This window comes from Chanodichthys erythropterus, chromosome 16, assembly GCF_024489055.1.
Source record: "Chanodichthys erythropterus isolate Z2021 chromosome 16, ASM2448905v1, whole genome shotgun sequence".
Classification (NCBI taxonomy): domain Eukaryota; kingdom Metazoa; phylum Chordata; class Actinopteri; order Cypriniformes; family Xenocyprididae; genus Chanodichthys; species Chanodichthys erythropterus.
In genome coordinates this window covers 2018784-2148790 of record NC_090236.1, presented here as the reverse complement: position 1 = coordinate 2148790, position 130007 = coordinate 2018784, and the positions used below count along the sequence as shown (strand labels likewise).

Genomic DNA, 130007 nt, shown 5'->3' with positions numbered 1-130007 from the left:
CGTCCTCTTCACTTCAGTGAAAGATGTCGATGCCCCTGTTCTGCGTGCGGAGATTGCAGTCCTACTGGCGAAGGACGCGATAGAGCCGGTCCCTCCAGCCGATTTGAGGTCAGGGTTCTACAGCCCCTACTTCATTGTACCCAAGAAAAGCGGCGGGTTACGACCGATCTTGGACCTGCGAGTTTTGAATCGGAGCCTTCACAAGCTACCGTTCAAAATGCTTACGCAGAAACGCATTTTCGAGTGCATCCGTCCCCGAGATTGGTTTGCAGCGATCGACCTGAAGGACGCGTACTTTCATGTTTCGATTCTTCCGCGACACAGGCCATTCCTGAGATTCGCGTTCGAAGGTCGAGCATATCAGTACAGAGTCTTACCCTTCGGGCTGGCCCTGTCTCCCCGCGTCTTCACGAAAGTCGTGGAGGGAGCCCTTGTTCCCATGAGAGAACAGGGTGTTCGCATTCTCAACTATCTGGACGACTGGCTCATTCTAGCACAGTCTCGGGATCAGTTGTGCGAACACAGGGACTTAGTGCTCAGGCACCTCAGCCAGTTGGGGCTTCAGGTCAACTGGGAGAAGAGCAAACTCGCCCCAGTGCAGAGGATCTCTTTTCTCGGTATGGAGTTGGATTCGGTCGAACGGGTAGCACGCCTCACAGAGGAACGTGCTCGGTCGGTGTTGAACTGCCTGAATACGTTCAATGGCAGGACAGCGGTCCCACTGAAGTTTTTTCAGAGGCTCCTGGGGCATATGGCGGCTGCAGCGGCTGTAACACCGCTCGGGCTGCTTCATATGAGACCGCTTCAGCACTGGCTTCACGGCCGAGTCCCGAGATGGGCGTGGCAACGCGGCACGTTCCGGGTGCCAATCACTCAGGAGTGCCGCCGAACCTTCAGTCCGTGGTCGGACCCTTTGTTTCTCCGGGCAGGAGTGCCCCTAGAACAGGTGTCCCGGCATGCTGTGGTTTTCACAGATGCTTCTGCCACCGGCTGGGGTGCCACGTACAACGGGCATGCAGTCTCAGGGGTTTGGACGGGACCCCATCTGCATTGGCACATCAATTGCCTCGAGTTGCTGGCAGTACGCCTTGCGCTGAGCCGCCTCAAAGGCCTGCTTCGCGACAAGCATGTACTGGTCCGTACGGACAACACTGCGACCGTTGCGTACATCAACCGCCAAGGTGGTCTACGCTCCCGTCGCATGTCGCAACTCGCCCGCCATCTCCTCCTGTGGAGTCGGAAGCATCTGAGGTCGCTTCGCGCCATTCATGTCCCCGGTGTGCTCAACCGTGTGGCCGACGAGCTATCACGAGCTGCGCTGCCCGGAGAGTGGCGACTCCACCCCCAGGTGGTTCAGCTGATCTGGAGAGAGTTCGGAGAGGCTCAGGTAGACCTGTTTGCCTCACCAGAAACCTCCCACTGCCAGTTGTTTTACTCTCTGACCGAGGGAACACTCGGGACAGACGCACTGGCTCACAGCTGGCCCCGGGGCCTGCGCAAATATGCGTTTCCCCCAGTGAGCCTACTTGCACAGACCCTGTGCAAAGTCAGGGAGGACGAGGAGCAGGTCTTGTTAGTTGCGCCTTACTGGCCCAACCGGACCTGGTTCCCAGAACTCTCACTCCTCGCGACAGCCCCTCCCTGGCCCATCCCTCTGAGGAAGGACCTCCTCTCTCAGAGACGGGGCACTCTTTGGCACCCGCGTCCAGACCTCTGGAAACTCCATGTCTGGTCCCTGGACGGGACGCGGAGGTTCTAGGTGACTTACCCCCCGAGGTACTTAACACCATCACTTCGGCACGTGCACTGTCTAAGAAAAGAAAACGAGACGTGCTTACGCCTCGAAGTGGAACCTGTTCGTCGAGTGGTGCTCTTCTCGCCGAGAAGACCCCCGAAGATGCTCGATCGGTGTCGTGCTTTCCTTCTTGCAGCAAGGGTTGGAGCGTAGGCTGTCCCCCTCCACCCTCAAAGTCCATTCTGCTGCTATCTCCGCTTACCACGACCACATAGATGGCAAATCTGTTGGTCAGCACGACCTGGTCGTCAGGTTCCTTAGGGGGGCGAGACGGTTAAATCCTCCTCGTCCCCCCTCCATACCCTCTTGGGACCTTACTCTGGTGCTCAGAGCACTCCAGATTGCTCCCTTTGAGCCTTTGCTGTCAGCAGACTTAAAGATTCTCTCTATGAAAACTTTGCTGCTGGTGGCATTGGCCTCCATCAAGAGGGTAGGGGACCTGCAGTCATTTTTCGGTCGACGAATCGTGCCTAGAGTTCGGGCCGGGTGACAGCCACGTGGTACTGAGACCCCGGCCTGGCTATGTGCCCAAGGTTCCTACCACTCCCTTCAGGGATCAGGTGGTGAGCCTGCAAGCGCTGCCCTCGGAGGAGGCAGACCCAGCCCTGGCTTTGCTCTGTCCAGTTCGCGCCTTGCGACTGTACATAGACAGAACTCGAAGCTTCAGGACCTCAGACCAGCTCTTCGTCTGTTACGGAGGCCAGCAGAAGGGAAAGGCTGTCTCCAAGCAGAGGATGGCCCACTGGATAGTGGATGCCATCGCCCTGGCTTACCAAGCTCAGGGCGTGCCCTGCCCGCTCAGGTTGCATGCCCACTCCACGAGAGGTGTGGCATCCTCCTGGGCGCTGGCTCGTGGCGCCTCGCTAACAGACATTTGTAGAGCTGCGGGCTGGGCGACACCTAACACGTTCGCTAGATACTATAGCCTTCGTGTCGAGCCGGTCTCCTCCCGTGTTCTCGCCTCAGGTCAGAGGCACGGAGAGGCCCCGGCTTAGTGTCGGCTTGCTGCGCTACATGCGCATTCTATTCTCCAGAGAGTCCCTACGGGCAGACCCTGTTGAGTCCTCCGGTTACCCTTCGGCAGCCGACGTGGCGGAGCGTCTGGCGCCAGGCCTATACTCCGTTGTATCCTTGAGAACCGGATTTAGGCTGGGTTCCATATGTGTGACCCTACGGGGATCCCATATGGCTTTTTCCACGGCTGCTCCTAAACGAAGCCCGTGTCTTTCCCTCTGGGAGAACCCATCTCTCACCGAGTGGAGTCACCCCAGTTCTTCCATATGTTGTACAACCTACAAGGTTAGTCCATATGTACTTATCCATATAACTCCTTCGGGGAAGGATATGGCTTCCGCAGCGTTCCTTATCGCATGTAAGGCTACGCTTTCCCAGCGTTATCCAATTGTCGCACTGAGTGGTTTTGGGAACAACAGTGATCGACCCTCTCTGCGTGAGCCTGGTCCCACCGTCCTTAGGCAAGGGGGTTCAGGTGGCTCACGACAGAGCGCTGGAAGAGGGCAGCCCCTGTGGCGCTTTGGTAGGGATTCCTATTCGTCGGTCTGTCCGACGTACGTCGAACGTGACCGACTGAATGGGAACGTCTCGGTTACATAGGTAACCCTCGTTCCCTGAAGGAGGGAATGGAGACGTACGTCCCGTCGCCACAGGCGTTGTCCTGCTGATGCTGCCGCCTGCTGGGTTCGGCTCCTCAGCGAAAACCTGAAGATGCAACGCACCTGCTGCTCATTATATACCCGCGCTGCGAGGCGAGCAGCTGATGCATATGATTGCATGCCAATGTGCATTGGCTCGTTTAGTTACACTCGAAGTAGATTGGCCTCTCTAGCGAGATTCCTATTCGTCGGTCTGTCCGACGTACGTCTCCGTTCCCTCCTTCAGGGAACGAGGGTTACCTATGTAACCGAGACGTTACTTTTATTATGATGTAACTCAGTTACTAACTATTTGTGAGAAGTAACTAGTAACTATAACTAATTACTTTTTTAAAGTAACCTGCCCAACACTGATGATTCATGAGTTTAATACTAACTGCTTTGCTATCCCAAAGATAAAATGTTTGAATATTAGTTAAACTTTCCTTGGACAACCCCCCCTTTTTGAAGTAAGTAATTAAGTAAATAAGTAATTTTAACTTGGTCAGTAAAAGGTTAAGTAATTTCTATTTAGTTGAAGTTTCCTTTGCAATACTTTTTACTCACACAATATAATACTGAATTAAACCGAGCCAAGTGTATGCTTTACTTAGAAATATCCAGTAAATAATACAATGGATATTGTTTAGACACCGTATCTACATAATAGAAGTAGCACAGCACCTGAACACAGAGACCTCAATATTTAGTACACAGTACACAATGATGGTAACATTCGATGGATCGTTTTTGAGTATGAATGTGTCATTTTGAGTAGAAAATAAATCCAAATATCACAAAATTGCGAGTTTCTAAACCAAGCCAAAAAAGCAATGATAAAACAGTGTAAATACAGCTGGAAAACAGCAAAAAATCAACCTCATTAATTATTCAAGTGCATGATAAGAACACCAATATCAGAAAAGTTTTACTTAATTTTATAATGTTGATATTTACACTTTAATTTCTACAAGCTTGAATTGAGTACTAATACAGAATTTATTTCGTTTTTTTTATATAATTCTTGCCTGAACTAACTTTTTCATGTAGAAATTATATTAGTTTTTTTCTGTAGTATTTACTTCACCACAGAATCATTTTTATTAGTGTAATTCAGATAATTTGGGCACAGTTTGGCAGTGATGTCACACATTTATTTACAATGTAAGAAAATCTGTTTTCTTAATCCGGGACCGAATTGCGCCCAGTTGCCAATCTGTCTTCTCTACACCTTTCCTCCTATCCACCTCATCCCACATATCTATGTAAGGAAGGAAGTTATGACAATGATTTTGGTGGCTAGGCCTTTAATATTATGGCCAACCCATGCCATGTGCTAACAAAAAAGATAGCATAAAGCATGCAGGTCCTGACACCAGAATCGTCACTGAACTAGACAGAAGCATCCGGACAAACCCTATGCTCCAAACACAAAAGAGACAGAAGAGCACAGCCAAGGGAATAACCCCAAAGTGCTAAAACACGTAACAGGATCCTGTCACCAACCCCAGACATAACAAAGCAAAGCATTTGGATCCTAATGCTAAATATTAAAGTTCATTCACTGCGCAAAGCTCTTGACGAAGCCTTCAGGTCGGATGACAGGGTGGCACTCAGGACAGCAAGGATCAACCTCACCTACGGCATCAAAGAAGCCAAAAAAAAAAGAGTCATAGGCATCCAGAATAAAAGAACACTTCGGTAACAATGATCCACAGGGGATGTGGAAAGGTATTCAACGTGTCACAGACTACAGGCCAGACAGAAAAAACACCTCACCTGTACAAATGACACCTCTCTATCAGACACACTGAATGAGTTCTACGTACAATCTGAAGCAACTAACCCCAGGAAGGTGGTCAAGTTTAGAGACTCATAATGCTGTTTATTGACTTAAGCTCAGCATTCAAAACAAACAGACACAGACACTAGTCAGACACACAGAAGCTAACTGAAAAACTGTCAGCCCTTGGACTAAGCATATCAATGTTCAACCGGATACCTGTCTTCCTAAGCAACAGACCATCAGAATCAACACATGAACCTCTTAACCCATCACACTGAGCACTGGTGCATCACACGGCTGTATACTGAGTTCACTGTAACACACCCTGCTGACAAATGCAAAATACCAAAGCAGTAGCATAATAAAATTTGCAGACAACACCACATTTTCTTCGGGGAGGGGGTGTGGGGATGTGTTCCAGTCTGGGAGGCGTTCCAGTTTGGTTTTAAACATTGCATACCATAACAGACACTGCAGCCCATAATTATTTCTCGTTTGGAGCATATGACAACTAAACAAAGGTAAGGAAACTGAACTCAAAGAAAAAAAAAAAAAAAAAAGAGAGAGAGAGAGAGAGAGAGAGAGAGAGAGAGAGAGAGAAATTATACAGTATGTGACTATTGTTTTAATGTATTATTTACTGAAGTTAATTATTAATTCTAACAATAACTATATTTAATTTAAAAATAAAATAAATTGTTAAATATAATGTTTAATTCTTTTTTTTTTGGCTATGTTATTGAAATTGGTATTGAAAACAATTTGTCACAATTTAAAATTAAGAGATCAAAGTGAAGAGATAATTGGTAACACTTTGCAGTTAAGGTTTAGTATTAGTTAAAATTAGTTAATCACTTTAGTTTACATGAATTAAGAATGAACACCATTCTACAGCATGTATTAATGTTAGTTAATGTTAATTTCAGCATTTACTATATTAAAATTAAAAGTTGTATTTGTTAACATTAGTTTATGCACTGTGAACTAACATGAACAAACAATGAACAACTGGATGTTATTATTAAACATTAAACTGACATTATTAAAGATTAATAAATATGATAACAAATGTATTACTCATTGTAAGTTTATTGTAGTAATTTGGACTAGCCTCACGCAAGGGTACCACAAATGTAGTTATTTATGGTCTTAAATATTAATATTTTGTATTAATATTAATATTGAGTCAGATGATTCCTATAGTTTCAGGGCACCAGCCAAGGGGTCTCACCTTGACAATAAAGAACAATCATGGAATATTGTTGTCTGAATTACAATTATATAAATTGGAGGAAGTTCGTCATCTAACCAATCTGAAGGATTTGTGAGATGTCAACTTGTAGAGCCTCTTACTGTATTATCAAAACAAGGAAGACACAAGTGTAATAAAAGGATTTTATTATCAAAAGGATAGACGAGTAACAACTACTGAATGGATAAAGTGCAAAAAGATTGATAAATGCAAGTGAATGAGTTGGATGTTACCATGGCAGTTACAAGTTAATCTTATGGAAGGATAAACTGTAGTTTCTCTAGAAGAAATTAGGTAAATTCTGAATTCAACAAATAATAAGAGATTATTTGTTATTAACTGATATCTACTATGCAAAATCTAATGCAAATTAGATAATCATTTACTGACAATATACACTAATGCCAAGGTCTCTGGAAAGAGGTTTGTTAAAGGAACACTCCACTTTTTTTGAAAATAGGCTTATTTTCCAACTCCCCTAGAGTTAAACAGTTGAGTTTTTCCGTTTTCGAATCCATTCAGCCGATCTCCGGTTCTGGCGGTACCACTTTTAGCATAGCTTAGCATAGTTCATTGAATCTGATTAGACCGTTAGCATCTCGCTTAAAAATGACCAAAGAGTTTTGATATTTTTCCTATTTAAAACTTGACTCTTCTGTAGTTAAATCGTGTACTAAGACCAACAGAAAATGAAAAGTTGTGATTTTCTAGGCTGATATGGCTAGGAACTATACTCTCATTCCAGCGTAATAATCAAGGAACTTTGCTGCCGTATCATGGCTGCAGCAGGCGCAATGATATTACGCAGCGTCTCTCACATACGTCTCCATGGTTGCAAGGCACGTTCCCTGTGAAAGCAGGGGCTCACGGGCGCTGCGTAATATCATTGCACTGCTGCAGCCATGGAACGGCAGCAAAGTTCCTTGATTATTACGCCTGAATGAGAGTATAGTTCCTAGCCATATCAGCCTAGAAAATCACAACTTTTCATTTTCTGTTGGTCTTAGTACACGATACAGAAGAGTCAAGTTTTAAATAGGAAAAATATCAAAACTCTTTGGTCATTTTTAAGCGCGATGCTAACGGTCTAATCAGATTCAATGAACTATGCTAAGCTATGCTAAAAGTGGTACCGCCAGAACCGGAGATCGGCTGAATGGATTCGAAAACGGTAAAACTCAACTGTTTAACTCTAGGGGAGTTGGAAAATGAGCCTATTTTCAAAAAAAGTGGAGTGTTCCTTTAAGTTATTTTGTACGTCTGCCTGGTCATGCTGAATCCGAGGGTGACATCTTCCACTTGTTGAGCTGGGTAGCGTTGCAGTGGGAAGAAAGGAGTTGGAATCTGTTTCACGGCCTTGAACACAAAGTACTTGTGAATGTTGAACTCCTGGAGCACAGAGAAGGTCCTTTTCCTGGAACACGCAGAAGAAGAAGCCTTGAAGGTTCTGATGTCTGTGCATACAATCATTATTCTCTGGAACACACAGGATCTTAAGATTCTAAAGTCAGTGCAGATTTGTGCAGTCTGGAACACACAGATCTGGAGGATCTCTGATGAGAGGATTTTGAAGTTGGTGCAGGAGATATTTTGAAGATGGGGGGCTACGGTTGTAGGTGTTGCCTCCATTGCAGTTTTCAAACTCCCCAAATTAACTTCTTGCAGAACTTGTTTCTCTCTTTAGAGCTTCAGAGTCTTGAGAGAGTAACTTCACAACTTTGCAGAGTTGGACTTAGCTTAGCACATCTTGGGACTAGAAACTTGAACCAGGACTGGAACGGGAACTGGAGCCTGGAACCAGAACGGGAAACTGCAGCAACCCAGAAACTGGAACAATTCTCTGTCTCAGAGACAAGTCTTTTAACCTGTCCCGAGAAGGAGGGAAATGCAAATTGGCACCTTTTAGATCCAGTGTTTTGATTGGCTGATGCTGTCAGAGGTGGCCACTGGATGGCCCCCCTCTTGCATGAGGTTCATTTGCATAGCTTAAACTTCATGTTTAGAACAATGTCCTTAAGGTTTTTTTCTATGCATAATTCATTTTCCAAACCAATTTCAGATTAACCTAGGCATCATGCTGAAAACATAAAAGTCCAAACATCATTGGGTTATGTTGAACTACCTATGCATCCATGTATACCTTATAGGCAAGTTTGTATATTTTGCATGTACACAAACAACACTCATTAAGTATAAAGAGTTTTGTTAATAGAAATGGAGAAGATTTGCTCCATTTTGTCCACTGTGTGTCCATTTGTGTCCTTTGTGACTTCAAGCCACATGGCAAAACCTGTCTGGTGAGTGGAAGTTAGTTCACACCTCAGGTCTTAGGACTGAGGGACTGGGGTGAATTGGGGAAAACAATGGGGAAAATTGTGATACGATTAGCTCAATGACATGCTAATGTCATCATTCTTCCCTTGCACAAATGGTCAGGGTGATTGTCTTTGCAGGCTTATCTACAAGCCTATCTATTTCCTTGTTTGCTTCTCTTGGTGGTGTGAGTTTTGGAGTCCTGTGCTTTTCATCATGACAGATGAGGGGATGGTGACACCACCTGCGTTAGCCACCATTTTCAGTGTTCTCAGTTGAGCCTGCCCACCCCGCGTAATGCCCAAGTTGATACTTCAGCCGAGGCCTTCTTCACTGATGATATAGCCTCAATGAGCAATCCCCTACTTGGTGTTACCCCCACATCACAACGAAGTGCAGATTGGGTTTTGAGGGGGATTATAACAAGTTATAAAGTAAAATGTCTAGCTTTTACAAGAAAGTGTAAAACTCTCGCAGTTCAAAACCCTTACATTACGTCCTATGGCTTCCATATTCAAATTATAAAAAAAAGTGAAACCTATGCTTATGCTTATTTCGTAAGTTGAATACGGAAGTCGGTCAGACGGAAGCTAGATATTTTACTTTATAACTTGTTAAATATGAATATTTTCTTACACAAATGCATCACTTCACTTCAGAAGGCCTTTATTAACCTCCTGGAGCCGTGTGGAGTACGTTTATAATGGATGCACTTTTTTCAGCTTCATACATGTTGGTTCAGTTCAGTCCATTATGAAGCTTGGATGTGTCAGGATATTATATAACTGTGATTGTGTTCATCAGAAAGAAGAAAGTCACATACACCTACAATTACATATACACATACAATTCAGATGATCAAAACAATTTAGTTGACAAAATATTATAATACTAGCATTTGCCTTTTGCAGTTTTTTCCACATAACAATGATCTGTTTCTTGAGTCTGACTTCAGTCTGTCTGGTGTCTTTGTGTGTTATGCTCTTTATGCTCAAACATTATTAATAATGTAGTTGGCGATGACCTGTATGTTGGAACAAGTAAGCGTGGATTCAAATAATCATCCTAAATCCATCGATTGCACCTTGAGCACAGATACCAGTTTTGGTTACACTTTATTTTAAGGTGTCAGTATTACAGTGTAATTACTGAGTAATAATAATAAACTACATGTACTTCCTATGGGGTTAGAGTTAGGGTGTAATAAAGTATTACAGAAGATTTTAGTTTATCACATAAGTCTTTGCATGAAATTGAGGCCAGGATTTAGATACATCCAAAAATCCTAAGTGATTTCTGTTTGCAATAAGTGTAAAAATTATGCTTTGACTGACAACAAACCCAACTTATACAATCTAAGATGCAGTATTTTAAAGGTGCTGTAGAACTTTTTTTTTAAAAGATGTAATATAAGTCTAAGGTGTCCCCTGAATGTGTCTCTGAAGTTTCAGCTCAAAATACCCCATAGATTTTTTTTTAATTCATTTTTTTAACTGCCTATTTTGGGGCATAATTAGAAATGAGCTGATTCAGGGTGTGTGGCCCTTTAAATCTGGTGCTCCACGCCCCAAGAGCTCGCACTTGCCTTAAACAACATAAAAAAAAGTCCAAACAGCTAATATAACCCTCAAAATGGATCTTTACAAAGTTGTCATGCAGCATGTCTAATTGCGTAAGTACAGTGTTTATTTTGATGTTTACATTGATTCTGAATGAGTTTGAGGTTATGCTCTGTGGCTAACGGCTAATGCTACACTGTTGGAGAGATTAATAAAGAATGAAGTTGTGTTTATGCATTATACAGACTGCAAGTGTTTAAAAATGAAAATAGCGACGGCTCTTGTCTCCGTGAATACAGTAAGAAACTTTAACCACATTTAACAGTACATTAGCAACATGCTAACGAAACATTTAGAAAGACAATTTACAAATATCACTAAAATTATCATGTTATCATGAATCATGTCAGTTATTATTGCTCCATCTGCCATTTTTTTGCTATTGTCCTTGCTTGCTTACCTAGTCTGTTGATTCAGCTCTGCACAGATCCAGACATTCTGCCCTTGTCTATTGCCTTTCAAAATGTTGGGAACATGGGCTGGCATATGCAAATATTGGAGGCGTACACCCCGACTGTTATGTAACAGTCGGTGTTATGTTGAGATTCGCCTGTTCTTCTGAGGTCTTTTAAACAAATGAGATTTATATAAGAAGGAGGAAACAATGGAGTTTGAGACTCACTGTATGTCATTTCCATGTACTGAACTCTTGTTATTTAACTATGCCGAGGTAAATTCAATTTTTGAATCTAGGGCACCTTTAATATCCATGTGTTATGTCTTTCTGTATCTGTTTTACTTTGCATGTAGTTCTTGTTCTCTCTCTCTCCTCATGCTTTACACTCATTCGCTATTAGACCATTTGCTTCTGCTTGTCATCATTATTCTGTGATATCACCACCCTCATCGTCAATCAGCCCAGCCCTGTGTACTCTGTAGACCAACTTGTATATGTGTGGCTGTACCACTCTAAGAACCTGAGAGACAGAAAGGGAGAGCTAAAGAAAGAGGGATGAGGGCTGTATGTATGTCATTTAGTGAGAAGAGTTCCATTTTGGAAAAGGGAACTATGGGAATGTAACTTTGCTGTCCGCTGGAGCCGTTAGTCCCTGGGTCTCTCATGTCAGACCTCCTGACAGCAGAGATGAGACCAGCGCAGAGATCATCCCTCACCAGTGAAGAATATTCCAGTGTGACTATTTGACAGCACTGCTGAACTAGTTTCTCGAAGCAGGTCAAGGGATCTGGGACCATTTACATCTCCAGCCGCTTTAAACGTAAGTCCTCAAGATAACCAGCACTCCTTTACTGATGAAGGCCCAACCTTCTAGTAACCAGGTTCTAAGAATTATGTCTGTGTCAGACAAAAATCTATAATTTTTCTTTGCAGTTGCAATACACTAAATTGCACACAATACACAGTACTAAACAATATTCTTACTGAAGATTAAGAAATATTATGAGAGAAAATGAAACCAAAAACAGCACAAAAGAATGTTCATGTGACAATTAGACAAGGTACAAACATTTACAGAACATTTAAAATGTAATTAAAAACATTATAAATTCAGATAATTAATAGAAAAAAAAAATAATATAATACTATTGTCATAGCCCATTAGTTAGGTCTAATGTATATTTAAAAAAAAAAATCACATTGCTTTTAAAGGATTAGTTCACTTTCAAATTAAAATTTCATGATAATTTACTCACCCCCATGTCATCCAAGATGTCCACATATTGGACTTCAATCGCCTCCAAACGGTTGAAGGTCAAAATTACAGTTTCAGTGCAGCTTCAAATGAGGAATAATGGTCTTATCTAGAGGAACCATCACTCATTTCCTCAAAAAAAAAAAAAAAAAAAAAAATACAATTTTATACATTTTAACCAGAAACACTCATCTTGAACTAGCTCTCTTCTTCTTCTCTATTAGAATTCCGGCAGTGTAGACACTGCTAAGTTTATTACTGCCCTCCACAGGTCAAAGGTTGAACTAAATTGTCATGTACAATATGCTAGTGCAAGTATATAACAATTAGTAATCACTTCAGTAATACACTTAGCAGTGTCTACACTGCTGGAATTCTAATAGAGAAGAAGAAGAGAGCTAGTTCAAGATGAGCATTTATGGTTAAAATGTATAAAACTTAAAAAATCTTTTTTAGAAAGTGAGTGATGGTTTCTCTATAAGACCCTTATTTCTCATCTGGGATCACGTAGAACGCTTTGAAGCTGCAATGAAACTGAAATTTTGACCTTCAACTGTTTGGAGGCCACTGAAGCCCACTATAATGAGAAAAATCCTGGAATGTTTTCATCAAAAACCTTAATTTCTTTTCGACTGAAGAAAGAAAGACATGAACATCTTGGATGACATGGGGGTGAGTAAATTATCAGGAAATTTTAATTTGAAATTGAACTAATCCTTCGAGAGCTCAGACAGTACATTATCATACAGCATGAAGTACAGCCTCTCTCACCTTTCCAAGCCATCACTATTTTTTCTCCCTATTTGATGGCTCCAAAAATGTTCTCTTCTATTGTGAGCTTAAACACATTTTCTTTTCATCTTAGTACACTTATGAACATTCACAGTAAAAATCCAAGAGTATTACCATCATTCAAGGTCCAGAAAAGTGGTTCAATCTTACCTTGAATGACGGTAATTACATTGATTTCTATGGGGGATAAAAAAAACTTAAAGGATTTTATCAAAAATATCTTAATTTGTGTTCCAAAGATGAAAGAAGGTCTTACGGGTTTGGAACGACATGAGGGTGAGTACTTAATGATAGAAATTTCATTTTTGGGTGAACAAACCGTTTAATAAACAAATACCTTACACAAACATGCTTCTATAAATGATAATTTTTATCAAATTAGTTTCATGTATTCAGAGCCACATGTATTCCTGATCCTGATGACCACATGTATTCCTGATCCTGATGAGCCACAGCACTGCACATTATGGGTGCTTCTCAGATGGAAGGCTGTATCCTATTGAAGCTGTGTCCTTCTTAGTCCAGACCTTCGGAGGCTTCAGGACTTGAGTCTAAATGTGACGCTAAAATGACGCATGGCTACATCATAAATGTTTCCACCCCCGTGGTCACAACACGAAAATACTATTTAAAATTAATTTTGGAAAAATACTTTGTATTACAAATCTTTATATTAAATAGCTTTCTATTAATGCAATACAGTGAATGACAGCTATCTGATGTCTCCCAATGGCTTACATTATTGGCAGTTTAGTGTTAAATGATTAATTGACAGCAAAACAAAACATATAATCTATATTTTCATGTCTGAAAACATTATTTTGGTCTTACATTTCATAATAAACTCAGACAAGCTCAGTACGGTCTAATTTTCTGTCAGTTTATTTTCTTGAATTTAAATGTGTGCAAAGGATTGTGGGTCATTTATGTCCACAAAGGATACATCCTATGCATCCTTCAGCCGAAAGAAGGACACGAAACGAAGGCTACCTTCCAAGGATCCTTCCGACTGAGATGGCCTTCAGCGATGTTTGATGACATAGCAGTCGAGATATGCAGCCTTCGTAGGATGCAGCCTTCCATTCGAGAAGTACCCTTTGTCTTCCTTTTTTAAAAACACCTGATTGTTAGCAATATAAAAGCAAAAATTCACATATAAGCATGTGATTTCAACCAAGGGGGACCGTAGCCCACCCCACCCCCCAAACACGAATTCAATCAATGGGGATTACTCAACCACCCACCTCAACCCAACCTGACTGCAACCCCACCAGAAACTACCTGCACCGGGCTACTTATTTCACATTCTGCATTTCACCTAACAAAGAGATGTCCAATCCTGCTCCTGGAGGGCCACTGTCCTGCAGAGTTCAGCTCCAACCCCATTTAAACACACCTAAACCAGCTAATCAAGGTCTTACTAGGCCAGGGATGGGAAACTTCAGGTCCTGGGGGGCCACTGTCCTGCAGAGTTTAGCTGGAACTCTGATAAAAATCACCTGCCTGTAGCTTTCTAGTAATCCTGAAGACATTGATTAGCTGGTTCAGGTGTGTTTGATTAGGGTTGGAGCTGAACTCTGCAGGACAGTGGCCCTCCAGGACCGAAATTGCCCATCCCTGGCATATTAGAAACTTCCAGGCAGGTGTGACAAAGGCAAGTTGGAGCTAAACTCTGCAGGACAGTGGCCCTCCAGGACCAAATTTGGACACCACTGACCTAATATAAGAAAGTAGGCATATTCATATTCTTAGCAGGTGTTGTGATACAAACATTTCAACCCTCCAGTAATAGTGATCCTATTGAAATAATGTTAAATGATCTAACAATAGATACTTTGATAATTGCACCATTTAAAAACAAACAAACTAACAGCAATCACAAAAAAGCATGACTGTCCTTTTACTCACTGGAAATGTGCAAAACAAAACTACTCCCACGGAAATACTGCTGAGGTGAATGGCTGAACATGTGCTGTGATGAAACAGGATGCGAATGAGATGCTGCCAGACGCTGCTGTCATGCTCTGCCAAAAAAACCCGACCAAGGGCACAATGTCCCAACACCCACCATCCACAGACCTGATCTGATCTGTGCTGATGAGCTGGTGTCGGCCTCGCTCCACAGGACACCTCAGCCTGCACTGATCCAAATTGGAAGGTTACAAATATTAGCGGTCATTCTTAACCACACAGGCAACATGGTGAAGGTGACAAACGATGTGTATTTCAAAAGAATGCATGCCAATGAATAAATCAATGGCCTGTTTTTGTGACAAAGAGCACCAATGCATGCTAAACAGTGCTGTAGTATGAGAGTAATAGCATGAGGAGTTTGGCAGTGTTGAGCTGCTTCATGGCACAAATCCAATGAGAAGCTGCTGTGGGTAGTGGCATTATATACAGTATATTATACAGTAAATATATAAAATATTTTTTGCGAACTTTGAGCAAATATTGGCTAAATACAATTTACTTCAGCAATTTTGTGCTGAAGTAAATGTTTGCGTTTCATTTTATGTCTACTACACTTTGTATTTTGTGATTATGGTAATGCTTTACAAAATGGTTTAATTTGAACTAAATTATTTAGTTTAATTTGTACTAAATTAGTTTATGTACTAACAATGAACAATACTTCTACAACATTTATTAATTTTAGCTAATGTTAATCTCAACACTTACATTTTTAAAGGGGATCTTTTACAAGATGTAATATAAGTCTCTGGTGTCCCCATGAGAATGTGTAATGTTTCAACTCAAAATGCCCCACAGATCATTTGTTATAGCTTGTCAAATTTGCCCCTATTTGGGTGTGAGCAAAAACACACCGTTTTTGTGTCCCTTTAAATGCAAATGAGCTGCTGCTCCCTGCCCGCTTTCCAAAAGAGGGCGGAGTTTTAACAGTTTGTGCTTTGGTTGCTTAGCAACAACAAAGCTGGAGAATCTCACCAAAGTCCCTTTAAGACAAGTCATTTCACTTTGAAACGCCTCTCGGGCATCCTGGGCATCATGCAGCTCCTATCTCTTTGAATGGGGAAACATCAGATTCTCCAAAACTGTTCGTCAACCTTACGATTAAATTTGACATTTGAAATCACCAATGAAATCTAACAACAACCGACTCATAAATTTAGTTTCTAAACGCTCAAATCATGACAAAAAAAAACTCTTATTTTTTTCAGGCTGGATCAAGTTAGTTAATGTGCATGCGCAGACCTAAATGCGCGTCTCTTCAGAGGCATGCGTCTGACTGTTTCTATAGAAACCGGTGATTTTTAAGGTCATTGCACACTGAGTCCGAAATTCGCATGCGAAACTTTCGCATGTTAAAAAATAAATTCGACCTCACGTTATGTCAATCGCGTTTGCACACTGCCTCCGAAACTTTCGTCTGTCAAAAAAATATTCGGATCAGGTTCGATTTTCTGCGTTTTTCGCATCCGTGGCATGCATTTTGAGAGACGTTTTGACAATTCAGAGCCACCGTACGCGAACGCAAAAATCCTGAATGCCATCTGACAAGTTGATCCTCGTCGTCTACAGCACAAAACAGCAGCACTGAATAACAAATAACGTGAGGAATACAAAGAAACCGAATATAAAGACATATTGTGCCAGTAGTAAAGCATCAAACAGAGCCACTGACATCCTGAAGTAATCTTTGAAATGCTCGGCTAATCCCGCAGCTCCTTCTTGATGAGGTGAATTCTCCTTTCTCTCTATGCAATATCGGGATTGAATGGACCCAATATTTCCTCTTTCTTTTTCTCTTTTGAGGAGACAACTAATCATGCTCACTGCTGCTTGAAGACTTCATTTTGTATTGTTTTGCGATTTGTTTTGCGATTTTTTCGGAACGCATTCATTAATACGCATCGGACTCAGTGTGCAAGGTCTCTGTGCGTGACAAATTTTTAGGATTGCGAATACGAAAAAACGCATGCGAAAATTTCGGACTCAGTGTGCAAAGGCCTTAACGGCCGCTGAAGTGACGCGATGACTTTACCAGACGGCGATTGGCTCTTGGCTTTAGAGGGCGGGACTTGTTCCGCCATATTGCGCGTTACACTTTCTCCCATTCAAAGCAATACGAGTGACACGTCTTGTGTTATTCTATAGTATTTGATCTCACGCAGCCAAAATTACGATTGTCAGTAACGGTGTTCAGCCTTACATTGTTCAAACCGGAGTCAGACACTGATGGAGAGATTGGAGGAAGAAGTTACAACTTTTTGAATGCAACCGGACGGTTTCTGAATGGTTAGTGGATAAATTGATGTTGTTGCTGTGGAGTTGATTCATCGACTAGCATGTACCCTCATGTTAATCTTTTGTGCAAATCCAGCATTGAATTGACCCTCATTTGTGAAGCAGTCCAGCGTAAAATGACGGCATGGCAACAACACTCTACTACCACAACTCTTCCTATTCTCTAAGGAATATTCACACATCAGCATAAATGCTGTATTACACATGGCAGACAAGTAGTTGGCAATGTCACATTTTTAAAGAAAGACTACATGCCTGCCCATGCGCATTCTTTTACAGAGCTTACACACCAAACGCACATGCCTATCCACCTTATTTTTACAGTTTAGTGCACTTTGTTATTCTTCTCATTATTTCCCTATAGCGGATAATAAATCAGAAGTCTCACACATTCACAGAAACCTGTTGAAAAATAAGGTGGATAGACTAAACATGTAATACGCATGTGCATGATGTCACCGTTTTCACAGATTCACATTTTTTCAGTTTACACAGAGTTGACAATGGTATCATTTTCAAGTACTTGCGCTTTGAAACCTGTTTTCAAAAGTTTGCATTTTCAGGCCACCAAAACGCCGTTGTTGTGTAAATAAATTAGGGCTGCACGATTAATCGCATGCTATTCTCACGAGCATTTCATCAGTAAAGCCGGTTCCCTGATTACCGCTAAATCACCATCACCTGCTTTCAAATGAAGCGGCATTTAATAGACGGAGCCGTAGTTCACGGACAAGCCACGCAATATCGCGTTCATTATCGCAGGCGATTCATCTGCGATATGAACGCGATATTGCGTGTCTTTTTAGTGATCGAAGCAGGTGATGGCGATTTAGCGGTAATCAGGGAACCGGCTTTACTGACGAAATGCGCGTGAGAATAGCATGCGATTAATCGTGCAGCCCTAAAATAAATGTCCAAAACGCATAAAAGGTTTTCAGTTTTTAGTTGAAAACGGTATCGTGTAAAGTAAAACATCCCCTAAAGCAGCCCAACATGGCCTCACCCCAGTGTTGCCAAGGCCGCGGTTTTTATGCGGAATTTAGCTAATTTAGCACTGTCGTTGCGGGTTGTTTTTCACGTCCATGGGTTGAAGCGACCCCAAATAACATAATATTTAGACCCTGGAATGTGAATTTTACCAGAGGAACCCCATCAAAATGCGTTTTAACCCCTTGAACGTGATTTTTACCGAGAGACTCCACCTGAAACACGATTGGTCTAGTTTTGGGCTAGCATTTTGGCAGTTTTGTTTTGAAAATCTCGCAACCCCCTTTGTTTCATGTTCTCGGGGGCAGGGTTTATGTAAATTTTGGGTTTGTGATGTCACTAACCTGGGAAGAAGTCATTTGTTGTAGTCCTTAAACAGTGAATTCTTTAAAAGAAAATATCTCACCTTGCATTGAAGTTTGAGCGTTGTAACTGCAGATGTTGTTTATGCTCTAACAGCAACATTACACACTAAAGTTAAAAAAGTGAAATCATAATCAATTACGAAAAAGGGATATTATTATAAAGTGTTGAAATGATTGCATATAAGACATAAACATCACATGTAATTTAGCAATACTTTACTTTTCGAGTGGCTTACCTCTGAAGTCAGAGGCACAACTAACAAGCTAACAGCTTTTATAGGACCAAGACTTGCCAGTTTCAGGCCATTAAAGTAAGTTTTCACATTTCACATAATAAACATGACAATGAAAAGTTTCTAAGCTGCTAACTGCACCAAACTATGTGGAAGAATACAAGTGTTGTTCCTAATGAAAGCTGAAGAAGTCTGTGAGGGTTTGGAGCACTGTTTGTTTGTGTTTGTAAGAAACGGCTGGGGGCTGCAGGTATAAAAGAGCTTCAGATTTGGGGAGAGAGTTTGACAGCGTGTTGGGACCATGCACACAGCTCATATTCAATTGAAAGACAACAGAGACCTCTTGACAGAACGAAACCACATACAAAAAAATGTTTACATCCTGCAAACACTATGATTGCAACAAAAAAGCAAATCATATCAATCTTGCGTCTTTTGATCACACTTTGTTTGTGCTTTTGTCAGATGGTAAGTAGGGAATTTACTTGGGGGTGATTCCAAATATTTAGAGAGGATTCAGCATGTAAAAGCTTTATAAATATAGCGAAAATGATAAATAATACAAAGTATGGAGGTCACAACATGAGAGTACTTGGTGCTAATGAACAACCACAACTGAGGGCCCGTGCTCATCAGACTTTCAGTGCCTGTTTAGAGTCCCAATGCACTAGAAAACATTATCTAGTCTAGTTCCGATACTCATAACTGGTTCCAATTCATACCCTAAAGGTTATACTAGTTTGGGTGCTGTGTTCTGTGCAGAAGTGTTCTTTGGCACGCTTAAACTCTCTCATTGTTTAGCACTGCACTTTTTTATATATCTATGCCAGTTCTTTGAAATTCATTTAAACCATTTTAATTAAAAAAAAGGAAAAACATATTCTAAAACAGCAAAGAAGTTGGAAAATATATTGAACAAATACAGAAAACATAGGCTAAGAATAAAACAACAACAGCATAACATAAAATGTGTGTATGTTAAAGGGTTAATTCACCCAAAAATGAAAATAGTGTCATTTATCACTCACCCTCATTTCGTTCCACACCCGTAAGACCTTTGTTAATCTTCAGAACACAAATTAAGATATTTTTGTTGAAATCCAATGGCTCAGTGAGGTCTGCATAGGGAGCAATGTCATTTCCTCTCTCAACATCCATTAATGTTCTAAAAACATATCTAAATCAGTTCATGTGAGTACAGTGGTTCAATATTAATATTATAAAGCGAGGAGAATACTTTTGGTGTGCCAAAAAACAAAATAACGTCTTATATAGTGATGGACGATTTCAAAACACTGCTTCAGGAAACTTCTGAGCATTATGAATCAGCTTGTCGAATCAGTTGTTCGGAGCGCCAAAGTCACGTGATTTCAGCAGTTTGGCGGTTTGACACGTGATCCGATTCATGATTCGACACGCTGATTCATAACACTCCGAAGCTTCCTGGAGCAGTGTTTTGAAATCGGGCATCACTATAAATATTCTTGTCACTTTATAACATTAATATTGTACCACTGTACTCACATTAACTGATTTAAATGTTTTTAGTACATTAATGGATTTTTGAGAGCGGAAATGACATTGCTGGCCATGCAGGCCTCACTGAGCCATCAGATTTCAACAAAAATATCTTAATTTGTGTTCCGAAGATGAACGAAGGTCTTATGGGTGTGGAACAGCATGAGGGTGTATAATTAATTACATTTTTAGGTGAATTAAACAACCCTGTACCTTTGAAGCAGAACTTTGTTTCCAGATGGAATGAATCTGACAGAATTTTTTTTTTCTTTTTGCGTAAAACCAGCCAATCAGATTAGATCTTACTAAATAGAGAAAGTGTTTTCAGGTTTTGTGTGCAGTATGCATCAGCTGTTTATTGCACATTCCCAACAAAAAATTTAGCTCAGTGTGAAAAATCTTTAAACATTTCCATAAAACGATTCAGTAACCCAATGGAGGTTACTTTAATATCATATTTTAAATGTAATACACAACTGAAATATGTAAAATGGTTAGCCTAAGCGTTCGAATGGCTATATCTGAATGTACATTTCTCACAGAGCCACGTCTATATACGTTGAGTCTTGTCTACCAGAAGGGGGACCAATCCTCCTTCATAAGACGCGACAGAAGTCCAGGGCTCCGGATCCGGAGACTCCATGATCCAGACGCCAGATCTTCCCGACATCCCGCGGATTTTAATCATGCCTCTCTGTCAGTGTTTGAGAGCAGCAGGCTGACAATGATTTCCTCCGTGATTACGCACAGGGCGCGTCCCCGCGGGGATGGGGCCCCCTCTGGAGCCGTCCTCATGGCTTTGGGGGCCTCGCTTCCATTTTCCATTATTATGTGGACTACCGGAGCGACAGCGCAGAGCGAGACCTCGCAGGTTGGTGATGAGGAGGGAGCTCGCATGTTCCTCTCTGACTCTTTTTTTAAAAACTGACTCAGTCCTGATTCTCAGATGAAATGAGAAATTTGACAGTCTCAATTAGTCTTTAGTTCGTGGCATTGTAAGGAAAGAATTATTTTTTAATCGTTTTTCGCTTTATTAGATTTTTTTCGATCATTTACAACGCGTTTGAGGTCTGTCGTGCGCACTTATAACAGATAAAATCAAACATGTATATGAATTTACAGCGCGATATTAGTAGATGGATATGACATTTTAACTCTTCAGTTGCTCTAAACAGATAGGCTAGACCAACTGGAATTGACCAACAACACTGTGATTTTACCTCGAATGTACAATGTAATCTCGTGTTAGAGTGAATGAGCTTTATGATCACATATAGAGGAGATAGATATCCTATAGATGTGTGATCTTCAGCGGGTTTCTGTAGGATGTCGCGTCGCAAACAAGCCAAACCAAGAGCTCTGAAAGGTAAGTGATCCTCCTGTATAACGGGGTTTCGAGAATTTTGTAGGATGTCAAACACCTTCCCATGGTATGCTTGTGTTATACAATACCGTTTTTTCCACAGGCAGCGGCGTGATCGCTAGTAAAGTGCGCAAATAGGGGTTCGTTTGAATGCGCGAGATTCATGAACAACTATAAAACCCAAAGGTTTGCTTTAAGAACTACTTAATGAATGTGATTATTTACAAAGGGCAGAATGAATCAGCAGCGGAAAGTAGAAGTAGCTACATGCCATTCTGTCCTGTGTTTTATGCCAGTGGCTTTCATTGCATAGTTCAGGACGAAATGTGGTGTATAAGAGATGATATACGATCTGGATATTAAATTGGCATGCAAGTTTGGAGTGACACATCACGTGACTGGAGTGGCTGAGCTCTACCATGAAAGTGGGTGCTTACCAGGATAAACATTACGACATATCGTTTGACCATACAATATTTCACTAGTAGCCATACTGTCCTCATGTTGTTGTGATGTGTTCCAACCTTGCATCTAAGATCTGTTTATGATATTATCACTAAGCCTGAATATTTGGCAATGTTATTCTTCCTATGTCGCAATGGATTTAATAACTAATGCTTGCAAACAAACACACACTGGGGTGAATCAGACATTTTTTATTTATTTTTATTTTAAGTTACTGTCATCTCTGTTTATCAGACAGGTATTCTGTTTTATTAAATCATTTTGACATTTTGAATGAGCACTATAAAGTAATGCTACCTACATTACAGTTTCACAAAGGAGTCAAAGTTGCCGGTACACCTTATGCATGGACCCACTTTATATTAAGTGTCTTTACTATGTAGGGTAGGATAAGGTAATGCCACCCAGGGCTCTGGAAAATAGTGATCTATCAAGTTGAATATTAAAGTTTAGTTTCTATTTGTTAATGAGGGATTTGTGGACACATTCATGTTTTAAATTTTGTGGAGTAATTTTTTTTTTTTTTTCATTTGGCAGAATTGGCAAAGCAGACCACGAATGGCTTGTTGTTACAGTGTTATTGTATTTAATTGTAAACTTATTGTAATTCATGGGATTGTTATTTAAAAATTACATGAATTAGATGTACATTTCATCTTTGCTATTCATTAAAATCTATAGGCTCGTTGAGTGAAATCAATCAATTTGAATTCACAGTGTTGTTATTATGACATATCTTCTATTAAAATATGGTCATATGCCTGTATTTAAGTCATAGAATATATTTACCTTTAAGATGAATCTCTTTTATTTGGATTCTGCTTTGTCTGTCATTGGTTATTTAGTTTGTCAACTAAATTGTCAAAACACAATTTTGAATGTAATTTAATTTCTTAAATGTAATTATTAATGCACATTGTTCTTAAGGGGATTCTTCTCTCATCTTAACCTACTAACAATTAAAATAATTTGGTCCCACGTTATATTAAGTGGCCTTAACTACTATGTACTTACATCAAAAATATGTACTTACAGGGTTCATATTGAATTGCAAAACACTTTTGCTGCTATTGAGGTGGATACGGGTAAGGTTAGGGACAGGTTTGGTTGTATGGGTAGGTTTAAGGGTAGGGGTAAGGTGTAAGGGATGGGTCAACAGTGTAATTATAAATGTAATTACAGAAATTAATTACAGCTGTAATTACATGCAGGTGTTTTAAAATATAAGTACAATGTAAAAAACATGTATGTACACAATAAGTGCACTGTATCAAATTATTCATTTAAATGTAAGTACAGTACATAGTAGTTAAGGCCACTTAATATAAAGTGGGACCAATAATTTTATACAGAGACTTTGTTTACATGTTTTTATGCTGTACTTTAAAAATAAAATGCCTGTAAATGCGTCTACATCCGTAACTGATTACTGTTACAGTCAACCCTACTGCTGCTCCTTAACTCACCCTTAAACCTACCCATAGCATGAAACCTATCCTAATCTTACCCGTATCACCTCAATAACAGCAAAATAGTTTGCAAAACAACATGAACACAATAAGTTCATTGTATCAAACACTATATTTTTATGTAACTAGTTAAAGGTGCTCTAAGCGATGTCATGCGTCTTTAGGCCAAAAATGTTTTTGTCACATACAGCAAACATCTCCTCAGTATCCATTAGCTGCCTGTCCCCTGAACCCACTGTAAAAAAAAACGCGGTCTCTGTAGTCGCCACAAGCTCCAAAAACGGCAACAAAAACAAACTGGTGCAGCCTGGACCACGAATCATAATAAACATGCTCCAGCCAATAACCGACAAGAATGATTTTAAATGCGCGTTCATGACTGTTTCAGGAAGCACGGATGGGAGGGGAGGAGGAGGCGGAGGGAGGGTCTAGCTAGCCTCTGTTTTGTTTGACAACACTTCAAACGTCAACAGGAAGTTACTCCGCTCAGGATCACTTAGAGAACCTTTAAAGACACCTATTATAAAGTTGGACATTATATATTGGATTGATTTTAAGTCTTTCTTTTTTTTTTTTTTGTAATTTACAGAATAATTAGGTAATAAACATGAATCAGATGAATTGGATAAAAAAATCTGTCATATTTTATATTAGGTGCCTTTAACCAGTACAAACAGCAAATAAAATAACATTTGTTAGGTGTACTTACTGTGTTGATGATGTATTGCAAAACACTTGTGCTGCTATTGAGGTGGATATGGGTAAAGCTAGGCAAAAGTTTGGTGATATAGGTAGGTTTAAGGGTGGGTTAAGGTCAAGGTCAACATAATTATAGATGTTATTACAGAAATCAATTACATTTGTAATTGCATGCAGGTTTTTTTAATAAGTACAGTGTAAAACATGAATGTATACAATAAGTGCATAGGATCCCATTATTATTAACGTAATAATACTATTATTAATATATACATACACACATGGCACTTTTATTCAATGTCTATATTGTAGCAAATTAGCAATACATGCATACCTTGGTAATTTCACTCAGTATGTTGGAGTTGCTATAGTGCCATGCTCTGCTGTTTGAGCTGTAAAGAGACACTTGCCCAGACTTCTTACTTGCTCTGTTCATAATGAAAAAGCTCTGCAACTGGATGAGTGAAGTGTGTATAATGAAGGAAAATATGTAGGCCTATAAAAGTGTCAGACCACACCACTAGAGGTGATGGGGGTCACTGAGGTGGGCGCTGAGTGAAGGTGTTGGTGTTCCAGTGTGTAAAACCCTGTCTTGTCATGGAGACAGAAGATAGATTAAATACAGTATGAGCTGTGTGTTCGATCTTGAGGAAGAGATTTCATATATACTTTCATATATATATATATATATATATATATATATATATATATATAAATACATACATACATAAATAAATATATATATATATATATATATATATACATACATACATACATACATACATATATATATATTTTATTTTATTTTATTTTATTTATTTTTTTTTATATACAAAAGGCCATTTTAATATATAATATGCTGAACAATGATGACAGCGTTATTGCTTAAGGGAATTAATGTCCACAGGCCAAAGACATACATCATATACATCATCTGCTCGTATGCACACACTTTCTTCTATCATGATGACATTTACTCAGAGCTGCCCATCTGTATTACACACACACACACACGCACGCACACACACACACACACACACACACACACACACACACACACACACACACACACACACACACACACACACACACACACACACACACACACACACACACACACACACACACACACACACACACACACACACACACACACAATCTGTCTTTCACTGTGGTTTGCAGCATTTGCTGTGATATATTCCTCTCTGATTGCCATAAATGACAGTGTCTTTATTTTATTCAGCTGCTTTACACACATTTCCCTTATAAATTATTAAATGCATACATTGTATACATAAGGAATAATCCACGGCCAGGTTTGCATTACCCAATTTAGAAAGAAACAACGCAAAGTGCATTAAAATCATGTAATGCAACATTGGCAAGTTAAAGCTGACATTGATGTTTGCAGTGCAAAATTTGACTTTTATTTTGGTTATTTCCATGAGTTATGACTAACATTCTGCTAGGCATCGTGTAAGGGGGTAAAATATACAGTTTGTATAGTTTAAAACCCATTACACCCATGGAGAATCCCTTTAAACCTCATATACCAGTTTGAGTGTGTGAGTGTTTGCGCTTCAATGAAAGCAGCGCATTAATATAGAACAGTGATTAAACTGACTGGAACTACCTGTGCATTAAATGATTTGAACACACCTTTAAGCCATCAGAATCGAGTTTTCAGACAGACCTTGTCATAAATTATATTAAAACTCTGCATGATTTGTTTTATGTCTTAGCAATATAGAATTTTTGTATTGTTTTGTATGCACATTTAGGTTGTAGATTTAGATTTTTAGAATTTTTTTTTGTCTATTGTGCATAAAAAGTTGTGCAGATGTGATTGGAACACATGCAGAGATACATCTTTCTGATTTATTTACTGGTACTGTCTAACTTACATTCTTCAATATTGTGTTGTGTGTAAGTTTCTTTACCATTTTCCATTGGATGTTACAACAATGCTATTTTCGGCATTCCAGTTGATATACGTAGAGAATGTTTATAGATGCAGTTTTACTGTCAGTGGTCCGTGATGAAGAGCTCATTAACTTTTGATGTTACATTAAAATATAATGATTATCATTATCATTAGGAAGCATAAAAAGTCATTAAACAGGGTTGTCACTGTCCTTATTGTGTCTTAACAGTAATGACTTTCTGCTTAACTTCAATGGTCTATGGTATATGGCTACTGGTTAGAAAATATATAGCTTGATTCCTGTTGCAGTTCATACAGACAGTATTCGAGACGCTACTGTAAGTTGCTGTTTCAACAGGACATTTTGGGACTCAAAGATGGAAGTAAATGTGGTTGTCAATCCCAAAAACTGACAGTAGCCAAGTAGCCAAGTAAATAGAGATCATGTTTTTTTTTTTTTATGTATTTGAGTACAAATGAACAATTATGTATTGTTTTACCCAACATTTTCATGCAATATCCCAAAATTGACGTAAAAAAGTGCAGAAATGATATGTGACTCTTTAAAGAATGTTTCTGCCATGTCTCCGCTAATTCACACATATAACCTAGTGTGCTTGCATACTTGAATATTTATGTATTTTTGAGTAGTGTGTAACTTTATTGAATCACAGTGCATTGCATTCTTAATATTTTAAATGGATTATTGACTGATATGAATGATTCATGAATTAAAAGTCAAGATAGATACAGTTAAATGATTAATTGATTATTTAAGAAAACTAATGCCTCATTACACCTCTAGAAGTAATGATAAATTGCTGGATTTTTCCTGTCATTTTATAATACAGTTTGTGCTGTCAGGTCTAGAAGGTTTTGTCACTGTCTAGGCAAAAAGGAGTAACTCATCACTTTCTTACATGGATAAAATAGTGTTCACGTTTAGGTTAAATGAACATTTTAAAGATACGCTAAGTAGCTTTTTTTGTTCAAAATCAACAAAATACAAATAACCAAATAATAATAAAGTCAATACATCATGAATCCTTCCTCCAAAAAATGTTTTTGTCTTACCTTGATTCTACTATGGTAAGAGTATTATAAGTGTTTATATTTTATGGTTTTCACAGGAAATTGCGTACATATGTCACCCGCACATGTGCATCTCGTCATATCTGTCAATAGAGAAAAATTGCTCCGGCTTCTTTGACACTTGTCTGGTGTGGGAGTGACATTGAGCAAGAAAGGTTGACATGGAGTGGCTAAATCTTGAACCTCCAGGGAATCACTCGTTTTAAACAAAGGCCGAACAGAGGAGAGTGTTTTGGCAAAATGGCTATGTTCAGACTGACCAAATCCGATTTTTGTGTATATCCAATTGAAATCTGATCTTTTAAAAAAAAAAACATGAAATGCGATTTTTACAAATCCATTTCGAGTTACATTCATGTTTGAAATTTGAAATCGCATTTCTGGAAATCTGTTCCAGTCTGACTGCTTTGATCAGATTTTGCGTGGTTTATGTGACTTTCTCATGCCACATAAAATGCAAACGTCAGACGTTGTTATAGCAAACATAAAAGTCACTGCAGAAACAAGGTTGTGTTGTTGCAAAGTCCCAGATGAGTAAAAAATTACAATATAACAGAGATATGTTTTGAAACCGGTGGAGATGAGAGCATGGAATAAAGCCACGCATACCTGCTTCCTATGTTTCTTCTACTGTCTTATAAGATGCAGTAGTCCAGTGAGGTGGCTACACCTTGTCTTGTTATAAATAAGACAACATCCCTATTGCAAACCCCTCCATGTTGTGGTTGCTGTTGTTGTTTTTGACTTTTGAACCCAACGCCATTGCCATAGGAACCAATGTAGGTATTCTGGAAAATGAAGGAGCAGCATGGCCACACGAATTGGATCTGATCAGTTGCGATACACAATGTGGAGAGTCAATAATTTGAGATCAGATTCTAGTCGGATACACAAGTAATCAAATTTGGACTGACAGTGTGAACAGAGCCAAAGAGAATGTGACAGAGCTTGTAATAAAACAAGAATCAACATTAGCTTGGCTTTTCAGAGATGGCAAGAACTGAGGCATTTGAAATGTTGTAAAAGCAATGTGGAAATGATGGCTTTTATTACTCAACAGGTGAGTATATGTAGCTATCTATGTAATTGTAAAGCATTATCTATTATGAATTGTTGTTTCTTTATGGTTGTAGTAGCGCTGTGCTGGAATTTATTTTCAAGGAAGTACCATGTCTATCAATGGGTATAGCTACAGTAATGTCTTCAGCTAGTCAGCTTGAGATCCTTTCCATCTAAAATGGTTATATTTCTTAAGCCGAGTAAGGAACACGCTTAATACTGAAAGATCTTGGATGCAAAAATAGTAGTTTGAAGTAAGGCCGAGTCCTTCAGTCTGAAATATACTGCCAGATTCTTCTGTATACTTTACAGGAAGACCGAATGGCAAGTAACTAAGTTAAATCATGTTTTTGCATTTAGATGAACTTTGTTTTGTATCATTTGGCTGATGTTCGATGCATCTTTGTGCTTGACCAGAAAGCCTTCCTTTTGCTTTCTATTGTGTCAAATGGAGGACTTCTTTTTAAAGGTGCTTTTCAAAGCAGCGTTCTGCACTGTCAGTCAGTGCCAGCGACCAGCGGGGAGGTCTCGTCAGGCGTCCCTTTCCTCTGTGCCAGGAAATGAAAGTGCAGATAGTGGAGGTATAATGGAGACCGCGGGGGTAGAGATGAAGTCTCCTCCCAGAAAGCTTCATTTCTCATGAAGCAGGTGGGAGTCTTTGTTCTCCTCCTGCTAATAAAATCCATTTAGTTCTGTACACCTGGCATACAGGAGGAACATCTCCTGTTTAATGGGTAGAGAATGAGGCTGTAATGAAATGGCAGACGCATTTTGAAGCACAAACTCTGTCGATGAAAGGCATTGGTACTGGTAAAAAGAAAAAAAAAGTTGTTTTAGGTCTTCGTGTGTAGGTCATGTGTAGGCTACAATGTTCTCTGAAAAGGTGCCATTTGTATAGGAAAATGTAAGCATTTTTTTTTTTTTTTTTTAGAAATCAAAACAACCAAAATACGGTAACCATCATAGACATTGGGGAAGCACCAGAGGGTGCAACAAATGGTCAACAAATATGGATTTTTCTGCTTTCTGCTATGGGCTTTAAAGGACATCAGCTAATAGTCAAATTCTCTTTCTTTGTGACAGTAGAAGACAATGTGACAGAAGAGCAACAGAGCCACAGGCAGTCTGCTATTTTAAACGGTAATGTTTTATTCTGTTCTTTCAGCATTGAATTTGTGTATTTGTAAAATCAATGTGGTGAGTGATTTACAGTAGTTTAAAGCATCTAAATCAGCTGATGTAAAGGTAAGCGACATGTTAAATTGTCAGAGAACTTCTATAAAGACACTTCAAAGCAATACAAGGAAACTACAAGGTTCCACTAAGGCTAAATAGTCAGTTCTCCAATTGCTGGTCAAAAAAAAAAAAAAAAAAAAAAAAAGTAAATAATAATAAAAAAATCCATGTGTAAGAATTGTGCAGTTTTAAATTCTAATAATATACTACTACTACTACTACTGCTAATAAAAATGCTAACAATAAGTCAAGAAACATGACATTTTAAATGACCAATATTGGATATCATTTTATAATATTTCTCCCACAAAGCTATCATATTGAAAAATGTAAAAAAGTAAAAAAAAAAGTTAAATATTGATGCATATTAAAAAAGTTAAATATTGATGCAAATGAATAATTATTAAAAGCCTTCAAATATTTTTTTAAATTAAATACACTTTGCTTCAAAGTAAACCATAAGAAAAGGAAGAAAAAAGAACCCCATTACAAGCAATAGACAGAAAAGTGCTCAAAGGTTGTCAGTACATTAACAATTTAGATTAAATTAGATAGATTAGAGCTACTAGTTATCCAGACCAGAACACTCAGTATTTTTCTCTTATTATTAGTTCTGTTTTATTATTATTAACAACATAACTGAATATTTATACTTTGAATGTTGAAGTGCATATCCGTGTGTATTTTCAGCTAATATTGACCTTTTGAGTTGAAAAGTGGTGATGAATATGTGACTGAAGCTACCAGCAGTAGTTTTTAAAGGGTGTGTGTGTGTGTGTGTGTGCAGGGGGGGGGGTACCTATAGACCACTTTGGAGCAGACGTCACAATGACGTCACTTGCAGCTGCGCGCGCATAGTGGTTGCAGAAAAATAGCGGTAGCAATTGGAGGAAAATGTGCAAAATCCACAGAATAAGAGAAAAATGTTTTGTTGTGCCTCTGGATGTTGGAATCGGAATGCAAAAAATATAGTCTTCATTTTTAAAGAAAACCATCGTTGAAAACGTCCTTTGAAGCTAAACGGAGACGTTTCACAGACTGGACTGAAGACACCTGCAAGGATTAGTCTACTATTAAAGCAGGAATTTGATGTAAACAGTAAGTCTACATAATATTCACATATGCAGTTCAGAGGACATGTATACATAGCAGTTACAGCATTGAAATAATATTTAAACCTATAACATTTCACATAGATAACTTTTAAACAGTCTATACAATTTTAATTTCACAATTCTGACTTTTTTCTTGCATTTGCGTGTTTATTACTCCCAGTTCGGACTTTATTACTCGCAATTGTGAGTTTATTTCACAATTCTGGGGGGAAAAAAGTCAGAATTGCGGGATAAATTGCAATTCAGAAAAGACAGAAACGAGTATATCTCACAATTGTTTTTCTTTTTTTTAAGAAATGTGAGATATAAACTCAGATTTGTGAGAAATAAAAGTCAGAATTGTGAGATATAAACTCGAAATTAACTTTTTATTCTTTTAATTCGTGACAAACAAAACAAAAAACAAAGTTGTACGCGTCAAGAGACTTATACGCTTTTAGCTTCTCCTGAGTATACACTTGAGGTGTCAATCAGGTAGATATATATCTCTGGCCACTGGATGCTTGGCCATTTCGTTTCGTCATTTAAAAACTGACAAGGTGCTATGGCAAAAGGATCCGTAAGCTGTATACCACACGGTAATGTTAATTTTTTTGAAATAACAGTGCTTATCGCTGGGTGAAGCTGCTGTGATATGCCGACAACATTTAAAAAAAAAAATAACAAATCAAAATATTCTATAATGTTCCTAATCTTAACTACTTTGAACCGCTTCGTCGTAACTCTCTAGTCGTACTGGTTATCACCCCAGGGTTTTCTGCAACCATGATGCGCGCGCATCCCGAATGTTTACAAACAGTAAATAGGCCTATAGAGTAGTAGTGCATCCTTCATTATCTCCAAAAAGTCTTTAATTATATTTATAAAAGATATATACGCTGAACTGAGTATTTCTGAAAACAGCCGAGCGCCTGGATGCGTATCCTGTAAGTAGAGCTAGAGTCACGAGAATGTGCAGTTTTTGTGTAGAGATCTTCTGCAAGCTATCATTGGTCAGCTAAACAAATGTATTTCATGAGTTTACACGTACATACAATTAAAAAAAAGTAATTTGTATAGTAATTATGCATATATGGCATGGAGGGCTCCGAGACCGCAATTTGGCCCGAACCCAGTGTTCTCCCCCTCCTTAACTGGGATAAAAACCAGCCAAGAGTGAGGCGATGGGGTGATGGAGGGATGCTGTGAAACTTGTCACGGGAGAGAGGTGAGAGACGGCTTATACACCGGCTTCCTCTTGCACTGATTGGTTGATTTACCTGAACGTGCGCCTCCCAAATTTAGTTAAATAAAACTTAATTTAAACACACAGTACACCATCGCATTATCCATGGATAACTTTTGAATCACTATATTGAATATAGCGTATGAATGATGAATAATGAATTTATTAATTCACTACATTCGTGTTGTTTACATTAAATTCACTTAGGCGCCTATTGCCAACAAAACAGACATTTGAAGCAGTTTTACTCACCACCTGCGGTTCTGACTCATGACCGGGATCATTATCGCTGTGACCACTCCATCTTTCAGTTTCAAATGATCTGTAAACCCAGCGTGGAACTGGGCCTTGTTTATGAAACCATAAGCGCCGATCCTGAGGGCTCAAGCAACCATGGAAAAACACAAGATATTTTCCATTCATTTTAACCAATAAAAAAGTGATTGTAACTATCAGTTTCTATGGTTATTTTAATAACAAATATCGAGAGCGCATCAAAGCCAAAACAACCAAAAACACACTTCTTTGGTGACATTTTTGATTTCGTGCAGTCCTGTGACCTGTGCAGCGTCGCCGACGACTTACATAAAGCCAAACACGCGTTGATGGGCATGCTTTTGCTCTCTCGCGCCCTTCCGGGAGAAGTGCCCATACAAGGAATTATGCCCCCGTTGACGTCACTCAGGCCGATACTCGAAAAAAAATCTGAAACCTGTGACGATTTGGAAGATAATTTTTGGAACAGAAATACTCCGTCATACGTCCAACTCATGTTTTGAAACTTCTTAACAGTGTAAATTAGTCAGAATACATGAAATAGCATTATAATGTATCAGCATTTAACAATTGCTGAATTTTAATGTAATAAATTTAACTAGCTCATAAAGTTTAGATATAGATTCCAGCTCTTTAAAAATGTCTCCCAGAGATCATCATCACTTTTCAAATATCCGTTATGTGGACACATTATGGCTTAATGTGTCCCTGCTCTTATTTTTCTATGTGCTATGAAAGCCAACCCAGATGGATAATGTATATATGAATCTGATTTGCACATGGTAGTGCAGCAGAGCTCTTTGTGCTGGCATATGGATGTGTAGGAGTGGATGTGAGTTGTGGTGGTTTAGTAGATGGATGCATCCTGTCATGGATGTGGCGTTCAGCGGCGGTGAGCAGTAATCAGGTCATGAGTGAGTCCAGCGGATCTGCTGCTTCATTTGTCTCATGTAAAGGTCAGCTCTCATGTGTGTTTATTTTAAAGCTCATATGGATGATGCTACCTGGAGCCTGTCAGCCGTTGCCACACCAGTGGCGCTGTGTGAAGACAAATACAGTGCAACGGATGATAAAATATCTGGTATTTCAAGCCAAAGAAATGGTCAAACTGTGATATTTCATGTTTGAGAGTTGTTTCTTTTAGATATTCAGTCTCATCTGAAAGAAAACTGAATTTACACAAATGAACAAATGCTTCAAAAGTTTACAACCCCAAGCTCTTAATACACTGTGTTGCCATTATGATCCCTGTTATTACGTTAAAATTATTAACATCTTGCATATTCTGCAAGGGACATAAACTTATGAGAAGAACTGTAAGTGTCAGCAAAAAGGGAAATTTACAGAAATAACTTTGGGCTCAAGCTGTTAGAATTGCTGTTATAATTTTCGGTTTAAACAATATGCAGTTTCAGAATAAAATATAATCACAGTTTCCCAGCTTGACATGCTTTCAATGTGTCGTTCAATGTTATACAGTATATATGTTAGTACAATTTGACAATACATGGGTAGTGCGCAAGAACAACTTTAAAGTCACCATGAAATCAAAATTGACATCTTGTTTTTTTTTTTTTAAATGAAATTTTGCAGTGTTTATTGTAAAAGATTTATCCGTACTCATATTTTTATTCATTTTTTAATTCATTTTCCTCGCAATGTTAAATCAAAATAACTTCCCCTCCCTATTGCAGCGACATCTCTTCTCTATTGATGTGTTTACTGCCTTGAGGGCGGGGCAACCTGTCACTCACACGAGATCCACCAATAGCAAACCACAACCATCAAACCATCCAATTAATTCCCATGGACAAAATCAAGCCCCACCCAACATTTCACTCGGATATACATTGAAATATGGAAAAAAAGATTATCACAACTTCCACTCTATGCTGACTTTTAAATTATTGCTGTCTTGTTGTGTGAAACTTTCTGTAATGCCATGTCTTCCCTCAAATTTATAACCAAAGCGATGTCAGCAAAGTAAGCAAATGTAAGCAAAGTAAAGAAAACAACAGAAGGAAATCACTTTAAGGAGGGAGACAGCAGCATCATTAACTGGCTCTACACAGCATTATGTGTCTTTGTAAGTGATTGAAACAGATTTGTAGAAGTAAAGTATGCCATTCTTCTCATAAAAAGTGTCCCTTTCAAAAAGTATTCATTTATGTTCAATTGCAGTGCAATATCATATTCATGACCTGATTCTGCTCCATCAGGTCACATACTTTATTTTATTCATGACAGTCTCATAAAGCAATGGATGTTGTTCATGTCATCTATGGAAACTTATATAAAAATAAAATTGTGTGAAAAGTAATTTCCTCCTAGTCATCCTACCATTGGGAGAAAAAGACCTCTGGTGCTGCACCAGATGTCATTGAGCTGACTGAAGCAAAATGCAGAAGCGTACATGGAGTTTGGTGATAATGTGCAGTAAGCAACAGTATATGAATGAATTGTCATTAAAGTAATGCTGCTGTTCTTATGTTGTATTGCTGGGATCAGTGTCTTCAGCCATCTCATTACAACCACATGTATCTCTCTCGCTGTCTCTATCTGTCTGTTATAAAAATGTGTTTTTTACTGCTCTGCCCTTGCTATTCTTTGGACGAGAATATGAGTCGAAGAGTGCATTAGACTATGTGTGTGTGTGTGTGTGTGTGTGTGTGTGTGTGTTAGAGAGATAGGACAGATTAGAGAGAGAAGATCGATATACAGAATGAACTTGTGCTGCTGGAGGAAGTAGAGAAAGGAGGAAAAAGAGAAATCACTTATTCATGGCATTTGCTGTATTGATAAAGCAGCATGCACTTTTCAAGGTCTGTCTGTTCACATATAGGCTACTTCTCTGGAATATATATTTGCATTTTATATTTTCAATATAAATTTCCATTATTTCATTTATATTTATATAGAGTTTGTTAATTGTTTGAAAAGCAATGAAGGTTGTGAAGTGTGAATTACACGCTATAAAAGGAGAACTAAAGAGATTGTCTAAATACTTTATTATGTTTTATTAAGTTCAGAAATGCTCACTTTCTATAGTAGCCTTTCCTGCTTTGTGTAGTGGCTCGTGTATTCTAGGCGAGCGTTCAAATCCTCAAATGCTCTGTTATTGATCTGTCTCACTGCAGTGCACATCAATGACTGCATCTCTAGAGAATCTCTTGCACAAGGATTGTTAAAGTTCAATCTTAAAATAACAGATCAGGTGCGGGTCATCTTTCATTGAGTTCATTCATTCGATTTGCTTATGCTTGACTTGTCATCTTGTTATGTAGTATGAACTTTTACAACATCTTTAGTGTGATGATGCAATGTGGTCACATGAATATTTGTATATATTTTACATAAAATGTGGTTCTACCACATCTATATTTACTTGCATTACTTACACACTAAAATGTACAATATTGTATGACACCATCTAAAATGTAAATAATTTACATATGATTAATTTTTCAAATACAGAAATGTTACATATCTATGAATTTTTTTATATGTATTCAATTTGCCGTTTTCACAATTCCCCTCTACAGCCCCAATATTGCCCACCAAACCCTGCCGGACTACACCTATGTGGTGGGCAGAGCATATATGGTGGCAGGTCAGGCTGATGCAAACTAAAAAAAAGAAGAAAAAAAAGAAAGGCCAACCTATTAAGGGACCTCTGTATTTAACAGGTTAATCCCTCTCCACGCTCGATTCCAAGGGGCAGCCCCAGCCGTCAATCCCGAACTCCATGTCAGCAAATGAGGCAGCAGCAAATGAGTGGTTGCCTCCCCCTCCCCATCTGACAGCTTGGGGGTCAAAGAAACACTCTCACCCAAGGACTTCCAGAAAGAAAACAGAAATCAATGCTCCTTCCTGACGCCTCTTGCACTTCGGGATACAATGGTTTCCAGTGAACGTTCCTGAGGTTCTCTTTTAGGGGCGAAGCATTCCAATTTCGGGTTCTTCCATTCAGCCTAGTGTTATCTCCCTGCACCTTTACAAAATGTATGGATGCAGCACTGGCTCTGTGAGAGTCCAGGACATTTGTATTCTCAATTACATAGACGACTGGCTCATTTTGGCAGAGAAGGCAGTTCGGCATTGAGACGTCGTTCTTCACCATATAATGTCCTTGTGGTTGCCCTATGTCAAGAAAAGGTCACTATCTCCCCAGCAGAGAACTACATTTCTGGGGGTAGTGTGGGACTCGACTACAATCGTCTCTCTGCCGGTCTTTCCCAGTTCAAGTCTGCGTGACGACCAGTCGCCTTCCATGCACCACTAAGTGGTGGACCTCTGGGGTAGCATTACCTGGTAATTTGATTCCAGCTCAGGTTAGATTCCTGCCAGGGGGATCTAGCCATGACTTTAGAAGAGTTGTCCCTGGCACTCTTCGGAGCTTTGGCCTTGGTTTATATTCATACAGGCCTTCATCCTCTTCCTGTGTTAGCGGACCAAGAAAAAACTACATCTACTTTTTATGACTCATCGGCGAGAAAGACTGACCAGTTTTTGGTATGCTTCAGGACCCCCAAGAGGGCTGCAAGAATAGCAACAAGACCTTTGTTGTGAGGTTTTATAGACTGGATCTGCTGGCTATGCAGGGGTCTTAAGTGCTTTTGTCCTGAGCTGTGCACCAGGACAGGTATTTGTCAGTATGTCAAAATGGATATTTCTTTCCTCAAATTGTTGTCATCTCGGGTTATGACTGTAAACCTTGAGAAGGGAACAAGACACTGTGTCCCTTTGCCATACTTCCTGCATGCCTGTGAGCGGTTTGCTTCAGGCTATCAAAAGCTGACATTACTGTGTTGCCAGCTTCCCTTTGTAGTTTCCATGTTACACCATCATGCGTCACAAGGTGATGCAGCACCAATCAAGATTGGACTAGTTGCACACGTGCTTCAGACACAGTCATGCTAAAGGCTTTCCCCAAAGTGTCGGCATGCGCCGCAGTGTCTCGTCCCTTCTCAGGGAACAAGGGTTACAGTCATAACCCAAGACGTTTTTAGCCAATGATTCAATATCAGTCCGAATAGGTTTGAGAAATATCACCAAGTACAAGACACCACCCACATGATCTGTGGAGAATCAACAACTGGATGACAATCTGAATGTGTTTTAACTGCAGATTTGAAAAGCCCAGTCTCACGCCCCACACCCACTCTGATCATTTAGGGTGTGTGTGGAGAACGTGAGTCAAAAACATAAGACTAGGACATTTTTAGACCCAGACAGTGTTTCACCTGCCTGTTTAAATGTATGCGATCTTCACACAGATCTTTAACAGATCACTGGAGCAGTGTGACGTTCCCTGCTGCTTCAAATGCTCCACTATCATTCCGGTCCTAAGGCCATCCTTAAAAATATTCTTGTTTGCCGTAACCCGACCGACCCTGTCAAAATAGCCTAGGCCTACATACAAACGAAGGCTACGTTCTTTCTTTTAAATAAAAACCGCCATCTATGTTTACACTATTGGTTAACGGATGTCACACTATGGCTGGTGCGTTCGCATCGTCTCAACCCGTTGAGAGACGAGACGTGCTGACAGATAAAATAATTACATGATTGTGATAGCCTACGTATATTTCTCTGATTTCTTCAAGCCGTCATATTTACCATGTTTACTATGGTAATAGCGCGCATAGTCTTGGTGATCAGAATCCACATTGGATCACAAACATAAGTTATTTAAAACACTTGCTGCTGTCTGAAAGTGAGTTGAGCTAAAATGATTTTAAAAGTCTTTAATGCTGGTGTTAGCTGGTAACCTACATGTAATCATCGGCGCCTCCGTCTCCACACACAGATAAACTCCGCCTTTGCTCGTAACCACTCCCTCTTCAAGCCCGAGCTGGCCCGCTTTGGACCAAGTTATTCGGCGGGCCGAAAAACCTGGGCCGTTGGCCCAGAGGAAGCCCCTTTTACTGTCTATGGGAATCCCCGATGAGGCACGATCAAGCCCCGGAAGTGACAGTGGAAACGTGACTGGCCCTGGCATGCACTAGCACGCCCGCTTTAGGCCCGACAGTGGAAACACGGCTGCGCCCGAAGGCACGGGTTGAAAGACCCAGTCAGTGACGTCACGATATGCTAATTTGTTTAAATTCATACCTACGTAATCACCATCACCAAAATTTTACTTTTTTTTTTTTTACATTGAAACTTGAAAAAAAAAATGTATAGACCGACCTACCGACCCTTTTTTTTTTTTTTTTTTTTTACTGTTACTGCAAACCAAAATATTTTTAAGGATGGCCTAGATTCAAAATCTGATTTAGATTCCAAATCACCGGACTTAATGACCTGTCACATCTGTGGTCATAAAGTAATTTGGAAGACTGGTGTTTGCCTCCATAAAGGACATCACTGGACCCTTGCTGGATTCCCTTCAGTTTGCCTACAGAGCAAACAGGTCTGTGAAGGATGCAGTCAACATGGGACTGCATTATATCCTGCAACATCACGACAGACCTGAGACTTACGCATAGATCGTATTTGTGTACTTTAGTTACCCCAATCTGTCAGTGCATCAATAGCTTTCTGACAAATAGGCAGCAGCTAGTTAGACTGGGAAAACACACATCCAGGACTCTCACTATCAACACTGGTGCTCCTCAAGGTTGCATCCTCTCCCCACTGCTCTTCTTCCTATACACAGATGACTGCACTGCAAAAGACCCCTCTGCCAAGCTTCTGAAGTTTGCAGACAACACCACAGTCATTGGCCTCATCCAGGATGATGATGAGTCTGCATACAGACAAGAGGCTGAGCAGCTTGCTGTCTGGTGCAGTCATTGCAACCTAGAGCTGAACATGCTTAAAACAGTGGAGATGATAGTGGACTTCAGGAGGAACACCACAGCACTCCCCTCACTCTCCATCATGAGCAGCGCTGTTGCAGCAGTGGAGTCATTCAGGTACCCCCATCTCTCAGGACCTGAAGTTAGACACTCACATAGATTCTGTTGTGAAAAAGGCCCAGCAGAGGTTGTACTTACTTTACCAGCTGAGGAAGTTCAACCTGCCACTGGATCTGCTGACACAATACCACTCAGCCGTCATTGAGTTTGTCCTGTGTTCATCTATAACTGTCTGGTTAGGTTCAGCCACGAAATCAGACATCAGGAGACTACAAAGTACAGTCCGGACTGCTGAAAGGATTATTGGTGCCCCCCTGCCCACTCTCCAGGACCTATACTCTTCCAGAGTTAGGAAAAGGGCAGGTAAAATCATCACAGACTCCACTCACCCCGACCACAACCTCTTAAAACTGTTGCAGTCTGGGTGGCACCTCAGATCACAAGGCAGAAGAACAGCTTCTTCCCACAGTGTATATTTACTTTATGAACAGTTAAATGCCTCCCAATGCATATACCTGCAAGTGCAATATCTTTGTAAATTAATTCAGTCCCATTTATTCACATTATTATTTAATCAATCAATCAATCAATCAGTTGATTGATTGATTATTATTTACAATACTGTAAATACAGGTGCATCTCAATAATTAAGAATATCATGAAAAAGATTTTTCTGTAATTTAATTAAAAAAGTAAAGCTTAAATATATTCTAGATTTATTAGACAAAGTAAAATATTTCCAGACTTTTTTGTTTTCATTTTGATGATTACAGCTTGCCGCTTATCAAATAAGTAGAATATTTAATTTCAAGTTCTATTAAATTACCATTCTCTGGGTATAAATGGATTTAGGTCAGTAATCCCAACAGCAGTCATTGGGAAGTCTGCTGAATTGACAGTTGTCCAGAAGACGATCATCAAGACCCTCTACAATAAGGGTAAGCCACAGAGGGTAATTGCTGAAAGAGCTGGCTGTTCGCAGAGTGCTGTGCCAAAGCATATTCATGGAAAGTTGACTGGAAGGAAAAAGTGTGGTAAGAAAAGGTGTACAATGACCGCAGGCTTGATAAGATTGTCAGGCAAACCCGATTTAAGAACTTAGGAGAGCTTCAAAAGGAGTGGACTGAAGCTGGAGTCAGTGCATCAAGAACTACCACGCACAGACGTCTTCAGAAAATGGGCTACAACTGTCACATTCCATGTACCAAGCCACTTCTGAACCAAAGACAACGTCAGAAGCGTCTTACCTGGGCTAAGGAGAAAAAGAAATGGACTGTTGCTCAGTGGTCCAAAGTCCTCTTTTCAGATCAAATCAAGGTCCCAGAATCTGGAGGAAGAGTGGAGAGGCACAGAAACCATGTTGCTTGAAGTCCAGTGTGAAGTTTCCACAGTCAGTGATGATTTGGGCTGCCATGTCGTCTGCTGGTGTTGTCCACTGTGTTTTCTGAAGTCCACAGTCAGGTTTTTGTTAAATGTGAGCTAAAATCATCACAATTAAAAGAACCAAAGACTTAAAGTACTTCAGTCTCTGTGCATTGAATTTATTTAATACACGAGTTCCACAATTTGAGTTGAATTACTGAAATAAATGAACTTTTCCATGACATTCTAATTTATTGAGATGCACCTGTATGTTCATAATCTGTAAATATGTTTATTCTGATTAAACCTATCCGTCTTTATACTTTTTATATATATAATATATGTGTAATGGAGTATTTAATACCAAGGTAAATTCCTTGTGTGTGCAAGCACACTTGGTAATAAAGCAATATTTGCATCAGGGTCCTGATCACCTCTTCTTGTTTATTTTGCGGCTGATAGTATATTAAATCTTTTTAAATCTTGTGACTCAACCAATTTGGCTGATCGTTACAGTCTTATGTAATGGTATATTCAGTTTCGTTTCTAGAGGACCACATCCTACAGAGTTTATTTCCAATCATGCTCTTAGAGCATAGATCTAATGTCAGCCAATCAAACACCAGCTTTGTGAACACCTCTTCCTACATTAAGTGCATTACTTAAACAAGAATGCATTGTTGTAGTCAAAGGCCAATCCATGACAATTTGTCCACCACAGTGGCTGGTGGATAAAATTACCTTCAATAGCCTGGTGGCAAGTGTTAATTTCCCACCATGGTCATACTTGCTAATAAAAAGAAATGCAAGTAATCAATACAATTACTGCTTGAGCAAAAAGATCTCTATTATCTCTGATAATGCCTGCTTGTCTTCTGGGATAATGTGAGAACAGATCTTAAGCTAGGGGTCACCGTTGATGACCATCTCTGGTGTGCTTGATCTCTCAGATCCAGACGCTGTTGCTGAGATTGAGTCAAAGGATGAAGGAAATGGCCATCTGAGGAGCCAGATCTGTCCCGAAGAGGAGGAAGAAGAGGAGGAAGAGCAGGTGTTTGAGCCCCTGAGCACACTCATTCCACACAAGACTCATCAGTGTCACCTCACAGGTAAATAGGGACCACACTATATACATACATATACATCTTTAAATTAGACACACACCATCACTTTAGGCTCTTTGGAATTGCTCGATGATAAGTGATAACAGACAAAAATGTTTCAAATGTTTTCAAAAATATTCTATTTTATAATTTGAATACTGATTTATTAAGAAATACCTTGACATTTCTGCATTCAGCCAATGAGTAGGAATTAGTTGTAGATCCACTCAAAACAGAAACATGAAAGTGTACATGACCACAATCAATTTAACACTATGTCATATGATGCTCAGATCTGGCTCATATCTACCATGTTCAGATGTTGCAGCAGATGTTGCTTCATTATTATTTTCATTCACTGCTTTATTGCAGTTTGTTGCTTAAGTGTAACTTTTACATAAACATTTTAGGTTTGGTGCCTACGTTGGAGATTAGTTTTCTATATGTCAGTACTTGTACATAATTGATTTGATCAACGACTTCTCTGCAGACTTCTGCCATCAGAGCAACCCCTCATTAAAAACCCCCATTTCGCTGACAAATACATCTTAATTGTACAGTACTTGAGATGATGTTTTAAATGAGTTCCCTGTGGAGTCCAAAAAGTAGAATGTAATAGTTATTTGGGAATGTTGCATATCTGAGGAAGAACAGAGAAGTGTGCAGGTGAAAACCGGTTTAGAAGCAGATCAGTGTGAATGATTAAATAAGTTGCTGCTTCAAATGTGTTACAGCCGTGTCACAATGAGGAGCTTGAATTCACTACTTTTATTACATTTTCACAGATTAAATTCAGCTCAAAATACCAGAGAGATCACTTATTATACCATGTTGTAAATGCCCATTTTTGAGTGGAAGAAAAGCTTGTTTTCGTGCATGTATCTTTAAATGCAAATGTGCTGCTGTTCCCCACCCCACTTTTTTCCAGAAGAGGGTGGAGCCTTTACAATTTGTGACTCGGATACTCTACCATTTGTTAGGTTTTGGTTATCATCTGTATTGCAGCCATGGTCACGTGACATTGCAGTTTTTTGCCATCATGAAAGTATTTGCATGCATTTTAAAGCCAGTTTAAACAGTTTAAACTTCTGATATATGGTTTTCTGTGTGCACACATCAAGTACCTGCACAGAAAGCTAGCTGTAAAACCAGAAAATCACTCACTGCTCTTGATTAAATAACTTTAGTAGTTTTAATAAGAATACATTTCTTACTTGAATGCTACTGTTAAATGGTCTGGCGAGGAGATAAGCATGGCAGACTGTGTACAGCAGTGTTAATTTTGTTAACGAAAACTGACGAAAAATGTTCGTTGACCACCTTTTTTTCCATGACTAAGACTAGACGATGAGTGACGACATCAATGTCATTTAACAATAACTGTGACTAAATCAACACATGCAATATCGTTGACGAAAAAAAGATGAGACTGAAATATGGCTAAAAGACTAAAAACTTTACCAAAATCACTCTTTTGAAATCACATTTTGTTTTTGTCTAATAAAGGAGACAAGACATTACAGACTGTTTTTATGAGCATTCATGCTTACGGTTGCCAGATATCCAGAATTTAAACCCAAAATCAGAGCTTTTCTGTTAAAAAAAAACAAAAAAAAAACACGTTTTACTTAATCAACCACACATGCGCTCTCTCTACACTTAGGAAGAAACGCAGATGATCTGAAAACATAGACAAGTAAACTGGAGTTCAGCGATCTTAATTTGAGATTTTCTACTTAAATTAAAGTGTCATTCAGTTGGTCTATATTGTGCTGCTCGTTTGCTGACTAAATCTACGACCAAAGTGTAGGCTGATATCCAGCAATCGCTCTCAAACTGACGTAAGTTACGCAAACAAAAAAGTGGGTGGATTTTTGCCATTATAGGCTTGTTGTTTACACACACTATGGACACACACTGATTTTTGCTCAATAGTTCCCCTTTAAAGTGTAACTGCCGATTTTCAACCCGCTTTGTATTGTTATAATGCTGGTAGTATATGTAAAAAATGAACAAGGTTTACTCATTCTCTGTGTTACTTTGACCAAGAAATTTTTTGTAGTTTTTACGAAAGCCTTGGAGACTTTTGACAGCTCCAGGGCTTTCATGCAAACTACAGATTATACTTCTGCATTTTTGTATCCCTGCCCACTGACAGTCAGATAGACAGAGGACTATTAATAGAACAGTTATTGTAAGGGTAAACTATGTTTACTCTTTAAACAGCTTTATATTAAAAATGGAACACTGGCAGCTTTGTTACCTGTACATGATTTGTGTTTTCTTACCTGGTTCATTCAATTATTTGTTCATGAAATGGACTATACTTGTCTCACTGTATTTTGTTTAAGGGCTGTCAGTTGATTAAATAATAATGAATTAATCACACACACTTACAGATAATTGTGATTAAAATGCTTACATTAAAATTTCATCATATATATTTTACCACATTAAATCTCTAAATTAGTGTGGAAACAACATAAAGTCAGTATTTTAAATACTTGATATTTTAAATACTGATACTTGTTATTACAGTATTATTGAAAATACAGAACTAAACTGCTTTCTTTATTTATTTAGCAATTCAGTTATTTATCAGTTTATTAACAATTGCAGAAAATGTAAAACAACATTAAAAACTTACTTTAATTTAAGTTCATTTAGGTCTTAATTTACATTTAATTGTCTATAGATGTGCTTTAGCCAGATGGTGCTTGCAATGTGCAAACGTCCTACATATGGGACTCAGGTCTCACATGGCGTAATTGTTTTAATTACTTTTAATGTGTTAAACAACAAACATTAAAGAGGTGTTTGATTATGATTTCACTTTTTTAACTTTAGTTAGTGTGTAATGTTTCTGTTAGAGCATGAACAACATCTGCAAAGTTACGACGCTCAAAGTTCAATGCAAAGGGAGATTTTCTTTTAAAGAATTTGCTGTTTAAGGACTACAACAAATGGCTGGTAGGGACTACAACGGGCTTCTTCCTGGGTTAGTGACATCAGTAACTGGGTTAGTGACATCACTAACCCTAAAATGAACATAAACCCTGCCCCCGAGAACACGCAACAAAGGCGGTGAGCCCATGTTGGGCTGCTTTAGACAAGAGGTAGAGTTGTTGTAGTAGAGTGTTGTTGCCATGCCATCATTTTACGCTGGACTGCTTCAAAAATGAGGGACAATTCAATGCTGGATTTGCACAAAAGATTAACATGACGGCCCATGCTAGTCGATGAGTTGAATTAACTCCACAGCAACAACATTAATTTATCCACTAACCATTCAGAAATGTCCAGTTGCATTCTGAAAGTTGTAACTTCTCCCTGAACCTCTCCATTAGTGTCTGACTCTGGTTTGAACAATGTAAGGCTGAACACCGTTACTGACAATCGTCATTTTGGCTGTGTAAGATTCTCCATCTTTGTTGTTGTTGAGCAACTGAAGTGTGAGCTGTTAAAGGTCTGCCCTCTTTTGGAAAGTGGGCCAGGAGCAGCAGCTCATTTGCATTTAAAGGGACAAAAACTGCTCACACCCAAATAGGGGCAACTTTGACAAGTAATAATAAATGTTCTGTCAGGACCACTGTCGTCAAAGATGACTTGCAGTTAACATACAGTTTGGATTGGTGTGGATTCTCTATCATCTTCTTAATATCCTTTGTGTGATGAGTGCAGATCTCATGTTTCAGGTCACATGTTTCAGGTTATTTCCAAATCGAGCAGTTTATAATCGGTGAATTAGTGTGTTTGTTCAAGAACTTGAACATGAAGTGAAATCTGTGTCAATTCACTAAATTCCGGATTACACAATTCATAGTGGTCTCGCCCGCCGAATTCGCCATTTAATTAGCTCCTGAGCAATGCAATAAAGCTGCTGATAATACTTAATGGTACTTAATACTTAATATATACGAATGGTGTCGTATTCCTATAGGTCATTGTGAATCAGCTGAGCGTCACCTGATGCGAGCTTGACTGGTGTGACCTGCCAGAATTAACACTATACGCTTGATATCTGTGGGGTATTTTGAGCTGAAACTTCACAGACATATTCTGGGAACACCAGATACTCATATTACATCTTGTAAAAGTGGCATTATATTTATTATATTGCCAGCAAGATCTTTATCATGAGGTCAAGGTTTGGCTGGTTAACATGGTGTAGTTAGCCCAGCTAGTACAGTACATGCAGTGACTACATTCATGGGCCAAAAGTATCCTTCTCCATTGAGGACTAGTGAAGGTCTTGAGACTGTGCACGGTCTAGTGCTACCATCAGCCAGTCTGCATTGTCATGATGTCATTTCGCTGAGGCTGCAGAGTTATTAGACACATGACATTAGTGGCTCAGGTGATTGGCTCAAAACCTTGTCTGCCCAGATCTGATCGCCCATGAGCACAGATGGAAGCAAGCAGGTTGTGTATTTGCCTGATCCAGGTGAGATGATTGCAAATGCTTACAAATAGCTTTCTCCAGGTAACCCTGATGTTTTTTTGGGGAAAACAACACAATAAAATATTTGTTGTATTCCTCATATCTCAGATAGTATATATTTAATATGGTGCAGGGAACACTGACTAAGGGTATGCAAAAAGATTTTCCAACATAAAAATGATTTTCACACGAGAAAAAGGCACAAAGAGAGAGGCAGTAAGAGATGTCACGTGTCACCTCGATCAATGGCTGCCTTCGTCTCAGCCTGGTCCAGAGCAGCTTTAACACCTCTCTGTGCACTTAAGACATGACCACTGCATTGCGTTATGGGAATGGGCCGATGGATCCACCCGTGTCCCTGATGTGATTGGACTATTGATCGTGCTAATGCAAAACTGCAGAAGCAGAGAGATGGAGGGAGAGAGACAGCTATAGGAATGTCTCCCACAGGACCTGCTGTCTTCCACAGGAATGGTAAAGGAAGAATATCTGCACCCCCCCCCCCCCCCCCCCAACATTCCTCATACTAACCCCCCAACCTGGCTGGCTGTTTTCACGCCGCAGGGGTGCTGCAAATGCTTGTGCGGGGCTGAAGCGCTGCATCTCTGGGGAGGGTGTCTTTCTGCCGGGGTAGAATAGTAGGAAAGCTCCCCAGAGGGGGATGGGAGAGGAATGTTTACCTCTTAAAGCTCTCAGCATCGGTGGGTTCTGGCTCCGGCCCGACTGAGGATTGAGTTTCTGTGGCTGGTTTCAGCATCCTGTCGGTTCAGCCGCTGCTGTCCTCAGGGAGGCTGGAAATGCAACAGCTGTCCATCTCCACATAAACGCTCAGTGATACAGCTCCTCAAGGTCACCATCATAGGCATTTAACAGATACTTCTTTGTGTAAATTGCTACAAGGCACACTTATCCAGTTAAATGGAGAAAAAAATATTTTACTGGATTGATCATATGCTGCTTTCATGCCATGTTGTAATTATGGTATATGAGATGACAACACATGATGCTCTGCTCGGAGCTGTTCATGTCCTTGGACTCGGAATTATGCGTGTCTATATCAACACCAATATGAATCTGCATTGGTCAGGTGGTACAGCGGTCGCATGGTACAAGTCAGATCTCTCAGAAAATTCAGAGGTTAATTATGAGTTCTACAAGGACATGAACACTTTCTACATGTCAGAATCTCATAATTATGGTTATAATTATGGCCATATTGCTATTCCCAACCAACAGAGGGCATCATTGATTGACAGCTAAAACCTTGACCTAAATAACCTGATTTGCAGCTTATTAGTTGCATAAGATTAGATTTTTAGGATATTTTTATGTAAATTAATTGTTACTTTGTAGGTTATCTTTAATGTTTATGGTCTTTTCAGGCAGGATAATACATATATATATCTGCAAGCAGCTATAAGCAATAAATAAAATATAACAATATTTATAATATAATAATAAATATAGCTGCAAGCAGCGATGATGGGCCCAAGCCCTGGCGCCACACCGGTATCTTCAGGGCAACAGTGCATGACAGGCAATATGCATTTAAAGCAGTTAAATGTAAAACGACTGTGTCAAACAGTACTACAAATGAACTGGTTATATGTCTTTATTTTGATATCTAAATTAAGATATTTCTTATCCTGTAATGCAGGCAACTGCAGACTAATCTCTAAAGGCCCTATTTTAACGATCTGAGTGTATGGTCGGAAGCACATGGCACAGGTTCACTTAGAGCATAGTTTAACGATGGGAAAAATGGTCGGCGCGCCAGGCTCTCCCTCAATCGGTAATGTGCAATAAACCAATCAGAGTCTCATCTCCCATTTCCTTTAAAAGCCAGGTGCACTGCACCATGGTGGATTTGCTATTTACCTGTGGGATTTGAAAGCAGAAAGAGTGAATGCTTCTACAGAGAGAACTTTTTATTTTGAATATTTACACATTTTTTATATTTTTAAAAATTGCTGCTGCGTGTCCCTGTGTGTGTAACAAGCTCAGTGTATGCACATTGTGTACTCGCCTAAAGGCACATATTACTAATGCGCCCTTTAAATAACAAAAATAAATAAAAAAATATAATACTACAAAATACTAAATAGCAAATGCACTCATGCCCCTGGGGCGTGCTGTTCTGAAAATGAGGTGTGGTCAGGAGCATTGTTAGCGCGTTGCTATTTTGAGGCAACTGAAAAGGACTACGCCATTGACCAACAAAAACCTGGTCTAAAGTCAATGGCGCAGTCGTTTTCAGTTGCCTCAAAATAGCAATGCGCTAACAATGCTCCTGACCACACCTCATTTTCAGAACAACTTTGGAGCTGTAGTTAAAAATTCAGAACTTGATTAAAAAAAATCCACATTCAAACAAAAATATTTGACTTCCTGTTTGTCGGAGCTAATGACTGTTCGGTTCAATGAGATTAATATATATATAGAGTTTCATGCAATTTGAATGACTTGGACTCACAATTGTCACATCCATGTGCCTCCTTCAAAGAGGAATGTACAGTACAGGAAGACTTAAGATACAAAAATGGTGACTTGTTAGGAAATGCTTTCTCATTAAAACCAGATAACTTCTTACTGATTCAATAAAATGTCTGGGGATAGCAATATGGCTGTGCGGTGACATCATAAACCATCCAGTTCTCTATTACAGATCAGTGGCTTAGACCTAGATTAGATTATCTAAAAATTCTTCCATTCTAAATTTTTTAATTAAACATTGTTTAAAAAAATAATCAACTACATTTAAAAAGTCTTACTGAAGTGCCTGGAAAGTGAAGCGTTATTCAATGTGTTGACATAATTTCTACTGAAACAGAAAGACAGGGTGGGACATATCGAGCAGCTTCTCCCCTTTATTGAAAATAGCCAATAACATTAAATTTATATCACACCTTGGCCAGAGCTGTTGAGCACGGTAAAGCCACATTTGACAGCTTATGACAGACACAGTCGAATAGATTCCCCCTTTAGATTTATTATGAAACTATTACTAAAGTAAAATGGTGACCATAATCATGCTGAGGATGTGTGGTTTGAAAAGTGTGTAATTTATGTTGTTGCATGGCACCGGAGTTATCTCTTCTACTCCTCAGTGCTGTTTCTAATGCAGAGTCTGTCTAACCGTTTCTCCTCCTAATCTCCTGCATATCGCTTTAAAATATAGCATTCTGTGTGGAATTCAAATGGGTCCAATATGTGTTTTGTGGTCTGCTCCGAAGTGAAGCTGAAGTGCAGAATGATGTCATCAAAATAGTTGATCCATATTGGTGGAAGTGAGAGGCTGTAAGTTTTGAATGCTTATATCTTATACAGTAAATGTGAATTTTGTCATTGTTTTGGAGGGAGCACACTAGACTTTCAAGGGGTCATAAACTGCATTGTTTTATTGTTTTATAATGTTTCCTGGTGTGCACTTATAACGTTTGTATGCTTTTTACATAAAAATTGTCATAATTTAGAAATAAAAGGCATTTTTGCTGCCCTGATTTTAGCCCTGTTTTAAGGGGCATGTCTGCTGTGAGACTTCAGTGTAAACGCCCACTGCTGTGATTGGCTGATATCTTTCCATTTAAAAATAGCCAAGTATTACTCTCTCTTTTTAGCATGTTTTTACTATTACAGCTCTCAAGGTTAACTAATCGTGAAAAGTGCTGCATTACATTTAGATCTATGGCATTATATTTAGATTTTGGCATGAAAGGTTGCAATAATGAACAGACATGTTGAGCGCATGAAAGCAGTGATCTCGTCATTGCAACTCAATTTCTGCATAACTAACAGTGCAAACACGATATAACTAAAAGATTTGTTGAATAAAACGGGAGTTTTGGTGCATGTTCAGAACTCAGTCACTGATAAACTTGCGCTGTTTGATTGACAGCTCCAGCAATTGTAAAGGGAGATTTCTTTGATCGCTTTCTTTATATAATTTAATCACTGTTTAAATAAAAGATTATTTTCATCCTACTAAGAGAAACAACATGAAGTTGACCTTTAAAGGGGTGGTTCATTGCAATTTCACTTTTTTAACTTTAGTTAGTGTGTAATGTTTCTGCTTGAGCATAAACAGTATCTGCAAAGTTACAGCGGTGAAAGTTCAATGCAAACGGAGATATTTTCTTTTAAAGAATTCTCTGTTTAAGGACTACAACAAATGACTGGTAGGGACTACAATAAGATTCTTCCCGGGTTGGTTACATCACTAACCCTATAATTTACATAAACCCTGTCATAAAAGCAAGATGACAATGACAAGTTATAAGTTATATTTTCAATTTGAAAAATAACTTTTATATTGATGGATTAATTGCATTTAAAAAAAAAAAAAAATAAAAAAATAAAAACTCATGGATTTATGGCATTTTGGGGGAAAAATAATCCGTTTTTATAATAAACCTTTTAAAATCAAAATGTAGATTTGAATTTTTTATGTTTTTATAACCAAAAGATGCTATGTGAAAGTTTGAAACAGAAAATAGTGATTTTCATCTTGCCACTTTCTTGATAAAAAAAAAAAAACACCTTTTTACTCAAATTAATGAAAATGGAGTTATTGCGTTTTGGAACCAAACTCTTCATATATTCTCTGGCTCTGTAAGCATCTTACAATAGTTCCCACAAGAGCGATGTATAGATTATTATGGCAGAATATGGTAATCAATAACTTCAATCAATAAGATGGTTAACTACACATCAACTGCATAAATTCATCAACTAACCGTTCAGAAACGTCCTGTTGCATTCAAAATATTGTCACTACTTTTTGATTGTCTCCATCATTGTCCGACTCCATTTTGTACATAAAAGACTGAACAGTTTCTGATATTTTTAGTGAGTCTGCTAAGTGCTAACACGAGCTCCTGAGACTCCGCCCCCTTTTGAGAGCAGCATCTCATTTGCATTTAAAGGGAAACACACAAAACGGAGCGTTTTTGCTCAGCCTCAAAAAGTGACAACTTTAACTTGCTATAAAAAAATTATCTTTAGGGTATTTTGAGCTAAAACGTCACCTACACACTCTGGAGACATCAGAGACTTATTTTATCTTGTAAAAGTGGCATTATACAACCCCTTTAAGCACTGGTTTGATTTACTGTCACATAGACATGACACAAGAATATCTGACTGTACATGAATTATTACATATCAGATCAGGCATTAGAATGAACACAGTTACTTACATGTTGTTGCATTACTTTCGAGTCCATATTGTAAAAGTCTGTTTGCAAAGCCTGCCTCAAAATGCAATTGATTTATAAAAGAATCTGAATACTAAATACTAATAAATATAGCTCAACTGAGACATTCATACTGTTGAAAATAAATAACCATATTCCAAGCATAAGGATCCTTTGGAAGATAATGCTATTTTTGCCCTGTTGTATTGCTATTCTCTCCTCCTCATCTGAATAACACGCCAGTGGGCGGGGCTAACGTTGCAATGATGAAGTAGGCATTGATTTCTTCAGTGGTAGGCAGCGTTTTACCTGTCATTAAAGGATCAATCGTTCAATCGGCCTGGTGTCAATAAAAGCTTTTATTGGACTAACAAGGAAGTTTTCAGTTCTGAAACGTACAGGATATTCTTATGGTATGAATACCTCTTATATATCAAAAGCTCAAGGAAAAGATGATTTCTCAATTCATGACCCTTTTAAGCTTGTCTACGTGACATAATTTTCGTCATCAGGAGGGTCCGTGGATGATGCACGAACAACAGCAGTGAACAAAGGTGAATGTTGAGACAGAAGAGTCCATTAGGTGGCAATACAGTTTTTCAATGCAGTTGTGATGTACTGTGCAGTAGATGAAGAAGAGCGATACAAAACAACACAAAGCAGCAAATCATTCTCCATCGTTTTTGCTTTGGTTCTTGTTCTAAACTTTGCATGCAATGGCAGATCCACTACTTCTCTACATACTTCCGCTACTTTTGTTCTATCCTTGCAAGGGAATGTCCTGTAATTGACACAAATCAGTGCTGCCCTCTGACATCCTGTAGAGTAGATAAAAAATTGTGCTACATGTTGAACTCATCCACCCCTGCTCATCTGTGGTTGAGTGTACTTTTAAAGCTGTGCGAAAACAACTGTGCGTGAGATGAAGTGGAACCCAGGCCTTTAGCAGGCACTATTTACTGCTCTCCTCCCATTATCTTTTGAGCGTGAAAACATACATTTAGGGTCTAAAACAGAAAACTTAAGTAAGGTTTGGGAAATTTTAACATGTATAATGGATCTGATGAAGCCACAGGCTGAGGATCCATTTGCGAGAGGCTTTATTGATAAATGTAATGCGGTATGGTGGCATATGAAGTACTCAAATCTTGTACTTGAATTTAAGTGCAGACACTCCAGTATTACTCCAGTAAAAGGGTGAGTACTCCTTTTACATGTCTACTCACTTTTAAATGTAGATACTGATCTTTAAGGGCTAAACTTTCCTTCAATCAATTGATATGCTTCTTCCTAGTGCTTAAATGCCTGTTTAAGAAGAGAGGAGTCTAATATCACAGGCAGACAGAGAGCTTAAATAGATTAGAGCTCAGTCTGACATTATGAGTAATCAGCTAGCCAGCAGTAAGAAAGATAGTGGATGTACACATTAAATATGCATGATTGCATTTGCAAATATTTTGTTAGGAAAATATTTTATATTTTTATTAAAAGATTTTATCAAATCAATATCAAATCAATTAAAATGTACATGTATGTTGATGACAACATACTGTATAAAAAGTGTTAATTTATAAACTTAAGAATAAATTGAAAACCTAGTAGTTTTATTTCACTTTAAAACTATTACGAAAGCAGAGACGATGCACTATGCAATAATTTTTGCTTAACAACAAGCCACGCAATATCGCGTTCATTATCGAAGGCGATACATCTGCGATATGAACGTGATATTGCGTGGCTTGTCCGTGAACTACGGCTCTGTCTATTAAATGCCGCTCCATTTGAAAGCAGGTGATGGCGATTTAGCGGTAATCAGGGAACCGGCTTTACTGCCAAAATGCGCGTGACAATCACATGCGATATATCCCCCAGCCCTAATTCTAGCTGTGAAAATAACCAACGAACGCAATCAGAGAGAGAGGTTTTCCCGCTGATGACAACTGAGTGGACAGCGCAAAGAGCGGGCTTCATCAAGTCGGTAAACACAACTACACCAGCAAGGATTGCATGTTGAGAGCGCATCAAATGCATGAGCAATCTCTCCACTCACAGGCGGATTCCCTTGCACAAAACTGGACGCGCACGAGCTCTCGCTCAGATATCACATCTGCGCGCTCAAACTTTTGTCCTCCTGCATGTGCAGCCGTGAATCTAGAATTGTCTTCTCTCAAGGATTTAATGTCATAAGTGCAACAATATAGTGTGGGCACCCACCGGCAGAAACATTAATCGGCTCATATGCCAAGTTTGCCAACAAATGTAAATCGATATTTACATAGCGTAATAGTTGAAAATAGTTGTCTCATGTGTCCCGCATTGCCCCGCAAAATCACATCTACTGTCCTGCAACAGATCAATAGTCAGGTGGTCACCCTAGTCTAAAGTCACAATGAACACTTTTCCTCTTTTATTTACAATTTCCTCGCGCGCTGCGGCACTCATTTTCTGCTTATCAGTCGCCGGTTTTATCGAACACATTTTATATTGATATCGATCACATGTCCATCGCGATACATATCGTTAGCGTTTTATCGCCCAGCCCTACTAAAGAGTCATGAGCGCGCGCAGCTTTTGTGTAGAGATCGTCTTCTGCAAGCTGCAACATCAATATTAATAAAAAGGGAACAAACATGTTCATGTTGTTTACATTTTATGCACTTGCATAAACAAACTGCCAACATAACACAGACATCTGATACAGTTTTACTCACTGCCCATGATCTGAAAATCAAGCGCTGAACTGGGACTTGTTTACAAAGTATTCATCACCGAAATTCCCGGGAACAACTACGTTGCTGCCCTTTAAAAACAAACTTCATCCACTGTTCCCTTGATGCTGGGTTCTTTGGGAAGCTGAAAAAGGTAATCTTTTCCTCACAACCAAAAACACAATCCTTTGGTGAGAGGAACTGTCGTCTCATTTTAGAGGCTGCGTCCTGCGGAGGTCACATTTGAAGGCTGCCTACGTCATGAAGGATGTCTTATTTAAGAAAAGTAACCTTAATAAAATTGACTGATATTCATTGTGAGGTGTAAAATACTGTCATTTCTTTCTTACTTTGCAATCTAATGGTTATTTTTCTTAAATGAGACTGCCTCGATGATGTATGAAGCCTTCAAAGGGTGCAGCCCCTGAATTGGGACACAGCCATTGTTGAAAAATCTCTCGGCTTCCGTATCCCAAAACGAAATGTGTTGATGAGCAGCTCTTGCTCTGGGTGGTGTGTGTGTGCACGCTTATCAGGGAGAAGTGCCTATACAAGGAATTTCACCCTTTATGACGTGATACAGGCCATTCTCAAAAAAAAAAAGAAAAAAAGGCAAGACTTGTCCACCACTTTGGCCATGTTTAGCATGAGAATGCAACTCTTTAACATTGTAAATATGTCAGAATGCGTGAAATAGCATTACATCCCCCTTTAAAAACAACAACTTTTAATTTTGAACTTTCTTAATAATCAAGCTGTTATTAACTGCATTGAAACAAACTGTTTATGATTGTTTTTGTTTTGCAACGTTCAGAAGCTCTTTTTAACTGATTTTAACCAATTTGTGTATAGATATTTTGAAACAGGACACATCCTCACAGCTCATACTCTTTACAACCTTTTACTGGTTTGTGCTTGCTCTCCATCTGTAGCTCTCATTGACACATTTTCTGAGCAGCTCATGTTTGATCTCTCCTCAGGACTATCACATGAGCAGATAACATCTCTCTGACAATAGCGCTGTAGTCTCGAATCAAAAAGCTCATATCAATGACAAAGCTACTCATTTGATTTCTTTCTTTTTTTTTTTTTTGAAGCATGATCCCATGCATCATTGTCTTCTGAAAAAAATGTCAAACCACAACATAACACATAATTTCATAAATATAATTTCTGTCATGACACGTTGAGGAATCTTCTGCCACTGCTGTTTTATCAGTGTCACAAATTAATGAACTCATCATTAATGAATTCATCATTTATCTTGTGCATGGTCGTGTTAGTTATGAATGTGTATCTGTACTGTGTGCTCAGTCTCCGTGTTCAGTGCAGACCATGTTAAAGCCAAAGTGTCATTAGATATTCAAAGCAGCTACAGTCTCAGGAGACATATCTATTCCTCTTCCTCTCTCTCTCTGTTTCTCTCCTGAGCTTCACACTGCACATCCTATCCTGCTCCATATAAACTATTCATTGAGCTTTGTCTACTATCCATAGCTCTTCTCTGTAGCGATGCATATAAAGAAAAACAGCTGAGCTATCTTTTTATGTTTCTGGACTTAAGCCAATGGCTTAAGCTTACTTTGCTTTCTATTGGCTGCAACATACAGCAACTTTTAAGAATCATCAAATGTGAAAGCATGCTCAATTTGACACTTTTAGAAAATTATTGCTGGCAATCTTTGGTCAAGACTGTGACAACAGCCGTCTTTGAACTCGCTGTACGACATAGGACCATTGTTTAGGAGCCACGATCACAGAAATCACCATGATTGTTTCACAATGGCAATCAGCTGAAAATCATGCTTCCCAGGGTTTAGAGATTGGTGATTGGCTGTTTTATTATTAAGATGGGACTTACTTTACTAGAGCTGCCATTTTCGCTGTTCTAGTTTCTCCCATTAATTGTAATACCATTCTCAAACATTATACTATCTCTGACTGCAAGGTTTTTGCTGCACTGGAAATGTGAAGAGGACTGAATGAGTAAGAAGTGTAGTCCAGTGTAATATTAGCGGGATCACACTGTGAAAGTAGAATTAAAATAAAAATCCAAGAACCTTAAACACAAACAATGAAAGATCTTGCCAAAGTTCTTATGATACAAATGGAACATTAGAACTACATCATATTTTAATTTTAATTAACGTTACAAACTGAGAACCAGTCCTGAGCTTTAGGTAGGTTTTTGAGACTTAACTCACAGGCTGATTTTTCACATTATAATCGTACATCTGGATTGAATCAGTTTCAAAGTACGGCATGTACTGCATTTGATGAAGATCGTATGCCTTAATCATTAATAAAGTATGTACTGTAATCATGCATGTATAGTATGAAATATGAATACTACTTTATTTGCATTTTTTAACATTCGAGAATTTTTTTTGACTCTGATAAACACTCTGACTTAATGCTCATCAGATCAAAATTTACTGTTAAATAGTTTATACAGAAGATTGCAGTTCTTTATTATTTATTTAGTGACACAATTTACCATGCATAGAAATGTATTTGGAAAGACAAATTAATTAAAAATAAATAAATACAAAAGAATGAAAAAGAAAGAAATCATCTTGGCCTTCATTGAAAACACTCACGTCTTAAGTTTTAAGTCTTAACACATGTCCTCAGCTAGAGCAACCCCATTCTTAATCTAGAAATCGTCATGCATTTTTGCAGACACACAGCCTATACTCGACATAGATGTTGAATGGTTCCTTGTCCCAGATATTTGTGCTCTCTTTGTGTTTACTTGCACGGTTGGAAGCCATATTAAGTATTAAATGTTTATAAGTCTGTGTCTAGCCGAGACTGAGCTGGTTTGCTCTCTCTCCCTGTTTGGCATGCGATTGCAGATGTAGAAAACAACTGAATAACAGGGGTGTTCCACCAGTCTGTATAGAAAAATCCTGGAGGAATGTAAAAGACTGATGCCATGAAAAAAGTGAGATGGACCCTTTTTACATTCCTGGGGTTTTCCAGAAGTAGAAGTCATTATAGTTGGGTGAACTTCTATATTAGTGAACAAGAGACAACAGCATATGTAATTTTTTTTTTTTTTTTGTATTCCCATTTGCTCCAATAGCAAAAAAAAAAACAAACAAAAAAACCTGCAATAGTTTTTCTATAACATTCCAAAAAAGGTAAAAACATTGAGAGATTGATTACAGCAGTCAGAAGAGAGAATGATGTCAAATTTGCCATCACTCCCTCATCTGTTGTATGAGTAGCACACTTGCAGCAGCATTAATTTTTTATTTTTGTAATTCACTGCCAAGGGAATATAACACAAAATATAGTGTTTTTAATGTATATTAAATGTTTAAAAAATAAATGAAAATATGAAAAACATTACTAGATTTGCGATGTTGATAACTGTGGAAACAAATCATCACAATCTGTGAAAAGGGTCCATAGAGAATCATCTACACCAGATTGTAGACTGTAAAATGTAATATTGATTCAGCTGAGATATCTATCTAGATAAGGTAAGCATTTAGCTAGCTAGCAGGAGTTATTTGGCAGCATAAGAAAAACAGCAGAACATTAGGAACAGCAAGATCCTGCAGCTTTGTGTCTGGGTCCTTCTCACCATGTCTGGGATTATTTTGCAGTAATGTTTGTCTGACTATGTATTCTCCCAGACTTCAATTTTAGGGATTATATTTTCTTGTGCAAATATACTAATGCATTTTCCTAATTAATTATAACACACACACACACACACACACACACACACACACAATGCAGACCAAATTAAAGGGTTAGTTCACCAAAAAATGTCAGTCACTGATGCTGTTCACATGAACACCACAATGCATGAGGCCAATACTGAGCCGACGTTCGGATATAGAACCTGGAAGCACGGCATTGTGTTTACAACATGAAAAGCACCGGAGACTGACACAGAAGTTGTGTTTTGTTTTTTTTTGCACACAAAAAGTATATTCGTTGCCTCATAACATTGAGGTTGAACCACTGTAGTCACATGGATAGTTTTAATGATGTCTTTACTACCTTTCTGGGTCTTGAAAATGGTAATTGCATTGCTTTCTATGGGGGATCAGAAACCTCTCGGATTTCATCAAAAATATCTTAATTTGTGATCCGAAGATGTCTTATGGGTTTGGAATGACATGAAGGTGAGTAATTAATGACAGAATTTTCATTTTTGATTGAACTAACCCCTTAAGATGATTACTACAGTGGTCCCATAATAATTTTTATAGCACTGGCCAAGCCCAGCTGCATTTTTGTGTGTGTGTGTGTGCCAGTGTATTAAAATGAATCGATGACAGCCATTTCATTTTGGATATGCCAAATTTTATAATGATCAGCTTTTCACATTTTAGGGCAACATTCTATTAAGTTAGGTTCTACTTTAGACATTCTGCTAAGTATATTTTCAATTCAAAACCTTCCAAAGTTCTGTAGTAATGTTTGTTGCAAGCAAGACACATCAAGACAAGTTTAACAAAATAATAATAAAAACATTATTAAACTATTTAAATGTTACCACATGAAGCCAAAATCTCTGCTTGTATCTTGACAGTTAGTCTCTGTAATGATGGTTAAAGTAACCACTGCACTGCAGTCATTTGGGCCCAGAAAACTCAAGTAAAAACCCTTCGCCTGAGGATGGCCAGAGGTCAACTCCACACGAGAGCTCAGTGCCACACCTCTGCCTCTTCCTCTCCCTATATACTGTCTGTTTAAATTCAGCTTATGTCTCTCACCGGACTCTGAACGAATGATTGATGCTGCAGATCTCCAGTGAACTCTCATATATTGACCTGCGAGTGATTGTGAGACACACATTGGTTTAGATTTGCTACTCATAACCGATTTAGGTTAGGTGTGTTTGAGTTTGAGTGTGGATTCATGATTGCATAAGAAACGATTAAAGAGAGCAGTGAAGTGCATTTTTCTTGTGTATTGTTGCTACTGTCTCCCCATTTGTTAACACACATCAGTCTTTTTTTGTCATTTCTGCTGTTTCGGCTTCTCTCTACACTGGCCTGTTCAGTATTCCAATCTTGTCCTATGTTGAGTGATTTTGCTCAGACACGTCTAGCTCTAGGTAAAGGTTCCCCAGAGAGTGCGCTCTCAACCCCTGGGTCGCCGCATCATGAATACATTATGATCCCCCCGTTTCCATTTGGTTGCCACGACAGCACTTTCCGAGCCAGCGGCCGTTGAAGATGGCGTCACTACCTTACTTCTGGTCCTCGATCAGACGGCAGACTCTACAGTTCTTCTGTTGTCATTTCAAGAGCATTTGCATGTTGTCTTCTGGTCAATAAAGGAAACGCTGTGCTTCTCTTTCATTTGCCATCTCTGTTCCTTCCTTCAAAGGACCTGCTTTGTTCACAATCTGTTCTTTATTGTCCTTTTTGCAGCATATGTATAAAACATGGCGCCTCAGGTAGAGGATGTTGTCCTGTAAATGGCCAGCGTGCGCAAGCTCCGAACACTTCACTGAGCAATCTGTCAGCATGTCAGCAACACATGTTTTGTAAAAAGCTTCCAGTGGGAGCCAGGGGAAAAGATCGCTCCTGCCAGACCAGAGAGGAAATGCTCCCCCGCCCCCTCCCTCATTGTGGTGGGTTTTCTAATGCTCGTATGTTTAGCCCAGAGCCGTCTCTCTCCTCCTCCCCTGAACTTCAGAAATTTGAACTGCGAGACCCTTGGGGGACTTCTAGCTCTTTCCTTTTTCTTCTTTTTCTGCTACTTCTTCCTCTCTCGCTCAGATGAAATGGTGGAGATATATTGTAGCCGGTCCCCAAGCGGTCTTCTCTAATACCTGAGTTTCTATAGAAACTGGAAATTACCGGCAGGATCCTTCGGGGACTGTTTTATCCGCAGCAGGATGAGGGAGGCCAGACCGGCGGGGAGGTGAACACACGGCTGAAATGAAGGAACGTCTGAATGACGGGGGCCGCGGGGCTTCGTCTCGTCTGTGGGTGGGGAGTCTTCACGTGAAGTGTTCTTGTTTAATAAACTTTCAGCACAGCATCATGGGGGTAGACAGCTCCACAAATACCTGTGTGTGTTTCCTTTTGTCTGAGCGGCAGCTTTATGTGTTTCTGCAAATTTGATTTTTCAGACTGTCTTTTTTCCACTGCAACTGCCTTCTCCACCCCCTCTCCCATGTCCTCTGCCTCTTAGTATGCTGTCGTTTTTCTCAATCTGTTTACTTCACTGTTCTTTTCCTCCCTCGCCTCAGCGACATTTTTTTTTCTTTTTCCTCATTGTTTTGCAGGTTTCTCTCCCTGCACAACAGTGGTAGTTTGTTAAGGTGAAGTGCATGTCTGGATCACTGCTGCTGCTGCGTTTGGACTCAGACCAGTTCCTTTTGCTCCTGCTGCTGTATTTAACAAAAGGCTGTTCTGGTTCATGCACTCAGGCTTCACACTTTTGTACGTACATTAAGTTTATTTTTTATATCATAGCTACACATATCAAATCATGAAAAACAGATATGGAACCAAGACCTACAGTAGACCAGGGATGGGCAACTTTGGTCCTCGAGGGCCACTGTTCTGTAGGGTTTAGTTCCATCCCAAAACAAACATACCTACATGTAATTTTCAAGCAATCCTGAAGACATAGGTTAGATTTTACATGTGTGATTAATTGGGGATGGAGCTAAGCTCTGCAGGTCATTGGCCATCCAGGACTGAAGTTGCCTATCCCTGGTCCAAACCAATTCCAGACCCCCTAAGATTCCTTAAGCCCAGCCCTGGAAGGCCAGTGCTCTGCAGAGTTTATCTCAACCCCTGATCAAACTCACCTACATGAAATTCTCTAGTTACTTTGAAGACCTTAAATAGCATGAATTCAGGTGTCTTTGATTAGGGTTGGAGCTAAACTGTGCAGGGCATTTGCCTAACATCCAGACCAAGGTTTGAAAGTCGAGGAACTTGGCTGTCTATTTTAATGATCTAAAATAAAAAACATGCTACACTTAATGAGACATTCATTGCGTACACTGAGATGTTTGTATAGACGCAGAGTAGCCATCTTTAATTGTGAAGATAATATGCCAACCTGTGGATGAAGTCATGTGTAGTTCTTAGGACATGAACTGCAGTCTTGTCTAAAAGACCATAAGCTAAGACCCAGATCCAACAGGTTTTAAGAGCAAGACCATAAGACCTCTGGTAGAAAATTGGGTCAAATTGGGTCCAACTTTAATCTTCTCTCATTCTACTCCACTCATGTTTTGTAAAAAGGATACCAGTGTCCTGTAAAAGTATTTGGGGTTTGTAAATAAGTAGATAGCAAACAGATCCAAGTAAATTTTGATTTAATTATCGAGTACTCTGCTTGAGTCAACTCACTCATGCTTTAGACTTGAATCCTCAGCTTCAGTGAAATGAAGTTTCTTTTCAGCTGTATCAGCTTGCTGGAACAGTCAATCTTGGTCATTGGCTACGTTAACGCGCACCCAAATAATCCATTTGTAATCGGATTGACAGCTTGATCAGATTCAAAAACATGTAAACAACTTAATCAATCCGATTGAGGTCGATCCGAATAAAATTTCGATCGGATTGGAAAGGGTGTTTTTTTCCTTTTCTAATCCGAACTAACAGCAAAAAAAAAAAGATTACCATGTAAACGCTAGAATCCAACTACTTTCTCAATCGTATTCAGAAGTCTCTTGGGCACATGCAGAGTGCAATGTTGACACACATTACACAGTGCGCCAAGTTCACGTCTTTAGTTGTAAAGATGTATGCCAACAGGCAGTGGCGTATGTATCCCAAACAAGAAGGGGAGCCAATGGATATCAAGAAACAACGTGCAAACTTTGCGCTTTGAGTTATGCCAGTGAAAAAGTCTCAACCTCTGTCAGTATTCACTACAGAAATTGAAAGTAAAAAGTGACAGAGCTGTCTGACACTGCATTAATGGAGCATATTCTCTCAGAGACGAATTTCAACATAATATGCTGATAACGGTATATTACGGTCTTAATTTATTCCATTATTTCTCTTGTGGCCGTACATATAGGCTAGTGAAACAAATGAGAATAGTAGTATTTCGTGTTAAACAGGTTGTTTTTTTTTAAGTCGGTGCTTGAAGTTTCATTGATGACTGCGGTGTTAGGAAATATTATAGCTTACACTCTTAATAATTTTGATTATAGGCCTATAATTCATTGTATAATAGACTTAAAAAATTTCAAAGATAGCTAATAACCTAATCTTGTATTATCCTCTCAGCACGTAGGCTATAATATTAATTTAATAATAAAAGAAGCCGAACCTAATAGTTATAATAATAGACTAGAAGAATGTAACAGGCCTACATTAATTGGAAATACCAAATACCAATCTCTTAATATTGCCAAGATGTGATGCTTTTGACAATATCTCTGGCTATCGTCCATACATAATCATCGTCTGTTGACACAACCTGGGCTACCGCAAGTGTGATTTATATGGCGTCACACGCGCAGAGTTTTAATCTGAATGTATATAAAACACATATAAATGGATATTTGAGTCAGATTACAATGTTTAGAGTACATGTAAACAGATCTACAATCGGATTCAATTCATTCGGATTGAGGAAAATTGGTGCATGTAAACGTAGCCATTGTGAGTTTTTAGAGCATACTCAGGTCCATCATATACTAAATCTGTTTGTTTATCGAAGCCAACAACCTCATTCAGTGTAAGTCCTGCTTTATGCAAAGCATATCTGAAAATCTTAAATTGGCATCACACAGGTCTTTACAAATGGGTTCAAGGAGTGAACATTTTGAAGTATGTAACTACTAGTGTTAGTGTAATTACAGAAATGAATTACAGATGTAATTACATGCAGGTGTTTTTAAAATTTAAGTACAATTTACTTAAACTTGTATGTACACAATAAGTGCATTGTATCAAACGATTAATTTAATTGTAAGTACATAGTAGCTAAGGCCACTTAATATAAAGTGGGACCAAATAATAATAATAATTAATTTGCTCACAAATCTAGCTTTTTTTTTTTTTTTTACATCTCTCATAAACATTTCAAGGTTTAAAAGATGCCCAAGACCAAATTGAATATACATTTTTGTCAACTAAATAGACTAAACAGTAAATGAAACACACACAACTGCTAACAGGATTCAGTGGCTCATATATTGGACTTAAAATACATAACACCATTTCAGCATAGGATTTGTTTTATTGAAGTACACACGTACATCGTTCAGGCTACTGATAATGACTTGTTCAAAATACATAACCTTCGTATACTTTAAAATATGTTAAAGGTTTTAAAAGAATTCTGCAGTTGTTGTAGGGCATAAACATGTGTGGCACAGCACTAGGGATGGAATTGGGACGAGAATGGGAAACAGTAATTAAACCCTGAAGAATAGATAGAGTTAGAGTCACTTTATACAATGGGTATGTGTAGATGCCATTTCCTGCATCCTAATGAAGCACTGCAGATTTGTTACAGCAGTACACACACTAAACTGTATATGTGGCTTTGAATACTGGTCATGTATGCAAATGAGGTTAAATTCAGTGTGTGTGTGTGTGTGCATATATATGTATGTATATATATATATATATATATATATATATATATATATATATATATATATATATATATATATATATATATATATATATACATATACATATATATATATATATACATATATATATATATATATATATATATATATATATATATATATATATATATATATATATATATATATATATATATATATATATATATATATATATATATATATATATATATATATATATATATATATATATATATATATATATATATATATATATATATATATATATATATATACACATATATATATATATATATATATATATATATATATATATATATATATATATATATATATATATATATATATATATATATATATATATATATATATATATATATATATATATATATATATATATATATAATGTGAACATTGATTTTTTTCATTGTTCTATCTGTTGTCTGTCTGTACTTGTGTCTCTCTTCTGTAGTGAGGAATAAGGAAGGGTGACATTTAATATGACTTTAGAGAAACAGAGATATTTGTTCATCTGGAGCGGATTAGAGTATGTGCAGTTAAAAAGACCAAAGCAGAACGTCAGTGTGTGAATCTGGTTTTCTCCACATTGTTGGGAATGAATGTCCCCGCAAGGATAATAAAACCTGAAATCAGCTACGTTATTGGGAGCAGCCAACGGTCCTCTTGAGCAAAATGGCTTAATAAACATACTAAATAATGTCTTGATGAAAATGTAAGAATGCAGCAAGGTTTATGTAAGGGTTAGGTTCTGGGTGTAGAGGTAGGGTTAGTCAAAGGACATTCCCCACCATGATAGCAAAAATAAAACAAACCTATAAAAAAAAAATAAAAAAAAACTCTGAACGCTTAAAGTGTGACTTTGCCAATTTTCAACCCGCTTTGTATTGTTATAGTGTTGTTAGTATATGTAAATGAACAGTGTTTTTTTTACATATTTTACATTAAGCTCCTCTCTTCCCAGTCTGTCTCCCTTCCCAGTCTCCTGTTTCGATGAAGCCTCTCCTTCCGAAATACGAAATGTGCTCTGATTGGTTAGTTGGCCCAGTCTGTTTTGAGCGTGTTCTGGAAATTTCATGCCCCATACCATAACCGTGAGTTTCATCTGCATATAAATGTTAACGATGGCATCAATTTTGCCATACTAGTTTAAGCCCGATTCAGACCTTGCAAATGTTTACGAACAAGAGGATTGTGCAAAACTTTTGCATGCACAGATTTTACAGGATGTTTCAGAGAGGTAAGTTCCTAAGGGTTGGTGAACAGTCTTACAAAAGCGAGAGCTACACACAGGCCCAGTGCCACAAGCGGACAAAAGAGGGCATTTCCCCCTCAGATCTAATTTGTCCAGCTGAACCAAGCCTCGCCCCTTTTTTTGTGTGTATATTATGGGCAGTGATTATTTAAATGAGTGACATTGTGACTTCACAAGATCCAAAAGAAGTGCATTGTAGTCCCAAGGATCCATTTGTTGTAGTTCTTGAAAAGTGTTTTCTGTTAAAGAGAATATCTCCCTTTGGAGTGGACTTTGTAACCTTGCAGAACAGTAACATTACACACTAACTAAACTAACTAAAGTTAAAAGAGTGAAAAAACATAATAGGACGCCTTTAAATTAACTGAAAATATTATTACGTTAGCTTGAGAAAGCCAACATACTGTTATTTGATTTAAACTTGCTTGATTTGATTTGAAAAGTGGTGCTTCTAGGCTTTCTCAAGCCAGCATCAATGTTTGTTCACAAACTTTTCTTGTTTTCTTGGTTTCATGAATACAATCAGTACACATGAAAAAACTTTCAACAGGCAGCAAATAATAATATATAATAGTTTCTGCTTTTAAACATTTTAAATTTTTCTCACATTCATTACAATACAACTACAATAATAATAAATAGAATAAATACAGTAACAATATTTAGTATGTTTTATTTAACTGCTACACAACTATTATTCAACTACTTTACCTTCTTTTCAGATCATTACTCATCAATGTTCAGTAAATACTGTATGTGTCATTATAGTCAGCTTTTGTTTAATCAAACTCAGGCACTGCCTCCCATGCCTCCATCACTGATATTTGTGTGAGCTTTGACAAGGAGTTTTGCTCACCTTGGTCCAAATCTAATTATTAATGAATGCAGCATGTGTGTGGTCAGGCTTGGCAGTATGTCAGTGTATCTTCACACTGATTGGGAATTCATCCTGACATTTCAGACAGGAGTGCATGAAAAACACGCTCTTCGCCTGACACTTGTTTTTTTTTTTTTTTTTCTTCTCCTTCCTCTCCTCTTCCTCTACATGTTTTTTTTTTCCTTGTGTTTAGTCATGTCCTGCAGTTGTTTCACCTGTGATGTGTAAAACTGGAATGAGTATTAAATATTAATCAGATGAATCAGATCCAGGGTGAAGGGTCAGCCTACTGTGCTGAATTTTAATTGTATTTATTTATTTGTTTACAGTATTAACTAACTAGACTTTTCCAGATTACGCATGTCATCCGCCTCCTGATACTATTTGTCTTTCCATTTATGGAGTTCTGTGTAAATGTCACTTGACATTTACTTTTGGTAACACTTTATGTTACAGTGTTCTTGTTACACGTTACATGTAGTTACTATAGTAAATACCGTATTGTTCTGAGTATAAGACAATGTTTTTTTCCTTAGAAATATATCTGAAAAATGGGTTCATATAATACACCCGCAAAAATAGGTGGCGCCAAATGTAAAACGAGTGTGCCAAGAAATACAGTGTGTCAAAGTGTAATGTTAGAAGATCGTGAGCACAAAAAGACAGTCTTAAAATGCTAACAATCAAAGAAAAGCTTGCCTCACTTTTTCTGTTAATGAAATTTTGATTGGCTACATGGTTTTCACTATGAGATTGCTGGCCAAATTATTATGGGATACAGTTTATTTTTATGGTATGCCATAAAGTATTTATTTTTAAATGTAATCATTGGTACATTTTACCAGTGTTTGGGGTGGGGTGGGGGCTCATCTTATAATCAGGGTCATCTTATATTTTGAAAAATACATACTATAAATTGTGCATAATTACATGCACCTAACCGAAACCTAACCCTTTAGTAAAAATATGTAGTTAATTATTATTACTCAGTACTTAAATGTATAATTACACTGTAATAAGGACACTTAAAAATAAAATGTAATCTTATCCCACTAGGGTCTGAGGTGTTTTCTGGGTCCTGAAGGTGTTTTTACATGCCCTGACATTTGTGCTTATTTATGTTACTTAAAACATTTTGATGGTAAAAGTCTGATTACACTGTATTCAGCACAGTCTCTGCTACAATAATATGTGAGCAGCATGTATATAAAAGTTTGCAGTTTTAAGAAAATGACATTTATGCATGGTTTGTGGGGGAAAAATAAGTCACTGAAATAAGGCAATAAAACCCATAAAGAATTAAATTGGATTTAAAAAAAAAAACAAAAAACAAAAAACCATGTGAAATTAATCCTGCCCACTCATTCACATAAAACAATTGTATTGATTTAAAATTTATAAGACATATTTTGTGTCTGAAAGGCTTATAGGGGGAGGGTGTGAATGATCATGAATATTGATTTGTTTCACACCTGGGAAGACAAAGATTTTCCCCTAATGGCCCTATCAGCTGAATGGGACTGTGAGGGAACTTAAACAAAGAATGTAAGGAGAATAAAAAAAAAAGGCTTTTTGATCATTTGATTTTATTTACAATACAACACAATCCAAATATATACAATGAAGGACATAAGGCACATTATTGAGCACACTGATCTAAACACAGAGATTTTCACAGCCATATACCTTTGTGCCATTCCTGAAACAGTTCCTGTTCAACATACCTGCTATTTCCAAGGTGATATCCACGAACACAGTATTTCACAGTAAACACTGGTCTAAATATTCTAATATTCATCATCATACAGCATAAACACTCATATTACTATTGTAATATCGTACTGTGCTTTATATTATGGAGCATAAAACATCCTCATGCTATACATGTATATTAAATTATAATACTATTCGTACTATTCATACTATTATATTCAACTAGTACAATGTGAAGTTTGTGCAACAATAACACGTTAACTAATATAAGTGAGAATAAATTTCTAACCTCCACTGGATCAATCAGTTATTTTGATTAAACATTATGAGGACACACACATTTAAAAATGTGCACAAATAAATTATTTATTGAATATATTGCAATATTCCATATTTCATGGTGACTTTAAAACCCTTTAAGATCTTAATCTATTTCTGAGGCATTTTTTCCAAACAAGCATGCAAATTGTTGAATATTACGTAAAAAGTTTCTCCCTCAAATAAATTAATAAATAGAGCAAACTTATGGACACTGGGTCACTGTCCCCCTTCGTGACCCCTTCAGAGCTTCTCCTGATACCAATAAACGTTGTAACACACTGTTTGGCATTTTGAAGTTGTGGAAACAAGACATGCTGGGAAATGTGTTTGGTGTGAAACAGACATATGAACTGCTATGAGCAGTTGGAGTTTGTTTGGCTCATCCATCTGCTTTTTTTTGGCCGTCTATATTGATTGTAGCCAAGCACAAACTGTTGTATATCGCTGCCCGTGCTGCTTCACTCAGGGTGGGTGAATCAGTGAAGCGGGCTGGGTAGGGCTCTGCTGGGGGACAGATTGCCCTCCCCCCCGGTGGGCCGCAGGGGACAGAGACCCAGCCAAGGCCCCGGGCAGAGCCGCCTTCCTGTTTGCTCACTCATACCTGACCTGCTCAACAGCACTTCCACTCCCTGAGCGCTACACGCTAAGATGAGCCCGAGGACAAGGTGAATAACTGAGCAAAGAGCTGATACAAAGACCTTGCTAAAGCAAAGAGAAGTCAGTATATTAGTCGAAAATATCCGTTTTCCTTTTCCAACATGAGTCATGATTGTCCTATGATTGATCATCATTAAAAATCTCTGCAATCAGCTTTTAAAAAAGATATTTCTCCTTTATTGAAGGAATGCAGAGGCGTTCTGATCAATATCAGGTCTCGGCAGTCTGCAGTTTTAGTCTCGATCGATGTTTTCTCGCACATTAAATCTGGAGAATATGAGTGACTGTCCTAGTTTTCACGTCCCAATCTTCCTTTGTCTCTGTCTCTCTGAGTGTCCACCTGTGCTGTGTGATTTCTGGGACACTGACTAAGTGTTAGTGCGTATGCAGGGGCACATGGGTAAATGTCGACAAACCCATCCTGCTGCTATCCTGTGGTCGACAGGAAGCTGTTTATATCATACGCCAGTGCTCTGATCTAACAATACCCCTGTGAAAAAGAAGAGTGCTCAGTTGTATTGATTGTGAACTTGTAGTGTACTACAAACCTTAAAAGTATATAGTTAAAAAAACTGTAATAATATTAATGAAACAAAAGGTAACTTAAGGAGAGTGCACTTCTAGAAAGTGTGTTTTGTAATAAGTACATTTTAAATCCTTTTTAACAATCTCTTGTTGTGTTTTTAAAAAGAATGCTTCATTTTGCTAACATTCTAAATCACATGTAAAGTACTTGCAGTTATGTTGCCTGTCTCTTCAAATGCTTGAGCTTTTTAAAGCAGGATTTAATTGATGAACATTTAAATGTTTTTAATTGTTCATCAGCTGGATAAAAATCGTTCCGAAAGTGATTCCGGCGATATCGGTTCTCTGTGTGCCATTATCATTATTGTTGTGGTGTTGACTGCTATACTTTTAGAATGATTTTTAGAACTAAAAATCAGGTCTCATGACAATGGAATAAAATATATTGAAAATTATTTTACTGGTTTACTGGAAACAATTTTTTTTCTAGTGATATTTGGCTAGATTATGTTTTTCTCAGCGGTCCAGGAATTTAGGTCAGCATGATGCAATCACAGCTGAAGAGTCAGTAACTGGCCTCCTGAACAAGATTAAACATTCTTAGCCATCGCCTGTTTGAAATTATAATGGCTGTAGATAAGAGGAAGCCCCTAGCTGATCTACAAGTGAAATACATCAATGCATTCTTATGTTACGCAAGTAATGGAGCCTTCGGAATGTTGAAACCTCTCATTGGAAGTAATATTCCAGCTTAAATACAGTTTAAAGAACTAAGTTATGTTGTGTTTTATTTCAGATGCCTCTAGATTGGGTCATTCATTGTCATTGGTGACACAGCTTTTGGTTCTGATTTAAGGTTAAGCCTGGGTTTATTGATGCCTCTGACTTGGGAGATGGCCGATCATCATTTAGAATTTTGTGGTAGCAGCTGGGGTGGCAAATTAAATTTTAGGGAAGGTCAGTGCTACCCCAGACAGCCCATATGGATTCTTCCCGTTTTGAAAGTATAGTCATAACACCTACACATTATACATTTGTAGGGAACACACCCTAGGAAGTAAAATTAGCTCAAATTAAATCATTTATAGGGAATTATAAAGAGTTATTTAGTTTATGACCGAGCAACTGAGTCGTCCAGCGTTCATTTGCTCAAGCCGTAGGCTAATAAGATCTTGTAACGGATATGAATATCCAACAATTGTGAAAACACTAATTAGAGCATGGTAACTTTAATATCGACAGTTTAAGACATTAAATTTCAGAAGCACATAATACAAGACACTTTCTTTTTAAAATCTACACGAGACTTTATTTATTCTAACACAAACTAATCTAACACAAACACACACATATATACACACACATTCATATGCGTTGCAGTAAGAAAGAAAATGAGAGAGAAAGATTTTTAAGAGAGAGAGAGATATGATGAACAGAATTCCTTGCAAAATATGCATTTCAAAGATCTGACCTGAACAAACCATGAATCATTAATTTCAGTGCACCAGTTCAGTTTTTTAGAATTTGGAGGCGCTTGCTTGAGTCGACTTTAAATGTGAATCTTCTTGTCGGAGTGCAGGGAAGGGTTTTCCAAGTCGATGATTTCTCTTTTCAGGTCCAGATGGTAGTTTGGTAAAACTCAATCATGTTTGAATTTGCTGGAAAGATGAAAGGAAGTCTCTTTGTCGCTGGAGTTAAGGTTGAAGCGGCAAAAGTCGTTGGTTGAACTTTGCGGAAAAACTTAGAACACAAGACTTTCAGTGGATAAGAAAATTAAGTAAAAGAAATCACAGTGAGTGAAAGTTGGATGGCTTGAATGAGCTGCTTGTCTGTTCTTCTTGTTACTCCATGGTTCTTGGTTCTCTTGTCTTTGTCTTAGTTCTCTATCTTTCGATATGACTATTTAAACTTAGTTGTTTGTCACACCTCAGAGGAGTTTTGGCCAATCAGATATCGTCCTGTTTCAAAAGGGCTTTTCTCTGCCCCCAGTCATGAATAGGTGTTACTTTCCGTCTCTGCTTTAGCAGAGATTACCATTTTAACCGCAATTTCTATTAAATGGAATATGATACATTTTAAACAGATTTAATTCAAGCCAGGATTTAAGAAAGAGGAAAAGAATTAAATCAAGTCCAAATAAGGCATACTTTCAGTCAGTCATTCAAGAGTTATCACATTTACATGAATTGTGAGTGTTCTAAAGCAAAACTGGTTACAGGTAGTATTTGTGGACACATGATGTAAAATGTATGTAGTTAAAAGATGTTTGATAAGTCTATTTAAAATTGTTAGGAACAATTTTGTTGCCGTTTTAGTTGCAGAACAGTCTTCATTGGTTTTTCTGTAAAGTTTTAGGTCCCAAAGGGGCCTGCATTGTTTCTCTTTTCTCTTTTGATCTGGTGATCAAAGATCACTTTATCTTCTTGGATGACCATTTGGTTTGTCACTTCTCCTGCTGTCAGGAGGCATGGAGGTTATAAAAGTAATTAATGTTGGTTTTCTCTGTAGACGAGCTGGAGTCGGAACCTTAATTCTGAATTAGATTTATGTTTTGAAAGAATCATCTGAATGATTCATTTGTCTGGTTCGTCCACGGTTCCTACACATTATAGCCTGAGACTGGTGATGCCTACTAGTTTGAGTTCATTTAATTCTACATAACTTTTTCTCGATGCTTGCTAGCATACAGAAAAGGAAGATTCCTAGATATTTTTTGCCTAGAGATCTGGGCAAATTTAAGAAAGCTCAAATAATGCAGTTTAAACATTAATAATTTTTTTAAATGCTTTAATGAAAATATGAGCTTCTCATTTCTGATTTTAAAATTTCTAGCCGAATAGCCTTTGCACTTGTATTGTAGCCTACAGTACATGAATTTTAAAATTGTATTCACAAACTGGGCTGCCTTTCCAGATAACGATGGATCTTGGTACTTAAGAGCATTTAAAAGAGCTTAAGAACTTAAGAGCTTAAGAGCAGCTTTACAAATGTTTGTGTTTATTTTATGTGCATTTCACAAAAATAAGTTAGTTCACCCAAAAATGAAATTTCTATCATTAAGTACTCACCCTCATGTCGTTCTAAATCCATAATACCTTAGTTCATCTTTGGAACACAAATTAAGATATTTTTGATGAAATCCAAGAGAAAGCAAAATAATTACCATGATTCAAGGTCCAGAAAAGTACTAAAGACAGGTAAAATAGTCAATGTGAGTACAGTGATTCAACCTTATTGTTATGAAGCGACAAGAATACTTTTGTGCGCAAAAACCTATTCTCTTAATGAGTAATGGGTACATCTCCCATTCCCTTTAAAAGCCAGTTGCGCTCGCGCCATGGTGGAAACTGTATTTACATGGCGGAATCCTTTTATTTTTAATATTTAAAAATGTTTGTGTGCTGTTTGTGTGTAACAAGCAGGTGTACGCACGTTCTGCACCTACCTATAGGCATAAATTATTAACTTTAAAAAAAATAAAATAAAATTGTGCAATTGACTTTAGACCAGATTTCAATTGGTCAATGGTACAGTCTATTTAATTTGCCTCAAAATAGCAATGCACCAACAATGCGCCTGAACACACCTCGTTTTCAGACCAGCACGCCCATGGGCGCACAAATGGGTGCAAATACATTTACCATTTAAACAACATGGCTCAGCACGTGAAAATATTAACTGCGTCAGGCTAAAACTAGCAAAAAAAACTTGTTCGTGCCTGGCTCCACATTGCGCCAGGTGTATCATAGGACCCAGCGACTTTTTTCTACAATTTCTTCTTTACCCCATCAGACTCGTACGCTTTTAAGTGGGGATAAAAAAAAACCTCTTGGATTTCATCAAATATTTTAATTTGTCTTCTGAAGATGAACGAAGGTCTTACTGGTTTGGAACGACATGACGGTGAGTACTTATTGACAGAAATTAAATTTTGAGGTGAACTAGCCCTTTGACATGATCGCATAAGTTGCGTTTTCTGTTTGTCAGGTGCTGAAATGTCACCTTATAGAATGTCCCGTAATTGTAGCACACACTTGTATTTTGCCTAATTAGCCTAATTATCTTCACCTGATGTGCATTTGCTTCGAGGACAAAAGTATATATAAGCACATACCTACAGGTGGAGACATCGGCAAAATGGCTGAACCAAAAATCTAATTTATTTGTGTTCAGTCATGTAATTTTTATTTTATTTCTTTATTCATGTTTATTTCTTTATTGAATTATGTTAAATGAATTTAAGCAAACATACAAACAAAAGTAAAAAAGTAAAAAAAAAAAAAAGTCACACTGGACATGAGTAAAGTTTAGGTGCAATTTTCCAGTTGTCCTGCAGGTGACCTCATAACATGTGTATTCCGTATTTCTGTCGACTGAACCAGTGATAGCTATCATTCGTGAAATAATCATTCTTTTGTCTCGATTATTTCTATAGCCATTTATATTAAAATATATTTATTAGGTGGGTAGGGGAATATATAATTCATGTCTTTGTTAAGGTGTAGTTTGTACCTGTGTTTAGGTGTTTTTTATAGGCCTATAATATAATATAATTTGACAGTGGTAGTGAGTAGCTATGTATGGTTTTACCTGTGGTTACCAAGTCTCACTGTGAGAATATTTTCATTTAAGCCTAATAATTAATACAATAATATTTACCAATAAGACCGGCCCACCTCAATTTTTTGATTTGATAATCCGGCCCTCGAATGAAACTACTTGAAGAGCCCTGATTTAGGGATTAACGATTACTTCAGAGCACTCGTAGTTCTACGAAGATTTTCAAGCACTACTTAAGTTACAATGGTTTTGGGAAACACAGCCCTGTTCATTATTGCCCTCACAGCTTATTACATTTTCCTCAGTATGATGACATTTCCCTTTTAACATGTTTTCATGTCATTTCTTCCTGTGCACTTCCTTCTTTTTAGTGACTGCACCAGTGGGCTATTAGTTAGCAACATACTGTACGGTGACCTTGGGACATATTCATTCCTTACATTTAAGATAACTTCTAAATGTTAACAGAATGAACTCAAAGTAACACAGTAAATTTACACAGTAAAGTAAAATTTATTTGACAATTCAGCACCTTTTTACATAGTAACTTGTTTACCAGTAATAAGTAATTACCAAAATTAAGTTATAATGATTCATCTATATAGACCTTATGTAGCCCCACCCCTTTTTAGCGCTTCACTCATTGTGTTCTGTCTTTTGGTTTGTATTTCCACAGCATGAAGGTAAGATCTTACTTGATTTATGAATGTTTTAAAATCTTCCCGGTCCATTGACTTTTGTTATGACATCCGCTTCAAATGTTACAATGCTCATGATGCACTGTCGGTAACTCTACAATAAGTAAATCCACTTCAGCAGCTAATTACTCTTCGACAGCTATGGCATGGAAATATACAGAGCTACTGCAAAAATGGAAGTTCAAACAACAACAACTATACTAACAGCAGCTATACTAACCTTTTAAAATACATTATTTAATTTTCAAGCACTCATAAAGCTGATGTCAAAAGTGTTTCCAGCTGTGCAGACCAGAACAAATGGGTTACTTTGAGAGCTACATGCACTGTGTGCTTAAAAAATTAAAATCCTGCACCAATGTTAGACCATAAGATGGAGGTCTTCCTCTCTAGAGTGGCAGGATGTCAGACGAGTGATGCTCAGGAAGGCTTTGGCAGGCCAACAAAGACAGACCCTCAGCTGTAGGGTGTAGGTTTTCAGGACCAGCATCCCCTTTGGCAGGCACACAGAGGCCGCTGCCATGAGTCGGGAATGAGGACCCATGAGACTCTGGCTTTTATTTACTCAGGCGGCTAGCGTCCTGCACATTTCTCATCTGAGTGAAGTAAGGAAAAAAACAAGACAAGAAAGAGAGAGAGATAAAAACATGCTTTCTTTTGCCCTGACTCTGATCCCATCAGCCCATGGACACTAGACAATCCTGACTCTGACATCTTAAAATGTGTTAAATCACAGTTTTCTTGCTGATCAGAAGTAGCCTACATTATTATATATTTCATTTTATTATGGGTAGTCATTTGTGTTAACATTGTGTCTGAGCATTGTTGATGCGTTTAATTCTAAATTGTGCAATAGAAAAGAGAGTCAATAGAAAGGGAGAATTATTCAGAATGTGTATCTTGGGCTGAGCTGTGTAAAGCTGTGTGTTTAGAGGAACAGCAGGTCAACCTCTATTGTTATCTGTTTCCTGAAGATAGGCTGCTATGGGTTAAGTGCTCATAAATGCATGTTACCCTGGCAGAACCTGAGGTAAAAACAATGGAAGAGACATGAATATGTGAGTAGGTTACTTGAAGATGTCTCATAAATCCTTGCCGTTTCCCTTGTTATTCCCCTTTCCCAGCAAAGTCTCATTGGCAATTCATAGGGATTGCCCAGTTTATGGTGTTTCTGAAGAACTAGTTAGTTTTAAGGAAGGCCTGTATAATTAGGTTGCATTATGTCCACCAGACATATTTCTTACGGATATAGGGACTCTAAGCAAAGCCCTTCAAATAGTGTGATTAACATATAATAAAAAAAAAAATATATGTCATAACCATGAACTTTTATTTTGTTAAACAATGACCGTGCAAATGCAGTCTTGAATGGAGAATGAATCAGTGTAAGCTTAGACTCATGGGATGATTCTCACTCTGTGTGCAAAAGTTCATAACTGTTAGGTTAGAAATATTGTGATTGCACAACATCCAGAAGTTTGAGACTTTTTATGCTGCAACTATTTTAAAGTGGTCATTTGTCTGTTCTGACAGACACCTGGGAGAGGGTACCACACTATAAATCAGCACCAGTAGATATAGATACAATTCCTAATATGTAAAAAAAAAAAAAAAAAAAAAAACTATGCTTTTCATGGGGTGCACTTACTTTTTCAGAGTAATGTAATAATGTGACCACTACTCACATCAGGCAATTTCAAGTCTGACAGTGATTGTCTGGAAATGTATTGTTGAATGCAGAGAATCTGTACACACGTGGTGCTGTGATAGCCATGGTGGATGCATTAAATGGAATAAATTTAAGTGACAAAACCTTTCATATTTAGGCATTTCCAGTGCTGATTGTTAGCACTGTAAAATACAACATGCTATCAGCATGTCAAAATGCTCATAGAGAGGTTGCATCTCTTATTTGAGAACCGCATCTCACTTTAAATCCACATACAAATATTAAACTCAGTAGTTCATGAAATGAGATGTGATCTACAAAAACCCATAACATGGTGAAATTTTATGATTCCATATGAAAGCTGGATTCGAGCCCTTTTCAAATCTGTTTTTATTTCTTTTATTTCTTTCAAAGCTTGTCTGTAACACAAGTTATGGTTATCTGAAGTCAGCTGATCGTTATGATTTTCTACTTAAACATATTATTATTATTATGTTTGTTTATATCATCTAGAATCTCAGTATTACTCAGGTGATTGTATGTTTTACAGTTTATTGAACAAGTTAGTTGATCGCCTGATATGATGTTACCCATTCAGAGCTTGCAAGCCGCGCCTCTTAAAGCGGCCATGAGTTGAACACCTCTTAAAGCAACAGAAAAATCGACAGATCCATCAATCATCACAACAATTGTTTGTTAGAGCCCTAAATACATGACATTACTTCTTTCTATATTTCTTTGCGGCTGAACAGACATGTGAGTTGGCTCTTTTGCCTCAGGCTGCCCATCGAGGCTTTGCCAAGCCAACATCAAAGTTCTTCTTAGAACATTATCTTCTTTATCTTCGAGTTATCTGTTTTTGCAAATGAACTCTTCTATATATATATATATATATATATATATATATATATATATATATATATATATATATATATATATATATATATATATATATATATATATTAGGGCTGTCAAGTGAATTCAGTTTTTAATATAATTAATTACACAATGTGACGATTAATTAATCTAATTAATCTCAATTTAATCACACATCAAATTTGGCTGAGAAATAACCCCTAAAAGATCATCGAAGAGACATTACAAAAAGTAGGTTTAGAAAGTTTTTGATTCAACATGTGGGTGAGTAAATTACGGAAATAATGGGTAATCCCTTTAATGTTTTATTATTATTATTATTATTATTATTAAAATGGAAATATGATTTTTTTTTTTTTTTTGAAGTGATACTCTAAAAAAGAATCTAAAACTGCCAGTAGGTGGTGGTAAATGTCTTAACGAGTAAGACATTGAGTCATTTATTCATTCAATTCGTTCAAACGGCTGATTCATTCAGGATTTAAGTAAATGGTGCTCTTTATCATTGGGCCATTAAATCATTGATTCACCCAATTAATTCATACAAAATGCGGATTCATTTAGAAACTAAACGAAACCGCTGTGTGTTGCTCGGAGACACACAACCGTTCTGCCTTGGCTTTATAGGTAATATTTTCATTGGCAAAACTGAGCAAAAGCAGACAATATTTTGTCTAAAATATAATAATATTAACTTCTGATTTATTGAACTGTTGTATAAAATCAATATCACAATTGCACTCGTGCTATTCGGGACAACAACAGCACTTGCGTGATATTGCGCTGGTTACTGGTGTGATATTGCTTAATTTTATCACATGACATAAATATGAGACTACAACTCATACAGGGGCATTTTTGACCAGATATCTTGAATTTTAGGATCATTCTTACTCCATTCTATAGGCTACATCACGCAGTGAGTTGTTGCCCTACTTCATATTCGATATATATATATATATAGAAAGGAGAGACTTCTCACATATGCCATTTTGTCAAGACAGACATCTTGTTGCATCTGTATACCACAAAACATTAAAATGTTAAAGCATTCTTTCTTGTCTTCTGGGTGTTTTTGACAGATGGAACTGATATAGAAGATGACCCATCCTGCTCTTGGCCTGCATCCTCGCCATCTAGTAAAGACCACACATCTCCAGGCCATGTCGATGACTATGAATATGGTGAGGATGAAGGAGGTGCCGGCTTACCCTACCCATGCCAGTTTTGTGCAAAATCCTTCAGTCGCCTGAGCTTCCTTAAGTGCCACGAACAGAGTCACAGAGATAAACTTCCTTTCAGCTGCACATACTGCAGTCGCTTGTTCAAGCACAAGCGCAGCCGTGACCGACACATCAAGCTTCACACTGGTGACAAAAAGTACCACTGCGGAGACTGTGAATCTGCATTCTCACGCAGTGATCATCTAAAGATCCATATGAAAACACACGCTGCCAACAAGCCCCATAAATGCCCAGTGTGCCGCCGTGGGTTCTTGTCCACCAACTCACTTCATGGACACATGCAGGTGCATGAACGTGGGAAGGATGGAGCAAAAGGAATGTCTCCTCAAGAGTGGAGGTTAAAAGAGACACGCAAATGCAGCCGATGTGAGGAGGGTTTTGATATGCCTGAGGAACTGCAGAAGCACATTGCAGAAAGCCACCCAGAGTGTTCTTCTCCTGTAGGAGGGAGTCTAGAACCTGGTCTGCAGTGCATTTATTGCCACGAGCCATTCACTGATGAGGGAATGCTTCTAAGCCACATCGATCAGGTGCATGGAAGAGACCAGAAGAGCAACACATGCACTGTGTGCTTTGAGCACTTCCCCACTGTAGAGGAGCTGTACACTCACATGGATATTCACCAACTACCAGAGTCCAGCAATAGCCCCTCCGTGTTGCCTGTAGGTTATACTTCTGTTTCGAGCACTACCCCAGACTCTAACCTTTCTGTTGACAGTTCGACCATGGTGGAGACTGTTTCCACAGTCCCCAAGACACATGGGAGAAGAAAGAGGGCCATTCATAATGATGTGTATAGGCGATCTGCCAAACAGCCAAAAATTGAATACAGCTGCATTTACTGCAAAAAACAAGTTTTCTCAAGCCTCGCTGTGCTGCAGATTCATCTTAAAACAAAGCATGTTGACAAGCCAGAGCAGGCACATACCTGCCAGTTTTGCTTGGAGATCCTTCCATCCCTTTGCAATTTGAATGAACACCTGAAACAGGTTCACAATGCAGAGGATCCCTCAGGTGTAATGGCTAACCTGTCTGATGGCTTGCTACAGTGCAACTTCTGCCCAGAGGTGCTCGGAGATCTTAATGCTCTGCAAGAGCACATACGGCGCTCACATGGCTTTCCTAATCCAGTAGCCAAAGAAAGCAATGCATTCTTTTGCCCCAAGTGCTTTATGGGATTTTTAACTGAGGCCACTCTAGAAGAACATGTCAGACAGACCCATTGTGACTCTGGAAGCTTGCAATTTGACTCTCCTCTAGCGGTCACTCCAAAAGATCCTGTTGTGGAGATCTATTCCTGCTCTTACTGTACCAACTCCCCCATTTTTAACAGTGTTCTGAAGCTTAACAAACACATAAAGGAGAACCACAAGAACATCCCTCTTGCTCTGAATTATATCAACAATGGGAGAAGATCTCTGCGAGTCCTCAGCCCCTCATCTCCAATGTCTGTTGAACAGGCCTCACTATTCAAACAGAACAGCACTTCCTTATGTTCAAGTGAGTTCATTTGTAACCAGTGTGGGGCTAAGTACACCAGTTTAGACCTTTTCCAGACACACCTAAAGACCCACCTTGATGGTGTCGTGCCACAGCTAACCTGTCCACAGTGCAACAAGGACTTTCCTAACCAGGAGTCTCTGCTTAAACATGTGACTGTTCATTTCACCATCATGTCTACATACTACACATGTGAAAGCTGTGACAAGCAATTCACATCTGTTGATGACTTGCAGAAACATCTTCTGGATATGCACACATTTGTGTTTTTTCGCTGTACTCTCTGCCAGGAGGTGTTTGACTCTAAAGTGTCAACTCAACTCCACCTTGCAGTGAAACACAGCAATGAGAAGAAGGTATACCGATGTACTTCTTGCAACTGGGATTTCAGGCATGAGGCTGACCTTCAAATGCATGTCAAACATAGTCACCTTGAAAATCAAGGCTGCTCACACCGTTGCATTTTTTGTGGTGAGTCCTTTGGCACAGAAGTAGAGCTGCAGTGTCATATTACCACCCATAGCAAGAAGTACAATTGTCACTTTTGTTGCAAAGCCTTCCATGCTGTCTATCTGCTTGAACGTCACCTTCGTGAAAAGCATTGTGTGTTTGAGGGAAAGACCCAGAACTGCAGCACCAATGGATCCACGTCAGGTGGTGATTCAGTTGCCAAAGATGATGGAGACTTCCAGGGCTTTCTGACCAACAGCCATGGAGGAACTGGTCCAGGGGAGTCTCACAACAGTCAGGATGGCAGTGAAGAAGACTTTGATACCTCAGAGGTCATGTATAGCTGTGACATCTGTGGTGCATCGTATACCATGGAGTCTCTCCTAACCAATCATCAACTTCGTGACCATAACATTCGCCCAGGAGAGAGTGCTATGCACAAGAGAAAGGCAGACATGATCAAGGGAAACCACAAATGCAATGTCTGCTCTAGAACCTTCTTCTCGGAGGGAGGACTTCGGGAGCACATGCAAACACACTTAGGGCCTGTCAAGCACTACATGTGTCCCATTTGTGGAGAGCGTTTCCCTTCACTACTTACTCTGACAGAACACAAGGTCACTCACAGCAAAAGTCTGGACACTGGAAGCTGCCGAATTTGCAAATTACCTCTGCAGAGTGAGGAAGACTTCCTGGAACATTGTCAGATGCATCCAGATTTGCGCAATTCTTTGACTGGTTTCCGTTGTGTTGTCTGCATGCAGACTGTCACCTCAACCCTTGAACTTAAGATACACGGCACCTTTCACATGCAGAAGACTGGAGCAGCATCTGCAAATCAACCAACTGCATGTTCAGCTGCCACACAACTTCAACATAGTCAAAGCCAGAAAGTTGTCAAGTGTGCTGCATGTCTCAAAGAGTTCCACTCTAAGCAAGACTTGGTGAAACTTGACATTAATGGTTTGACATATGGCCTGTGCACACTATGTGTCAATGCTGCTGGTAGTAAGAGCTCAACTGTAAATGGAGGGAAACAGTTGCATCAAGGGTCTCAAATGTCAACAGGTCCAACTGCTGGATGGACCCAAGTGGAGAGCCTTAGCCCTGGTCTTGTGAAGGGAAAGACTGTCTCTTCTTCCTCATCATCTTCATCAGTATCACCCTCTATTTCCAAGACCCGTTGTTCCAGCTGCAATGTTAAATTTGAGTCAGAGGCAGAGCTTCAAGCACACCTGCAGACAATACACAGAGACCAAACACCAGAGGGTGCTCAATTAAGGACTCCCGAGGGCTCCCCCATGTCACGAGTTAGCCCCACCCAAAGTGACGAGGTAAGGTGTGCCTCACAGTAAACCTACATACTCAGTACATTTACCAACAAAACAGTAGTGATAATTATTGTTGTTAAAGATTTATTGTGTAGTACCATTTACTTAATTAAAGAGGAGTGAAAAAACAACAACAGCAAACAATTTGTTTGTGTACAAAGAATATGCATTTTTTTGTTTAAGCATTATTGTCCAACACTATTCATCTCTGTTTCTTTTTTTCCCACTGTTCAGAAGAAGACTTACCAATGCATCAAGTGTCAGATGGTCTTTTATAGTAAATGGGACATCCAGGTCCATGTGGCCAATCATATGCTAGGTAAGACTGTTTTAATTGGATATGTAACAAATGGCTAAACATATTTCACTGTCAATTTTGGTTATATGACCCCAGCGGGGTGCTTTTTCCCTTAATTTCCATTTGGATCTGATTATTTTTTATTTATTACACCTTAATGATGTTACTGGAAAACCCACTGAAATATATCTCTTGTATATACAGTCAAGGATTTTAAACAGGCATGGGAACTTAACCTTCATCCTCTCCTCGGGTCATTTTGACCGGAAATTAATTTTCTTTCCATTTTTAAAAGTTTAGTTTTCATTGGAATTGTACAAAACCATCACACTTGAAATTGGAATACACACACAGACACACAAAAATGACTGTGTTCAAGGAGTTTTTGTGGTTATAATAAAAATAGGAACAAATCTTTCTCTCTCGGGTCAATTTGACCCCCATAGAAATGTATGGAAATTGGGGAAAATGGGGGAAAAAAGCATCTGGCACAATCCAGAATACACACACACACGTACACACACACACACATACACATACACACACACACAATAAAATAATATATAACAGAAAACTCCCCAAAAAATCCTAAAAAAAAGAAATTAAGAAAAACTATTATCAGAATAAAACAACATAAGCTTTCTAGGCAGGAAAAAAAAAATGAAGTAGTGTAATTTCATTGCTTTGGGTCATTTTGACCCGCTGTTGAAACATTCAGTTTGAGAACAATGTCATAGAATGTCAAAGAGAACAATGTTTCAGTGTGAAATGTATTTCAGGAAAATGGCATAATTAGTCATGGGTCCATGGGTTATCTTCTCTCCTGTTCTTTATTTGTTACTCTTATTTGTTCATATTTATGATTTGAGGTTTTTTGTGGAAAGAGAATATGTTGGAACAGAATTGCCTCTCTGCTAGAAGTAGCATGTTCCATTTTTCTCAATAGATATAAAAGCTTTTAATTTCCAATTGGTTCTGCTGAAGCATGTTCTGTTGCAGTCTCACATAAAGTGTGTGTAAATCTGGACTGCAATTCCCTCTCAACTGCATGTGCCAAACTGCAAAGGAGAAAACTAAAGCCTGATCTGAGAAGTTTTAAGTACATTTCCCCTTGAAAATGGGTACAATTTCTTCTGTTAATGACCATCTGTAAAGATGAGGTGAAACGAGGGCTATGGGGTCATCTGCGCTCAGCTGTCAGTGTCATTAGCGCATGTAATGGAGCAGGCACTGCTCTTCTGGGTGTTGTTTCTAAGCACATGTCCCTGTTTTATTGCCATCGATAAGTCAATATGTAGAGAATTGGAGGGTGTTAAATGTGAGCACAGAAGCCAGCAGGTCCCTGTAACCTGGCCTTGTGGTTTGTAAATATACTAAAGTGTTCCTTTTTGTGCATATTTTATTCACAGTCATTAATATTGTTGATTTCCACAGAGACATATTTCAGAAAGCAATCAGATCTCACACAGATAAGGAAAGAAGGTGGAGGTAGGTGTGAACTGGACAGTAGGGATTGGTCTTGGCCACAGAAGCCCTGAGGTGCCTGCAGATAGAAACTCACAGCTTGAATGGCCTAAATCCATATTTGCTGTTCAGTTGGTTTGTCTGTTGTTGAAGATGTAAAAAGGCTTCAGCACCACCAAAGAAAGCCAACAACATTTGATTTGTCAGCATAACTGTCACCAGCATATGTTTGATGATTCAAAATGAGACAAAAGGAAATATGGCAAATTTCCATCGTCCTCTAATGCTTTTTTTTTTTTTGTCAAGTTGGTGGGCCACCTTCTCAAGGACAGTCACACATGGGTGTCCTGCATGTGATATGAGGTGGGGGTGGCTGATTACAGTGGCTCACACTCAAGCAGCAAACACATCCAGCCTTGTGTCGTTCCATTGCATAGTGGGGAGTGAGTGGCCTGGGCAGCCCAGCCAGTGGAGGGTTGGTGAGGTGGATGGCAGAGACCAGTTGGTGGAGGCTTGGAGCAGTGTAGGATGCACATTTGTTGTCCAGCAGGCCACTCTGTGTGAGGCAGTACTGTGGGCTGATGTCATGCTGAAAGGAGAGAGGAGAAAATCTTTTGAAAAAAAAAAAGAGGAATGAAGTGGATAAACAGAGCAGGGCAGAGGCATTACTGTCAAGTACCTTTATTACGGTGTGCATCATGTCTTATTAGATGAGTTATTTTTTAAAAGGATTTAAATGTATCATGTAGATTGATGCTTGTTTTTTTAATGCCACTCATATTAAAGAAGACTGTGTGCATTTCTTGACAATATTCTGTCTCTGTCTGCAAGACTTTCTGCTGCATTGACTTGTTTCTTTAGCATATGTCTCATGTTTGTGTGATTAGTATTCACTAAGTTACAGTTTATTTTCTGAGGACTGTCAGAATGGACTTCATTCAGAGGGAGATGAGAGATCACACATCATGTTAGTTTTCTTTATTTTGCAAAAAGCACAACATTTCACTCTGAGTGTACATAAATAAAAGAAGACATTTCACAGATTAGAATGGTGTATAACTCTTAATTGTATGTCCAAAATTGACAGAGTATTTTGAGTCTCTTTAGTACTGATGGTATTGCCAGTGCGACAGCCGCCCCCTGAGTGATAAGTCACCGTGGCTGAGGATGCCATATGCCCCAGGAGCCTCTGAAAATACTTGAAAGGTATTGTGATTTAAACAGATTTAAGCAGTTCAGCACTTACTGGGTACAATCTTCTGAAAGACGTGCTGTCATGGCGACCACCTGGACCAGTGGAGTCCAACTCCACACCGAGAAATGAGATCTTCTGCACTGGCTAGGGTTTGCTCTTTTCCCAGTTGACCCAAAGTCCCAATCAGGCTAGGGACCATGTCACTTTGTGCAAACAACAACTTGACTTAATGTCGGACACCTATTTTTATCTAGGCAAAGGGACAGGCTCAATCGCGTCCTTTGCATGAAGAACTGTGATTTCCACCTGAAGGACAGCAGGTTTCTCGCCTCGGGCTTGAGACCTTGGGGGTCTAAAGGTGGAAGTGGACCTGCGCAGAGGCAAGATATGTTTGATGGCCTCAAGTCTTCTGCTTTACTGCTGATAACTGCTGTGCAAAGTCCTCGACAGTGTCACTGAATAGGTTCTGAGGCAGAGATATATATTTCAATTCAAAACATTTCACACACATTCTCGTTGAACCTTATCAGTAGAGTATCTTTCCATTATCCCGAAATTTTCTCGTCAAGTCTCTTTCAAATGCCATTTAAACTAAATGGGCCTTTCGCTGATGTACCATGCTCCTTTGATTGTCCATGAACACATTTGATTGTCCATGATTGTCCATGAACACAGTAGAAAATGAGTTTTTGCATGTAGCAGTAGAAGCTTCAAATGTCAGTGCATATTTCATTGCAGCGAATACACTAGGCATAGCTTCAAGCGTGGTATGATGCTCCTGGAGTATTTGTTTAAGTGTTAATTTCTCGCCACTAGAAATCAATATGGCCAGTATTTTACGCAGGAATTGTCGGGTCACAACAAATTTTAAATGAATCACTTCCGAATTAGTTAAGTTCATCTAGCTTGTACGAGTTGCGCATCCAAGAAAGTGCTGTCATGCTGTTGATCAAAAGCTGAAAGAGCTTCAATTAACTTGCTATTTCTTCCTCCGAAATGCTCCAAAATTTCTGCAAGCACTGCATCCACAGTACTGTAGGATAATCATCTGAGCTCTTCTTGATTTCTCAAATCACTTTGAGCCTGGCCAATGCTTTCCTCCAGCAGATATTCTTGAAGGCCGTTGTTGATGGTCGCTTTCATTTGGGAGGTCTTGGCATTTCAGTGTCGTCGGCCTTCTCCCACAGCTCTAAGAAGTCAGATTCACTGCGCAATTTCATAAGGCATTCTGAAGCACATGTAACTAATTTGACTGCACTTAGAAGGTGCACTCTGACTACATCAGTTTGTTTGGAGCATCAAGCAGCTGTAGAATCTCAGGCCCCATTTACACTGCATGGTTAAAGTGACCCAATTCCGATTTTTTCCTTCCATGTGGCACAGATCAGATATGAGCCAAGACCATGTCAGCAGGAGATTTTCACAGATAGGTTTCAGGCCTCATTCATTTGTGGAAATAAATCAGATATGAATCAGATACGTGCGTTTGCGCTTGCAGTATAAGCAGACATATCGGATATTCCCCTGTAAATGTGACTCCTGCATCATTGAAAAGTGAGGTTTTTTTTTAACATTTCATGTATACCCGAGTATCACTCGCACGCTTCCAGTGGAGCTGCGTTAGTATACTGTCGTGAAGAATTTGTATTATTTTGATGTAGGGATGTAACTATTTCATTAAAAAGGTTTCTATATGAATTCATGTCAATAAATTAAACTCAGTGTACCCTTGAAATTGATTGATGATGTCATATATCCTATTTTTGGTAGGCTTACATTTCATCAAGTGCATTGTAAAAAGGAGATATCGGATAAAGGTCACTTTTAAACGAAATGTAAGCACATCATCCAAAAATTGGATATGGTCAAAAGATCAGGGGCCGTAGTCACAAAACATCTTAAAGGGTTAGTTCACCCAAAAATGAAAATTATGTCATTAATGACTCACCCTCATGTCGTTCCAAACCCGTAAGACCTCCGTTCATCTTCGGAACACAGTTTAAGATATTTTAGATTTAATCCGAGAGCTTTCTGTCCCTCCATTGAAAATGTATGTACGGTATACTGTCCATGTCCAGAAAGGTAATAAAATGCACTTTTACGTCGCCGTGGTTGTTTTTGCCGATTAGGACATCCGCGACATGCACACTTACGCACCATTTTAAAAAATATAGCAATACCAAAATGCAAACAATGTAGAATAGCTTGAATACAGCGTGCGTCTCCCTCAGACTGTAAACGAAGCTCGGGCGCACCAGATTACACGTCAGCAGACTCTTAAACTCTCAAACTCTTAAAAATAATGGGTGTGTCAGTCCTAATTTTAGGAGTCCTAAAGTCCTCTTGCTCTAAGAGTATTTCATAAGGCATTTTAGCACTAAAACTAGCTCCTAAATCTGTGAAACATTAGGAGTAGTCAAGAGGACTCCTAAATCACTAAGAGCAAATCACAAACAGTCCTAATCCACCTAAAGACACTGTACACCATTGAGGCAATAGCGATATAGCCTTGGGTGCTGAATCTTTTCTTCATAAATGCAATAGCCTACATTTTGAATTATAGATTTGAATCTATGATGAGACACCAAAAATAAATCTTTAACAAACAAATAAATAAATATTGTCTGATTACCTGTGGCAATGGTTTTCATGAGTTCACACTTACAAGTGATTGAATAGAGTAAAAAACAAAAAACAAAAAAATTTATATATATATATATATATATATATATATATATATATATATATATATATATATAATAAGCGTATTTGGTATGCTGTCCAAGGGGATTGAGGGCTCCGAGCTTGGAATTTAGCCCAAACCACGAGTTCTCCCCGTATCCCCAGCTGAGAGTGAGGAGCGGGGGGCGGAGGGATGCAGAAAACTGTCGAAGTAAATGTAGGCGAGTCAGCTCTCATCTGTGTATATATTCCTCCTCTCGAGCTGATTAGAAAGACCGTTTGAATGTGTTCCTCCCAAACTTTGTTTATAAAACATAATTTGCATTCTCTTGAGATGAAGACATCGAAGAGGCGGTCCACAATTAACTGTATATACTAGTTTAATTAGTGACATTAAAGGTGCTAAAGAGGATGTTTTGTTTTATACATTTTTGCAATATTACTTGAAACTGTCTTTACTAACTGATAAAAGACTATTTATTAGGTGCACTGAAAGTAATAATATTAATATACATCATCTGTGCACGAGGTAGGGCCTTAAAAACATCAGTCAATCGTTTACGCGATTATCTCTGGCTTGTCAATCACTGCCGTGATGTTCCTTGTGAGAGACGAGCACGGCTGCGCGCTCCAGTAACTTTCCACACTCCACAGGCGCCGCATGCAAAGTTTTTGTCAGGAGACAGGAATAACAAGTGCAGATTATGATTTACCTGCGGTGAGTCCGACATAATGAATCCAAAAAACACGACACAGCGAATGCCGGTGGTAAACACTCGTGTTCCAATACTCGTGCACGAGTTTTGGGAGGTGTTCCTTTGAAATTAGCTGTGAAGGAGAGGGGCTGTTCTTACGCATGCGCTCATTTCAAAAACTCAGTACCATTTTAAAATCTTTATGGCAACAATATGGCTAATTTTTATTTTAACTATGGCAACATTTTTATTAAAAAAATATTTATTTGAATAGGACAACATTTGTATTTTAAAACCTTTATTTTAATATGGCAACATGACACCTCATTCTACAATATTTCTATGATTAAATCGCTGACTCCTCCCCCATCAGCCCATCACTGTGTGTATACTCCATACCCCGCCCTTACTCTTAGCTTAAGACTTCTGTCTATTCCTTAGTAAAAGTTGTCTCAGCAGCTTTGTGAATAGGTTTTAGGAGAAAACTCTTAACTAAGAACTTTTATTGCTATTATAGGAGAACTCTTAGTGGTAAGATAAAATGTTTTGTGAATACGGCCCCAGATCTGTGCATTAAGACTTGCAGTGTAAACGCGGCCTTATACACCATGTGGGCAATGAACTTGAAGCTCGTCTCTGATACTTTCCTAATCAGGCCAGCTGCTTCCATGCGCACCTCCGTCTCGTATCTGCGGCTTCCACTGATCGCGGCTAACAACTCAAAAATGTTTTGAAAAGAATTCAGAATTGTTTTGACCGTTTGAAGATGCCATTTCCATCGCTGTTCAAGTAATGTCTTAAAGGTAAAGACATCCTGATGGTGTGGCCACGTGGCCTCAAGATCATATGGGGTGAGGTAACAATATATTTTTCTCATGGCCATGACTTCATTATGTTGAGGGAACGACATCTATTTCTAATGGCCAAGAGTTAAATGTGTAAACAACCTGAAATGATCAGAAAGATTATAATAATATTTATTTTTAATTAAGAAAAAGTGCGGAATTAAGAAACGTTTATACTAACGTATTGCATTATATTGTATTGTGTGCGATGCTGCCTAAACAGCATTCGAATGAAGTTTGTTATTATTAAATAATAACAATGATGAAAGGATAGCTTAAGAACATAAAATACTATAGTCTAGGACTACAAGAAAACATTTTTATCCATTCCATCTCACAACCTTTTTAATCCATTCACTGACCGTGTCTTTATTTTATTTATTTATGCATGCCTATTAAACCTAAATAAAATGAAATACAGCCTAATATGTTAAATTCCAGTAAATTAACTTCATGTGAAGTTCCTGTGTGCCTACAAAAATAAAATAAAATCAAAGCTTTATATAGGCTATATACAAATGATAAACAAAATTCTTTTAACATAGGCTTTAGCCTATTGATAGTTACACATTTTTTTTACTTAATTCAAATGCTATCACAGGCATGAGGGGCTACAAGTGAAAACAGACATTCATTTATGCTACTCTGCAGAAATACAGTCATAAAGTAAAAACTTTATTGCCATGATCGGGCATTTACAGCATTTACAAAATACAAACTTTAAGTAACATAAGGTAGCCCATAATGTTAATTAGATAAAAGGATAGACTATGGGAAATGAAAGGGAAAATGATATATTTATATGAATATATTTATAATGAAAAGCTAAATTTAACTAATAACAATATAAAAATATGAAATAAAAAAGACTGTTGGATGAGATTAAAAATGTCATCAAAAAGGCATAGGCCTATTCTTTTAATATTTATTGATAAACTTCATTCGAATGCTGTCTAGGAAACATTGCGTGCAATACAATAGGTCGCAATATGTTAATATGGTAAAAAAAAATGTTAATGTGTTAATATCACACTTATTCTTAATTAAAAATAAATATTATTATAATCTTATCCATTTCTGATCATTCCAGGTTGCGCAGGTTTTTTACACATTTAACTCGTGGCCATGAGTAATAGATGTCGTTCCCTCAACATAATGAAGTCGTGGCCACCAAAAATATATCGGTACCTCACAATATGATATCTAGGCCACGACTTTACGTCGCGTGGCCACGACATAAATCGTAATTAATTAAAATCATGCTGTTATTGACTCATGGACATGTGAGCCCGGAGTCACATGAACATTCAAACTATAAAATCGAATGAATGTACGCAGAGAGGACCAACCTGCCGCATTGCATACATGTAGTAAAGGGACACTCCTAGCCAAAGCTTCGGAAAGAAGCGACCACCTGGTAGAATGAGCCCTAACTCGGAGAGGTCAAGCTTGACTGCACTTTTTCTTGGCCAGGGCAATAGCATCCCTCATCCAGTGTGACATTGTTTGCTTGGTGGCAAGCGCCCCCCTGTTACGACCCCCATAGTAAATGAAGAGTTGCTCCAAGCAACACTGCAGCACTGAGTAGTGTGGTGGACATAAGCCTGAAGAGCATGCACTGGACACAGTCGGTGAAGTTTCTCCTGCTCCTGCGTAGTGAACGGCAGAGGACAGAAAGCTTCAAGAGTGACCGGATATACAGTCTAGAATAGAACCTTAGGTTGATAGAAGTTTAAGAAGGAATTTAGAGATCGACAGAGCCTGCAAATCCCCAATTCTTTTTAGTGAAGTAATAGCCATGAGGAAAACCATCTTTAGGGTCAGAAGCTTGTCAAGCTGACTCTAGAGTTTCAAAGGGGGTTTCAACCAGCCCCTCAATGACTATGGTATGATAGTCACACGAGGGAATCTTGGCTCTAACAGGAGGCCTCAGTCACCTGACACCATGGATGAAGCGGGTGATCAGAAGGTGCTTCCCAACTGGAGCCCTGTCAGTCAGGGCATGGCAGGCTGATATGGCAGCCAAAAAACCCTGAGAGTCACAGAGCATGTGCCTTCTGATAACTTTCCCTGCAGAAAATCCAGCACTGAAACAATCTGGCAGTGGACTGGGTCTGCATGGCATGCAGTACACCACCTTTCAAAGACACCCCATATATTGTTCTCGTGGAGGGAGCTATAGCACTGAGAATGGTGTCAGCTGAAAACCCAGTGTGGTACCCTTCAGGGTGAGGGTGTCGGAAAGGGGGGCCACCCCCACAGACCTGGACACCTCACCATGCCACGCCACGGCAAACTCTCTTTTTGAGCCTCTCTCCTTTGAGAAGGACTGTGTTGGGGCCGACAGCCTAACAGTGACACCCTTTGTCGCCAAACAGCCTGGAAAGCTAGAGAGGGGCATCCAAGAGAAACACTGTCTTTGAGGTCGGTGAGATTAAGCCACAGATGTCTCTCTGTGGTGACCAAAGCACCCATTTGCTGATAATTTGTACCAACTGACTGCTGCAGATTCATTTCAGCATTGATAGTGTTGACATAGAAACAAATAAATCCGAGTCTGAGGACGTGAACAGCTCTGAGAAGAATGTCATGGGTTGCTGTCTCTAAATTACAGTTATGACATGGTGTGAACACAGCATAAGCTCATTGTTTTGTTTTAGGAGGAACTGTAAAAGGCTGCTGTTGTTCTTTTTCGGCACTCTGTGACTGTCTGTCCACAACTCTGTTAAGGCTCAGTTAAGGCTGTCTGTGTGAGGTATGAAAATACATATGTTGACAGGCAGGTAGGACATCGTATCAGACCAAATGCAAACTTTAGATGAACATTTTTTGGACCAGAGACTTCCACAGATGATATATGTACATTTTTAATATTTAGACCACTTCTATCATTGATAGCTCTCAGTATGTGAAGAGAGTTTCAACCAGAATAACAAAACGTGTTTATGGAAAAAATTGCCTACCCTACCTTTAAGTGTGCCAAAACATTACATTCAGCTCACACCTAAGTATATTATATATTATTATAAATACACTTTATACACCCGTAATAAATACACTTAAAAAAAAAAAGTATACATGCTAAAGTGTAATTATTTAAAAGGGCATTTAGCAACTGTTACACATGAGTTGAATGGTATCAATTCTGTCGAATTTTTGGGGGTCTCTGTGTTTGTGGCGTTTGTGTAGTTTGGTTTCTCTTGTTTTTCTTTGGCCCCCTGGGGTCTGCTGGTGAACAGGATGCTGATTAGTGATGCTCTCATTGAAGTCCTTCATCATGCCCTCTGGCTGCAGTCATGGAACCCTGTGGAATGTTCCAGAGAGTTCTAAAAAGATTCAGGTGCTTCAAACCATGTGGCCCCATGCCAGATCTTTCCTAATTCCTAGCACCATGGTTTATAACTGTCCTACCCAAAAGAGATGAACTTCATCTGAATACCCTATGGAGCTTTAAATTTAGATATACCATAATGATTATTCAAGCAGTAGCCTTTATTATGATTATCTTATGCTAATGTTAGTGATATAAAAATGTATGTGTGTATATTTGTATGTGTATATGCACACATTTCTTTTCGGAACTGTAGGGTTGCTTGTAACACTACAGAAAATATTGATATCATTTTAAATTTGATTTAAATTAAAAAAAATTTTAATCAAATTTAAACCCAAATTTTATTAAATTACCCCAACTACCCCTCTTTTCATTTTAAAGTCTGCATGAAACAGACGATAGTCTTTTATTCCCTATTGTGTCATACTATATCTGAGTGAAACTGCTTCGTGAACAAGAACAAATGTAGGGTGGGACTTGATTTCGTCCTTTGGGAATTGATTGGATGAATTTGGGCTTTGCTAACTATATGGAGGCAGATCTGAATGGCAGCTTGCAGTCAGTTGTGGAGGATATTCTCACCCTCCACACGTCATGAGAACAGATGTCGTTTCTGGTTAAAGATTACGAGGGCATATGAATTAAAAAAATAATGATGTGCACAGATAAATCAGTTATGATAAGCACTGCAGCATTCTGTATTTTTGTGTTCTTTTTTAAGTCAATTTTGGTTTCATGGTAACTAGAGATGCACCAATTTCAATTTTCTTGGCCGATTCAGATTTCTGCTTTTTTTTTGTAAGAGTGACTAGTTGACAGCATATACAAACAAAAATCTACTTTTCTTCAATGTAAAATTTCAATTTGAAGTAAAAAGACAATAAAATAACAAATAAACAAATTTCAAACAGCAGCACAAATAAATACAATAGAATAAAGAGAGATATGAAATAAACATTTTTCAGGTGGGTATACAGTATATTCAGTATATTTCAGTAAGAAATACTACAGAAATTAAAGTAATCAAATGTAAAATAACACTGGATAGTTTTCATTGTAACAGTTAAATACAGATTAATGCTTATAATTAGTTACAGAAGTTATTCAGTCAAGAGCAGAGAGAAATCTTCTTTGTCTTTTGCTCTTTAATTAACATGACAGACAACAGCAGGAATATTAGACTGCTGTCACTGTAAGAGTTTATGCACGGATCCAAAATATTGTTACACAACTTGCGTTATCTTTCTGAAAAATTGATTCCAAAACTGACTGTGTTTAACTGGATACTCGCCAAGATGGCCATTTTGACATAATTTTCTGTGTGTTGACCGGTAAGCCAGAATAAAAAAAATAAAAACAAAACTCTCAGTTACTGAAATGAAAAGGAGAGCTTTTGGAGAATGTCCGCATTCCAATAAGGACAAAATAAAATCAGGGTTTATGAGAGAATTATATTTTTTTTGTTGGAGTATCCTTTTAATTTCTGAGGAGTTTGTTCTCTTCTCTCTCTCTTTCTTTCTTTCTTTCTTTCTTTCTTTCTTTCTTTCTTTCTTTCTTTCTTTCTTTCTTTCTTTCTTTCTTTCTTTCTTTCTTTCTTTCTTTCTTTCTTTCTTTCTTTCTTTCTTTCTTTCTTTCTTTCTTTCTGTTCCTAATTACTAATTAACTTGAGAGATTGCTAATGTAGTCCTCTTTCAATGAGGTGCATGGAGGGCAACAGATCATTAGCTTCAATAATGAATGTGGATGGGGCAGATAATGGCCTGTGATGTGCCCACACTGACAACAGTATTCACAAGACAAAGGTTTGAGTGAGCTTTGGTTGAACAGATGTTTTATATGTTGATGTAAAAGGCTGATCAAATGTGTTTATTTATTTAAATAATTTTAGCAGGCATATTTAGACATGTCCTATTATTATTATTATTATTATTATTATTATTATTATTATTATTTGTATTCATTGTCTTATAGAACCTAAATAACGTGGTAATTTTTAGACGCCAGATGGTGAACAGGAACATGGTTTGGTAGCTGTTTGATAACTTAGTCAAGCAAAAGACAAATTAATTACTGACATATTAATTACTGTTAAAGAGTGTAAAGAATGATACATAAAATTCATTACCATTCTGATCGAATTTCTTAAGAATCAGTTTCTGGTTCAAACATATATGGCTGAATTAAACCAGTATTTTTTCACTTGCCATTGTGCAGTGTTTACTACAGTAAAGTTGACCAAGTGGATCTCTGAGCTGGTGTAAGTGAGTACAGGTGGGGCTAATTTGCATATTCATGAAAGCAACTGGCACTAAATGTTAAATAATTTAAGTAATCATTTTAATTAATTGATTATTATTATTATTATTTGGCATGAAAACACCCACATATTTTGCAAATACACTAAAACTCCTTTTCTTTTTAATATAAATATGATAGGTCACCGCTTTTCAAATGCTGCACTGTAAACATGAATATTTTGATTGGGACTTGAATTTAAGCATATGGGTATTGATAGTGGACCTTGTAATTTCCGAAGGTCTTTTTTAATGCAGTGTCTTTGATCTTAAAATATTCAGATGAATGAAATATGTATATAGTCGAATATTTCCTAGAACAAAAAATAACTGTGGAAAAAGTGTATGTTCATTTGGGAAATCATTTAGAACTTTAAGTCATTTTCAAGGTTCACCAGTGTGGCATGCTCAGCATTTCCCATCATTAAGAGCATGAAGTGTTAATTGCAGTTTGATCTCATTAGTGATTAGAGTCATTTTCTTTGAGCATCTGAACTTCTCTGATGAAGACTCCTCTTCTCGCTTCTTAATGGCAGCGTTTCCTGCCAGTGTCTGCTAACTCTGCCGACTTTGGGGAAAGATGCTTATGCTGTAATGATTATTATCATTAAGAAGTATGAAGGTGCCAAGCATTGGTGACCCAGCTGTTCATTAAAGCAGAGATTTTTTTTTGTAGCTAGATTCAGATCACCTACTCAGAGCAGACCTCCACCTGCGCAAAGTCCATCTCTGTCCACATGACATCATTGGCTCTCTTCTTTGACCTCCAGACAAATCTAATGTCTGTCTGTAGGTTGTTGGTCAAACTAAGTGGAATTTCATTTTTGTTCATGTAATATTATCAACATAATAATCTTTTTCTAAATTATCATCATTGCACATGATGATAGTATTTTTGTTATTTGGATGTGAATAGAAATATTTGCCCTCACAACTCTGCTCTAGTGTTTACCAATGAAACAGAATGATCTGTACTTTTACTTTTATTTACTTTTAATTAATTATTGTCAAACTTCAAATCATCTGCAGTGAGCAAAGTTTCTGTTATCATGAAATGTGTTTATTATTGAATATCTGGCTGGACATTCATTATTCATTGGACATACATTATGAATTTGGCAGATGCTTTTATCCAAAATGAATTACATTCAAGGTATACACTTTGGTCCACACATTCCCCGGGAATTGAACGTATGACCTCGCCGATGTTAACACCATGCTCTACTGTTTGAGCTACACCTCATTAACACACAATGTTGTTAAAAATATTTTTGCAAATTCATCTTGTGACTCCCTCATTCATTTATTTTGGGCTTCATTTAGGTATTTTCAAATGGAAGACCACATCCTATGTGAACACCTTTTAAAAAAGTGTGTAATCGACTCATCAACTAATCGTTTAGTCAATTGGCCAACTGTTAGATTCTGAGAATGTGTAGTATATTATAAGTGGAAAAGAACTCTATTATCACTCCACAGTCTCTGTCTTTTCATACCAAAACAAGTTCATTGCATTCTTACATCTAGGCATGCATTTCTTAAAACACCAACAACAAATTTTTAACTAAAAACTCTCAAAAAAGTGTTTCTTGACTAAATTATTCATTTAGTGATCCATAAAAAAATACAACACAAGTAAATGCTCTCTGGAAGCCACTGCATTCCTTCAATGGGCCACACCCTGTGTCACCTTTCAGATAAAAACGTACACATAAGAAAAAATGATTAAAGATTAAACTAAATTGTAAGAGATTTGATTATCATTCAGCAGCAAATGATGATAAAATAAATCAATTTAAGAGGGATACATAAACAATATTGTAATATTTGTCGTATTACTTGGCCATTTGTTCTCTATGCCTGTCTTTCTCCACTTCAAATTGAGGTTCTGATAACCCTGTGGAGGCTTATTTTGCTATAATGACTGTCTCATTTATCCCTTACATACCTGTCATGCATATAAGGTTGCCATTCGATTCATCTCTCCTGCGTATCTGAGACCATGGGTCCTGACGTGGCCAATCTTCTGGTTGTTTGCCAGCTCGTTTGTCCATGTGGAATTGAGGTAGTATGAAAGCAGTGCAGTGAGTGCGGCGGCGGGGTCCCAAGCTGCCCGTTTGCTTGCCTTCATCAGCATTCCACCGATGAGAGTAATTAAAGCTCAAATTAATTCTGCTGTAAGCAGACGAGCCGCTGAATAACTGATATTGGAGGCGCGATGATGAATGCGCCACATCAAGGGTGAAGCCCTCGAGACACTGCAGAAAAAAGACATCTCCTTTTGTCTGCTCTCATTTTTACTCCGGCTCAGTTCCATAACCTAGTGAGCTGACTTACTGCCTACTGCCAACATGGGCACCTGCCTTTTAAGGCTGTATATTAACTGAGATGAAACCTCAGATTTGGAACTCTGTTATCCACATAGGTATAAAAAACAACAATAGCACTCTTCATGTGAAAAGTACTGTAAACAGTGCCTTTTTAAACCGGGTGTGTCATCGCCGACACATCCAACCAAGCTGTATTCATGTTACTGTAACTCTTCAACCATTTGCACTATTAAAATAATACAAATAATTCAAATAAATAATGCATAAAATAATAAAAGACATTTTTTTTTGAAAGCCATTTGGGTTTTTTTTTTTTTTTGAAAGCCATTTGTCTTTTTATTGAAAGTCATTTGTTTTCTGAAAAAAAGTCACTTTGCGCTTGAAGATAGCACATTGTGTTAGAATTTTACAGTCAAAAAAGGGATGGAATGGCATTCTTCCTAAAGTTATTTCAAAAAGTTGTCCAAAATCTGCCATTGGGCTGAGAACTGGTGCCTGTGAAGGCCACAGCATAACAGATCCACCAGATCCCCAAATTTTCATTTATTTTGTCCTTGTGTATACATATATGTTCTGTCTGCAGCCTGTGGCCCCCTCTACAATATCCAGTTGGAGGTACCTTACCCTCTTCTGCTGGAAAACTGAGGCCAGATGGAGGAATTTGATTAAACAGCAGTGGAAGACCAAATGTTCCATTGGATCCAGAGTCAGGCTGTGAAAGTGATTGTGTGGGGGTGTTGAATGGGAGTCTGAAATGGCCTTCTGGTGCGAGCAGGCCAGGGCTCTTTCCAGAAAGAGGCAGCCGCTGGGGTGCAGTAATGTAGAAGCCCTTTTCCAACAACCAGCTGGGCCTTTTAGGAGCTGCTATCCCCACAGCAGACACCCAGCAGCCTCTGAGCAGCTTGACTTCACCATATGTGGAGGTTTTTTAACGCTCCACCTGGTTTCCCGGGAGGAAGTTGAGCCGCTGGGATGCCAGGAGCAGGTGAAATGCTCTTAATGCAGCCAACAGTATGAGAGGACAGCCGGATGCGGATGACCTTGGAGCCTGTGCCCAGACTACAGGAACATGGTCAGTTTTACCCAACAACTTCATATCCAGATCTGTGTGTACATTCACACACCTAATACACTGGACATAAGAGAGGAATACAGGGATAATGCCCAAGCAATACCCCTGCCCCCTTACCACACTCAAGAGCATACAGTCTCCCAGGAGCTGAAGTGAGAACTCTAAATAGACTCCATAGTGGAAAAGGCTCAATAGAGGTCCTTCCTTCACCATTTAGGAAGTTCAACCTGCAACAGGAGCTGCTTTAACAGTTTCACTCAACTTTGAGTTTGTCCTGTATTCTTCAATAACTGTCTGGTTTTGAACAAAAGAAGGCTACAACAGACAGTCATGATTGCTGAAAGAATGATTAGTGACCCCAAGCCCACTCTGCAGGACTTTGGCTGTACACTATCAGAATGAGGAAATTAGCATAAAAACAAATCCCATTCACCAAGGCCCTCTGACAGATGCTATAACATCTCTAAGAGTCTAAGAATGAGGCCTTCTACAGGAGAACTCCAACAAGCTCATCTACTTCAGCGCTCCCACATCAGTGCCATGCAAATTGTGTTTGGCGGTTAGGTTGGGCTACAATGAAATCTATGGTTCAGTATGTACTGTACCTCAATATTAACTTTGAATAGAAATTAGTGCATAGAATAGTAATTACAATTAGTTAGAATCTGCAACCTATCTATCCATAGTGTTTCCATGTCTGCTACATGTCCTCAAAGAATTTTAATTAATTTTTAAGAAGATATAGGCTGATATATATTTGGATCTGGTCCAAAGTGGTTAAATGGCATATATCTTGTGAGCACAATGTCTAAACTGCACAAAACTTGGTATACATGGAGAACAGGACATTCTGAGTACATATGCCAAATTTAATCAATCTCCAATAATAGGGGCAGCAATAACTAAAGTAAACTGTACACTGTGTTAACATTTACCACAAACAAAACTGTTTCAAAAAGTACTGTTGTTTTAAAGTTTGACAATTTTTGGTTATTTTTCCAATATTTTGGCTATTTCTGACGAACTTCATGAGGTGTCAGAGGGCTGTATGACTGAATCAGCATATTGTGTACAGTTTGCAGGAGGGTGTTATTTGAAATGCCTTCCACCTTTAGGTGACTTTAGGCTCAAGTCAAAATTCTGTCTGCAGAAAAAAACAAAACAAAAAAAAACTTTGTAGTTTGTATTTAAAGGCTGTCTTCCCCCATTGTAACGCTGCGAGAGTTCAGTGCTTTGACCTCTGTGTGGTTTGTGTCGGAATGTTTTTTTCTTCTGCGTGGTCTTCTTGACAGGTCTGGCGGCAGATCAGAGCTAGTTTTCTACTGGCAGGAGTCAAGGGAAGCTCATTTCCTCCAAAGCAAACAGCCATCTGAGAGTTGAAGCTTTTCACTGGACAAGTAGCACATGTGTTCATGAGCACATGTGGAAAACGGGTGACTTTAAAGTGGAAAATGGAGCTATTCACACAATCATCTTTATGAACAGAGCAATTGCAAGAGAGTCCTGTTTGTGCAGCTGTTGCCCCCATTGCATTAGATGTTTTGTGGCTTGTTCCTCTCACAGTGCCCACATTACTCACCCTTAGCCAACATCACTCCCAGAACACCTGAACAGTGAGTGGGTATAGTGATCACGTGTATCCTTCATTTACCCTGTCACCTGGAATATACTAGGGTAATACTGCCCTGACTCCAGTAATGGGGCCAGAGAGGGATTTTTCCCTTGAGATGAGAGCGCAGCCGCAGTCAGGCTGTCAGCCGCTGTGAGTACACATCCAGCGGGAGTGAATTACTGAAGGCTTTCTTCTGCGGCTGTGTGTATAATTGCAAGTGTAGAGGGAGCGTGTCTCTCAGTTTTGTGATTGTGAGGTGCAGACAGCAGCCCGAGGGTCCCCCCCCCCCATCAGCGCGTTTGGATGCGTCGCCTCACACATCAATACAAACACACACACAACACATTCTCCCACAAGGGCGCCTATCCTCAAAACCCCCTGCTAATGGAAGCCACTGCAGTTTTCAGTCAGGTTTTTATTCACAGCTCCTTGTAAATGTGATGCCAAGAGACATTTTCTTCTTGAAGAAAGAGAAGAATACTGAAAATACTAAATTGTGTTCATCACATCATAGGTGTTTTACACATATTGCCTTCATGCATGTTATTCAGGTTAAAGTATTCTTTGTTTTTTTATGCAATATTCGAACAGTACTCTGAAACTTTAGCTTGACAAGCTACAAGCTACTCGTAAGTTAAAGTAGTTAAGTTACATTAAAGCTACCCTTCTGAAAAAGTAGTTGGCTACACTACAAGTTTCTATCAAAAAGCTAGCTACATTGAAACTAGCATACTTTTTTCTTTTCTTTTTTTACAATGACGTTACGAATAATTGTTAATGAAGAATGTTATAATGTGATCTTTTAGGTACATTACAAAACTGTGGCAGAACAGATTAAACCATGGCAGGGTATCTTTGTAATTAAAGGTGCCCTAGAATAAAAAAATTGAATTTACCTTGGCATAGTTGAATAACAAGAGTTCAGTACATGGAAAAGACATACGTTGAGTTTCAAACTCCATTGCTTCCTCCTTCTTATATAAATCTCATTTGTTTAAAAGACCTCCGGAAAACAGGCAAATCTCAACATAACACCGACTGTTACATAACAGTCGGGATCATTAATATGTATGGCCCCAATATTTGCATATGCCAGCCCATGTTCAAGGCATTACACAAGGGCAGCCAGTATTAACGTCTGGATCTGTGCACAAGAGAATCATCAGACTAGGTAAGCAACCAAGGACAATAGCGAAAAATGGCAGATGGAGCAAGAATAACTGACATGATCCATGATTACATGATATTTTTAGTGTTATTTGTAAATTTTATTTCTAAATGTTTCGTTAGCATGTTGCTAATGTACTGTTAAATGTGGTTAAAGTTACCATTGTTTCTTACTGTATTCACGGAGACAAGAGCCGTCGCTATTTTCATTTTTAAACACTTGCAGTCTGTATAATTCATAAACACAACTTCATTCTTTGTAAATCTTTCCTACAGTGTAGCATTAGCCCGTTAGCCACAGAGCATATAGCCTCAAACACTATACTCACAGGAATCGATGCATGCGTGCAGCATGAATGACGAACATCTTGTAAAGATCCATTTGAGGGTTATATTAGCTGTGTGAAGTTTGTTTATGCACTGTATAACTGCACTTATAGTCGAGAGCTCGGGAGAGCAGGGAGCGAGAGATTTAAAGGGGCCACGCAGCCTGAATCGGTGCATAGTTAATTATGCTCCAAAATAGGCAGTTAAAAAAATGAATTAAAAAATCTATGGGGTATTTTGAGCTGAATCTTCACAGACAAATTCAGGGGACACCTTAGACTTATATTAGATCTTTTGAAAAGACGTTCTACAGCACCTTTAAATCAGAAATAGACATTTGATATAGAGTGCAATAAGCAGGATAAATTAATCAGTTTATAAAGGCTATTATTCACCTCCTGTGTGCTTTAAGTCTTCGACGTAGACAGCATTTTAATCTTTGGTTTGCATAACTTACAGTCGACTCATGTGAAATATCCACTGTAAAGCCGCAAGATGTGTGATATAACAACAGATGGCAGTAATGAAAAAATCAAGTTTGTGATCTAGTAGGAAGCAGACATTGCTTTACAGGCTTGTAACTCAGATAGCAAAACAAAATGTAGCTTTTAGTCATGCTACATCGCTACTTGCTGGAAAAAGTAGTTAGCTACTGGAAAAGCTACACTGTTTTAAAAGTAACTACTGACAAGCTACTGAAAAATTTAGTTAAGCTAGTAACTACTGGCCTTAACTTGTAGCTAGCTACTCCCCAACACTGCAGTCGAACACATTGCCTTTCAAAGTATACTCCATTTGATAGCATGCACGAACGCAGGAGGTCGACACGTGCTCTAGAAAGTTTCACCTTGTCCAGTGCCTGTGCTGTTTTTCTCTAGAAGTTATGACCAATAAAAATGTCTTTGTATTCTTTTAAAGCTAGAATTGCAGCTATCTCATAACTCCCTTACATAGGCGCATGTTGTTTTTCCGTCTCTTTAGTTTAATTTTCTACTGTGAAATAATGGACTGAGCCACTGTTGCCACCTAGTTAAAAACAAACTAAATGCGCATGTGCAACCTACAGTATGCACATAACTATTCTGGTAATGAAATTTGCCTAACACTAACTGTACGCAGACCCTCGTGTACGTGTAAAAACAAAATTATAGTTTAAGATTAAGGTAATTTATTTTTTACTTTACTTCTTTAAAAACCCTATGAAATCAAAATGTTGGGGTTTTTAGTTGTGGGGCTTTTAGTTGTGTTAGCTTTGTGTTCATCTATATGCTAATCAGCTTCAGATATATGCATTTAAAATGTACAGTCTTCTTCCACCAAGAAAATGGACCAAAGATATTGACGACATTATCTTGGAAATACACATTTTGTCCATAAAAAAAAAAAAATTGCACTTTTGTCAAATTAGCTTTGCAGACTCACTGTACTGCACTGTTATATTAGACTGGGTAAACCCAGCCTGATCTGCCGGCGATTTGATTTCGCCCGGCAACTCAGTCTGGAAACCCGTACATTCATTTCTACTGCTTCTGTTACACTTTTGCAGGAACCAATCACAGACTGGCTGATCCACCTTGCTCGCTATTGGCGGGTATAACACAATGATGATAGAGAAGCGACGACAAGCACGACCGTCAATCCAATTCCTTGTAACCTCTTGACGATGCTGAATGACTTGTTTAGTTTAGCAAACAAATCGCTCGAGTGGGTGTAAATACCACTCGATTTCCTGTTTTTTTTGCACAACCTGCAAAAATCGCTCGATACCATTGCTGCTTCTGCAAACCGCTGATCAATGCTACAAACCAATGCAAACTAAACCTGTCTGGAGTTTTCGCGTCGCACTGCAAAGTACGTCACCCGGATCATTGATCTGATTGGATGAAGGACTATCCAATTGCATGAATAATGCTTGTTGATCATGCCTCTTGTGCAGTAGAAAATACATAGCAGACTCCCCAGACCAATGTTCAATTTTAAATTGAACTTGGTCTGGTGATAGCCAGACAACTGTTATATTAAATATTTCCATTACAATATCAATTTATCTTACTTATTGGATCAGTTGTCTGACAAATATTTTGTTCTATGATTTGAATAGAATTCAGACATCAAATTTTATTATTTATACTTTTTTTTTTTATGTCTCTTTGAATAAGGTATTCTTCTGTGGCTATATCTCTACTGACTGCATTACAATTCTATATCACTTAGTCTAGTAGTAGTTTAAGCAGGGAGAAATTGTCTCTCGGCTATTAAATATATAAATGGTTAATTCAAGTCAGTTGTTATTTAATTTATAGCACTGAACATTGAAGCATACAGACAATGGAAAATAATTTCTGTTTTTACTAATTTCAATGCATAAATGCACAAGGAATAATCAGTCATTCAGGATGTATCACATTAAGCAATACAATAATTTTCATACATGGCTGCTTCAGATTGCTGTATCTTGCTGGTTGTGCTGCATGTTCTATAGCAGGACACAATCTGATGCGAGCTGTTTGATATCCGGCGTGTAATCTCACAGGACCTGCTCCTCTGTGCCGTCTCATTCATTTGGCATGCTGCACAACAATCTGATTTGTTTGCTAATTGTGTCCTGTTCTTTATCTGATTGGTGCTCTTGCCTCTTTTGAATTGTGAAACTATGGCAACAGGCATCAGTGGGGCGGCTACCGGAGTGCACGAGCCAAAGAAAATCTGTGCTACAGACATTTCTCTGGCTTTGTATAATTTACATGTAGAAGAGATATGATTTAATAGTTTATAGATTGGCAGTGACGGTTACGTGAGAGAAACATCCAGAGCTCTGATTCACAAACAGTTCTTTTCTCTGAACTCTTCAAACACAGACAAAAATGCTGATGCACCCAAGAGTTCAAATGGATTTTATTGACCATGTTTGATACAAGACTGATGTCAATTCTGCAAGCATGAGTCTGTCTCTTGTTAACTCTGTAATTATGTACAAATGTCTCGCTTCTCATTTTTCAGCAATTTCTTCTTGATCTCAATGAAAATGTAAGAATGGCTTAACTGAGAGAGAGGAAGCTAGAGAGAGAAAGGGCGGTGTGGAGGAAGTGTGAATCTGCTGTGTGAGGCAAGATATCGTCCCGCGTTGATTCATCTTGTCTCCCTCCTGGATTGTGAAGGGCCGTCTAATGAAGTTCAGGCCGTCAGAATGAAGGGACTAATTCTGATTTAGCTGAGCTAATGAACTTCCTCTCTCCTGGTGTGAGCGGCTCATGGGGCGGCCGACAAACTGACGGAGAGACACTGTGAGACGAGGCAGGAAAGAGCGTGTAAAATGCTTATTTGGTGTTACTGAGAGGTATTAAAATGAATTGTGTGTGTGCTCTGAAATTATGCTAATGCTTGACTTTAGGTATATCTGCATAATGTTATATGACAAGGATAAAGATTTGTTCAAATGAAGTCTAAACTTTTGGCACAAAAGCACTGACAAAAAGAATTTTAAATGAAGCAGTGCATCTTCATGAACCTGTCACATTGGCCACTTTCACACTGTGGAGTGAGAACTGCATTTAAAGGGGATTGAGAAATCAACTTTTCCCTAATCTTTTGACACATAAGAGATCATTGCACTGTAAAAGCATTCAGAACTTCCAAAGTTTGCTAATGCTAGGAAAGTGGCTGTTTATTTTCATCTTTCTGAATGTCTCAGGAGAGCATTCTTTGTTTGTTTGGTTCATTTCACTGTGGATTGCTTTGTAAACCAGTTGCAATTCAATGCAGGCATTTCAGACAGACTAATACAGAAAGATATACACCAGACAGTAATGCCACAGTGATTTTAGATATGTGAGTATAAACATTAAGTCAGACATTCTATATCACAAAATCATTTATTGTTTATGTAAATCAAGCCAATGACTAAACAGTCAGCTTCACATTGTTTTACTTGCAGTAGTAGCATGAAAACCCTTTGTTTTAATTACATTACATACAAAAAGCAATCAAAGATCGCTCTCTTTATAATGGTTGGAACTGTCAATTACTTCAGTTCAGCATGAGTTTATCAGTGACTGAGTTCTGCACTCTTGCCAAAACTCCTGTTATAATCAGTGACGCTGTCTACGCTGCTTAGCATTTGTTAGACAGCAGACATGAGTGTGATCTGCTATTAGGCTCAGTGCTGCAACTATTTATGAAATGGGAGTAGTCTAAAAGGAGACATTAAAATCAGAAGGCAAAAAATCAGGGTTGGAAATGGGCTTTTATTTATAAACAATGACAGTTTCTGATATTAAAAAATCCTGCTAATTTTAAGTGCACCTCAGGAAACATTCTAAAATAATAATTAACCCTCTGGTCCTCTTTGTTTAGGGGTCACACTTGGCTCCTTCACGGTCAAAAATGACAGAAGCCTTGAAATGTAACTTTTTTTGTTTTTCAGGAAAATCAATGTAATATATTTTGTTCAGTAATATTTATTTATTATTTTTTAAAATTTATTTTGAGGGTATTTTATGATACTATGTAATATTTATAAAACTTTTATTAGCTATATGTTTGCCATTGAAAATAACACTTTTATTTCCTAATATATATTTACATTTACAATCCAGTTTTTTGAAGGTTGATTAGTGCCATCTGGTGGGAGTAAAAAAATAAAAGCTTGTGTAATGCCATGGTGTAACCACTAGATTCCTTATAAAGTATAGTTCTATATAAAGTGGCTTATACATTTTGTAGTGGTTTTTAGACATAAATACTTATATTTATTAAGTTGTGGATTTGGATTTATTCTTAGATATTCTCAAAGACTACTTTTTGTCAAGGTTTAGACTTTTTTTGTTTGTTTGTTTGTTTGTAATGTTGATTTGAAGTGTCGGTTTTTGCATTAATTTTACTAGAGTCAAACCTGAACATAGAGGACGACATTTTGTTACACATAACATCAAAATTCAATAAAAAATATTACAAAAATGAACAGGTAGTTTTATTGCAGCTTATTAAATCTGGGTCTGATCTAATTTCAACCTCTTCTTTTGAGTCTTTTGGCTCTGCCTTTTATTGTCTATTTTGCACTCTTGACATTTTAGACTTTCACCCCTTCAATGCTGTGCACTTTTTTTTCTGCACAGTGGCTGATTTGTAGTTTGTACCACCAAAAGATTCTCTGAGTTTTCGTATTTTTTCGTATATCCTATGTTGGTCATTTTTGACCGCAAAGGAGCCAAGTATGACTATTTCCCCCCCAGACCCTTTAACATATCCAAATCATGTCCATGATTTTTTTTGTGTTCACAATACTAATGCGACAAAAGTCACCAAGTGTCATCCCGTTTCGATGAAGCAATAAAGATTTTAAATTTCAAAACTTTCAAAAATCTTGGTCATTTTTGACCGAAGAGGAAAAAAAGCAGTCCATGACCCCTATAAATCAGCTCTAGATTTCCTACACACTAACGCAAGACAATTCTGTAATACTGTAAAAGCACAACACTGCATGTTGGCAAAGCATATTTTTCTGACTGTATCTTGGCATATACTGTAAACTCACCAATACTTGTAATCAAACTTGATCTTGGACATCTTAGACATTTTGATCTTGGACATCAATTGTGAAAACTGTGAGAGCAACACTCACAATAGTACTTCATTTATGACTTAAGTGCAAGTACAGAGATTATCTCAGCCAAATTATCTCACTACATCTATGCTATTGTTGTTGTTGTTTCGTAATAATGACTTTAAACCACTGGATATAAAAAAATCACTTTCTCCCTTTGTCTTCATTAGACATGAGATGTCAAACTTGCATGCAGGTCACATGCAGAAATGCTACAGCGATTATGCATGTGTCTGTGTGTGTTTTGCCAATCTGTGAATCTACAGATAAGAATTAATCATAAACATTTGATTTGAAATTTCCCCTATAATGTCCTACTGCTACATTATTTTCAGCGCTAAATGAATAAAGATACGGCAGTCCCACATGAGCTGCTGAACTCATCAGGGAAATCACACACACACGAACAGGAGGAGGAGTCAGTGTTCAATTCCCAGGGCTTTAATCACTGTTAATTTGGCTCATTATGTATGAATAGATGCACAACTCCCCTCAGTGAGCTGTTCTCAGGTCAGTATCTGCCGCTGTATAGCTGCAGCTTCGCATGTATCCGTTGCAGATCAGACACAAAGCATTGTAACAGACCTTTTTATTTCAATATTTCAAAATTTGTTCAGCAATCTTTGCTCTGCTTAAAATGGACTTTAAGGAAATGTTACATTTTAAAATATACATCAGTAGAAAAGGGTTATATTATTTATTTGTGTGTTTGTATGCTTGCTTGTTTACAGATATTTTAATGATCAGATATTCATGATCAAGTAATTTAGATTAAAAAAATAAATAAATACAGACTGTGTAATCATAAGAATTGACATAAAACATCGTACTGATTCCAAACATTTGAACAGTAGTGAATGTTGTTCTTCTTCCTATCTGTGGTTTAGCTAGTAAGAACCACTGGTTATCACTGTGAATACTCAAACCATCATATTCATTTGTGCAGAAGAGCAGCTGAAGCACGCCGGATGTATAGATGTTCCTCTTGTTCTGACTTTTCTAAATGATCAGACTTGCATTTTGTTTGCCTGGCGAATTATACAATGGGCAATAAAAGCCAAATAGAGTTGCACTGATATCTAGAGACCCAGATGTCAAGACTTGGAGGTGGGATCAACTTAACAATCACATAGCAATGCCCTGCCATTCAACCAGAAAACCCTAACATTGTGAAAGTGCTAACACAGATGTAAAATTAAGTTTTATATGTGCTGTCACTGAACTGGTACTTGTGTCTGGACTGCTGTAGTGGTGTTTGAAGATCCTGACACAGTTGACTTTATGCTAAATGTCATCTGTGGCCACCTGTGCTAACGACTCCTCTGGGGATTTGGCGGGCTGCAGCTGCTCCCATGTGGCGTGTGCCCCTGGAGTCCCTCGTACAATCGCATCTGCCGACACAGACCTTCAAGTTCAGTCCTGCTTTGATATCATTCATAAAATCAACTCAACTCCACTATATACACACAATACTTGTGCACATTCAACACAGCTTAAAAATGCTTTGTTTTGTAGATTTAAAAAAAATGTAATTACATTGATAAAATGTGTAGACAAAGCAGGCAGAAAATTACCAGTAGGGAGAACGGGTATGGTTGTAACACTTTTTGCTTCAGTATCTGTAACTCTCTGAAATTTTGTTCTAGAGTGCTCAAACTTTTATACAAATTACCCATATTTGTTTTCTACAAAAGGCACCGATTCAAACCTCTGCAAGATTATCATAGCTCTTATAGGTTTATGTCAGATACATGATGTGCCTTTGTTACAATCTACCCCACTACCGGGGTAGGTTGTAACACATGATGGGGGTAAGTTGTATCAACTAGATAATGGCACTTTAGAATACTATTCCGTCATTAATTAATAACTACACAGGAACAAATGAGTAACACATTATTAACACTCTAGTAACTGCTAACTAACAAGGAACTCTAATTAACCAACTAGTAAGTAATAATACACTTTAAAAAACATCCGTAAATAGGGCACAATGTACTGTATTAATTTGACAGAATTTTCAGTATTTATTTTTTACAGATGTTTTACCAGTATTTTGAATTTTGAACTTCATTTCGTTGGGTTTTAGGGTTAACGGAAATGTCCGTTAAAATTACTGGATATTTTACATATATATATATATATTTTTTTTATAGTATAGTCGAATGTGGTAGTTCACTATTAGCTAATCAGTACTATTTTTTATACCTCCCAGAGGACTACTAAGAACTACTACATACAAGTTCATAATTAACATGAATTATGCATAATGTATAATTAATTCTAAAGTGAAGATCATTGTAACCCACTAGTAATCTCAATTATTACCAAATCCTTCAGAAGGAGCTAATAATTATTTGGATCAGTATTCTAAAATGAAAATGATGATAACTCCCTGTAGTAATTACTGAAGTCATTGCAAGCTTTTGAAGTTTTTGTAAGGTTTTGGATAATAATTCCTTGCAATGGATTTGGTAACACATGAGTATTACTAGTTGGTTACTACAATTGATCTTCACTTTAGAATACTGATCCAAATAATTAGTAATTCCTTTAGAAGGATGTTGTAACACTTAATTACTATACAAAAGCTTACAAAAAAACTATTAGGGAGTTATCATATTCCTTTCTGAAAAATAATATCCTCATTCACACGGATCTGTGAAAATGACTAAAACGCTGTATTATGCTGTTTTCAAAAGCTTGAATTTTCAGGCTCCCAAAACACCATTGTCGTGTAAATGAATGGCCAAAACGCAAAAAAAAGTTCATTGTTTTAAGTTGAAAACGGTGTTGTGTAAACAGCCCCTAAGTTTTGGCCTAACAAGTTTCCCTTGTTAGTTTCCTTGCTTACTGATTATGTTACGCACCTGTTTCAGTTTCTGTTGATTACTCCCTGTGTATTTAAGCCTTCAGTTCTCAGAGTTCTTTCTTCGGTGTTGTCTATGTTTAACGTGGTTGTGTTTTATATGCCATGACTTTCTCCTGCGTGTTCCCTGTAAGATTTATTATTAAAGACTGTTTGTTTCTCTCCAACATTGTATGATTATTGCAACCACTCGTGGCAGTTGACTTGTTTATTTATATATTTATTTGAGCTCTTGTATGTCAACAAATCAATTGAGAAAAATATTTGAGAACTTAACATGTACCATACATTATATAATTAAGAAAAATATTTTCTACTTTTACAAATCTTTCTATACCCATGCAAGTCTTTGTTTCAAATCTTTGTAAATTATAAATCAGATTGCCATGAACTCTTCTAAAATTAAAGATGACACACATGACTATTTAAGTAATTAGCATCTGATGAGGCTTCAGTCTCATGTTCTTGACCATGTGTTTCTGTGCAAACAATAACATGATTCAATACATGAGATTTTTATAAGAATGCTTAAAATAAATCATATAATGGGACATTTCCAGTGACACAGGTTGTGTTTCTGTTTTTCTGTCTTTTCCCAGAGGAAGGTCTTATTCATGAATGTAAACTATGCAGTCAAACCTTCGACTCTCCAGCAAAACTGCAGTGTCACCTCATCGAGCACAGCTTTGAGGGGATGGGTGGCACGTTCAAGTGCCCTGTCTGCTTCACAGGTACATTTTTTATATATATATATATATATATATATATATATATATATATATATATTTGTGTGTGTATATGTCTGAGCAGCATTAAATCAAAACCCTGACTGGGAGGTACATCAAGCATTTAACTTAAAACCTTAAGCTGCATCTTATACAATCACTCATCATCTTGATGTATGTTTCTACTGCCACCACAACAATATGCTTCATTTGTCTTCCTCCCTTCTCTGGATCTCTCATTCTTATTGACTTGATCTACAGGGTTTTTGTTAGCTTTTTTTTTTTTTTTTTTCATTTTGGCTTTATTTTGTGTTAGCGCCTGACAGACAGGTCCCAGATCTCTTTCCGCACTCATATTGATCATGCAGCAGAGAGAGAAAGAGAAAGAGAGAGTCAGAGAGAAAAGAAAGCAGCTTGTTGAGGACAGCTTCTGCACTGCAGAAATCACGACAAACATGAGACTTAAATGAACACATGCTTCACACAAACATATGAACACTGATATAGCGTCGTTTTCCTTTTGCCACAGACCTAAGTAGGTTTGACATCAGAGTTTGAATCGTTTGATTTGTGCAAAAGTCTGAACTCAGACTCTGCTTGACAACAGTGGCCTGGGGTTCAGTTTATGTGGACTTCAGTTTGGTTTGCTGTTGGTATGAAAGCAATCCAACCTCAATTGCGCTATTGATGATGTATGATTCAAGCTTCTGATGCCCACATTCTTTGCATCTCTTGCAAAATTCAACATGCACAGAACGGTATTCACATCTATCTGCAAGTATCGTTCTGTACGAAAATGTCCTCCTGCGTAGTTATTAATCTACAGTGGTAAACATCTGCTGCTGGTAATCTCAGTGGTAATCATGTTGATAACACCAGCGTACTGTGGTTCAGAGTGAAATATAATGCGAAGACAGACCTTCGGGGGCAGGGGGTGCAGTTGAAACAATCAAATCTAGTGTGAAAACAGTCTCAGTCCCTAGCTAAAACATTTATGCTCACCACTCAGTACAATATGGCGGGCTCAATTCTACTGGTACTGTCTGGCCTCTGCAGGGACAAATAATGATCGTAAGTAATATGATTTCAATTCACTAGTGTAAAATCTTGAATTATATACATTTTTATTTTATTATTTCAACATGACTAGTTTTAATAGAACAGTTTTTTTTCTTTTTTCGGGACTGTAGACAGAGTGGAAGCAGGATGGGGAAGGACAGACACTGCGTGATAATGCAAAGCGAGGGAGGATGAGAGAGGGGAGAGGAGGAAGGAGGTAAAAGAGGAGTTGAGGAGCCATCCAGAGGCAGCGTAGAGATGTCAGAAGTGTCATTCTCACGGGACGCATTTGACAGCTATGTGAAGTCAGGCAGCCCGCAGCTGAAAGTAGCTCCATTTACCCTGGAGGAAGCTGAGCGCAGAACAAACACTCTGCGTGCCACTTATGAGCTTTTGTCTCACTTTACACAACAAAACATTGGAGTTTTACACTCAATTGTGTACACAATAATGCTGCTTGGCTTTGTGAATATAGGCCCATTAATATGAATAAATAAATAAATAAATAAATAACTTGTAGTTATTGTTAATTATTGTGTAAATTCTTTTTCCAGTCAAGAATGTGGCTGAAAATCATGTTTAATACAAATGATACAAAATAATAACAATTGAAAAGTAAAATACACTCTAAAAATGGCTTGGTTTAAAAACAACCCATTTGGCAACCCAGCGCTGGTTATATGTTGAACAGAACACATGCTGGGTTAAAGTAACCCAGCAAGTTGGGTTACACATTTTAACCCATCAGTTTGGGATGCTCACCTTAACCCAAAGCTTGGCTAATTTTACTTCATTAATGGTTATTATTTCCTTGCAGCAAATGTTATAATATATATATATATATATATATATATATATATAATTGATACAGGTTATTTAATTATATATATTGGTAATTTAGGAATTAATGGACATTAAAAAGTCTTAATAAAATCATTTTATTTAATGAAAAGTTTTTTAACATTATAAAACAGAAGGGAACTGTTATCAGTACGGAACTGTCTATTCAACGGATGACAATATTCACATCTGTTGTGTTAAAGGTGCAATATGTAAGAATTTTGCAATAAAATATCCAAAACCACTAGGCCAGTGTTATATATTTTGTTCACTTGAGTACTTACAATATCCCAAATGTTTCCTACTATTTGTAAATCATGAGAAAATTGCAATTTTAACCATGGCTCCGGGACGTGTGAGGAGTTACCTGTCAATTGCGTCATACCCGTCTTACTCTTGGTTTCCAGTTTTATTTTGTAGAAACCTAACACCAAAGACACTTTAATATATTAATAGACAAGGGAACAGCTGTTTTTATACAATCCCAAATCAGAAAAAGTTGGGACAGTATGGAAAACACAAATAAAAAAAGAAAGTAGTGATTTCTAAATTTACTTTGACTTGTATTTCATTGCAGACAATGTGAACACAAAATATTTTATGTTTTGTCTGGTCAACTTAATTTCATTTGTAAATATACATCCTTTCCTGTCATTCAGACCTGTAACACATTCCAAAAAAGGTTGGGACAGGAGCAATTTAGGGCTAGTAATCAGGTAAATTGGTTAAATAATGATGTGATTTGAAACAGCATCTGGGATGGACCATCACACGTGTACTGTGGTCAGCTGAATCAGTATTTCAGGTATTTTTGGGGAGAAATGGACGCCGTGTGCTCCGAATAAGAAAAGGATCATCCAGACTGTTACCAGCAACAAGTCCAAAAGCCAGGGTCTGTCATGGTATGGGGTTGTGTCAGTGCCCTTGGCAAAGGTAACTTGCACTTCTGTGATGGCACCATTAATGCTGAAAAGTACATAGAGATTTTGGAGCACAATATGCTGCCTCCAAGAAGACATCTTTTCCAGGGACGTCCATGCATATTTTTACAAGATAATGCAAAACCACATTCTGCACACATTACAAAGTCCTGGCTGCGGAGGAAGAGGATACAGGTACTTGACTGGTCTGCCTGCAGTCCCAACCTGTCTCCAATAGAGAATGTGTGGCGCATTTTGAAGCGCAAATTTTCAATACACTCAAATGTATGTAATATGATAAACAGAGCTGCGTTACCTCATACTCATGACCGGAAAAGTGGAAGCAGTGCTGGCGACTGTGGCATAATAAAAGTTCTGCTGTTTGCGGCGTGTGTTGCATTCGTCTCTCATTAACAATCGCTCCAGCGCTCCCACAACACTCGGTCCTGCTCTGCTTCATACTACAATAACGTTAATGATCGCATCCATGAACATGATTTCTTCCCGAGTCCTATCCTGATTATATTCCAATGGCTGTGATGTGAAGACCACATGTCCCAAGATTCCACGCTCAAGCTGCGCCTTTGTTTTGAATAGGCCTCTAGCGCCCTCTAGCGGACAGAAAATTATACATATTGCACCTTTAAATAAAACAGCTTTATGTCTCCTCTGTCTGTGGATATTACAGACTCGCCTTCCATTCAACGCGTAGCACGAGCGTCGCTTCCATAATAATCAACGGAGATGTTCTCACTATAAGTACGCCAGTGGTAGCTGATTTTATCCCTGGTTGTGTTGAAATGCTTTGAGCTGTTGTCATGACGCACATTTAATGGGAGATAATTCTTCAACATGGACGTGTCCCGTCTCTCGCTCTGAAATGTTTACAGTACTTTTTACTTTTAATATATTTTACTTTTAGTACATTAAAAATCTAATATTTTTGTACTTTTACTCAAGTAAAATTGAAAAGGAGTACTTAATACTTTTACTGGAGTAATATTTTATTAATGTATCTGTACTTTTACTCAAGTACTTGATTTGTGTCCTTTGTCTACCACTGCTTGTTAGATCATATTAACTAATGCATTATCTAATATTAACAAATCCAATCTTGTTGTAAAGTGTTGCCGACAATGGAGTCTACCATTGTGCAAGTAACTTTTATCCACATGGTTGAAAAATCACGTCCATCTTTTTCTCTATAAATTGTTCTCTATTATCACTCATTTGTGTTCAAGATATCAAACCCACAGATACACATACAGATAATTTTACTCGTGTAAACTGAATTAGAAAAAAAACAGGTTCTCATTGACCCTAATAAAGCTAATTTGGGTCTAAATCCAAAATCCAGTGCAGTGGCATGAAGGCAAAAGTTGTTTATCCCTTGTAAGAAATTCAAATGAAGACCAGAACTCACTCTTTACCTCAGAGACACGACTAGCCACCCTTAAACATATGGGTCTCTAAAAACAAACAGCATGTTTGAAGTACTCCTGTGAGAATAACTGCATACTCGCGTACACACACAGACACACACACACTTAAACACACTCTCATTCAGCAGCTCTATGGCTTAATTAAAGGCACACAGGCACACTATGTGTTTTAAGTGCCATTTCAAAGATTATATGTGACTGAAATCAGGCTACGCATAAATAAAGAGTCTGCATGAATATTAATATTGTCAATATAATTAGCACTGTTGACTAATAGAGACAGTGTTTTTGCATGTAGAAGGGATTGCCGTTCCGGTGCTTGTTTATTTTGCAGTGTGTCCCTACAGTGGCTCTAAATAAAGCACATCATTATTCCTCACTGTTCACTATGACTCAAAGCACCAGATTGACCATTAACCCCTCAAACAGCCAGTGGAAGAGACAAAACAGAGAGCCTGCCAAATCATGGATACTTCCAGTTGGATGGAGATTCAAAGCTGTGCTACATTTGCAGAGTGTTTTGACCACTCAAAAGAGTTGTACACAGGTGGTATTGGTTCTCCCATGATGCAAAAGACTGGAAACATTTGGGTTTCCCAGCATCTTGATTCACTTAGTTGTGACAATACTTCTTTCATATGCTGCCAAACTGTAAAATTGGAGCTAGGAAAACAGCACGTGTATTTTTTCTCATTTTAACCAAATAATATTATGAAGAAAAAAAGAAAGAAAAATTGGGAGAAAAGGAGTCCCCTGCTGCAGAGTTTAGCTTCAGTTCACCTGCTCGGAAGTTTGTAATCCGGAAGACCTTGATTAACTGAATCAGGTGTGTTTAATTAGGGTTGGAGCTGAACTATGCAGGGATGTGGCCTCCAGGAACCAAGTCTGAGACCACTGGTTTACACTAAGTGCAAATAGCCTTCATTCCACCCACCATTGTCTTATTGAGCCAGACAAAATTATAAAAGAAATTCCATGGAGAGTAAGGTGGGTGGCATTAGCTTTTGACGCAAACCAACCAAAGTTCAAATCTGCCTTTTTCCAAACTCATTCTTCACCCTTTTACCATTACATATCAGCTCGAAAAAAAAAAAAAAAGTAAGAAAATATTCAAAACATGGAAATGAAGTGCCTAAAGGGTATTTAGCAGTGGGAATATAGGTGCAAGTAGTATCTGCAACTATATACACTGTGCAATACTGCTATCAACACAACAGTATTTGCCCTCAGTGAAAATAGCTGCTGCTATTATATATTTAAAGAAAACAGTTAGTTTAAATTGTAAGAATATTTTCAATAACATTTAAAAAAATCTTACAGACCCCAAGCTTTTAAATAGTAATGTATGTATATGCACAAGCCCAATGTATATTTGTCTAATTTCAAGAAATCAAGCATAAGCCCTTTCAGCAAAGGGTTTTAAGATGCAAACCCATAGTGTTTATGGAAAGATTTGCACTTAATACATGTATTGTGTCCCGTTGCAGTCTTCGTGCAGGCGTGTAAACTGCAGCAGCACATCTTCACCGCACATGGGCAGGAGGACAAGATCTACGACTGCTCCCAGTGCCCGCTGAAGTTCTTCTTCCAAACTGAGCTTCAGGTGAGATGATCTGAGAAAAGTAATACTCACAGGCACTGATGAGGATCACATGAACCAAAAACAAACAAAACCAAAGTAACAGTGAGAAAGTTTTTCAAGCTGTACAAAGGGAAGGCCATTGCAATCAGGCATGTAATTATGTAATATTATACAATAAATATATGTCTTTGCCAGCAAGCTTAAATTATTTAGTTTATTCAAAATGGATGTAAATCTAATACTAAATGGGTATATAAATAAAGCAACATTAAAATTGCAAATAGTTCATTATATTTTAGTAGATGTTTAATCAATTGCTAATTGCTCTGCATTTTCCAGATATCATAGATCTCCATAGTTAATTTTCACCTATTAAATTTTAACCTGTCTCCTCTTTATACCACCTCTTTTTTTCCCCAATATTTATGACAAACTACTGTACTTTGATGACTTTATTAGCTAATGAATATCTAAACACAAAAAAGGGCCTACGCAATGTTAGTGAGGTTTAGACTCTGAGGTTAGTGTGACCTCATAGCAATAAAAAGATTTTCTGAGAGTTTGGTCTTTGCTGTGGAGCTCTCTGAGAAGATTCTTAACTTTAGTGCTGTGAGGAATATAAACAAGCTACAAGCTATAGTGAAGACAGCAGTCTCTTGGTAGACAATGATACATTTCATTGATAAATAAATGGGACAAGTTATCCACACATAAGGAAGCTAGCCTTTCCTGGGACAGTGCCTTTTTTAGTTGCTGGAGCTCTCCTGGGAAATATGCCAGATATTGCTTGTTATAAATATAATACATTTTATATGATCTCATGCATGTGCAATTTCAATGTTGTCACGCATTGAATGAGAAAGGCCCCGTCGTTATTATTTACCAGATTTTACAGTCTTTATAAGTGTGCGTTGCTGTCACAAGCAACTAATACTAAATCCAACCAAACCTAAACCTGTATTAAACACATGTTGTAAATGAATATTACGATATGCAGTAACACTTTATTTTAAGGTGTTCTTGTTACGGTGTAATTACACATTAAAGTACTGAGAAATATAAATTAACTGCAGGTTTACTACAGGGTTAGGATTAAATTAGGTTTAGGGTTAGTTGTAATTAAGCATTTATAGTTATTACATCCGCTACATGTAATGTGAGTAACAAGGACACTGTAAAATAAAGTGTTACCCTCTGTGCCTACCAAGTCGGCATAAAATAAAAATTCAGAAATCTGGTCATCTTAAGCTAGACTGCTACCTTGTAACAGGTTTCTGATGAATCAAAAGAGGGAGTTTCTGGATTATGGAGAACTGTAGCGAATAAACTAAAAGGGGAAATATTAATAATTATTCATAACTCAATATGATTATTAATTATGATTAATTATGAATATGTAAATCTGTTCATCTGATTAACTGGATATAGCTACATTAAGCTTAATATTACAATCAATTAACCTGTTGTCCAGTGAACACTCAGTGTTACTTGTTTATTAATTCTAAGAAATTTTCATTTCCAGGTTATGGAAAAATAACATTCTTATTGTACTGTGCTACTTAGAGCATGTAGTCAGGATCTAAATCACTTGAGAGGCAATTTATTAGCAGACGGAGTCAGAACCAAGCAGGTATTGTGCACAGTCTTTATTAACTAACTCACAAACACATAACTAAACTAACAAACACATAACATAACATACACAAAGGTCACACACATATGTAGGTCAGAATGAGTAATGATAGAGTTGAACCGGAAGAGGTACTGTTACTAGAGCTATAGGAAAAAGTCAAAGACAATCTGGGAAGGAATCATCAGTTTCTTCAGCAATAGCAAGGGTATTACAAATCAATACTAAATCGCTGTTTAGTGTTCAAATGTACGATACTTGCAAGATGCCTTTAGGCTGAGCAGCGTCGGATCTGCAGGTTGAGGAGAGATCTTGAGGATTTCATCTGAAGTTGTTGTGAGCACATGGCTGGTTTTTAGGCCTACAGGCCTTGGCCTGAAAAGGCCTGCAGCCAATAGACATCTGTTCAGTGGTCCCAGAGGCAAGGAAAGAGGGAGTGGCATTGTTCTCTTGCTTTTAACCTCTGGTCAAAGTCCAACCTCTTAAAGTTGATGTAGCCAAAGAAGGTGTTGTATTTCCGGGCAACAACACACCTCCTGTCAGGGCTTTTACGACCAAGAAAGATTAACAAGCTGAGTTTTTGAATAAGAACTATTAAAGATTCTTGTAATACTGATGTGTTGCACAGGTATGGACATACCGCATACACAAGCATTTAAATCTTTTCGATACGAACTCATAGATACTAAACATGGCATGATTGAAGTTACCTTAAATGTATCATAAAACATACGTGAATACAATAATTGTAATACAGCAACGGTAATAATGGATACCATTTCCTGGGAATGTGCGTGTTCATTTATAGAACAGTCTGTCTATACATTAATGCAAGAGAGTCTGTGTTATGTGTGGATAATGCAGGAAAGATGCACGTTTTTGTGTGTCTCTTCTCTGCTCTCCATGCGGCAGCCACATTCTTTGGTGCAATAAAACTTGCAACTAAGAACTTCTCGGGGGATGGAAGCCAGACCCCAGAGTGAGCTTGAAACTATTGGTTAACTAACAAATAATTGTGTCTGATTTGTCTCAGTCATTACAAGAACTTACATAAACATAAATATGATTTCAAACAAAAGGGTTTATTTGTTGGTTTACTTGCTGTCAGAATTGTACTTATTCTATCTGTCCTTCAGAAAGTGAAGTTTCTTTTCTTTGAACAGCAGTTTGGTGTGGGCTTGAGTTTTCTTAGCTCTTGACACTGCAGTTGTCTCAGCTCAGTCAGAGAGGTCAGAGGTCATCAGGACGGATGGATACAGTGATGTTTTATTTATTTGTGTAGAGCTGAAGCTGAAGGGCTGTGTCAGACAGTCTGCCCCCTACCAACCTCCTTAGGCCTTGAACTCAGTAAGGAATCCTACATCACCACTGACCTGCCAAAAGCACAGTGGGAAAAATCTCAACCTAATCAGCTATCATAGGAACAAACATCACCTTTTCCACACGCTTATTCCCACAATAACGCATACAAGTAAATACAAATATAAATGTTACTTATTTGTCAGATGTAATGAATGTGCTTATAATTTTCCCAGTAGTTTGGACTAAAGTCCTGAGCCTCTTTATATTCCAGAGTTGCACGTTTCAAGGTCAACTATAACAATTTGAATGGTTCTGCTGTTCAGAGTTAAGGTTAAATCAGTTTTATTGGAAATATTTGCTTATAACATTAGGTATATCTCATGATATGACCCTTTACTTGCATATACTCTCTTCTCCACAGTTTCATCAATATTTTATGAATTACATTATTAGCTGCTGTGATTGAATAGGAAATGTTAAGTATAATTTTGAATATGGTCTGTGTTCTGTTGGTGGTACATTTAAGAAATGTAAATAATTACATAAATTAAATTCTGTTTATCAGCCCCTAGCAGGTGGTTGAATAAGATGCAGGTATTTACACATAAATACAAAGGCAAAACTGTTTACTTAATTCCCAGATAAAATAATTCCAAATAATTCATGACAGCAGCAAAAAAAACCAAAAAAAAAAACTAAATCAATGTTTCCCTAAATATTTTTTTATATCAACATTCACAACGGACAAAACAACTAACCCAGTTTTCTAACCATATTTTTCTCTCACATAGACTTTTGACATCAACTCTGCAGTTCTAGCTTACAGTTCACAGTGAAGCACAAGAAAAAAAAAAAAAAAAAAAAGCTTTTGAGCTCAGTGATTTTCTTTAAGATTGCTCAGATGTTTCTAAAATATTTGTACACAAAAGTGTAATGAAAGCTCTGATATTACCCATGAGTGACATACATGGATGCAGGTAGATCAGATACAGACAGCAACAAACTCCTGTGAGAGTCCTGTGAGAGTTTGCGGGTGTGTTTGTTCCTGCCTCTGGCTGGGTCTGATGTGTGTATGCAAACATATCGTCTTGAGACGGTGACAAACCCTCTCTGCAGCCCATGAGCGTGCTTATTCTCTGCTCATCACCACTGGGAACTGCACAATCCAAACAAACACTTTTGATCTCTGACACACTTCTGCTTCCTGTAAACTTCCTGTGAACTTTTTACAAGTGATTTTACTAATGCGAATTAAAAGATACTTTGCTTCAGCATTGTACTGCTGTGCACACTGTTGTGAAAATGTTTCATTTAAAGTCATCAGAATCACTGTACTGATGGCATTATTGAGGAGAATGAATCTTGGTCTAGTTGTAAAAACTCTTAATGAAGCCCATCTGAAAATGCATTTTCAATTTGTAAATTGTGCAAGCAGCTTTCATGAGCTAGTATCAACTAAGATTTGGAATATTTGTACTTTAAAAATTAATTGTGTCACCACATGACTCATTTAAAATTAACAAGTTAAAACTGGTTAAAGCATCAAATAAATATTTCTGTTGTCGAATAGTCATTTGAATGAAATGCATTTGAAATGCACCCATAGTGTGCTAAAGAAAGTTTTGCGAAATTACAAATGATCCAAATTACAAACACATGACAAAAGCAATGTGTGATACATGCAAGATAGAACTGGAGATCAGTGGGAACAGTGTTTATAAAAAAAAAATTAGAATAAAAAAAAAACAAAAAAAACAGGCAGACGGTGCAAACTGTGAAATGAACAAACAAATGATTCTCTACTGGGACAATCACATAGTTGAAAATAAACAGCTACTTTCATAGGATCCTTTGGAAGGTAATGTTTTTTTTTTTTTAGTCCAGTGATCCTTTTGTAGTATTTGAGGCAATGATGAAGTAGTATCTATGCGCTGTGATCATTTTTATTGCGTAATAAAGGAGGAATTAGAAAACTAGTTGAAAAGAAGAAAAATATATTATTTCCAGGATGTAATGTGTAGCACAATGACTATGACAGTTTAATGTAATGTATAAAAAAAAAAAGCATAATTTACTTTCAAACTGATTTTAGGATGTGATACCAGTGTCCATTGTGTAACTTAAATTTATCCCAGCTCCCTTCCATCTGACATATTAAGGAAAGCGATGAAAGGGGCACTGAGGCCCAGTGGCCTATCCACCTTAAAGGCCAAACGCAGTACCACTTCTCTGTATGCACGGAGTACGCAGACTGCGTAGGGCACCAACTACCTAGCGATTTGGCGATTTCAATTTCACAGGCTCATGTGTAAGAGAGAACCTAAGGGTGTACTCACACTAGGCACGGTTGCCTTGATCCGAGCCCGAGCGCACTTGCACGTATTAGAGGATTACTACAAACTATGAAGGCATTTGACGTTAATGGAGGAATTTTGCAGCTTTAGGCTACTCGCAAACTACAAATCCTGTTCATCAATAAGGTGAGAACCAGAGCCATTATAAACCCAAATACACCTGGATTAAGTACATGAATTGAAAAGTGTACTATCAAAGTACTGTAGGAATAAAGATGTTTGCCGTCTTAATGATGACAGTAGACACACAAATAGTAGCCGTTCCATGCTCCGGCATGGTTAGCGCTCACACTGCATGCGAACCGCGCTCAAGCCCAACCGAATCGTGCTCTGGCCCACCGCTTCCAAGCGGGCCAGGGACGGCTAAACGAACTTCGCCCGGGCACGGAACGGAGCGATCACACTTGTCAAATGAACCAGGCTTTGGGGGTCAAACACGCTCGGGCACGGTTCAGAACACCTAGTGTGAGTACACCCTAAGTGTATTCTTCACAGTGTGGTGAAGCGTTCAAAAACTACAGTTCTTTTGTCACAGAAAGAAACCCTGTAGCCAATGACACAGTAGACTTCATTGAGCAGGTTGTTCAAGACAGGAATATATGGCAGCATTTTGCACACTGAACAAATTCTGCTCAACAACTCCAAGTCTCAACCTCTCTGGGAGGTGATTTAATCTATTCCTGAGAGCTCCTTCCCTGTCCTCACACAACATATCAAAGCTGACATATTCAGCCTTTCCCAGTGTGTTATCAAGTTTGCCAGATCCGAATGTCCCTACTGTGTCACAGTCATCATAGTTGATCAAAAAAATTGCTAAAATAACAAATTGCAGATAACAAATTGGATTTGTATTCCCTGAATGTTCTGTAAATCACTTTGGATATTTGCTTCTAAATGACTATAGATGTAGTGGTTCTTTGTAGCCTGTACTGAAAGTAATGGTGCTTAAGGATTGCTAGGTAGCCTAATGAAATTGTGGTTAATACTTAGCTTAATTAACAAACATTAGCAAGGCAGCCTAATGAAATTGATAAAATTAGCACAGGTTATCAAGGTTACAATATTTATGGATCAGACTGTTTGGTATTTGACCATGATAAATCAGCACCACTGATTACCTCATTTAGTAAGCCATTACACACCCAGGAGGAGGCGTTGAATTTGAGAATATGATGATGAAGATGGGCAAAGGCTTTTGGGACTCTTTGATGGTCCTTAGTTGCAGCATTCAGCTCACTTCCTCAGTAGTCTGTCCACAAACCCAGTTGGGCCACTGTCTTAGAACCACCCCAGTCAGCATGCATACATGATGTGCTCTCACCCGAGTCTGACTGGGGATCTCTAAGAACATTTTTTTAGAATTTGCTGACCAGATGGCTTAGATTCCTTCTTTACTTTCTTATAGGAATCCCTAACCAGGTAAAGAAAACAAACACCTCTCTGGTGATGTTCCGTAAACTGGCTTTGCTCAGAGGAACTGCTTCAGGGTATTTGGTGGTGTAAGTGGGGATGCAATTAAATATTAGGGCACTTATTGCATTCATTAAGGCAGTGGTTCTCACAGTGTGGGGCATGCTCCCCAAGGGGGGTGCACGGTACTGCAGGGGGGTGCAGGAGATCAGCAGAAAAAAAAAAAGTTTGAATGTGCGTGAATAGCGGTTGGCGCTCTTTTATAAAAGCGGCACTGAACGCGATTTACACCAAATTCTTCAGATTCTTGAATTGTCACTGTCTGGAGTTATGATTGCCATAAAAAAAGCACCGCTTCAGCAGATGGAATCACAAGCTTGGGGGTGCCACATTTTTTTTTAAATTTTAAAGGGGGGCACGACCAAAAAAATTTGAGAACCACTGCATTAAGGGAATAAGTTTGAAATGGTGCTCTGTGCTCTTGATGCTCTGTCAATTTAGATGGTTTTCCCATGACAGAGCATTTGGGGATTTGATGTGTATGATGACCATCCAGGCATGGTATTAGGGAAGACGAGCAGCTTAGCGTCCTTGTGGATTCCCACTATTAACGGATGCTCCGATGGGAAGGTGCCCTCCGGCTGTCACCTCTCTGACATTGTCTTATTTGGGAAGGTTGGGATCCTCTTCTCAGCATCTCTGGTGTGCATTGCCTCCACCAGCTCCACTACTTTAAACAGCCATCCAAAGTTTGAGGAATTCTTCATCACTATTGCTTTCTGCTGGGCTCAGGGCAGCATGTGAAGGAATTTGTTAATGACCACCTCCTTGCCGACCAGGGAAAAAAAATAAAATAAATCAGCTTTGCACCAAGTGGTCTGTCTGAATATGGATGGAATCGCTCAAAAACACTTGATCACACTAACCAGTGACAGTCCAACCTTGGTCAGCATTTCCCATCGTAGTTGTCTGTAACACTGGAAGGGAAAGAAGAGCCTCCACATTTTGCTGTTCTGTGAGAATCAAAAAATTAATTCCAGTGATGTTGGGCGAACCTCTTGAGGCTTTTGCTGTTCCATAAGCTCTCTTTCTTGATGAAGGATATTGCCTTCAGGTGTTCCCGACTCATTGTCTCTGTTCTGCTGATTACGGTTGCTAGAGGCCAGAGAAATATACTCTGGTCAAGGTCAGGCACTTTGGTTAAATCACTGTAGATTTGTTAATTTAAATATTGTTTGAACAAAAGTAAAAACAAAAACAATAAAACAGTTGTATCTCTTTGTTCTGTCTTCAGTCAAGGTTAGAGCAGTTTAAAGCAAGGTTGTGTTTTTAAAAATCAAAACATAATCATGCAGAATCAATTTGTTGAAATGTATGTTCATATAAACCCAGTGTGAACACATTTTTATCTGTGCTATAACTGTCCCAGCCATTTCAAACTAGGCCTGCTACAGAAGAATGAGGGGGAAATCAATCTTGCAATATACCCAACTGGATATTGTGTTCAGGGTCCAGATATACATGCATGAATGAATGAATAAACAAAAACATCAACAAAAAATATTTTCCAACATATATTGAATTATTTACAAAACACAAATCTTCAATAACACAAACTCCCAAAACATTAAAATAATCACCCAAAAAATAGTCCAAGTCCAAAGTAATGGTGTAGGTGTATGAGCATGAAATGCCCAACAAAGATGTAGATGAATGATTTGGTTTGGTAAGGTGAGCAGTCATTAGAACAAAGAGTCTTATCTGTAGATGGAAGGAATTGAAGAAATTATGAAAGGTAGTTTGTGTCCTTGTTGTAGGCCTGGGGTCTTCGAACATAATCCTAGGGCAGTTGCACAACTGCACCCAAGCAAGTTCCAAACTCAACACTCCTCAAAGGCAGCGTAAGTTCACATGTAACCAAAAATCCTCTACAAAAGGTAACTTATTAACTTTTTTACCAACCAAACAAACATAGCATCCAAAACATTCAAATAAGTAAACTTTACCCAAACAATAAACAACACAAAAGCAAAAGATGAAATATAAAGCAACAAACTGACAGTTGAGCAGCAAACCAAAAGTTTCTCAAGCCAGGATTGGTAGTGAAAACAGCAGATACCATGGGTGCTTCTCAATTCTTATTTGTGCATCCTCATTTCCTTTCCTTGCTTCCTTTCCTCGCGTCTTAGCTCCACCCCTCCAGGATGCCAGGGAAGGACGCAAGGAAAAGACGAGAGGACGGAGGAATTGAATCAAGTGAAATGATAAATCCTCGCTCCCTTTAGCGTCACTTCAAAGCGTCATCAGCTGCGCTCGAGGGATCTACCCACATGTTGTTAGTTTGGTTATTTAAAAAAAAATAATAAATATTAATAAAGCAAGATGCGTAGTTGAAATATGAGATATAAAGTTTATTTAATCTGTAAAAGTAAAGCATACATTTATATTATTGTGACAAATAAGAAGGGGGAGGAGAATTTATGCGTGCGTCACGTTTCTCAATGAGAAAGACTTCCGCAAAGGATGCACCTGTGTATCCTCGCTCATGACTCCTCAGGAAGCCTCCTCACTCCTCATTCCTCGTGGTGCAATTAGAGAATTGAGATGTCCTTCAAGATGGCTGAGCTCGATTGTTTTCCGGGTCATAGGATGGAGGAGCGAGGAGACGAGGAGGGATATTGAGAAGCACCCCATGTGGTAATTCAAACTGAATCGACCTCTTACTCTACTGTTTCCTCTTTTATTTAAAATAGCTGTTTGCTACTGGTGTCCCCTAGTGGCCGGGAGGAACATAGCACTGACAATAAAAACCAGGAGAAACCATGTGACAGGCAGTTTCTGTTACAGTGCAGAATGTTTTAGGATAAACTGAGAATGTTACAATGTTTACTAACTTGTATTGTGTTTTCTTTTTCAGAACCACAGTCTGAGTCTGCACAGCAGCTAACAGAACTGCCTGGAATAGAATCAAGACCCCACCATGGCCCAATAAATATATCAATATTTGTTTTTGTGTTGCACTCAGCTTTTTGTCAGTCTAACAAAACAATTATAAAGAAAATGAAGACAGAGGGTAGAAGGGTAGATGTTTGATTTTCAGTGTTTAATATCCAACCAACCTATTTGTAAGTAAACCTTCATGTTTTGCCTTTCTTTTTCCTTGTGAAGAGCAGCATTGATTTAATCATTAAAATAAATGTGTTTGAACACTACAAAAGAAACAAATTGTCAACCAGATTCAGCTAATATGAGGAATAACTTGGGCTCATAAACAAGATGATATCAGAAAAAACAGAGTCTTCATCACTAGCCCAGCCTGCCTATGTCTGATAACACACACCTCATGTGACCAGAACACCATGGTCAAAGGTCAAACCTTTGAATGACATAAAATATAAAGAATAATATGTTGAATATATGCAAAATCAGAACAAGACATAAACAGCAGTATTCCATTCATAATGATCTTCTCTTATTCTGAGGCCATTACTTCGAGTTAGAGAAACTGCTGTCTATCCATGTTGACTTATGACTTGTACAGTATATTTATGTTATTAATGTTTACTGCTTGCTAAAGTCTGGATGTATCTGGAATTTTTTCTTTCAATAAGAAAGAGGGTGATAAATTTATTCTCTGTTGTCTCTATTTGTCTCATTGGGATGGGCTACACAAATGCTGTCAGGAGCATGTCAACGGCTGACTGATGTGTATTGCCCTACTCTTACTGTATCAATGCTGTGTCTAATATGTACAGTATATACCAGTTTTACATAAAATGAAATTGACATGCACTTTTGCAACACTCCATACTTTCATGGATGTTCTTGTTTTGAGCTGACTACACACTTGAAAAGTGGCAGCTGGACATTTTATTATGAGTTATGACATGTCAATTTAAAAAAAAAATGTTCTATAAAAATATTAACTGAGGTCCGATTTTGTTGGACCTTTTTGTGTTCTCATGTGATGAAAACATTAAAATTGTATGAAGATATGTATTTACTGTGCTTTTCCAAACATGTTTCTATATGTTTGTTGGTATATATTCCTTTCCCAAATGTCATCATATGGAATGAAAGAAATATAAATGTTTTTCTTCAAAAAAAAAAAAAAAAATCCTTCAAAAAAACTTTCCATATGTAGGAAAAAACATACCTTGAAAATCCTAATCATTTAAGCAAAGCATCAGAAAAATGTTGCACCTGTCTACACCAGAAGAAACTAAATATCAAATCAGCTGTTCTACTTAAGAAGTTTGTTGGGACACTGTTACCAACATTACCAACCAAAGCCACATGTACAGGGATGATCAACCTCAGCTTATGAGAAACACAGTGCTGGATTTATGGATAACAAGGCATGGTGGCAACATTTTGGATTTATGAATAACAGAATGCAAACCATGCCATTCTCCTTTCTGTCAGTAAACATTGATAAAGGAGCTAATCTTCAAACATGACAAGCTTTACAGAAGTCGAGTCAACTTCATATATATATAGCGATTTATAAAATACAGATTGTTTAGCTTCACAGTAATAATCGCAAATAACGATTCAAAATTGCATACAGAATTTTTTGCTTTGGAGCCAAGTGGTTGTTTTATGAATAAAAGTGATCACTCTTCCAATTTGCGTCTAATAAAGTGGAAGCCCACTTGCTTGTGATTATGACGGCATGTTAAGCAGTGTTTTGCTCTGTGTTTCACACAGAGAAGTGCAACGACTCCCCCCTGGGCACTTCAGTAAATAAAAGAGCACTTTCCCTAAAAAAGCAACATGGGCATCAAGTGTCTTTTTAAAGATGGCTCACTGTCTGTGCATTTTTGGATGCGGTCGTTTCCTGGCCTCTTCTGATGGCCACTATCGCTGTCTGCACATGCGACCTGAGAATATGACCATGTTGACGCTGCAATCACGACTCGCCTTCCTTATGAAGGCTTGAGTCCCCTCTGCCGCTACACAGCCAGGTTCCTCTGCACTGCACAGGGCTGTGTCGGCTAGTGCTCTGAGAGATCTGAGGATTACAGTGGGAGCTTTTCCACCAGGCCAATCCCCATGGACTGCCTACTACTCTTGCGTGGTGTGTGCAGCTCCCGAGTGGTAACGCTGACCCGTCTCATGGCATACCAGTACAAGGTCATCCTCTTTGGGCTGTCTCTGTCTCCCCACATCTTTACCAAAGTTGTGGTGGCCGCCCTTGCACCATTAAGGGAAGTGGGCGTTCGCATCCTCTATCTCAACGACTGGCTCATTTGTTGTGTGAACACAGGGACCTGGTGCTCAGGCACCTCAGCCATCTGGTGCTTCGGGTCTACTGGGAGAGGAGCAAGCTCTCCCTTGTGTAGAGCATCTCTTTTCTCGGTATGGAGTTGGACTGTGATGGTCACGTACACCAACCTCTAAGGTGGAGTTGGCTCACATCACAAGGAGCAGGTCTTGATAGTTGTGCCTTACTGGCCCACCCGCACCTGGTTCTCAAACCTAATGCTCCTCATGACAGCCCCTTCCTGGCAGACTGGGCACCATATGATCTCAAGGACCTTTGGAACCTCCTCACATGGCTTCTGGATGAGATGTGAAAGGTGGTGGTGGACACTATCACTTAAGCAAGAGCTCCCTCTACTAGGTGAGCTTATGCTCTGAAGTGAAGTCTGTTCACTGAGTGGTGTTCTTCCTGTCAGGAATACCCCCAGGAGATACCTGATCTGTTCTGTGCTTTTCTTTCTGCAAGAGAGGCTGGAGTAGAGGCTATCCCCCTCCACCTTGAAAGTATATGTTGCCTCCATTGTGGCACATGACATTGCAGTGAATGGCAGGTCACTAGGAAAGCACGATCTGATCATTAGTTTTCTGAGAGGTCTACAGAGATTTCCCTTTGAGCAGCTGGAGTCAGTCGAACTTAAGATCCTGTCTCTGAAGACAGTGCTCCTGACCGTGCTCACTTCCATCAAGAGAGAGTGGACCTGCATTTTTGGTCAGTAAAATGTGCCTTGAGTTTGAGGCAGTCTTCTCTCATGTGATCCTGATACTCCAGCCCGGATATGTGAACAAAGTTCCCACCACTCCCTTCCGGGACGAAGTGGTGAACTTGCAAGCAGTGCCCCTGGAGTAAGCATACCTAGCCCTTGCATTGCTGTGTCTTGCACATTTATGTGGACCACACACAGAGTTTCAGGAGCTCTGAGCAGTTCTTTGTCTGCTTTGGAGGTTGGCCCACTGGATAGTAGATGCCTTCACCTTGGCGTATCAATCCCAAAGCATGCCGTGCCCCCTCAGAGTGAAGGCTCACTCCTCTTGGAGTGTTGCCCTCTCCTAGGCTCTGGCACACAGCACCTTACCAGCTGACATCTGCTTGGCTGCAGACTGGGCAACACCTAAAACCTTTGCGAGATTCTACAGTCTCCGGGTGGAACCAATTTCTTCCTGCGTGTTGGGTACAAACAGGTAAGCAGTGGAAAGACTGGTTCGGTGTCCCGCCTGCAGCACCATTCCCCTCTAGGAGGGGATGCAAGCACCCTTTTTGCTCTCCATGAGAGTTCCCCAGCTGGCGAACCCTGGATTAGAGTTTCCTCCAGCACCTCTTATCATCTGGTGGCCAGTTGCATAAACTGCTTAGACAAGTCTTAAAACTAAAGTCATCTATTTTTTTCTTCAAGACTGGTACTAACTTTGTAAAATCAGTTACATAAAAATGTAGATCAGTCCCATTTGAATCAAAAAAGTAAGACTGATTAGCCCAAACTAACTGCTAGTTGGTCAAACTAGATCTTAAGTCACAGTCTTAATATAGAGGCTAAGTTTATGCAACCGGCCACTGATTGTGGTTGTATTGACCGCAACGTTCTTTTGAATAGACTCAAAAATTACATTGGTATTAGAGGAATTGTCATATTGTCATATTGATCACAGGTTCAGTATGGAGTACTGTAAGGCTCAGTACTAGGACTGTTGCTTTTCACTTTGTACATGTTAACCTTGGGAGATATTATGAGAAGTTATGTTGGTCACTCTAATTCACTTCATCAGCATGAACTTGAGGAGACATTAATCTTATGCAAAAAACCTCATTTGGTATTGGAAACATGCTTGTTTCTTTATGCTATCCGATTATATTGCCAACATGCTGTGTTAAAGTTAGCAACATGCTCGCTGCTTAAAGCTTATCTAGTGTATCGGTAACATGCTTGTGCTTAAAAAACACAATAGGTAGTTTTCACCACAGAGGTCTCTTATTCAAACAGCAACAATGTCGTAGCTTGATGATCCTGTGAAAGAGTGTGGAAATATGGCAGTTGTCATCTTCACCTCCATAGCCAACAGAATCAGTCTGATGGGAGCAGAAATCATGTGTCATGAATGAGGAAGCACACTCTATTTCCTTTGCTTAGCTGCATGCTGAACCTAACTCAGAGCTATTGCTGCAGGGTGTATGCTTCCCAGACGGGACTACCACTGGTTTTAATACTAGTCTGTGATTATACAAAATGCTTGTTATATCAGATTTTGCTGCCGATAGTCGGGGCTGTTGCTGCAGAATGTATGTTTCCCCGATTGGACTACCACTAGTTTTAAAGAGGTCATGAACTGCATTATTTTATTATTTTATGTTTCCTGGGGTGCACTTATAATGTTAGTATGATTTTTACATCAAAATAGTTGTAATTTAGAAATAAAAGGCATTTTTCTAACCCTGATTTTAGGCCTCTGATTTTAAGGGGCATGTCTGCTGTGAGACTTCACTGTAAATGCCTACTGCTGTGATTGGCTAACATCTTTGTATTACATTTTGGAGAATTGTTTTAAATACTTGAACATTGGGTTTAAAAATGAAGACAAGAAAACAGCAGATATAAAATAACAGATATGT

General features: G+C 38.3%; 1 protein-coding gene across 10 annotated transcripts; it reads left to right on the top strand.

Moving 5' to 3' along the window:
- Window positions 1-20955: 20955 nt before the first annotated feature.
- LOC137002657 (zinc finger protein 521) lies at window positions 20956-126127 on the top strand. 10 transcript variants are annotated; one of them, XM_067362449.1, is made up of 8 exons: window positions 20956-21104; window positions 29391-29444; window positions 41332-41490; window positions 77648-81093; window positions 81325-81409; window positions 109476-109607; window positions 115350-115465; window positions 125058-126127. In XM_067362449.1, exons 4-8 carry the CDS (start codon window positions 78004-78006, stop codon window positions 125085-125087), a joined length of 3453 nt encoding a protein of 1150 aa, XP_067218550.1. In that variant the 5' UTR covers window positions 20956-21104; window positions 29391-29444; window positions 41332-41490; window positions 77648-78003; the 3' UTR covers window positions 125088-126127. The 10 variants fall into 10 exon arrangements, with proteins under 10 accessions (XP_067218550.1, XP_067218549.1, XP_067218551.1 ...); XM_067362448.1 differs by having other exon boundaries at window positions 29388-29444; XM_067362443.1 differs by having other exon boundaries at window positions 20975-21599.
- Window positions 126128-130007: the final 3880 nt, after the last annotated feature.

Coding starts and splice junctions, on each gene's coding strand:
- LOC137002657 (XM_067362442.1), top strand. CDS start 21,560: ATGTCGCGTCGCAAACAAGCCAAACCAAGAGCTCTGAAAG. Junction 29,445..41,331: donor GCAGTCTGCTATTTTAAACG/GTAATGTTTTAT, acceptor TTGATCTCTCAG/ATCCAGACGCTGTTGCTGAG. Junction 81,410..109,475: donor TGTGGCCAATCATATGCTAG/GTAAGACTGTTT, acceptor GTCTTTTCCCAG/AGGAAGGTCTTATTCATGAA.